Raw genomic sequence first — 144179 nt, 5'->3', positions numbered from 1 at the left:
CTTTGCCTCCACCCACCCTTTTAAGACAAAGTCATTGGTATGCATGGATCGACCACCATTGTTTATAGTCATTTTAGTGCTGTTTTAGGCTGTTGAATAACTACAAGTTTCTAGACTCCATATTATCCCAACTAAGGACGAGGACATTGGAACAAGTGGATGGACTATATTTATGTGGGTCGACGAGACGTTCCGCTGACCAAAAATAATGTGTACGTTTGTGCATATACATTTTTGCCAGCTCGGGACAGGGGACACGGTAGTAAAGATTAGAGATATAAAATGTAGGCAATACACTTACACTATACAGGGACCTTGGTTGATTTGGCCATCTTTATAGCCGATGTAAGGTGGCTGGTGAAGATAATAAAATAAGGAAATTCACCGTGTCCTTCCCGAGCTTTCACAGATCCACCAAAGGGATCCTGCAACATACAAGCCCTTTGTAGAGACATGTGAGCTAATTTTAATGCTCACAAATAGCAGCAGGAATTATGTTAAATAAAGTCAACCGAGTCGGCCGGGTCCATTTTGGTTACAAACGCGAAGTTAAATTACTGCGGAGTGGAAAGCGGTAACCGCGGGTTTCCGGGAATCTGTCAGTCGCGTCAGTCAGCCGCGGAGGTGGAGCTTCTTTTCCATCCACCAGCTGAGCTGTCTAAAAAGCCGGAATGACGTTGGGCGTCAGCTTCTTCTGTCTGCAGCTGTGCGCTAAGGTGTAGCTGCGCTGAGAGAGAGACTGGAGAAAGAAAATTAGTGGACAAACGGGGACATGAAGTGTTTAAATAAGTTTCTGCAGATTAGTCCTATCAGAGGGTCAGGGTAGCAACAGGCTGTGTGTTCAGTTTGGTTTTTATGTTGATTAGAACTGTGAAGAAAAACAGAGTTTGTATGTTCAGTAAGATGTCCATCACCAGCAGTGTAACCAAATGAATGCTCGGCTAAGCTAAAAACAAGCAGAGCTGTCCACAAACACTGAGAAGTGTGTTGGAGTATATATATGTTCTTGCACCAAGTTTCGAGTGAGTATGATCACCACAGAACAAAAAATTTACATTTGTTGTAAAAGTTCATTAGTGTGTGGGTTTTTCCTGTTAATATAGTGTGCTTCAGGACATTGCTGCACCATTGCTGACAATAAAGGTGCTCGAAGCTTGCCACTGCATACAGAGGGTCTAGCCTGGTTAATAAACCAGACCGAATCAGCCGTTGGCAAAGAAAAATTGCCTGTCGGCGGATTACGGTCTGGAGAGGCTCAATTGTACGCCCATTTCCTACACCAGAGAAATGGGGCGGCCAATCGGGACACGGTATGCAATATGGGCGGGCTTTGGTACAGTGACTTTCAATGCTTGAGACCTTTGACTGACAGTAGCTCTGACCAATTGCGTCAAAGAGAAAATGTTTCAACCCGCCCCCCCTGGAAATGAAATCCAAGCTGAGCCTCCCCAGACTAATATCCCACGGTCCGTGCGATATTAGTCTGGTTTATTAACCAGGCTACAGAGGGTCCACATGCACACAAAGTGGTGAATTTGAGTCTGTCTACAGCACACTTTCACCTGGAACTAGAAGTTTGGGACACTGCAGCATCTGTTTATGTGTTCTAAGGAACTGTGAATACAGACCATCCATCTAACTGAGGATTCTTTCCCTATGATCTCCAACAGCGCGCCAACGTCTGGTACCATAAACTGAGTATAAAATACCCCGGGTTTGATTTACTCAGTTTATGGTACCAGACGTTGGCGCGCTGTTGGAGCTCATTTAGATGGATGGTCTGTACTCAACAGTTCCTTTAGAACACATAAACAGATGCTTCAGTGTCCCAAGCTTGAAACTTCTAGTTCCAGGTGAAAGTGTGCTGTAGACAGACTCAAATGCACCACTTTGTGTGCATGCGGTGGCAAGCTTTGAGCACCTTTATTGTCAGCAATGGTGCAGCAATGTCCTGAAGCACACTATATTAAAGGAGAATTCCATACTAAAAGGCTTTCTTACCTTTCTTTGTAGTTGTTACGTCCCCACCAAAGAGGTCCAGGTGTTTTTTTGTGCAAAAGCTCCTTATTGGCTATTTCCCCTACCATAAGCCCTAAATGAATTGCATTGAATTGAATGGGGCTATGGGGTGTTGTGCTAATTCGCTTATTTCCATCACTCAAAATTATAATTTCTTTGTATATATCCTCTCTTCATAATGTAAATAATATCCCAAGCGGCACACTTTACTACTTCTTTCGATGGAAATAAGCGAAGTAGCATAACACCCCATAGCCCCATTCAATTCCCATTCAATGCAATGCAATTCATTGAGGGCTTATGGTAGGGGAAATAGCCAATAAGGAGTTTTTGCACAAAAAAACACCTGGACCTCTTTGGTGGGGACGTAACAACTACAAAGAAAGGTAAGAAAGATAAGAAAGCATTCTAGCATGGAATTCTCCTTTAACAGGAAAAACCCACACACTAATGAACATTCTATCTACATGTTTAGTTCTCGCATACAATACTGTGGTGATCATACTCACTCGAAACTTGGTGCAAGAACATATATAGTTCCAACACACTTCTCCTCCTGCATTCTCCAGTGTTTGTGGACAGCTCTGCTTGTTTTTAGCTTAGCGTAGCATTCATTTGGTTACACTGCTGGTGATGGACATCTTACTGAACATACAAACTCCGTTTTTCTTCACAGTTCTAATCAACAAAAAAACCAAACTGAACACAAAGCTTGTGGCTATACCCTCTGATAGGCAACAGGACTTTAATCTGCAGAAACTTATTTAAGTCCCACCCCCTCTTGTTCTCCATAGGTTGGCTCAGGTTGATTGACACACAATAACAATTCTACCATGAACAAACAGCAATATAAATTGAAAAGTAATAGAAATAAATGTAACACATCTGTAGCAGGGTTCTAAAATTGTAAACAACATTTAGCAAAATTATGCAGGGCACTACATCTGTATTTGCATCGTGAAGAATTTCCACCTTATCTCAAGTTTCGACTTCAACACGTTTCGCTTCTTTTTTTTTACTCTCGCCACTGTCCACCTCCTCCCACGACAGTTCAATGCCCCCTCCCTCCACCCACCGAGACCCAGGTGGGCGGGGATAAGTGGTGAGGAGGACATTTTTGGTATGGTAGATGAAATGGCTTGGAATAGTTTCCTGAGAGAGATGAAAATGAATGTGAGTTGTTGTTTAGGCTTCCGTTATTAAAGGGAAACATTTATATAATACATTTGATTTTACATTCATGGTGGAGCCCCTTTAAATCATCATACAGTAGATGATCCAATTAATCTATCTAAACTATCTGTTTCCCTCTCCTTCCCTTTCTAATGCCCCCCCCCCTTCCCCCACACACACACAAACACCCTCCAGACACCACTTCCCCTTCTCCCCCAGCACCTACCTCCTCCTCTCCAGTAGTGGTGGAAGCCGAGCAGAACACCTCCTCTGATGAGCCTGCAGAAGTGAACCCAACCATGACCTCCACCACCACCGCTGAGTCCTCTGCCTCTGTGGGGCCTGATCCGGCAGCAGAAACATCAGAGAGCTCGGAGCAGACATCCTCAGGTGCGGTCCACATCAGCGACTTTGCAACGGTGACTTATACCGTAAAAAGTACCTGACTCCTTCCACCCTTCTACACCTGACCTAACTGACCTTTCACACCCGTTTTCGCTTTATTTTTAATTTTTTCTACCATTTTGTTTGTTTCGGCTGTTTCTTTTTTTTGCTGCTTCTGTGTGTTCCTCTGAATACTGTGAATATACAACATGTGGCATGTTTGAAAACTGCACGCATACTTATATATTTGTATACAGCTTTCACTTCCTCCCTGCTGCCTCCTCTCCCTAAAAATGAACTGAAAGCACTACTAAGGGCCCATTCATACTCCTATTTTAGCGCTGTTTCGGCGCTGTAGTGCCGAAATGATTTCGGCTCGTCAGAATTTTTCAGTAGCACCGAAGAGCCAACTTTAGGACGGTACCCCCCCCCCCCCCCCCCGAACCTCAAATGACGTCAAATTGTAGGCTCTACAGCGCCGAACCGACTTTTATTCGGCTTTAAAATAGGAGTATGAATCGGCCCTAACTCTGCCCCTTAGCTGTAGCTTCACTGGTAATGCCATGCCCCTTCTTCCTTCAGAACTGCCTGTTTGACTGTGAGCACTTTGCTTCCGTTTCTGTCCTTGTCTTGTCGTTGATGGGTTAAAAGCATGTGACCGTACTGGTAGTACATGGCCTGCTCCCTGCTTCACCAAGGTCTAGGGCTGCATGGATATGGCTTCTGTTCTGTTAACCCATTCTGACCTGAGATCAGATTCATACGAGGTTTCCACTGGACACACACTGGTCTGATTAACCCATTCTGACCTGAGATCAGATTCTAAAAATGTCAGTCGTTCTTCGATTATTCAAAAATGGCAGACCTACAAGCTCGTATCGCGCCACTCGGTGGCGCGATATGAGCTTGTAGATCTGCTATTTTTCAATAGCTAAAGCATAACATGATGCTAACACCAAAATGGGTGCCCGTTCAGAATGGGTTAAAAGCCTAATTGCTTTTAGCAAGATATTGTGGTCATGATCATTGATCAGGATTTAAACGCAAATTTGCAAGATGCCTTCTGCCGGTATGTAAATGGTGAGACATTTAAATCTTGCATTAGCATGGCTATTCATTGTGAAAACTCACAATATCTGAATTTATACATTGTGCAGTCCTACTCGGCCCCATCTTTGTGTTTCACTGATGTCTTGGACATTGATGCACATTTAAGGACCAATATGTGAATGATTACCAGAAAGAAGGGAGAAAATCAGACTTGATTCTTTTTTTTTCGTTTTGTTTTTTATTCTGTGTACTGCAGAGAGTTGGATGATACCTCAGTGCCTCTACTTAAATATCACGATTCTGAACCTTAACACGATACTAAACCTTTAACCCATTCTGACCGGGCACCCATTTTGGTGTCGGCATCATGTCGTGCTTTAACTATTTAAAAATAGCAGATCTACAAGCTCATATCGCGCCACCGAGTGGCGCGATACGAGCTTGTAGGTCTGCTATCTTTTGAAAAATCGAAGAACGACTGACATTTTTAGAATCTGATCTCAGGTCAGAATGGGTTAATCAGACCAGTGTGTGTCCAGTGGAAACCTCGTATGAATCTGATCTCAGATCAGAATGGGTTAACATGTCGGCAGTGCCAAAAGTACTGCAGTGCATCCATATAGGAAAAAACTTAAAGATGCATCCATTACCAACGGCATCAGATAATTGTCCAGTATTATTTCCTTGGTGTCGTCTACGGAGCTGCCCGAGGCAGGGTAGTATTGTAGGGTAAGACTGGGGTACCATGACTACCTCTGTTGACGTCCTCCTCACTCATCTTCTGACTGGCTGACTCTTCCTCACTCATCTTCTGACTGGCTGACTCTTCCTCACTCATCTTCTGACTGGCTGACTCACCACTTCCTCACTCATCTTCTGACTGGCTGACTCACCACTTCCTCACTCATCTTCTGACTGGCTGACTCTTCCTCACTCATCTTCTGACTGGCTGACTCACCACTTCCTCACTCATCTTCTGACTGGCTGACTCACCACTTCCTCACTCATCTTCTGACTGGCTGACTCACCACTTCCTCACTCATCTTCTGACTGGCTGACTCACCACTTCCTCACTCATCTTCTGACTGGCTGACTCATCTTCCTCACTCATCTTCTGACTGGCTGACTCACCACTTCCTCACTCATCTTCTGACTGGCTGACTCACCACTTCCTCACTCATCTTCTGACTGGCTGACTCACCACTTCCTCACTCATCTTCTGACTGGCTGACTCACCACTTCCTCACTCATCTTCTGACTGGCTGACTCACTCCTCACTCATCTTCTGACTGGCTGACTCACTCCTCACTCATCTTCTGACTGGCTGACTCACCACTTCCTCACTCATCTTCTGACTGGCTGACTCACTCATCTTCCTCACTCATCTTCTGACTGGCTGACTCACCACTTCCTCACTCATCTTCTGACTGGCTGACTCGCCACTTCCTCACTCATCTTCTGACTGGCTGACTCACTCCTCACTCATCTTCTGACTGGCTGACTCACCACTTCCTCACTCATCTTCTGACTGGCTGACTCACCACTTCCTCACTCATCTTCTGACTGGCTGACTCACCACTTCCTCACTCATCTTCTGACTGGCTGACTCACCACTTCCTCACTCATCTTCTGACTGGCTGACTCACCACTTCCTCACTCATCTTCTGACTGGCTGACTCACCACTTCCTCACTCATCTTCTGACTGGCTGACTCACCACTTCCTCACTCATCTTCTGACTGGCTGACTCACCACTTCCTCACTCATCTTCTGACTGGCTGACTCATCTTCCTCACTCATCTTCTGACTGGCTGACTCACCACTTCCTCACTCATCTTCTGACTGGCTGACTCACCACTTCCTCACTCATCTTCTGACTGGCTGACTCACTCCTCACTCATCTTCTGACTGGCTGACTCACCACTTCCTCACTCATCTTCTGACTGGCTGACTCACCACTTCCTCACTCATCTTCTGACTGGCTGACTCACCACTTGCCAACCACAAAACTGCCCTCTTCTCCTTGGATGTTTCCCACTCACTCAATCACTCATAACTGAAACTAGTCGTATTACAGGAAAATGTCATTGCTGTTGGGCAGAAACCTTGTATGTTTATTGCATCCATTACTTTAAAGGAAATTGATATATATTATTTTTTTAACATGCGTTACCAATGCATCCAGTGTCGTTGTTATTTAGTCACAAGTTATTGATACCTTAAATTGGTTAAAAAGTAACCACTTTCCAATTTAAAAAAGATATATACCGAATGGCTATTTTCACTATTTTTGTGTAACACCGTCAAACAGTGAAGTATAAAATAAGGCATTAATTTATAAAACATTTTTTTTTAAGATATAATATGGAGATACAAGGTTTCTGCCCAACACTGGTGATATGCTTATTTTGATTGCCTTGCCTGCAGTACGTGCCGTGGTCTTTCTTTTCTTTCTTTCAACTTCAATGTCTCATTTTGACCAGATGATTGTCTCCACACACACACACACACACACACAACACACACACACACACACACACACACACACACACACACACAGCTTCATAGACCTTTGATTGCACAAATTGCTTGTTGATGATCTTGTGATACTGCCCATCAATGTATTCATTGCTACTGCAATCACCATAACCAGTATAGACTTACTGTAGCGACCACTGCACTGGAGTATGCACTGCACTCCATGTCTTATAGCTTCTGGAGCACATTACTTCACTGTGTCTCTGTACAGTAGCTCACTCACACAAGCTTGGCTTTATGTGTTCCCTCAGCACCTGAACACGTAATGTAGATTGTATTTCTGCTACTGATTGTCCTAATTAAGCCTAATGGTAAGCTTATTATTGGACTTAATCCTCACTTTCATGGCATTTGTCCTCCGATTGTTTGGGCCTTACAACAGGCAGTAGAAGTAAGATGAGATCAAATGACAGAGAGAGAGAGAGAGAGAGAGAGAGAGAGAGAGTGCACATTATGATGAGTGTGTGGTCGTGTGTACAGCTCATCAAGGGTGTAGACAGGAAATGAGGAGAATTACAGGCACAATTAGGTCTTTAAAAGCTTTTTCAGAGGAAATTAGCTGCGGCCTGGTTGGCCAGATGATGGTACAGATAGAATAGAGGCTGAAGTCTTGATCAAATTAACTTTTCTGAAGCTCTGATGGAGAATGGTGTCTGACCTTGAGTGGATAGCAGGAAGTGAATCATGTCTTAATTACAACAGCTCAAAACCCCCCAAACGCCAAAAACGGGATTCAGTAAGACACGTCAGTCAATATTTGAAGAGTTTCGTTCCCAAATACTGTGTATTATTGGTCAACGAGGTCCCTGCCTTTTGTGTAACATCAGAGTGAGGAAGTCAGTCGAACTTAAAAAGGATCCAAGGCACTCCGTTCAGTTGAGTTAAAAAGAGGAAAAAGTGGTGACCACTGGTTTGGCCCTATGGCCTTCATCAGGTCCCCTGAGCACTGGTTTGGCCCTATGGCCTATACTCGTCTTTGGCAGGCTACGGTTTTATTCGAAAACGCAGGGAATGTGTTAATTGATTACTGTGTAATAGTGTGTATTATTATCTCATTAGAGAAGGCTCAATCAGGCCGTCCCATCTGCCACACATGCTGACAACATTAGCAGTCAAAGATACTGTAAGGGGGTTTTGTTCTCTTACACAAAACAAAAGGAGACATAATGGCACACAGAGCACACAGTGTGTGACCCCACCACCACCTCCCTATTATTTTTTTGTCAACAGGCTGAAGGCTGCAGGGAAGCACATTGAATCACACTGCTAATGTGTCCATAGTGGATGGAGGGATGGAAGGGTGAATAGAGACGGAGAAGGAGAAAATGATGAGGCAGTTGAAGACATCCACAACTATATGTTACTGGAGTGACCATCAGAGATAAAGAAGACAAATACACAATCATGATCGGGACACTACATCTTGAGCCGACCACTGTTCTAGCTTTCTCCTACACTCAGAGCCCTGTGGCCGTGGCTTTGCTCACTGCCAGCCTGGCCACAACTGTGTTCTGGCCCGTTCCGTCTAGCGCTGGGCATCAGAAAAGATATACATTGCAATTTGTGGGGTTATAAGGGGCATCAAAAACCTTTATCGTGTTGGATTCTTTACAATGAGATGTCTGGATTTCCTACTCAGCCATAGATCTTTCTAGAAAATCAAGTGATTTAGAAAATCGACTGACTTGAGAAAATGATTTACTTTCTTGCACTGTGAAATATAGCCTTCAGAAAAAAGTACCCAAGAAAGTAGAAACCCAAAAACTATTGAATATCAAAATTAAATTATCTTAAGATTTAGTTTTTAAATATTTTCAGGAATGCCTGGCTCAAACTGTCATCAGTGGAGCAGGTGGACATCTTCCGATTACCAGTGTTATGTCATCGCAGTCAGACTAAATTTGATCAATTTTAAGAGACTCATTTCACCATTACTGTGACAATGTCAATTAACTCAATTTTGTTCTTTGGTTTCATTTTTATGGCTTTTGATTGGTTTTTGTAGGATATTTAGACACGAAACAATTTTCTTAGTTCATCAAACGCAACTGTTTGATTCATTTTTCTTGAAACTGTCAAATGACAGTGAGGGAAACGGATTGGTGGAGATACATTATCCCCCAATCCGTTTCCCCCTACTATGATCCCATTAAAATGGCTGAAGACATTGTCACACATCTTTAGTCAAATGTCAAAATGATCATTCTCTAGCCTGAATGTGCAGGTATACATTTAACTGCTGTAGTGTAAACAGTGTGATGGTATACTTTATTTTAAAACTATAATTTTATGGCAAGCTGTACAGGCTTGCTGTCTGTGTCGCAGAATAATTAAACGGATTCTCTTCCGACATTGGCATTCATAACTTGTACGAAAAAGATGAAAGCAATTTCAGCAGGAGTTACATTTCATCTGTATCTGATCAGAATACCAAACATGCACTGCAGCAATTCAAATTGTAGGAATGCTATTCTCTCAATCAGCATTTCGATAATCGCTAAATAATATATAGGAGCTAAGCCTAATTTATGCTCTGTCGCATGGTGAAGCCATCATGTGCCAAGTATGAATCAGGCTCATTGATTTTGTGGTTCTGATGCTTTGTGACTGTTAAGAAGCCACTTGTACAGAAGAATCAATCATGTCCATCTATCAAGATTTCTCTTTTTTTTTAATATTGGATGTGCAACGAGTAGTCTCTCAAAGGATCAAGTTATTAACCAAACTTGGAAGAGCTTCATTCCATAGTGAGATGGGAACCATTTGAAAATGAAAATAAAAAGCCCAAATGTTATTGGCTATTTCTCTTTTAGACCTAAAGACCTTTTCAAAATAGTATGAGTATGAAGTCATGATAATCTCTACTTTTGAAATGTAGATCAATGCATTTGTGCACCGCTTTCTTACAAAGTGCAAAGGAGTAAAGTAACAAATCATCTCAAATGCATTAGTCTTGAGTAACCACCTGATCAGAGACTTCCACCCACTTATACGACTGGTGACATCTAAACTCAGTATGTGCTAAAACTTGATGGGAGTCATTCGTAAATTTTAAAAATGATATAATCACAGGAGCAATGTAAAGACTTGAGAGCGTTCCTTCATATGGGGTGGTATCAGGATTTGTTAATTTCAACACAGTGGGCATAGGTTTGTTACCGTTTGTTTTTTCTAGTATCCATGCCCAGTCATTGGATTTAGATTTCCATATAGGCCTAGACGAATCGGTAGGCCGAGATCTCTGATTTTCTGGCTATATGCAAGACTACAAATGAATTTTTGGCATTTTGTAATGAAACGCGTGTTCCTCATACCTCAACAGGCCAAAACCTTAAATTTGAGTCTAAAGCGTTTGCAAAATGCTTGGTCTTAGATTTGTTTGGTCTGCTGCCTTACAAAGCCATGGTGCAGTTCATGTTCTACATGCTGCAGAAAATTATCTTTTGTGTTTACAGATGGGAATAGTATAGTATGGTGTTTTTATAGTTGTATTAATCATGGCCTGGCTCTGACCTTTAACCCATTCTGACCTGAGATCAGATTCATACCAGGTTTCCGCCGGACACACACTGGTCTGATGAACCCATTCTGACCTGAGATCAGATTCTAAAAATGTCAGTCGTTCTTCAATTTCTTTCAAAAATAGCAGACCTACAAGCTCGTATCGCGCCACTCGGTGGCGCGATATGAGCTTGTAGATCTGCTATTTTTCAATAGCTAAAGCATGACATGATGCCAACACCAAAATGGGTGCCCGGTCAGAATGGGTTAATAGTAAAACGGACCTGAGTTGCACTGTACATGGTGCACTGTTTTTCCTCGATCTACACCAAATCTCTTCATCAAAAATAGCAGATTGTAATGCATTGTGAGCTTGCAGATCTGCTATTTTTGGCTAATGTTCACCCCATAATATGGATGCTGGGGTTTGAGTGGTTAAAACACTCAAAGGTAGTTCCTGTCTGTTTGTGTGGGGCACTATGGATATACTAAATTGGATGCTTTAATATTTTGTGTTCTATCAAATGAATTTTGAGGAAATGCAATATGTATAGTTTTTAAATGTAACTGAACATTCCACAGTTTTTAAGTTTATGGTCTATGACAATGAAAAGTAATTTCTTTTTTGTAGGCCATTGTTTGCATATTTTGCTTTCTTCGTTGGCTTGATGACTTTGTGATTGTATTTAAGACTGTATACAACCGTATGTCTTCCCATTTGATGAGCGAAATTTTACTGAGAAATGTAAAGTTTTGCCTTTTGTAATGAGGACTTGTATGATCCAAAAAAAATTGCTTTTTATCTGATCAAATTCATTCATTACTTCAATGCTTTTTATTTACACACGTCAAAGAGATGGACCCCATATTTGTACAGCTCATGAATTGCGAAATGTATAGCATGTTTTTGTTTTGTTCTCAGTTTTTCTTTTCTTTATCTTACTCAATAAATGTTTTACTCATGGTCTCTTATAGCTGGTTTGTGTGTGTGTTTAAGAGTCTGTCTTAATATCTTTCTGCATCATGCACAAATTGAATGTCCAACACATAATGCCTAGAGAGAGTGGTCCTGGCTTTTAATGTCTTGTGCATGGATTCAACCTTGGGCGATGCAGGACAGAAATAGGATTGCTTTTTCCTCTAGTCTCTTCACTGCATTATTGTAGTTTACTGTGCATTGGGGGTTAGAGAGCCTCTTCACTGCATTATTGTAGCTTATATGCTACTGTGCATTGGGGGTAGAGAGCCCATTAACTATAAGCCACAGCCTTGTGGGTCCCTTTTTATTTTTGAGTGGTCCAACGGATCTGGATTAATGAGTCATCACTCATCAGTAGTAGCTCCAGGGTCTTTTGGTGTGGGGGTGACTGGCCCACCTCAAGGACAAAACTGAGGGAATGCAATTTATAGTGAGACAGATTTAAATAGGCCTGTCTGACTACCTCCTGTCTTGTGTGGGACGTTCCTCCAACCAAAACTATACAACCCAATCGTTGCGTGATGCCGTACGCGTAACCCCTCCCTATCTGATAGCAGAAACAGCCTTGCCTACAATTAAATTGCCACTTGCCAGCCAGATGCGCACCGAGGACTTGCAGGCATAGAAGGTGTTCCAGTTTCCCCCCCGTCCCGCGTTGAGGTGAGCATGCAGTGACAGCCAGGCTTGTCAACAGTGCAGGCTGTGCGGCACATCTTATCTGGGCTTTGGGCAGCGGGACACATCTGGCGAGCTCCGCTTGGCGTCTCTCAAATGAGCTGACAACACTTAAAAGACTATATTGGGATCATTCGCGGATAACATTTTTGCCACCATAGTTCGTATAAGGAATTAAGGATGAAAGCGGCGAGCAAAGTCACCGTGACCACTACGGCTACAGCCACGGGGAAGCAGAACGGGGACATGAAACGGAGGCCGAGCTACCCCGGCGAGCAGCGGGTGAAACATGCCAACATGTCAAGTAAGATCTGGGTGAAAGTGGCGATGGCGATTGCCTATTTCTTCTGCGTGTCAGTGGCGGCTTTCATCCTGGTGATTTATTATGTATTCTTCTGGCAGCCGGACACGCATACCGGCAATAACGTTGTCAACAGCAGCGCGGTGGTTCCCAACCGCACCGACTGCGCTAGTGCGCTCCAAGGTTAGGATGACCATACGTCAGGATCGATCGGTAGCATCGAGCGGATTCCTCTTCGGTAATGAGAAAAAGACATGATCCCACACATGGAGTTTGGAGACTCTGGGTGGACTGGACTGGACGCGAGGGACAGGACATGCTGCCGGGCTGCAGTGTTCCGCATGCAGAGGGAGAAGTGATGATTTAACCAGCTTTTACACAATCACGAACTCTCTCTTAACTAACCCGGGACACACTGTCTAAATGGACACGAATTAGTTTTTTTTTTGGACGTGTCACGTCGTGGATGCTATGCTATATCCACACACTGGATAGAGTAATGAATGTTTCTGTTCTCCATTTTCCCCACAGCAATGTGTGCTGTTTTCATTCAGGTATTTAGAGGAATTTAAAGCTATACTGTAGCCTATTGTAGCATAAACGGTAGCCTAAATTGTGATTGCAAGTAGCTTTTAGCTGTATGAATACAAGGCGATCACTCAATATAGCCTAGGCTACTCTTTGTTGCAATGGTTTGACCTTTCTAGAGCAACTTTTACCCTACATCTCACTTCACAGATCAAAAAAAAAATATTCAATGCATTGCAATGTCACACTTTTTACCTAAGAAAGATCCATACAAACTGATTTCACTCCCTGTTCATCATTTAATTTTTATATCACCTAGACTGTTTTATTTACAATGTAGCCTTCACAATTTACTGTTATATGATAAAGATAAACTATGCATTGATTAGCCTACTCATCTGTGGGTGTCATTATTTTGTTGTGAATGAGCCAATTAACTCAACCAACCCAAATCTTTCATTCTGCATGAAACAGCCAGAAGAAGACTCACCCGAGTCTCACTCAATTTTCTTAAAGGTATGAAGCAATATAATATTTGTTTTGTCTAAAGCTAAAAGTGTAGACCCTATTGTTAGAAAGTTATTGCTCTATATTCAGATATAGTAGCCTAGACCTAATCTTTGGAGTATTTGTTCAGTATTTGTTCTTTACTAAAGAGAAAATGTCAGGTGTGTTGACAATTTCATCCAATCATACGAGACTAAAATATTCAGCTTCAGTTTTATAGTGTTCTAGTTCCTAACTGATAAACTTTTGGTTTTAATCATTTCCAAATTCACTCAATCCTGTGAGTTAACTCTCCTGATTGGATAAAATGGTTATCCGACCTGAAAATGTTCTGTTATAAAGAGCTGGAGAGTGGAGAGACAGAGAAACCCCTGCAAGCGAACAACAACACCATAGCAATCAATATATCAATCAATAATCAAAACAAAACGTTTTCTGGCACAGTATTGTATAACTAATAATAGTTAAGTGATTTAATATGCTGTTTTGATTATCTGATGGTCTCATATTCAGGTTTAGTAAACCTATTTAACCCCTTTAACCCAGGCCTCCCAATATTGGGCATGTCATTATAGGAGAAAAAATATATATACTGATTATATATATATATATATATATATATATATATATATACAGTTTACAGATTTTAGAAGAAAAGCAATTTTTTGCCTCAGTGGTTAAAGGAGAATTCCATGCTAGAATGCTTTCTTACCTTTCTTTGTAGTCGTTACGTCCCCACCAAAGAGGTCCAGGTGTTTTTTGTGCAAAAACTCCTTATTGGCTATTTTCCCTACCATAAGCCCTCAATGAATTGCATTGCATTGAATGTGAATTGAATGGGGCTATGGGGTGTTATGCTAGTTCGCTTATTTCCATCGAAAGAAGTAGTAAAGTGTGCCGCTTGGGTTATTATTTACATTATGAAGAGAGGATATATACAAAGAAATTATAATTTTGAGCAATGGAAATAAGCGAATTAGCACAACACCCCATAGCCCCATTTAATTCAATGCAATTCATTTAGGGCTTATGGTAGGGGAAATAGCCAATAAGGAGCTTTTGTACAAAATAACACCTGGACCTCTTTGGTGGGGACGTAACGACTACAAAGAAAGGTAAGAAAGCCTTTTAGTATGGAATTCTCCTTTAAAGTGGATAACTTCCATCCTTACCTAGGAAACTAGTTCATGACATCATACTACTACAGAAACGTCACACCTTTGCTCTCTTGACCTTTCACATCACTCAATCTGTCACTACAATCCCACTCCCCCCCCCCCCCCCCCCACGCACATTCACACACATTCACTCTGTCGACTACACCCGCCCCCCCTCCTTTCTCTGGGTCACTTCATTGCTTTCCCCAGGGAGTATGTGGCATGCATTATTCGTAATATATAACAGACAAATGGGAAAGCAAACGTGTGTGTGAGTGTGTGAGAGAGAGAGAGAGAAGATGTCAATAATGAGATTAGCAGCTGAAGTTGTCGGGAGCCATTTGTTATCCCCTACTACCCTCATATCCCTCCATTCTGAAACCAAACCTATAACTCGGCAGCCACCAACATCCCATTGAGCTACAGCAAACAGAGAGATGCTCAACCAAAGATTAGTACCTATACCTACTAGCTATTTAATAGCAGTACAATGCTCATTCTGAAGCGAAGATGGAGGGCTCGTCTGAGGACGACCTAGAGAGAGAATTCAAAGAGTGGAGATGTCTATTTATATGTGTGTGTATATATAAACATACACACACATTTCAGTGGGCATTCATGAGGCTCCACAGAGCGGTTTTTACGATCCGATTCCTGTTGAGAAAGTGTTTAGATTGTACTGTGAAGTTGACATTCAAAATATGTTCCTTCTAATACACAGTCTTATTTGCAGTGGAGGCCTGGGCATGGGGGAGTAATTATACTATCTGTGTCACCACACTGGTCACTTCCAGGTTATTCACCCCTGACTTTAATTTAAAATGCACCTTCAGAAGGAAGAATATATATATATATATACACACACACACACACACACACACACACACACAGTATATATATTCTGAAATACTTATGGCTATTGTAAAAGGTTTTCCTCTTCATGAGAAAGCGTATAACTGTTATCCCATAAAAGATGGGATATCAATTATGTATAACCCATGATGCAGCACATGGCCTGTGCTGCTCTCCCAGATGACTCCCATATTTTGAACAGATTCTGAATAGAGTTGTAGTAGCTAGCTACAGTATTCTAGCTACCGTATTCTATTAAACATGTGGTATGTAGGCCTAGATATTAGGGAAAAGGACTTCTTGGGCAAACTTGAAATACACACACTTTGTGCTTTTTATTCCTTAACCTTTACAAGGTTAATAAACACACAGGAATTTGTCTGTGTGAGGGACACAGTATTTCACCAAGCATAGGTTACTGACAGACAAAGATGCCTCCCTTCCACACTCACGCCGCCAATGCATTTGTTTACTACAAACATTATCGCCCGAAGCACCCACACCCCCGGAACACTGCTGCCCTTTCACCACGCTAAATTCGCCAGGTCTATGCAAGTGAGCACAAATTACATGTGAGAAAATTCATTCACAAGCCCACAAATGCCATTCAAATGCCATTCAACACACACTACGACTCGTTCGCAAACCTGGCACAACACTGCCCTGTCTTCTAATAGGCCCACACTAGCTCTCAGAATCTGATTCTGATCTCCCGCAGGAGAAGAGAAACAAGGAAGGGGAGAGGAATTGTAGCCTCACGATTTTGCTTATTCCTTCTAAATCTCTGTATTTAAAATATCGCTCTCTCAGCGAATCTCTTAGTTACATCAACATTGTACTTTGTCAGTTGTTTGTTTGTGCCTACATATTACGATTACACGGAACGCTTTGGCTATTTTCGCCTGCCAGCCAACTGCCGAGTACACACGCCTGCACACACACGCACACGCACGCCTGGCTTAAATGCTCCCCGACCCGATCGGAGCAAATACCGGGCAGTGTGTATGAGCCATAACATGTTGACTACACTACACTACACTAATAAGGACACATAATAATAACTAATAACCCATCCGTTACTACATGTGGAGTCAACTCCCGCAATTTCCTTCTTCCCATAGTGCGCGGCAAAGTAACTCTGGGATGAGCGGCCGCAAAGCGGCCGCAAAATTCTAGTAGGCTATATTCTGCACATACTTGCCATTTATTGCCATAATATGTTAATTATTTATAATAAAACCATAGCACCACCATTAGCCTTTTCATGTCGCGCACCCCCTAGAAGGCGCTCGCGCACCACAAGTGATGCACGCACCACAGTTTGGGAACCACTGCCTTACACAATCACTGCAGCATGTAGCCTATAGCCCTATACATGCCACTCTCACTCTACAAACAGCCCTGCCTACACTTTCACTTTGTGCATTCAGCCAGCTTATCGCAGCTGCAGAGTGGGATGGGGAAAGGTCCTGCAGGCTGCAGTGTGTCCTGGGCCGGTGTACCATGAGGGAGAGAATGCAGTAAATGAAAAATATAACTCATTTAGTCCTGCAGCGTAACACGTATATACAGTAGAAAGGTACAGAGCTGGCTGGGATAAACAAGCACATTTGAAGAAGTGCTGAGGTAGACAAACTGAAATGCAGCATTCACCGATTGGCCAGGCCGCCAGGGTCTGTGACGGTGTCAAGATATGACGCCTTAAGTAAAGGCTAGTCACAAAAAGATAATTACATAAATGTTGCATTGGTTGCTACCTTGTTCTGCCATTGTTCCACTAAAAGCATTTTGTCATGGCATTCACTTGTTATTAGTTCAAAACAAGCACTCCTGAAATTCTAGCATCTAGTAAATAGAATATTATGTAGCTGCTTCCTTTCATTAATAGTTGCATTTCTTTTCTGTGGATTAAATCATTAATTCAGACTATATCAGAATATTTTATTTCTTCAAAAATAAAATTATACTGAAACGTAGCACATTCCTGAACAGTGTATGGTCATTGCAATGTGTGAAATTGTGTGTTATAGTGATAGTCAGTGGAGGCAGGTAGTAGTGGTAGTTTTATGTATTGGTCCTAGTAATATTTGTTCTTAAAATGTCTGAAGTCAATGACATGCATAGTACCAAAATCACTGAATGAGGCTACACAATCATAAACCAGTAATAATTGCTTCTGCATTGAGCTTTACGATACAATGAAGTTACAGTGAAACCATGATAAATTAATACATCCGTAGACCTATGCAACAATTTACTCTGAGTAAGTCATTTGCAAACATTTAATAGAAATGTAAATATTCTGACATTAGATTCATAACATTAATAGAAATGTATATATTCTGACATTAGATTCATAACATTAACTGACTCTGGATGTTTACGTGTGGGATTATTCATGAGATGAGAGAGAAAAGAGATATTGGCATCAACCCACATATACAAAGACAGACTGCAGATGGGTAAAATATACAAATTGGAAATTGATATACAGCCCTTACCGATCAAAAATAAAACATGACTTGACCTCATTTTGTGCCGATCCACATCTGTATTTTATACAAAACCATTTTGTCCGGTGAGCTAATTATCTTATATGTTTAAAGTGTATTCAGGTTATTTTAGGCTATATTCTACAATGCATTCTGGCTTGGCCTTCCATTTCTATTCTGTCAATGACACAATTTGTAAAAAATTGCGTCGCGGGCCGAGTTTGAGTATCACTGGACTACTGTATACTATCTAATAAAGTGTGGGTTGATAATATAAATCAGACCAGTCTGAAATGAGTGGTACTGTACTGTACTGTACTGTCCTGTACTGTACTGTACTGTACTGTACTGTACTGTACTGTACTGTACTGTACTGTACTGTACTGTACTGTACTGTACTGTACTGTACTGTACTGTGTGTGGCTGTGCAACAGTGACACTTGGTGGTTAAAGAAAGATACTTTCGTGCTTAGACATGCCGAGACAGACATACATACACACATTGATGCGTGTAGGAGTGGTTAGCACCACTCAAAAATATCCTTCGTCAGGTAGTACTAGTGACTAAGCAATCAATCAGTCTTTGATAATAAAATATATTTTTAACATTATATTAAAATGCAGCGCCATGCTTCACATAAATGTAACACAGAAGATAGATTGCAGTACAAAATCAGAAAATAGAAGAAGACAGATTTTTTTATACTCAAATAAAAAAAGAAATAGCCCTCAATGAATCATTTCCTGTATGAAGTCGGTCTCAACAAGCCTATAATTCTCTTGTGGCAGATCCATTTTCAAGCTTGAAATTGGTTATACTGAACCAAACCAAATGTTATTAAAGAGAGTGTACTGCACAAGTGCACATGAGTCATTGCAACGAGTGACTCTGCTGTATACATTCATGGAAACATACTGTATTGTATGGATATACTTTAATCATAAGAGTATGATGGTGTTTACATATAGAGTCTAATATGCATACAAAACTGAACAAATATTCCACTGTGGAGCAGTTTGCAGCTAAAGGTGAACCCACTATTACAAACCGTGGATTCCTGTCCCACTACCACTCTTTATAGTAATTAGCCAGCTCTCTCACTTGGAATGATTGATGACGAGGCAGTGCAGCACTAAAGCTGCTACAATCCAATCAGGAATAGTCGTTACTCTAACGAAGCGGGCAGGCAAAAAAAAGAATGGATACTGCTTAGTTTTAATGGGAATGGGAAGTCTGACACCAACGCTACTGCTGTGCTTTAAGAGAGTCTTGGGTGTGGATGTTCATCCAGGAAACAAAAGTTGCATGTCTATTACTCTTGTTGGGAAGCTTTGATTCAAAGCAAGCTGCAGTACCATGACTGGATATGTTTAAAGCAAGCTGCAGTACCATGACTGGATATGTTTAAAGCAAGCTGCAGTACCATGACTGGATATGTTTAAAGCAAGCTGCAGTACCATGACTGGATATGTTTAAAGCAAGCTGCAGTACCATGACTGGATATGTTTAAAGCAAGCTGCAGTACCATGACTGGATATGTTTAAAGCAAGAACGGAACCGATTGGGCTTACTGTAGTAGTGCCACGCTCAACCCACTACTCTCAGACCCCTTTTCCACCGGTTGGTTCCCAATGGGAACCGGTTCAGTTCTTTTTGGTTTTTAGTCCATGAGCCAGAGCTCCAAAATTGGTGGGCAAACTATACCCTGTATTAAATTGTTTATAGGATCAATACAAGTAAATTAATACATGATAACCCTTCCACAGTAGTAGCTTTTTCATGTTTTGGATTATTTTGCATATTTTCCTACATAATGCCTCATTTGCATATTAAAAAATGTAAAATTTGTAATACAATAAATCATTGTCTTCGTGTAAGTACTCAATTGGGGAAGTTTAATGGTGATAACAATCTAATATAGGTATGGTTTTGCTCCACTCAATTCATAATTAACGTTCCAATTTTGGAGCTGTGGCTCATGGACTAAGAACCAAAAAGAACTGAACCGGTTCCCACTGGGAACCAACCGGTGGAAAAGGGGCCTCAGTGTTGGGTGCATTACTTTATATTTGGAATATATTACTTATTAAAGTAATATATTGTATTACATATTACTGTCTGGGCAAGAGTAATACATTAATATTACTATTACATATTACACATTACTTTTTTTTAAATGCTCAAACAATTCAATATTTAGTATAATTATTATAAATTATATGTTGCGTAGATTTAACCTACCTCATCCTACTCAGCTAATGGACAGTTAACAAGGGAGTTAAATGTATTCCTTGAATTCATGAAAGCCAATAAATAATTTGATGACAAATTATAGAAAATAAGTAATTATTTAACTTCTGCAGTTGTCACATAATGTCACAAGACAGATTACCCAACACTGCTACTCATTGTCACTTTAATTTAGAGTAAGCTTATGTCACATTTTTGATTGCATATGTTTTAGCATGGATTGACAAATATTAAAAAGGGTATCTTTGAAAAACAAAGAAGTGAAAAACCTCACCCAAAAATGTTGCTCTTTTAGCATGGATTGTCCATGTGACTGTACAGTCACCTGGCAGTGATAACACCTATCTAAGCTATGAGGAACATCGTGATACTTTTTTGGAAAATGTGGTGGCATTAGAGTCTTGTTCAGTGAAATGAACCACACATAACTTTCTCAAATCTCAAGCCCATTTATATCCGGAATATATATTTGTTTGAGTTATTGATGTATTGGTCATGTAAATGGTCTGCATTTCTATAGTGGCTTATCATAAGTGCTTTACAGTCACCCATTCACACACAGCATGCAACGGGACACACATGCTGGGATAACAACGCAGGCATGATCGTATGACTCACTGCCACCACGGAAATCCTCATTGAATGCTGGCATTCAAAATCGGCACACGTTCAGTCACACATGCCTAAATTGCCAGAATTTCAACATGTGTGAATGGGGTTGATGCATCAAACTGCAGTCACACTGCCCCTTGAGCCATTGCTGCCTTGAATACTTGAACATCTTTACATAATGTAAATATGGGTACTGTATACAGGTGTGAATACAGGGATGTGGTTAGTATACTTCATTTCAATTGTAACGATAAAATGCAGTTCACATAATAATAATAATAATAATAATAATAAATGTACATGTTCTCCTGTATTAGATTGAATTCATTGGTCTTTTTGCTTTGGCATGGAACAACCTTCGTCAGGCAGCCTCTGTAGACATTTTTAAAGCTCAGCTCAAGACCCACTTCTACAACATTGCTTTTAATTGATCTTTTATTTTTTATTTTTCATGTCCTCACTGTACTGCATTACTGCTTGTTTTGTAATGTCGTTGCCTTGCTTTTCTTTTATTCTCCATTGTTCTGTAAAGCACTTTGAGCTGCATTTCATGTCATGAAAGGTGCTATACAAATAAAGTTTTATTATTATTATTATTATTATAACATTTAGAGACGTACAAATATACACTTCTATATAGCCAAAGAACAGGAAATCATCATAAGGGAGGTAAAAAGGGAAAACAAAACACAGTGAGGGGAAAAAGGGGTGGGTGGGAACTGGGGATTCAGATTTTACGGGGGGCAGTTTTGGATTGCAGCCGATGTCAGCTCCTCAGACTGCTGGAATTATGCAGTCTGACCTCATACGATGGGGTAGTAATTCCTGTGCATTCGATGGGTGGATTCATAGAATCATACTACCTCGGGTGCACCAGGTGCCCTTTGAGAGCGGTTTTGAAGGAGTCAAGGGATTTGCATGTCTTAATGATTTTAGACAGGTACATGGGAATCTTGGTGGTGTATCGAATCTTGTGGACCTGACCCATTGCAAGAGGCTGTACTGTACTCTGTCGTCAACCCTAAGCCATTCCAGCCTGTCAAAGTGGGCAGGGGTGAGGTGGGTTCGGGGAGTGAGGCCAAGTAGCCTGACCAGTTTGTTTTGGGAAGTCTGGAGCCTTGTTTTAAGGGCCTTTGAGGTGCTGTGGTACCAAGAGGTGCATGCATAGTCGAAGAAGCCTTGTACGAGGGCCTTGTACGAGAAACATCATAATTCATATTATGCAATGATGTTTTTCAAATAAACTTGAATAGGACTTGAATAGGCTCCTGTTAGGGTCTTCAAGTTGTTTTTGTTGACCAGTGAGGAGATCCTGTACAGGAATCTTGTTTCTTTGGTTGACATTTTTTATTACGTTGGTGGCCATTTTATCAGATTTTATCAGAAAGATTTGCCTCCAGGATGGAACCTAGGTAGGTAATTTCATCTTTCCGTGTGATAATACTGTCACTCACTCTAACCAAGAAGCCATCTGCCTTGCTGAGATTACTATTTGATCCAAAGAGAATGGATTCTGTTTTTCCCCAGAAGATTTATTTATTAATTATTATCAGTGAGCCAGGTGCAGAATCTACCAGGTTCAGAGCTGAGGGCCTTTTCAACCTGCAGTTTATTCCTGTCCGAGACCAGCAGTGCTGAGTCATCTGCGAACAGGAACAAGTTGCAGTCACAGGTAAGCCCAGTAAGGCTATGGACCAGAGCTAGGAATGCACCATGAACCTTTATTCAGCCAAACCGGTGAACCAAGAGAAAATGCCTGTTTTTTTCTTCTTTCTTGACAATAACAAACGGTACCAGAATAAAACGCAAAAAGTAACAGACAGAAATAAACAAATATATAAATGTCAATCATATTTTGTCAGATTGCCTTAGTGCACGGAGTCTGTGTGTCAAAGTTTCCCACTCCCTGAGCAAGACACTTAAAACTACTGGCGACTACGACATTGCTTTCTAATAGTCAGGGTGTCCAAGTGCAGACAGATTAGGCCTACACATTTTTGTATGCACAAATGGGTAACACAAAAACATTACCTCACATGTAAATGAGCTTGCTTGTTCAGCAAAGCCAGTCACTGGATAAATAAAGTAGCGATGCACCGAATACTCGGCCGCAGAAAATATTCGGCAGAAAATGGCTAAAAATGCATTTTCGGCCTATTCGGTTTCGGCCCAAATAGGCAGATAATATATCACTGAATAGTGTATGCAATTAATGCATTCAAAAGGGCTGAATAAATGTTTTCTGGACCCATAATAGTGATTATTATTTAAGTTAAGTTTTGCCATAACCATTTATTTTGCCATAAATCAGGTAGCTTTAAGGTACTGCCATGACAGCAATGATAGGAAAAAATATATATATTAATCATATTCGGATGTGCGGTATTCGGTTTTCGGCCAACTGTTTCCTATATTCGGTATTCGGTTTCGGCCAAGAATTTCCCTTTCGGTGCATCCCTAAAATAAAGGCTTTAAGAAATATGGCTAACTGTGCAGGAGAAATCAAAGTCTAATTATATTCAGTACTGCAGTGTCAGCCTGCACGTTCCCAAGTACATTGATCGGAATTGGAATGAAGGCAGGGAAAAGGTGTTACAGAGACTCTGTGCCCACTTTATTCTGCTTACACCCTGGTAGATGGGGCCATAGTTTGGTAAAGTTAGCTTAAGTTGTGGCAAATCTGCAAAAATGCTTACCAGCACTAGCTTTCTTCACAGATGTGTTCATAAAGGTGTCTACTATCACAGAAAAATGTGTTCCAACCCAACTCCCTTGGGAAACTTTGTGACAGCTGCTGAAAGTTGGGGTACCATTATCAACCAATATAAGGCAAAGCATTCCAAATTGCATTATACTTATATCATGTGACATGTTAAACTAGGGGGTTTTCATGATGCTGAATCCGTTCCAAGCATGAGTTTTGCACGAAAATACTCCTTGGGCTAAATTCGGCCATAGCCACTTGCCCAAATGTGCCCAAATGTGTTGACCTCATCACATTTGTGATGACGGCTATGGCCGAATTTAGCCCAAGGAGTATTTTCGTGCAAAACTCATGCTTGCAATGGATCAGATTCTTGAAAACCCCCTAGTTTGACATGTCACATGCTACTTAAAGTATAATGAAATTTGGATTTTTTTTGCCTTATATTGGTTGATAATAATAATAATAATAATAATATTAATATATATTAATATATATTAATATTATATTATATTATTATACTTTCAGCAGCTGTCACAAAGTTTCCCAAGGGAGTTGGGTTGGAACATTCTTTTCTGTGATAGTAGACACCTTTATGAACACATCTGAAGAAAGCTAGTGGTAAGCATTTTGTTTTGCAGATTTGCCACAATTTAAGCTAACTTTACCTAACTACCACCTCAGATAGCTAATTCCTAATTTCTATCTTTCTTTCTCAATTACTGGAAAGAAAAGGTTTAATATTGGCATGCAACCCAAACGAAAATGACTGTCATAAAGTAGCATAATGTATCTGCCATTAGGGGGCAGTGTTGTATAGGTTAACCAGTGCCACAATGCCAATCCCATAACATAGCATTAGATAACATACTGCATTTTACACTAGCCCCGGCCTTGAGCAGGAGTTGGTTTGGACATTACAGCTGTGCTGATAACCTAGAATAGCAATTAGCAATAATACAAAATTAGATCAGCATGTCTTTTAAAAAGAAAAATAGTAATGGAATAAATAAAACAAATAACATTTTCAACCAGTTTCATTGCTTTGACATCTCACCATCATTAACCTGCTGGGTTCCTGCAGCTACTGAACATTTGCTCTGATTATGGGGTCACGTATGATGTCATAGGCTAGGTAGTCATTTGCAGGACCAAGGAGGATCAGAAACAACATTTTCCAGTGTTCTACTTGTCGGATCAAACCGTCTCTGTATGCAGCAGTTGTAAATAATTGGGGCACATCATTACTGATAAGATGGAAGATGATTCTGACATGTATCGACAGCGAAGAATGCTCTATGCCCAAGCTAATATGTTAGCCAGGACATTTCACTACTGTTCAGTTGAGGTCAAGGTGAACCTATTTAGAGCGTACTGAACCCTGCTGTATACAGCCCCCTTATGGGTGAATTATAAAAAAGAGTCTGCGAAAGCTAAAGGTGGCTTATAATGATGCTCTCAGGATTCTCCTGAAGAAGCCTAGGGGTTGCAGTGCTAGTCAGCTCTTCTGCGACTCTGGTCTAACCACCTTCCAGGCTCTCTTAAGAAACCTCATGTTCAGCTTTAAAAGCAGACTTGATGGGTCACATAATAACGTGATTAGGGTGACTAATCCTAGGTTTAGCACTGTTAGATACCGCTCTTTGATGTGGAGACATTGGTATGAGTGCCGCTTATAGATTTCTTTTCACAAGAGATTTTTAGAGTTTTATGAACCAATGTATTTATTTGTAACTGTTTTGTATGTTTTTAATTGTTGTTCTTTGTATTCTACTGGCTACGGCTGTCAATAAAGTTCATTCATTATCTTCATCCATGTTTGCTTACCAATAGTCTTCCAGTCTTCTATGCAGGCTGGGTTGGAATGCAGCACAGTGACAGGACAAACAGAACTGGAATTAGTCAGCAACTCTTCTTCATTGACTGTCTGTCGGGGTCTGTGAACGCCTGTCTGTCTCAGTGTCTCTCACTGTAGGGGCTGCAGATCAAATGGTTGGACAAAAGAAAAACCTAAAGAATGGTTTCCTCCCAACAGCAACGGTATTTAAAGACCTCTATGTAATCAAATAAAATAAAATCAACCTTTATTTAAATAGGACATTTAACCCATTCTGACCTGAGATCAGATTCTAGAAATGTCAGTCGCTCTTCGATTTTTCAAAAATAGCAGACCTACAAGCTTGTATCGCGCCACTCGGTGGCGCGATATGAGCTTGTAGATCTGCTATTTTTCAATAGCTAAAGCATAACATGATGCTGACACCAAAATGGATGCCCGTTCAGAATGGGTTAAGGTGCTTCACAGAAAAAATAAAAAAGCTAAATTATTTAAAATTAAGGTCGCAGTTTAGTTTACTATGAAAACAGCCATGACTCCGTATATAGTCATGTCTGTGACATCACACCTCCATATGAAGATCGCGACACTGACCTCATCAAACCCTGGATAGCAATACATGGAGAAGACGGGATCATTACCTAGATCTGCATATATGGAGCTGGCCAGCAACTCTACATCTGACCTAAAACCTCAAACCCTTAGATCTCCATATATGGAGCTGACCTTTTCATATGTTGATCCCACCCCACCTGTCCTTCCTCTTTGAGGTCTCCCTTTTGACTGATACCTGTCCATTCAAACTCTAGACGGGCCTGCCCCAAAGTTATTAGTGCAGCCGCTCCCGGCAGCCGGCGAACACTAGAGTTCTCAACATGTCTGAAACATCATATGGGACGTCATCAAACGCTGTACACTCAAGACACTGCCCCCGCCGCTACCCTTAGATCTCCATATATGGAGCTGACCTGTTCTGACATTCTACATTTTGATCTGACCTCATCAAACCCTGTACACTCAAGACACGCTCCATATATGGCCAGACCTGGTGAGACGTAGAAGGGGCCCGGACAGGAGTCAATCCACAGAGCCTAGTCCTTCCACGCGCCAGATTGATGCGATCCTCCCGCATACCCAGTCCCGGCAGAGTAGTTCCAGAGGAACGGATTGTGTGGCCCTGGTTTTTCCCTAATGGGACTGATCGAGGGTAGCTGCTGGGACGTAACGTAAGTCGGGACTTGATCACCCCGGCTGGGTCACCTGAGTGAGGGGTATGATGTTGGAAGACCCGAAACCCAGATGACCTTGGGATACATCACTGAGGATACGTCCCAGGTGCATCCATGCGATGCATTTTTGTTTTAATGTTGATCCCCCATGCCAAACTGCCAGCGCTCGCCCAGCAGTCTGCCGTCACCCAGGTGGATGCGTGCACACGACCTTGAGGTCGCTTCTCGCCCCCAGGGTGTTTTACTGCAAGTTACTGGTAGATAGCCTCGTGTGTGTGTGTGTGTGTGTGTGTGTGTGTGTGTGTGTGTGTGTGTGTGTGTGTGTGTGTGTGTGTGTATACTCTCTCATGATAATGAACCTGGGTATTGGGTCCTAGTACACTTCCCCTGCCTGTGCTGTGACTCGTTGCTCTTTGCCAGGCATGCCTTCGACCCATTGAAGGACTAGTATAAACACAGTGTGACCGTGGGGTGGTGGGGGGTTTAGAGTGGTATGGTTGCCATGGAGTTTGAGTGCAACTCCCCGGATGTAGCATTTCCCAGTTCAACATGGCGACTGAAAAGTGAGACTTTTTGCTAATGTTACATCGTTTGCGGGACAGCGCAAGCGTTATAAAGTCAGTCAAATTTTCCACGATCAAGGGGACAAAGTTTAGACCCACACACCGGTGGCAGAAAGAAGTTTATCCAGGAGTTTTCGGGTAAGTACCCGCGCATCGGTTTCGTAAAATTAGTGTTGAAGCTTGTTGTGCTTTTAGCTTGTGGCGCGCCGTCCCCCCTCTGCCTTGTCTCTAGCAGCGTAGCCCCAGCCAGGCAAAACTCATTCAAGAGTTTAGCCCTTCTAGCTGCTTTCACAAGCTGTTAGCTAATAATGCTATCGGTTAGATCTGTTAAAAGCTCTGTCCAGCCTCGTGTTTGACACGATCATTATCACTTTGTGCTAGTTCTGTACTATACGACGTGACGCGGAGACTCATTCACAAAACTAAAGGGAAGTTCCGTGAACGTAGGGCAAAAGTGTAGGATAGGGAATCACTTGCAAAAGTTGTTAAAATAATAGCCACAGCAACAACAAGGAGCTAACTGGGTTGCCCTATCCTGGCTCGTTGCTATTAAGACCCTCTAAGCTTTAACCTGTCACTTATTTCAGATTTGTCTTTTCATGGTAATAAATAATGCAAGCCAAGCTACCAAAAACTAACGGTAAGAACATCAATTAAATTGTCGCCGTCTTCTGTTTTCACATTAACTTAAAAATAGTGGAAGTGGACTATAGCGATATGTCAGTTTCAATCATTGAATGGACGAGGTTATTATTGCTGATCTCCAACATGGAACTTACTTTAATTTTACTTGCTGGCCTCAGTATCTAGTGCACAACAAACTCTTCCTCCTCCTCAGACCCTGTGTTTAATTTCTACCTAGTGTGACTGACGGAGGAGGACTTGAGTAGCATGCAGACATGGTGATGGTGTGAAAGAGATACAATGGTACCAAGTGAATGCAAAACATTGAAATACTGCTGTCAACTTTCAAAAGTTTACACCAATCTAACAACTATGTCTGACAGAATAGAGCAAAAATGGTGATAGTTTAAGATCAAATTTTGAGTCTTAACATGCTGTGTTTACACTTTATTTTATTCCTTTTCTATTCAATATTTATTTGAACATTTGTTAATTGTCAGACTTTATTTATTTATTTTTCGTATAAACTTTTTAGGGTCCCTGTGACATCATCATGTGGGTTCAGTACATCATCATAATTTATTTCAACCACACTTGCAATACCCCAGAATTTCTTTTGGGGGCTTTTCTGCCTTTATTGATAGGACATAGTGGAGAGGGACAGGAATCAGGGAGAGAGAGACTGGGAATGAAGCGCAAGCAAAGGTCATCGGCAGGCCCGGCGCCAGGATGAAATGACAGAGGGGGCAATCGGGGGCAGGTATTGGACATGAAGACAATGCGCCACATTTGCGTATCTATAGAGGGCAGAGGCGCACGATTTCGTAATTGAATGCCTGGAAATGTACCATTGTTTTGTCTGTAACTATTTGATCTAAGGGGGCAAAGAGGTTGATTTAGGGGGGGCAAACACCCCCTTTGCCCCCTCGTGGCCCGGGCCTGGTCATCGGGATCGGGACTCGAACCCGCGACACGCTGTCAGACCTATATGTGGTATGCGCCTGGACCGCTAGGCCAGCAGGCACCCCCAGAATTGCGCTTTTCTAGTTGTGATTGTTTTTTGTTCCACTTTTGTTCTGGTAATGTATCATGTTTTCTTTTGTTCTGGTAATGTACCATGTTTTCTCATGCCAATAAAGCTCCGTTGAATTGAGCGTAGAGGATGGATGGAGGGATGAGGGAAAGTGAGACTACGTGCGGTCAGTCAGTTAGTCAGGTTGTGCGATTAGTGCTGGGCACTCCACACATTCCTAACATGCCAGAGCTCTGCCGAGGGGGTCACTCACACACATAACCCCATATCCCGATTCCCAGCGGTATGCACTCTACTGACTGAAACTAAACCCCACCTTTTTGGTTTTGAGTCATTGGCAGGAGTCAGACTTCATCTACCAGACATATTGGGTTAGGTCGGTTGATTGATGCCGGGTAAATTCTGTTACATTGTTTGGGACTTAGAATACATCTGAGCCTGCCCTGTCAATGTGGGTGATGTTGTTAGTAGACCCAATACATTTCCCCTTGCATGGTTGGTTGGTTGGTTGATTTTATTTGCTGACATAAAAAAAAGAGCACAGAGCACTTTCCGACATACAGTCAATGCATCACCGAGGATGAAAACACAAGAAAGCCAGAGGGATTATTTCCTCACAGAAAAACACTAAAATGAAACGACACATCAATAATATACATAACGGATATAAATCAATAGAGGGTTTGGGAGTGACATCATCAAACCCGGAACTTATGCAGGAATGCCTACTGAGTGGCAAAAAACTACTTTCTAAACAACGTTAAACAATGTTAAACTCACTTTGCCTGTTGCTTTGCCACTCTATTTGCCACTCGATGTGCCATTCACTTTAAGCATGCACATACTACCCTCTATAGCTGAGTTTTAGTCTATAGAGAAATGGATACAAATTGAACACAAACATTTTGGTTACACACTTGAGAATGCCTTGAAACAAACATGATGTGCAATTGTGCATTCATGATCGTTCTTTTGATTGATTGAAATATTTATTAACAGTTTGCAGAATTACAGTACATTTCAAGCACAAACTCAATACAAAGACTGTTAACTGTGAGTGGACGACCCAATTAAGCGTTACACTTGTTTACAACAGGGTCCACATTGTTCAATTCATCAAAACATTTAGAGACATACAAATAGACACTTCTATGTAGTTAAAGAACAGAACAGGAATTCATCATAAAGGAAGCAAAAAGAAAAGATACATATACAGTGAGGGGAGATGAGGAGGGGGGGGGGGGATTCAGATTTTACAGAGGCCAGTTTCGAATTGCAGCCATCCGTAGGTGCCCTTTGAGAGCGGTTTTGATGGAGTCAAGGGATTCACATGTCTTAATGACTGTTGGTAGGGCGTTCCACATTTTGGTGGCATAGGAGCGAAAATAATTTAGTCCCTTGTTTGTGCCGAATCTGGGTTGTACATGGTTTGTTGCACTCCCTCTGGTGTTGTGGGTGTGGACTTCGTTTACATTAAGGAAGTATCTAGACAGGTACATGGGTATCTTGGTGGTGTATCGAATCTTGTGGACCAGACCCATTGCAAGATGCTGTACTCTGTCGTCGACCATAAGCCATCCCAGCCTGTCAAAGTGGGCAGGGGTGAGGTGGGTTCGGGGGGTGAGGCCAAGTAGGAGCTTGACCAGTTTGTTTTGGGAGGTCTGGAGTCTTGTTTTAAGGGCCTTTGAGGTGCTGTGGTACCAAGAGGTGCATGCATAGTCAAAGAAACCTTGTACGAGGGCTCCTGTTAAGGTCTTCAAGGTGTTTTTGTTGACCAGTGTGGAGAACCTGTAAAGGAATCTTGTTCGTTGATTGACTTTTTTGATTACGTTGGTGGCCATTTTATCACCGGAAAGATTGGCCTCCAGGATGGAACCTAGGTAGGTAATTTCATCTTTTCGTGTGATAATATTGTCACCCACTCTAAACCAAGAAGCCATCTGCCTTGCTGAGATTACTATTTGATCGAAGAGAATGGATTCAGTTTTTCAGTTTGTTTTTCCTTCGAGTTTCTGAGACATTGCTTGAGGCACTGAATGGAGTTTATAGTTTCAAACGGAGACGTTCTCTCTCCACTCAGTTTGTTAAGGAGGCTTCAATTTGTTCTACCCCTCCTTTCTCACTGTACTGACTGTACTGACCTGTTATGTAAAGGCCGACAAACCTTTTCATGTCAAGTAGCCTCGTATAGAGCCGCGTGGCATGTGGACATCCTTTACGTCAGACTGTTTCCTACAGACCACTTATCCAATACGTGGTGTGTTTTATGTTCGTCAGTAGGGATGCGCCCAAAGGGACATTCTTGGCCGATACCAAATATTGGAAACAGTTGGCCGAAAACGGAATACCGAATATGATTAATATTATATATCTTTTTTTCCTACCATTGCTGTCATGATAGCCGTACCTTAACCCATTCTGAACGGGCACCCATTTTGGTGTCAGCATCATGTTATGCTTTAGCTATTGAAAAATAGCAGATCTACAAGCTCATATCGCGCCACCGAGTGGCGCGATACGAGCTTGTAGGTCTGCTATTTTTGAAAAATCGAAGAGCGACTGACATTTCTAGAATCTGATCTCAGGTCAGAATGGGTTAATCAGACCCAGTGTGTGTCCAGTGGAAACCTCGTATGAATCTGATCTCAGGTCATAATGGGTTAAAGCTACCTGATTTATGGCAAAATAAATGGTTATGGCAAAACTTAACTTAAATAATAATAATCACTATTATGGGTCCATAGTTAAAAAAAATATTCAGCTCTTTTTAATGCATTAATTGCATATTCTTTGATATATTTCCTGCCTATTCAGGCCAAAACCGAATAGGCCGAAAATGCATTTTTAGCCATTTTCTGCCGAATATTTTCTGCAGACGAATATTGGGTGCAGATCTATATAGGTTTATATAGGTTATTGAACTATCCAGCTATATACTGCAGCACTGGAGTTTACCATAGAGTGAAAACTTTGATTAAAAGAAAAATCACACTCGTGTGAAGTGAGGGGTGCTCTTTAACATCATACATCAGCCAATCAAACATCCGTGCTACAAACACACCTACACACAAAGCAGAATTATTTAGGGTTAAGTATCTATTTTAATGGTATGAATAAGTAGGGTCAGGCGAACAAGAAGTGAAGTTGAGAGGCTAGAGCCGCTAGATAGAGGGTCGCGGAGCAATATCATCGGTGTGGTGACTGGTCCTGACTCCTGACAGAAACCATGTTTGTATTATGATTAATGATATACAATACCATATACTGTATGCTTCTTGGAGACAGATTGTAACAGAAATATGATTTATGTTGTTGAGATTGTAGTATAAAGTAAAGCCAAGTGACTGTTTCCAATACCAGCAACACAGAGCACACAGAGGCTGACCCCAGCTTTGTACTGTATCTAATGGTTTCCTGTACATTTCCGAAACTGGAGAAAGCACTTTGTGGAAAGGCGGTAGCAAGTCAATGAGTGAATAGAATATGGGTTTGGGCAGGTGGACTGACTTAAGATTGCTGTTGGAATGTGAACTTGTGAGGACTGAAGAGAAATCGAGAAGAAGAGGGATAGCTGACTGGCAAAGACTGAGACATTGTTCAGATCTTCTCATCTTCTTCCAGAGATCCGGTTGTATATGGGGGGGAGAGAGAGGGAGAGAGAGGGAGAGAGGGAGGGAGAGAGAGAGAGAGAGAGAGAGAGAGAGGCACGCCAAGGAATGAGATTCACATTGTATTTAAATTGCATTTATGTATTGTCCATTTATATGCATTGTCCCGTCTAAAATAAACAAATAGTAAAGTTAAGTAAGAACTCTAGCAGAGCAAGGGATAAGAAAGTGTAGATGAAAGGAGATCCGTCTCCCCAGGCAGGTAGACTGTGTGTTTACGGAGAGTCCAGAGAGAGCGTGAGAGATGGAAGGCAAGGCGCCTTTCTTCTTTCTACAGATTTAGCCTGGTCTGATAGCCAAACAGCCAGACCAGCAGAGAAAACACAGTAGCAGGGAAAGGCTAATACTCTGTAAATGAAAACCTGCAGGCTAGGTGTATCAATTCGCTCTTTCCCATCTATCCGGCCGTTGATCTCAGATCCCGGATCTGTCTGCCGTTTTATCAACAGGTCACACATTTTCCCATGTTCAATGTAGTATTTTATCAAAAGGAGAACCAGACTACAATGATGAGACAGTCATGCTATTGCTTATCCAACTGAACTATTATAAATTTGACATTGTCTGAAGTCTTAAAATAAAAATAAAGAGTGTTGGGGCGTGGGGGGGGGGGGGGGGGGGGGTAGATGGAGGAAGCTGACTGGAAATGGATGAAATGAGCACAGGGTGTGGAATAACAAGTAGAGGGGAAAAAACAAAATTGGAAAGCCAATGAGAGGCATACTATGATTATTTGCCTTAATGGGGAGAAAGGGGCCAAGCTTATTGCCTTAGCACATAAAAATAAAGATCCCTTTTGGAATGAGCACAAGCAGCCAATGTCAACACAACCGTGTAGGTACGCAGGACCACAGACCACGGCAGTGCTCCTGGAGAAGGAGAGGGGAGAAAAGGTCCAATAATGCTCCGATCAGGTTTTTCATGATCAGCCGATACCAGTGTGCGTAAGGGGAACATTTGAAGATTTTAAATTTAACCCATTCTGACCTGAGATCAGATTCATACGAGGTTTCCGCCGGACACACACTGGTCTGATGAACCCATTCTGACCTGAGATCAGATTCTAAAAATGTCAGTCGCTCTTCGATTTTTCAAAAATAGCAGACCTACAAGCTCGTATCGCGCCACTCGGTGGCGCGATATGAGCTTGTAGATCTGCTATTTTTCAATAGCTAAAGCATAACATGATGCTGACAGTGACACCAAAATGGGTGCCCGTTCAGAATGGGTTAAATTTCCAAAATTAAATGTCAAAATAGCTCCGTTTGGAAGTTCGAACCTATTATCTCTGAGAAGAGGTTCTGTGTCAGGATATCCCTGCATCGGTAGAACAGGGGTTGAGCCGTCCAAAAACGGTGTCGAAACCCTTTTCGCAGTTTAGTTTCCAAAAAAGTAATGGTATTTCTTGCTAGCTACAGATGATAAACGGGCACGTACAATATTTAGACAGGGGTGAAACAAGAACAACCGCTTGCAAAGCTTATGAAGTCAGCCAGTACCATGTTTTGTTTTCCCAATGCAATCTTATGGAAGCAGTACTGCGCATGTGGACGAGGGTGGACTGGCCACAGGCTGACTAAATATGCAATTTGAGCCTGATTTAAACAGTTGTTTCACCCCTGTCTAAACATTATACCTGTCCTAAGTTTATCATCTGTAGCTAGACAGAAATATCTTAACTTTTTAGAAACGGTACTGCGAAAATATATATAAAATATATATATATCTAATTGACTTTTATATCACTTAAATGGTATAAATTATTTTTGGTGAGCGACACTAGTATATCATGCATCAAAGTACAAATTAGGCTTAATATGTTTACATTCCTCACACTTTAACCCATTCTGACCTGAGATCAGATTCTAAAAATGTCTATTACATCCTGACAGTTTCATTATTAACCCATTCTGACCTGAGATCAGATTCTAAAAGTGTCTTTGATTTTTCAAAAATAGCAGACCTACAAGCTCGTATCGCGCCACTCGGTGGCGCGATATGAGCTTGTAGATCTGCTATTTTTCAATAGCTAAAGCATAACATGATGCTAACACCAAAATGGGTGCCCGGTCAGAATGGGTTAATAGGTTTTTAGGTAGTGTTCACAATTCACACCCAAAAAATAATGCAGGCAACACCTTTTTAAACCTTTTATGAGAAATTACCAAAAGGCGACCACATACGGTCTGCTTTTAGAAGGCACTGATCAGAGCCCCTTTGAGCACTTTTAACCCATTCTGAACGGGCGCCCATTTTGGTGTCAGCATCATGTCGTGCTTTAGCTATTTAAAAATAGCAGATCTACAAGCTCGTATCGCGCCACCGAGTGGCGCGATACGAGCTTGTAGGTCTGCTATTTTTGAAAAATCGAAGAGCGACTGACATTTTTAGAATCTGATCTCAGGTCAGAATGGGTTAATCAGACCAGTGTGTGTCCAGTGGAAACCTCGTATGAATCTGATCTCAGGTCAGAATGGGTTCGTCAGACCAGTGTGTGTCCGGCGGAAACCTCGTATGAATCTGATCTCAGGTCAGAATGGGTTAAATGTTGAATAGTTTAATATTTTCAGTAATGCGCCTTGGACCGCTTTTTGTCATCTGTCCAACACGACTGCACTCAAATGCAGAGCTGCTCGTCGTCGTAGCTGATGGACCGTCGCTGTCAGCCTCGGCCACAGAGGCGCCCACTGTGACCCACACCACACTCAACAACCACCAGCGTCCCTCCCTCCTCCTCTTCTGCCTAACAGAAAACTGTATAATAAACCTATTATTTCTTATATCGTATTCACTGTATTCACAGTATAGTTGTATTTTCTTAAAGGCATGCATCTCGAAAATTCTGAAATGATAAGAGAGCTTTGATCCAGCTGAGTAGTGCGTGAGTTGATTAGACTCGTCGTGCTCCCAAATGAATTAAACTTTCTATGGATTCAGTTATGACGTCTGATATGGGAAGGAGAAATATCTACTCGAGTGAGTGAAACACACAGAGTGGGGCTCGGCAGCTCAGCCACCTACTGAACAAATTCAGTTCAAGAATAAAGGTTGTTTTCTATTTAGCTGTTGGCAATTGTTCCTCAAGTCAGGTAATCACACACCAAATGTGTTTGTTCAAATCTGTCATTGAAGTTGATGAATAAACTATGAGTGATGGTTGGTGGACACTGGATGATAATATGTGACCAGATTTGACTGAGAGACTGCCATCGCGCACATTCCAGCTTTTAACCAGAGGAGAAAACCTTTTTTTTTTTTTTTTTTTTAATGAGTTAATAGCACAGGCAGACTCTTCACATACTAGAGCATGTCTGAAATAAGTGTCAAAGCTGAAATTGACATGTAAATATGAAATAAATGCTTAAAAAAAAGCTAGGTGTAATGTTAGAGACCACAGAAGTGAACCTTTCAAGACTGTTTTCTCAACTCGCTGTTTTCTGCAAGACATTACTCTATAAGCCATATCTCCAAAACTGGTGGGTCAAACTGAACAACCAATATGTCAATTTGAAGCTATGATTCCCTGCTTTGATGTGAAATGAAAAAACAAAAATTCAAAAAATTCCTATGGCAGTCTCCTAGTCAAATTTGGTCACATATGATAGTTCAGTTCAGCATGATACTCGTATACCCCCAAAAAGGAATGAAGTTTAACATTTATCAAAAATGCAAAACACAGCTGTAAAATGACTGAAGAGGTTATTTGCCCAAAAAGTTATGTTCCTCAAGTAAATGTTTTAATTCTGCAGCACTGAACTGAAGTGTCCTTAATTAAAGGAGAATTCCATACTAAAAGGCTTTCTTACCTTTCTTTGTAGTTGTTACGTCCCCATCAAAGAGGTCCAGGTGTTATTTTGTGCAAAAGCTCCTTATTGGCTATTTCCCCTACCATAAGCCCTCAATGAATTGCATTGAATTGAATGGGATGTATGGGGTGTTGTGCTAATTCGCTTATTTCCATCGAAATAAGTAGTAAAGTGTGCCGCTTGGGTTATTATTTATATTATGAAAAGAGGATATATACAAAAAATATATAATTTTGAGCCATGGAAATAAGCGAATTAGCACACCCCATACATCCCATTCAATTCAATGCAATTCATTTAGGGCTTATGGTAGGGGAAATAGCCAATAAGGAGCTTTTGCACAAAATAACACCTGGACCTCTTTGATGGGGACGTAACAACTACAAAGAAGTCTTTATCTCATAATAGTGACAGGCCATACATGTTGTATTTTAGATCATGAGATCACCATCTTGGTGGTTGAAAAAAGACAATAGCCATTGTTTGCAGCACTGGTTATTGTGTTCAATGAAGGCTGTTTGTTTCATGAGGGAAGCTACTGTAGCCTATATGATGGATAATGTTGAATGAATGAATCTCTGCTCATCTTTGTCTCTGTAACAATGCTCTGTCTGTTTAGGTCAACCAGGCAGTTCCTGTGTGTGTGTCTGTGTGTGTGTGTGTGTGTGTGTGTGTGTGTGTGTGTGTGTGTGCCTAGAGACGGAAGGAAGATTGTAATCATGCTGTACATTGTGACAGAGCAATTATTTTATTTGTACTTTGTGCTTGTACGAGCAATGATTTAAATCACAGCTTCACAATCAACCAGGAGGCAGACTTTGTAAAACACAATAACACATTTCTTGATATTACTCCTTCATATTCTGTCCAAATATCCCACAAATCGGTACACAGTATCTCTACAGTCATGTGATCAAGACTTATCCGATATTTCATGTTCCATCCTAATTGGCTAAAATTGGCTTCCAAAGGTTACAGGATTGGCCTGTTTTGAACAAAATGCCTCAAATCATGAATGCAGCCTGCAATTTACGTTAAATAAAATCACATACTTTTTCCTACTAGGTAGACAGTAGAGGAATAAATGCCACCCTATTCACATTGGCCTGTTATAGCGCCACCAGGAGGCCACAATAACCTAACTGACCAGGTGAGACCTGTGCTCCGAAGAGCACTTGTTCTAGTTTCAGTGCTGTGCTGTTTCAGTGCTGGTGAATAGCATGTTGAATTGTAATAGGAGGCAGAATAAGAGGGAAAACAGTTTTTTTGTGTGTACGTACACAGTGGCATAATACTGGAATATTCTGAGTGACGGAAGAAGGTCTTTTGTTCCAGTCTAGAGAATAGGTTTAGGATGTGGCTCAGCATGCAGCCTCTAGGGCCATGGAGAAAACCGTACATGAGATTAAATATGTATGCAACATTTACTAAATACACGTGACATGATCTGATGGAACCATCCATGCAATTTAGTGACTAATCTGTCTTGAATGTTTGAGAAAAAAGGGGTGATAGTGACTGGAGATTTGGTACGACACAGGGTTTATCAATAGGGCTTGCAAAACTCGCACCTTTGGTATGCAAATTTGGGGGGTGCGCCATTTTGATTGTGATGAGTCACTACTATACCTGGCCAATGGATAGGCATACAGTGGTGGAAAAAGTACTCAATTGTTTTACTTTCTGAACGGGCACCCATTTTGGTGTTGGCATCATGTCGTGCTTTACCTATTGAAAAATAGCAGATCTACAAGCTCATATCGCGCCACCGAGTGGCGCGATACAAGCTTGTAGGTCTGCTATTTTTGAAAAATCGAAGAACGACTGACATTTTTTAGAATCTGATCTCAGGTCAGAATGGGTTCATCAGACCAGTGTGTGTGTCCAGTGGAAACCTCGCATGAATCTGATCTCAGGTCAGAATGGGTTAAGTAAAAGTACCAATACTGCAATTTAGAACTACTAAAAAAAGTAAAGAGTCTCAGTCACTCGATCTATCCCAGACTAGACGGAATGTAGAAGCAGAAACCACAAGAGTGACAAGTGATCATCAACATGTGTTCTCTCTGTGACGTCAGCCTTGCATTTCATATTGACTGTGTAATGTTAACTTATAGCACTGTAAAAGTCAATCAGGAAACCCCCCACATCAGGCCTACTTGTTTCAACAGTAAAGTAGATAGGAATACCATAAATAATATGCTAGTCGAGTTAATTTTGGCTAACCAACTAACATTCACTGGCCAATGGTAGCAGCATTTGTCTGGTAAGTTTCAATTCACAACACTCTATATTTGGTTATATGTATGGTCAAACCTGCCTTTTCCTGTAGACCTCCTCTGTAGTTTGAAATGAAAAACATTAGAGTACAAGACCGTGAAATGTGACCAGATGTTTGATAGCATGTTGACTTATTGTGATAATTGGCGTTACACTCAACTAATGACTGGTTCTTCAACAAGAACATCACCTTGGCTTAGACTGAGTTTACTCACGATTTAATGATATAGTTATGACTGCACACCTACAGTAACTCCATGATTCATACATTTTCCCAAAACCGCTACACGGCAGGCTTTGTTGCTGCTGAACATGAGGCTGAAATGGTCAGATCATGGTACTGTAGGCTAGATGTGTTTCTGTTAAATTGTTTGCGCTGCTCACTTGGCTTGTGTGACTCTTTGCAAACCCGTTGACATAACATCTGCCTAAATTAAATCTTAATCGTTCCATTCCGACATGAACGAGGCATTGGAAAAGGATAGGCCTAGTCATCAGTGTATCCAACCAGGATATTTTCTGTTCTAAAATAAACATGTTCTCATGTTTTGGGTGTGCGACCCGATAGCCAAGTGGTTAGGGCACATACCACGCAGGGGCACAAAATGCCCCCTACCGTTTGATTCCGGCCGGCCAGACCATTTGCTATCAAAAAGTTTAAAAAATGCTCCCAAAAATAACTTCACACAGCTCATGCCTTGAAGTCCTGTCCCGTAAATCATTAGTGTTTAGTTTAGTAGTTGAACTCTGTTTAAAGGTTATAGACTGAACTGGGCTGGGCATCCTTGAACTTGTGCTCTTTAATGTCAATGAACATGTCTGCATGTTTGTCTGAGCTTCTGAGAGTGACCTCAGGGCAAGTTGAAGTCTGAATGTCCCGTTATTAACAGTCAGACTAGCGTGCATGCGTTGTGGGGGCCTGGGGGGGTGCACGTGTGTGTGTGTGTGTGTGAGAGAGAGAGAGAGAGACAAAGAAATGTGCTAAGAGCCTGTCTGTTTGCTTGTGTTTGTAACTATATTTGTATGTGCAACTGTGCATGTATAAGCGAGCTATGCTCAGCTCCATGATCTCAGTGCCTGCTTTATCATTGACCTTTCCACATTCCATAACCTGCTCTGGAAGTTGGCACTGATTGGCTGTGCTGCTGCTGCATGCTTTGTTTGAACTCAACCTCAGGATTGGTCGGTTACGGTTTGTGTTGTTCCTTGCTCTGATATGTCAAGTGGACCTGTTCCCGTTCCTGCTGTATTTTTACAGACCGAGCAGCATCAACAGGCCTTTTCCTTAGGCCTATTGCGATTGACACATTGTTGTCAGTTTACAAGATGAACATCAAAGAGGAGAAAAAAACACTGCGCACACTAGTTTCTAGAGCTCCGAGACTTACTTTATTAAGAGGCAACAATTGCAACGTTTCGACCTACAAGGTCTTCATCAGGCAAATATATGTTTTACAAGATAAACACCAAAATAGAGACACTGCATGTAGCTGCAGCTTAGTCTTTTTTTGGTTAAAATGAGGTTTTGTTATAATAAACAAACATATGAACACAAGGGATCTGATCAAAGTGGGAAGGATGTGCGTGTTTGTTATGAAGATCTTGTATGGCTGGGGTAAACATGTTGTTATGGATGGAATGAACTTCACATGCAAGGGGACAGATAATTGGAAGTGACTTATCTGATACATCAATATCCAAAATATTTCAAAATGTTTGGCCAAATAGCTGCTAAAATCATCTTGTACGTATTTGGTACCGGTATGTATTTTAGTAGTGGTGATCGGATTTTTCCAGCCGATGCAGGACCAGGTCACAGATAAATTATATTTCCTTTTAAAAAGGATTTAAAAAAAGAAAATGTTTGCTCTTTGCTGCTACAGTGTCTGTATTGGCTGTCTCTTCTAGAATGGAGATACTCTATTAATTTAAATGTTTTCATCATTTCCAATTTCACTTGTTTATCCTGTTCTCTCTGCAGTGTCCCAAATTAATTTCACAGAAGGCAAATGCACACAGAACATCTTTTTTTTTTCATCTCTAATTCATAGATGACCAACAGATTGATATAGGCAAGGTTTTGTATTTTTGTAGTAATTATTGTTGATTGGCGTCTTGCCCAATTATTTTCCATCAGAGCAGCCCTATCTAGATACTAATGCTGTAAGAGAAAAGAGAATACACAACATGTAATTAGTTTGGAAAATACTTAATTATAAACCATTACTCTACGATAAATTAATCTAGTATTACAAGTTAAATATTTCATTTTTTAAATATGCAATCGTATTGGTCTGCGTAGTGTAGATGGTGCCACATCTCTGAGGTGTTACAATTTCTTGGGTCTTTTTTGTAGGCTTTGGTTGTGTGGCCTTTGGATCATTGGATCATTGTGGATCATTCGTTAGCTTAGCGCTTAGCTTGGCGTGTAGCCAATACTGGTGCAACCCACTGATTGAACTTCATCTCCGCCTGTAATCCAAGTTATTTTTATTGACAACGTGAACTAACCCCGACACCAGCGCTGCAAAAATAGACAGATCTACAAGCTCTCAACGCGTAGCGAACGGCACTGCAAAAACAGGCAGGACGCGATGCCTTGAGAGCCTGTGTGGATCAGCCCGGCCGCAGCAGCAGCTTGTGGGCTCCGCTGCTCCGCTCCGACTCCGAGCCTCCGACGACCGGTGCGGGGAGGGAAGGGAGCAAGTTACCCTGGCTGTGCAGCTGCGCTGCAGTCTGCAGAAACAGACTGATCTACAAGCTCTCAACGCCTAGCGAACGGAGCTGCGAAAACAGGCAGGACACGGCGCCTTGAGAGCTTGTAGATCTGGCTTTTTTGCGACCTGCAGTGAGCTGTTCTCACTTTACTTTTATGACACGAATACATCGTCAATCGGCGAATATTGGTCAGACGATCGGCGGTTGAAAAAAATTGGCATATCGCCCAACCTTAGCACCCACATAATGTAGATTGAACTAAGTAAGGCTCAATTTATTCCCTTTCGCATGAGGTGCTGTAAGTGATCACTGAAAACAAGCTGATGGAATTGACGTCCATGACAGGCAATGTGTTAAATGTGCCCATTATTAAACTCCCAAACTCTTAAACTTTCAAACTTCTTTTAATTAAAACAAAATCATTAAGACTATTTTTTTTGCCGATCACCTATCGATCACCCCTTGTGTTAATATGAGAAACCATCAATACTTAACAATTGATCCTTGTTGGTTACCTGGCTGAACTGTTCCTGTTTAGTTAGTTCGTTCCCATTTCCATTCGGTCGTGATGCAATGGGAAATATTTGGCCACACTTGGTTCCTAATCCTACCATGCAAAAACAAATCTGCTGTATCTTTTAATGCAAACGTTTCCTCCTAAACAGTCCAAACCAAAGTAACGAGGGATTCCTGTTTTATTACGATCTATTAAATTATCAATGCTTGAGGCTTAAATCTATAAAAAATATTCCTCTATATAAACAAGTTTTCCAGAAATTGCCCTCAGTAACAGTGACTTTTCGCTCCCCCCTACAATCTCCTTGGCATCATCGGTAAATGGGTAATACATCTTTATCAAAGATAGACGTGGTATTTCACAAAAGTCTGTCACTCTGTCTTTGACATACGGGCTATTGATAGCATTAAATTAAAAAAAATGCTGTCAGAATCAGCTGTATGTCAAATAATATCCTCCTGTGACACTGACTCAACTAGTCATTGATTGATTGATTGAAATATTTATTAACAGTTTGTAGAATTTACAGTACATTTTAAGCACAAACTCAATACAAAGACTGTTAACTGTGAGTGGACGACCCAATTAAGCATTACACTTGTTTACAACAGGGTCCACATTGTTCAATTCATCAAAACATTTAGAGACATACAAACATTTAGAGACATATAGACATTTCTATGTAGCTAAAGAACAGTGAGCGCGTGCTCTCTCTCTCTCTCACACACACACACACACACACACACACACACACACACACACACACACACACATTCACACATTCACACGCACGCACGCGCCCAGGCTCTACTACAGTAGCAAGTTCAGTCGAGGGGGGGGGCGTGTTCTCAATCCCCTATTTCCCGGTGACGTCATGATACTGGGCCAGAGGAATGCAGCGCAACACTTTTGTATCCAGAGAGAGAGAGAGATTAGTTCAGTTCAGTTACTATCGCTGCTTCCTCCTCGATAGAACTGTTCCCTCCGGTAACAACACGTTACTGTTGACACACGAGGACCGTGGGGAATACGGCAACGACTTGACTCGTCGTGGAAACAACTTTTTTCTTTATTTTTACGGTGTAATACTGTACTTTTGTTTTGTGTGGTTGTGTATACACTGCTGCTGTTCGTTTCGCGTCGCGGCGGTGTTGGTGTTTGTGCTCAGCCTTGTGGCGACATGAGATCAGGTGGATTAATGTTGTTGGACCGTTGTTGGAGCAACTGAAGAATAGCTGACTGATAAAGCGAACGTAAGTAGCCCCGGACTTTTTGGCTACGTTGTTGTTGTTGTTGTTAGAATGATTATAGCCCAGCCTACTTGTTTGTTGTAATGTTGTGTTGTTGGACAGCAGTGGCATGTGAAAGGAAAAGCCGAGTCAGGCGCTCATTTTTAAAGGTCTATTATACTCTATACGTTTAGTGTTCGTTCAGACAGTGTGGGAATTACTCAGTGGTGGAAGAAAGTACTCGCTTTTCTAGCATCACTTTTCTTAAATGGTATCAAGACAATACTGCAATTAATGTAGAAATACTCTTGTTACAAGTAAAAGTCTGGAATTCAAAATGTACTTGAGTAAAAGTACAAAAGTATTGGTATCAAAATTGTGCAGGTCCCCAAGTTTTCAAATGCATTACATGTGTAATAATCCTTTGAAAATGGCAGATCTACCATCTTGTAAGGGGCTATTTTAGTAAGTAGCTAATAACTAAAGTTTTCAAATAATTGTAGTGGAGTAAAACATACTATAATAATTTGCCTCTGAGATGTAGTGCAGTAGAAGTACTGAAAATGGGAAATACTCCCAGTAAAGTAAATTGCTCTGGATTAAAGAGCGTCTGCTAAATGCCAAAATTGTAAAGTAAAAATATCTCAAAGTTGTACTTTTAAGTACAGTACTTGAGTAAATGCATTGAGTAAAACCATCTCTCCCTACTGTACCCCCCCAGTCTTCCAGGATTCAGCTGTCAGTCAAAAACACAGGAACACAACCGCTCTGCGTGGGAGTGAAATGATTTTTCAATGGGGCGGCCTCTTGTTTGTTGTCAGAGCACTTGTTTGTCCAACTTCTGCTATACAGTAAAGCGTCGTTTCTCACGCCTTTTTTTTACGCCGAGGACCCCCAAATGATTAACGTGTTTGTCCGCAGGTTCGTTGACCGGGAACCCCCCCCCCCCCCCCCAAGGACCCCCGGACCTCACTTTAGTAAAAGTCTGACTCCTTAATGTAAATGAGAGTGTACAAATCAACAAATGTAACAATTTTTTTTATTTACACTGCAAATTTGTTACAAAAGGACAAATGCACTGTACGTGTACTGTACCCGAACCTGTGGCCGAAGACCGGAGGCAGCTGTGAGGCCTGGAGTAGAAACTCCATCGTTCACTCTCGTCTCATGGCCTTATCAGGCTACAGTTCACATGTGTTGGCGATGTGTGTGTGTGTGTGTGTGTGCTGGGACAACAGAAATGATTGTGCTTTGCATACTGCCTTTGTTTTCATGTCCGTGTTAAAAGAAATTGCCCAAAGTTGAATGACCGCTGAAATCAGAAAGAGAGGGCTTTGTGATTTTTTTTTTTCAGTGATTTGTCAAAACGACAAACATGTGTTACACTACAGCTGCTGTGGGTCACACATGGTGAGATCACTGCTGTTCATGTTGCTAACATTCTGTGGACAGTTGGGTTGGTTACTTTGGTGTCATTTTTAAGAAACGATAACAGTTTGTACCTTGAGTTTACAGTGGGTATTTGAGTGGCAAAGTGGCTTAAAATTTAGCTTGTTTAACCACTTAAACTCTACTTTTTCACTCAAAAATAATGATCTACAAGCGCTCATAACGATTTGCCGTGAGCTTGTGTATCTGTTATTTTTCGTGAATGTTACCCCCAGATTAGGCATGTGGTTCAGGTAAAAACTATGCGTGAAAAACATTTGCAAAACTACTATAACTACGTTTGGATATTTTGCTTGATACGTTTTTTTTATTTGTAGGACTGTGCCGTTGTGTGTGTCATGGGAACGCTTAAGAAGTGAAGCAAGTGGGTGTCTAATCTTAACTCCCTCATTTACTGTAATGGCTGACAGATGTAGACCCACTTAGTACAATGTAGACACACACACACACAGTACCAGTGAACAGGCTGATGTAGTTAGTAGTTACATCACAGTAGGTAGATCCAAGGTCACAATAAGTGTGTTTGTACAGCACAGGGAGAAAACTAAAGTGTCTCTCTCTCTCTCTCTACAACTGGCTTCTACCAGTGTGAGAACAGGCTATTAATTATCACCCCTGATTCAGCACTAGCCAGCTAGCTTCCAAGCAACAATGGAAACCAAACCAGAATACTTCTATGCCCTCATTTCATCCTAGATTTTAAACCATCAGTTTGTGGTGTTTAACATCCCAGGGGCCAGCTTGTATTGTTTGTGAATGATGAGCAATGTTGCTGCCAACTTCAGACACAGCTTACATTGAGAGTAATGACTCCACATTTATAAAGACAAAGTAGTAGGTTACTACCAGCCAATGGCTGGTAGATTTTCTGGGTAACTGGTAGCTTGGTTTACTCTCCCAGCCATGTAAAGGTCAGGCCTTTTGTCAAAAGAATTGCTAATAGACCTGCACAGGAGAGCAGAATGAGAAGCACCTGGTATCTAATCTATATGCTGCTTTTTAAAGATTTCATAATTTCCCCATTTCTGCTTTATTTGATAGAGCAGGGGAATGACACGGCCGGCCGTGGGACACACTGAAGAGCGAGTCAAAAGGTCATTACACACTGGCGAATTAGCGACGCGATATATTCGTGCGAATAATTTGCATTTAAAAAAAAACAATTGAAGTCCATGCAAGCTTCCACATCAGTGGCGAATGTGCGACCGTTTTCGCTTTTATTTGTTCGCTCTGGTGTCGTATTTTGCAGAGATTCGCAGGCGAACTGCAACATGCAATATTTCGCATTTTCAGATCGCTTATTCGCATCGCGTCGCTAATTCGCCAGTGTGTAATGACCTTTACGCTAATTCTGTACGAGTCGCCATGGGGATGTGGGGGGGGAAAAATATATGTAAATTGTTTTGAAAAATACTTCTTTGTACTTTAAAGAAAATCAATAAACATATGTTAAAAAAAAAGTCCTGATTCGGCTATCGGGTCGTAGGGCTGGGAAATTATCTGAAAATATCTCAAACCAATAATCGAGAAGCAAGGTTTTTATCAAGGAATCAACCTAAAAACATTTCTAATAGATATTTTTAAATCAATTGAATTGATTACTTTTGTTAACCACTACCCTGTATTACTTGCTTGCATGTATAAGCTCAGAGCTTGTATATCTGCTATTTTTCCACTAGTTTTTGTTTTGAAATAATCGTTCATTAATCGCAATCCTGGCAAAAGTTTGAAATAATTGTGATATGAATTTTTTGCCTTTTTTGATAGAATACTGGGAGAGAGACAGGGGAAGGCACACAGTAAAGTTTTTTCCTGTAGTTCGGTAAATTGATTATCAGAGTTTTGTTTAAAAATCTAGTACTGCAGAATCCCTCTGCCTTACCAACAGAACCCCATAGGGAAGAGCCTTGATGTACAGTCAAGTACATCCCCCAGCCAATGCCATGATGTATGCATGTACTGTACAAGTACCACCCCCCTGGACATGACAACAGTGTATGTCACAGGGACTTAACCCCAATTGAACCTGTACCAAGCAGGGAGGTATTGGGTCCCATCTTTATACTCTTTGATTTGAACCCCGACCTACAAATCTCGGGGCGGACACTAGTCTAACCTCAAAGCCACTGAGCTTTTTAGACATTGACCCAGTTGTCCCCATTTCGGGAATGTCATAAGGAAAAGAATATTATCATTCTTTTTTGTATTTTAAATTGTGAAAATGGCACATCTGCAAGCTCACAACATGCAGCAATTCGTTGCAAGCTTGTAGATAAACTATCTTTTGCCGTTTGTCATACGACAAAGTATATAGGAGGAGCTTAAGTGGTTAAACACCCCTGCATGACACCATGACCTGTGAACTGCCAGTGTTGGTCAGCTGATTGGGGATCGAGGAAGGATTTAGTCTACATAAGGATCTCTTGGAGTTGAGTCTAATTAGTGTCTAATTAGTCTTCTCTTGCGTGTGTCTGTGATTTTACTTGTGTTGCCTTTCATATTTTGATAAGAGGGTTTACAGAATAGCCAGATAAGTTTAACGTTTAGCAGAATCGCATAACGGTCTGTCTAACACCATAATGAGTGCCTGTCCTCCTTGAAATTAATCTCAAGTCAGATGGGTAGATGAAAGGATTTGCAGTGTTTCGATGTAAAGATGGTTTTCCCCGTTGTTGCCTGTTGGGGGGGGGGGGGGGGGGGGGGGATTCTGCATAACATCAGCATGTCGTCGCTGTTGTCGGTTCAAAACCGTTACTTTTCAGGACATGGAAAAAAGAGCCTTTGTTCCAATTGGATCCAATGTAGTTATTATTTAGTCACAAGCTCTGCTTAACATTTTCATTGGCTATATATTTATAAAATCCACAGACGGATGTAACCACTTTCAATCTGGTGGCTATTTTCACGACTTTTGCGTGATACTGTGACAAAAATGTTTTTTGTACTAGGTTAGTATGTTTTAGAAGTTTGGCATGTTCTTCGAGGTGTTAGGATTAGGCTACTTGTCAAGTGTAACATGGTTGGCCATGGTTGAGCGAATTAAATTGTTGAGCATAGTCTGCCTACATATTCTTGTCATTGATATAGCGCAAGATGCTGTTCAACAAGGCTCTGTTAATTAGCCTAGTATCATTTTGATACTGTCATCTATCGCACCAATAATCCATCTGGTCTGTTTTGTTTTGGCTGTATTCAAGTGTGTTTATGTTGCCCTTTCAACCCTCAAGTGTTACTGATGTCTAGAGGGGAAGAGCGCTATGCAGGCCATGTGTCATTGGTATGTTTCACTGGCACTGTAGAGAGAAAAATCATTAGGGAACGGACGTGGGAAGCATGGGCTTTGTGTTGTGACTGATACTGATGAGGTGTTGTCTTTGTCTGAGTAATGGTTTCCTCTGGCGTTCTTCCAGTCAACACCACACCAGGACTACCACAACGTTTTGACAGAGATTACTGTGGTTTTAAAAGTAGCATTGTTGTGAGCCCAAATATGTGGCTGTATTTGTTAATAAACTTTGTGGTAATAAACACAATGGTGAGTCCAATATGCCTTTAGTTTAGATTACACATTATGCTTAGAATAACATAATGTCAGGGTTTCCTGCACAATGTTGTTGGCATGGCGCTGCGCCATGCTTGAAATAAATCGCGCCATGCCAAGCTTCAAAATAAATAAATATATATATATATATATTTTTTTGAGGGGGATAGTGAATCATAGTGTGTGTGATATGAAATGTCCAGTGCCACCCCAGTGTCTGCCCAGTTTCCGCCAAGTGCCTCCCCAGTGTCTTTTTGATTGATTGATTGAAATATTTATTAACAGTTTGTAGAATTACATTTCAATCACAAACTCAATACAAAGACTGTTAACTGTGAGTGGACGACCCAATTAAGCATTACACTTGTTTACAACAGGGTCCACATTGTTCAATTCATCAAAACATTTAGAGACATACAAATAGACACTTCTATGTAGTTAAAGAACAGAACAGGAATTCATCATATGTGGGTAGCCCAGTGGCTACCCAGTGTCCCCCTGAGTGCCTCCCCAGTGGCTGCAGTTTCTCCCCAGTGTCTTCCCAATGCCTCCCCATGTCTCCCCAGTGTCTTCCCAGTGCCTGCCCAGTGTCCCCCCAGTGCCTCCCCATGCCCCCCCAGTGCCTCCCCAGTGTCTCCAATAGCAATACAAGAGCAATAATACAAATTGATCTTAATTTATTAATCTAAATTAATTAATCAAAGAACCAGAACGCCCAGCACCATGCCAAGGCCTTTTCCTGCAGGAAACACTGAATGTAGGCCTATAGCTTGAAGGGCTAAAAGGAATATTTATTTAGACTGGATTAATTTGGCTGGCGGGATTTACGGTAAACTGGGATAGATCAGGAGGCTATTGTCACAAGGTTACTGTGAGTTACACACCAGGCGAGAGGCTACTTGTCCTAGATGCTTTGCAGCCCATCAGATAAACGTAACAGCAGCAAACAGAGTAGACTCCTTCTGCCCATGCATCCATCCACAACATCACTACTAGTAATTCCCACCAGCTTGTGTCAAAAAAGTCAAACTATCCCTTTAAGTCATCTTGCTCAATTAGTCTTGCTTGACACGCTGAAATATTAATATCGGAATGATAATTGTCACTGCTGCTCGTTCTCTAAGCAGTTTTGTGATTTGTTACACGAAGATGTAGGGATTGTAGGCTATTTGATATCTCAGTGTCAGTGGTTTTAGTTGGAGTATTTCTTTGTTTTGTGCATAGATGTGCAGGTTTTGTTTTGGTTAGTATAAAATGTCATAGTACAACTGTACAATACAAAGAAACATCAAAAGATAATTCTTTCAAACCAAGAAACGCTTCCTGCAACACACTTCAACAATCAGTTGAGTGTTGAGTCCTCCTCATCGCAGACTAAACTATGGTGGTTTTCTGGAAACTCACTGGAAATTGAACACAAGCATTTGAAGCTCCCCAGAGACCTTAGTGTTTTGTGTTGCTTTATGCTAATTAAACGGTGTATCGTATATCCTCCTTGTGGTGACCCACCTTTCCCACTCCGGACCACCCAGTTTAGCTTTTGTTCATTTCCAAATTTTGCACCAAGAAACTTTACCTTGTCATATCAAATGCAGCAGTTATGTATTTTGTGACTACCACACAAAGAAAAGAGAGGGGGAAAAACTGGCAAATATGGAGATAATCCATGTTGGCCTACTTAGTAGGTAGCCCTTGTGTATCATTCTCTAGAATGCATTGACATTAGGAGTGTTGTTTAGCCTGGTCTTTTTTGTTGTTGCTAGAAACAGTCCCTTGTGCTCTAGCTAGTTAGTACCAGTCCTTGCAATAGGCTTATATGAACCCTAATAACATGAAAGACATGCTTTGCAGCACAAGGAAAATAGGAAATGCAAGGGCAAATCACCACTGTGATTACTGTAACACCACTGTGTTACCTGCGACTCACTCATTCTCCTACCAGTTGCCATGCGCGCCCACCCGCCTCCCCGTTCTCGACAGGATGACAGGAGAAAGAAGAAAAGGCCTAACAAAAAATACTTTGGTTTCCGATTGGCTGTCATTTTTGGGCTGGGAATTATATATATAGAGATATATATATATATATATATATAATATAATTGTATTTATTTTTTGTGGGAAGGATGGGTAGCAAGACATTTCTTTTATTTTATTCAGAGGCATGAGTCGAAGGACGCTTCGAGGCTGCCTCCTCGCATCTCAGGGCTAGATACTTAAAAGTCAAACATGGCCAACATGCACCCAGCCTGGGAGCCTAGAGGCTCCAGTGTGGGGGCCAACATGCACCCAGCCTGGGAGCCTAGAGGCTCCAGTGTGGGGGCCAACATGCACCCAGCCTGGGAGCCTAGAGGCTCCAGTGTGGGGGCCAACATGCACCCAGCCTGGGAGCCTAGAGGCTCCAGTGTGGGGGCCAACATGCACCCAGCCTGGGAGCCTAGAGGCTCCAGTGTGGGGGCCAACATGCACCCAGCCTGGGAGCCTAGAGGCTCCAGTGTGGGGGCCAACATGCACCCAGCCTGGGAGCCTAGAGGCTCCAGTGTGGGGGGGGAAGAGTATGTCGGCTGAGATCACCATCCATTTATCCACTCGTCGTGTCTCCCTTCTGCGGACGAAAACAGACCTCCTTAATTATGTCTGCAAATTATTTAGTATTCATTCAATCGAATTATTTGTGGCGGTGCTTTGCACGGGCAGATGACAGACACGGTACACAGGTCCATGCTGTGTTGTGTTGTGCGTCTCCTTGCGATGACGCAATACAAAACATTTGCGCATGTGAGATTTTAGATGATAGAAAACCTTTTTTTTTTTTTTTTCACCAAATGCCAATAAAATCATCTGGGTCGCACATATTTGATAGTCGGTCGGAAACCAAAGTATTATTTTGTTATGCCAAATGAATCCGCACCATGACAGGCAACGCTGAAGCGGCACAACAAGCTAAATAATATATAATATAGATAATAATAATAATAAAATAGATATAGGTCCAGTGCTAGTTGATGTGTTTGTAAAGCGTTATACTATTAGTATTTATTATAGAGTGCCGAAGTCCTGACTCAATCGCTCATCCGCTGGTTTTTTCTCTAGGGAAAATAACATGGGGTCATCTTAAATCGTCTCAAGAATTGTGGTCCAATAATTAGTGTGGTTGCCCCAAAAGGGGCAACCAGACTCTAGTAATTGTAACACTTTATTGTGGGCTCGCCACAGCGAGCACACAATAGATATTGCCAGCCTATATTTATTTATTCTTTATTCCACCCTTTTTTTTGGCACCTAACTACTTCCGCATACTTTATACTAGAAATTTAGTTCAAAGTTCAAACTGTTCAGCTCTTTGCAGTGATGGTTGCTTGTATTTTTATTTTTACAAAGTTTTATACTTTTTATACTTTTTAACTTTTTAACTTTTTTTTACATTCTTTATAGTGAGAGTCGATGGAAGAAAGGTCCCATTTTTCACAGTTAACTTTTTTGAGCTCTTATTACTCCGTCATACTTTCACTTTGAAACTTCATTCAAACTTTATAATGTTCATCTATCTTTGAACTTTCATTGGTGAAAAAGTTGTTTTGAAAAAGTTTATACTTTTTAAAATATTTAACTTTATTTATAGTTTTTTCCTCCCATTGACAATGTATGGGATTGATCTCTAAATCAACCTCACTTTTGCAGCTTCATTACTCTGGCATACTTTGTCGTAGAAACGTGATTTAAACTTTAGAAAGCTCACACGACTCTGGACTTTTCCGTGGTTCAAACCGTATTCGAATACGTTAAACGGTTTTTCCGAAATCGCAGTTCAATCGCAGGCCGTTTCGCCTAATTAGTGCCAACTTAGAGTGCGGGCTTTTTTCACTAGAGTGCGTAGAACAGAAAATCTTTCCTTGAAAATTTACCAAACAAATTGCCGTCCCGGCCAAAATATTCACTTTACACGCATGTCCTTTGGTCATTTTGTAGCCACACATGTCCTCTTTCACACAATGTGACCACCAAAACACAGAGACATACAGAATGTGAACTACGGCCTTTTAAGTGACACAAATACAGTCAATCTGCTCATTGACCTCCATAGTAAAATCCTTACGAGGAAATTATCGCGATGACAATTCTTAACTCGCTCTTATAACCACATTTTCGATCGTACCAACACCACAATCGCACATGGTGTACCTCAATATCTCAGGCCACTCACAGCGAAAAAATTATTTGCATTCGACTTTTACTTTTTGCGATAGAGCAATTTGTTCGGGCATAGTTTCCCCCCATTCAGAACCATTGTAAAATAAGAGATCAAGTTGCGCGCCACTTGTTTGTCTTTTACACTTCCACAGCTGAGACACATAAGGGCTTAATTACAGGGCTGAAATTAAAGTTACAAGATCTCAATGAGTTGCTCTGCGATACCTTGTGGGCTTGTAGGTCTGCTATTTGTGCAATTGGATGGCCTTTACACAGATAGATCAGATAGAGATGAAAAAGTATTTTCAAAAAAGTATTTTCAAAAGAGTATTTTCAAAAAAGTATTTTCAAAAAAGTATTTTCAAAAAAGTATTTTCAAAAAAATTAAAAAAATTAAAAAAATTTAAAAAAATTAAAAAATTAAAAAAAATGAAAAAAATAGAAAAAATTGAAAAAATGGAAAAAAATGAAAAAAATGAAAAAAAATGAAAACTTAAAAATAAAAAACTTTTTTTTCTTTTTTACTTAAAAAGAAAACACTTCAATTTTTTTTTTTACATTTAAAGAAAAACTTTAAAAACACTTCTACAACTTCCACATATTTTATTCTGCTTAAACTATAGTTTTTACACATTTTCATACTTTTTTTTACTTTTACTTCAGCTTTAATGCATTTTCTACTTTTCTTTACAATATGCTACAGTCCCGAAATTTTGATTATGGATTTAGAACACAAATGGTAACACCATTACTCCGGTCCCCGAGTTTCAAACTTGACACGGCAATAACTTTATACAAAGCATTTTACGCGAGCCCACGCAGTTTCTACAGGAACTGCTTTCTAGTTAATTTTATTATTCCACAGTAGTCTTTATTTTGTCGCTTTATACCTCCCACACTGTACGCTGTACCAAACCGTTTGAGCTGGACGGCAGCTAGACGGCCGCCACGTAGCGCCGCGGCGCCGCTCTCCATTGGCCAGCAGCCATCTAGCCTTTCTTCTATATAGCTATGGGTGAAACCTAGCATATGGGCTGGCTGTGTCATGTATGGGCAATGCATGAAAGTGTAGGCAATTTGTTAACCCATTCTGACCTGAGATCAGATTCATACGAGGTTTCCGCCGGACACACACTGGTCTGATGAACCCATTCTGACCTGAGATCAGATTGTAGAAATGTCAGTCGTTCTTCGATTCTTTCAAAAATAGCAGACCTACAAGCTCGTATCGCGCCACTCGGTGGCGCGATATGAGCTTGTAGATCTGCTATTTTTAAATAGCTAAAGCACGACATGATGCCGACACCAATATGGGTGCCTGGTCAGAATGGGTTATGTATGTCTCTATGGCCAAATTCCAATACCCAGAATCTCGGCTACTCGCTCACTCGCACTCCGTCACTCCAGCAAGGTGGTGTTATGGTGGAATTGGTGACCTGCTGAAATATGTGACAACTGTGTAGACAATCGGATAATGTAAATGTGTCCTAATGTCAATTGTTGCAGTTTGTTCATTAGCAGAGTTCAACCTAACTGTATTTAGGCCATGTATTTAAAGACTTCCATGTGTTAGTTACTGTGTTAACAAGATGGTCACACATTTGGCAGGTCACCAATTTCACCGTCATTTGCCATGCTGGAGTGAGCGAGTGTGAGTGAGCGAGTGGCCGAGATATTGGGTATTGGAATTTGGCTTATGGTTTCACCTAGCCTTGTGTTCTTCACTTTTCTGTTCTGCCAGCCAGGGAAAGTTCTGATTGGCTACGCTGGCGCTTTCTGGCCTAAGGGGGAAGGTACTACCGTAGTACGCACCTGTTGTTGCAGCTGTCAATCACTTTGACAATCTGACTGAAGCTCACCTGTTCCACTAACACCCGTCTAATCCAAGCCTTTCATTGACTTACTTCCTTCCTTCCTTCCTTCCTTGCTTGACTTCCTTCCTTCCTTGCTTCTTTTATGATGAATTCCTATTCTGTTCTTTGACTATATAGAAGTGTCTATTTGTACGTCTCTAATTGTTTTGATGAATTGAACATGGTGGACCCTCTTGTAAACAAGTGTAATGCTTAATTGGGTCGTCCACTCACAGTTAACAGTCTTTGTATTGAGTTTGTTCTTGAAATGTACTGTAATTCTGCAAACTGTTAATAAATATTTCAATCAATCAATCAATCAGACTCGGGTGTACAGTGTACACTGCCAGCCAGCTGCTGTTTAACATTGCTTGCTAGTTGCTGTATATATCTTTATTAATCTGCATCTTTTTTGTTTGCTCACTTTTGCCTTCATGTTCATCAAATTGCCTGCAGCAGTCTGTTTCTGCTCCCACATGTCTGCATTGGTGACTGTGTAGATATTCGGCATTCATCGAGACCCGAGTATCAATAAGCTTTTGGCTTATCGAGCCTCTTATCGGGTATAGCAGCAGCAGCTGGAGGGGGGGGGGGGTGGGGGTTGGGGGTAGCGCATCTCCAGTCGTAGGTGTGAACGGGGGACAATTTAAAACAAAGGTGGCTTGCTGTAGTTTGCGACTAACAGAAATTTGCATGCACAAGTGCTGCCAAGTAGGCTATCTTTTGTTGTTTTTCTTTCTCCCCCTCTCTTCGAAGTTAGACTGGACAAATAAGCTCTAAACTGGGTGGGTGTGGCTGGAACGGGTGGAAAAGTTTGGTTACATTTGGTTACAAGTCAAGAGGGGAGCTAAATGCAATAATGTAGCACAGTTGTTAACTTAATTAGTAGGCTACAGGCACGAAAGGGAACATTTCGACAATGCATAGGCATCTGTCAATAATGCATTTTTTTTAAATTTCGAACAATCAGTCATGCACATGTCGCCTAGTGAACTTCATATGAGCTTTGAGTTTGGTGGCTCTGTAATCTGTTTGCCTTGGAGCACCTGTGGCTCCTCTGAGATTCAAACCTGTATCGCTCCACATATCTTGCAGATTGCAAGAAATTTATATTCTCTTGCAGCTGATAGCCGATCTACAAGCTCACACGGTCAGCTATTCTCAGTATAAGTTAGACTTTCTGGATACTCTGAGGAGGAGACGGCACAGTCTGCCTCCATTTTGAAAGCCACAATCCTTGCACACATCCAGACTTCCATATGTGAATTTGAGATTGACATATTTCACAATCCCCACTTGGTGGTGTCTTATTACAAAGCCTATTTATTTACAGCCTGTTTTTAATAAGGGCCAGCAAACAATAACTCAAACTGGCAGCCCATCCATCTCGCTAATATTAAGACTAAGCTAATCATCAGAGAGTGTACAACATTCATTGCATCACTTTGTGTAATGATGATCAGTGAAATTCCCTGCAGCCACATCTGTGAGATTTCCATATTTTTCCACATACCTCAAAGCTGCGCTAGTTATTCGAAGCCTCGAGCTTACTGTGCACTACTGTACCTATTGCTGTCAAAATTAAAACATTGATGATTGAGACCTAGGGATTTGTATGCCCAGTCATTGTTTCCAGTAATTGACCAGGACATCACTAAATCTTTGTGGACCGAAAGGTGGATACAGCAAATTGAATAGGAATAATACATTCAGTGTGTAGCGGGTTAGGTTTGCTACTTCACTGTTGACCACTACAATCAAATCTAGTCCTACGCTTTACCCCCCTCCATTTGAAATAAACATTAGGAGACTGGGACGGTGGGTGTCTGTAGACTAGACAGGATTCAATCCTAGGCTTATGATTGGTTTTGTTTGTGTCAATGCCATGCAAGGGTTTTTACCTGATGGTGTAGTAGCCATTATATTGTTGAGTTGACTGTAGTGTAGACTAGTGTTGCGCGGGTCCGGCAAGTATTAATAATTTGACTCGTCTCAGCCCGCCCTGCACAACCACACCAATTTTCACAACCCGCCCCGTACCGCAACCTGTGCTGACATTAAATACACTGAATCATTAAATTCTGCTTTTATTCAGTCAAAAAGTTGCTTGTTAACAGCTAATAATGTCACTGGCAAGCACGCAAGGTCCAGGGTGTTACACGAAAACCAGTGACCTATCACCGAAGCCTTGCAGTCTGTGGTAGTTGCGTATAATAATTCTACCGTATTCAATGGATCAACACATTTGATGCAACATGCCTACATTCATTTGTCACACTTGTGCGTGTTACCTTTTAGTAAGGCCGACCGTGGACGTATTCACAGTCACACTGTTTTTGGATTTATTGGTGAAAGGAGGAGATCAACGTCATTGCAAAATAGCCGTGGTGAAGCCCAGCTGAGCACCGCACAGCTACACACAACAGTCCGGTATAGGCTGCGGTGCGCACTCTTGGATTTGTTTACCAAACTTCCACGCAGGACAAGTAAAATCTCATTATACATGATTTAACCCGCCTCGCCAATAAAGTTAAAATGTCTTCACTACGCTCTGGCCCCCCCGACGGGATCCCGCGGGTTACAGGTCATCCCGTGCAACACTAGCATAGACCACTGTTGTCTCAGTGTGTTTCTGGGTGGGCTCCTGTTACACTTCAAACAGTCTGACTGTCTGACGTGGGTTTGTAGTGCAGCTCTTGGACTATGGCAACCACATGACTCATGTCCTCTCACTCACACTCTCACGTGGGGCAGCTCGCCGGAACCGGGCCGGCACCCGGCCTGGACGCGCTCCTTTGGCTCTGGAAGTTTCCGGCGGGGACCCCCACACGGAGTTGCACCACTCACTTCACACGGGTGTGATTTATTTAAATTATATATCTTTTTTTGGGACATGTCATGTGGTCTACCAGCACAGCCTTTGTGACCCCTGGTTTTGAATGTAGGTATATGTCTTTATAGGCTACTTGTGTTGTGTATGTATGCAGCAATCAATACTCTTGGGTATTGATAGTGTGTGCGTGATTCATTGTGCCACATAACAATTAGTGTGTGCACTACAGGTGATCGATTATTGTGCTGCCATAAACCAACATGAACATGAGCTCTGATTGGTTGTCATCGGTAGGAAGGAGGACCAGATTACAGTATATTACATCATAAACGTTAGTGGCCAGTTCGGTCTGTTTTCTTGGTCTGTTCAGCTAGTTCTAATAACACACTGGCAGGCCGCTGTTTGACCAAAGGGAGTGTCTCCTTTGATATCCACTGACAAAGCAATGGTGTGTGTGTCCAACCAACAGTAGGTCTTTCTGCTCTGTCTGAACAATAGTAAACATACCACATGGTTCTTGTACTTGACTTGACCAATCTTGTCAGTCAAATATTTTAACTCTGGCTCAATTAAAAGCAAAGCAAGAGACAGTATGAGTATATGAATACCGACTGTAATGTGTAATATGTAACCTTTCCTGCTGAAAACGTTGTGTGGCTTCACATGTTTAAGGATGCCTGGCTGGGACCCTCTAAATCCTGTCTACAAGACGGATGGAGATTGGATTGGAGAACGGCAAAAGGCTTGAATAATATATAAGGAGCTTGTAACTGTGACAAAACAAACCTGCCTCTGTTTACTCAATTTGATCGGCCCCAACACCACGTGGACCTTTCTGAATGGTCTAGAAGAGCCATTTTAAATTGAGTGCAAACTTTGCCCATGCTGGTACAGGACATGAATGCCCGCCCGGTAACCCTTAACCCATTCTGACCGGGCACCCATTTTGGTGTTGGCATCATGTTATGCTTTAGCTATTGAAAAATAGCAGATCTACAAGCTCGTAGCGCGCCACCGAGTGGCGCGCTACGAGCTTGTAGGTCTGCTATTTTTGAAAAATCGAAGAACGACTGACTTTTTTAGAATCTGATCTCAGGTCAGAATGGGTTAAAATGAGTGTGCCCATTGAAACGTGCTCTGGGCTGAGCTTTGTCCCTATGTTCTTGACTACTGTAGCTAGGGGGCTTTACTGAGTTTGTCTGTGGGTCTCCGACCCCACACAGTCATTGTCATTCGCTCACAAAATAGTGATTGGCTGGTATAGCATGCATTCCCACATGCGGCCCCTTTAGACCAAAACATGACATTTTCCCAGGTGGGGAATTGAAACGTATTATTTTATATCTATAATAATCTGTCTGTCTGTCTAAATTGTTAACATAATTATTTGTGATGACACAGGAATACTTTTCCATATTGGTACAGTACAAAGCGTTCATATGAGCAATGGGCCTATTCAGGGAAAGTAAAGTCATGTGTTTTTAGTACATGGACATGGCGATCAGCCTTGTTTTTTTTCTGACCAGCAGCACTTTAGTGTGTGTGTGTGTGTGTGTGTGTGTGTGTGTGTGTGTGTGTCTGTTTCATTCAATAGACATGAAGGCGACAGTGTTTTCTTGACTCCTCAACAGCAGTATTCAATTTCCGAGTCTCACACCATTACTTTATAGCAGCCTTTAAAGGAAAATGTCACCAGACGCATCCAAGCATACACTGATTACACCATTTTGTTGTCGGTCCATTGCTTTTCAGGAGTTGATCCATGGATTGTCCTCCCTCCGGCACTACTTAGAACTGTCTGTGACTGATGTTGAGACCACTGGCTGCCATTAGCAGGCTAAATGTTAGAGAGTGCTTGTCGTATTAGTAATGTGGAGTCTATTGTAGTTGCTGTAAGTCATTGACCTTCAACTAGGCCTAAAGGTCACGGCAGTTTAAATGCCACTAGGATGTTGAATGCTCAGTCAGCGTTGAAAGCTCAGTGGAATAAACGGAGCCAACTGCCTGAGCAGAAAATCTAATTAGACTTTGTTGTCTGCCAAGTTCCAACCAAGTCTGTGGCCACCGGCCAGTTAAGTCAAAATGTCAATATTTCACTATTTCGACCATCCACGATGTCTGCTAGAGCGGTCAAAAACAACAGCTAGAGCCGGGTCTTTCCAATTTGCCTGTTGGTTAACGTTTTTGTGCCTATTTCCCTCCCTGATCATCATTCTGTTAATGTTTGTGCATCTGCTGCTCTGTTGTGCAGAGGCGTGGCTATGCGGGAAAAACAAGTGAGCAATCCCACTTGTCCCTGCTTGTACTGTAGGTCCAAATCCACAGCACATTCTTCATCGGTTTGTTTGAGCCAAATCGAAACTGACTGTTTTGTCATGATGCATATTGTATTGTATTGTGTGGCAGTGTGGTACTACACGTTTGTATCTTTTGCACACTTTTGCCTTATCTTCTCTCAACTCTTTTACCTTGTCCTGTCTTTAATTACCAAACACAGAGCTGTACAAAGTAAGAACGGACACAAATGCAAACATGTGGCAGATATAGGCCTAACATTATGTTAGAAGCTTATGTGCGTTAGTGTTTCTGTCCATAGTATGTTATTTGTGTCCTGTTTGTTTGCTGGGGGATTCCACTTGGTGTCACCTTCCTTCTAAGCTCAGCATTACATACAGACTATGAAGGACATAGTCCAATGCAAACAAAACAATAGAGAACAAAGTGGTTTTTAGATATGAGGCCAGAGTTTATGTGTATTTGTTGCTTGTGCTTCTGCCGTACATGCTAATTGATTTGAGGAAACATGCACTTTGGAAGATTCTACTTCCTTCACTGAACTGTGCTGGGAACTCTCCCTGTATTTCACATCAGTCAAGGAAAGCGTGCAAGGGTAGATGGATTATTTGTTGTCCTAGAGCCAATACTGTTTAGCATTTTTAATCCATACACAGGGGTTGACAGACACTGACACTAAGGGTTGCCCCAGGTAAATTAAACCTTCGGGCAGGTGGAGTTTGCTTTCAGTACCAGGAAACTCGTTTGAGAAACACAACAAGAGTTATCTGTCTAAAAACCTGAACGTGGCCAGAGCGCTCTGTCTTCTGGTCTGTGGAATGTCAAATAAGAGCACTGTTTACCTATAATGTGCTGTTGCTACACAAAATATAAAAATATAGCTGCAAGCAGCGATAAGGCGGGACCAAGAAAGAAGACAATACGCAATAAGAACAATATGCACAAATAAGAATCACAGGCTGAGTTGTCGCTACCCGGAATGTGACCCTGTGCTCCAAAGGCGAGAGCTCTACCAACTGAGCTATGCAGTCACAGTCAGATGACTCATTCTAAACAGTAACATCATCCAGTATTTTCGGTAACAACTGTGTCCTGGTTTTGGGGATGTCTTTATCCATTACTACAGTGTGTTTTCACGTACAACTACAAATATAAAAATGCAATTCATTATTATTATTATTAATTATAATACCTGAACCGCTCCTTCCTCCCTCCCTGCAGGTCTGATGCAGGTCCTCTGCTGCCGTCACCACCACCATGTTCACCAAAAAGAAGAAGTCTCGCATCCAGATCTCGGCGCCATCCAACTTCGAGCACCGCGTTCACACCGACTTTGACGAGCAGGAGCAGAAGTTTGTGGGCTTGCCACGGCAATGGCAATCCCTGATCGAGGACACGGCCAAGCGGCCCAAGCCCTTCATCGATGCCACCGTCATCACCGCCGTCGAGCCACGCAAGGTGTGTGTGTGTGTGTGTGTGTGTGTGTGTGTGTGTGTGTGTGTGTGTGTGTGTGTGTGTGTGTGTGTGTGTGTGTGTGTGTGTGTGTGTGTGTGTGTGTGGGGTTCATGGGGTCATCAGTACGGGTGTAATTCTAAAACATTAGGGATAGGAATTATCAATTAATTAATTGATAAACCTTATCGATCGATTAACTGGTTAGTTAATAAGCAGCATTTTTTTTTTATCTGAAATCTGTTTCCCTCAACATAAAAATCTATATTTTGCTGATATACAGAAAGAATACAAAAGGCATATTATATAACTTAATCAAAAATGTACAGTATTTTACCATTTGAGATACAGGGCCAGGCAATGGCATATTCTATGAGGAATAAAATTAAACAAAAACGGCACTGTCTTGTTTGTCACATCACCTGCAAAAGCACAGATGATTGTGTGCCTACCAAGGTGAGGGGACCTTTTTTTTTTTTTTAATCGGCCCACATCTGCGTTCCTCGGCCACGTGCACATGTGGCAGCATTACATTCACAGAAAACCGCCCAATGATAGAAACGCAGAATTTTGGATTAATTGTTAACCGTTTAATTGAAGAATTTCTAGTAAGGATTGAATAGGACCATCTTTGCTTAACCCATTCTGACCGGGCACCCATTTTGGTGTCGGCATCATGTTATGCTTTAGCTATTTAAAAATAGCAGATCTACAAGCTCATATCGCGCCACCGAGTGGCGCGATACGAGCTTGTAGGTCTGCTATTTTTGATGGCGTAATTTATTTCTGAATCATCTATAGAGCAAAGATAGAAATTGTGGAATCAACATTGACTGGACCGTTTGTGAGCCAGTCCCAAAGCTTTGGCAGCTTTTGGCTTGTGGTTGCTTTTAACTGACCCATGTGCTTGTATCTGTGTGTGTGTGTGTGTGTGTGTGTGTGTGTGTGTGTCTCCAGACCATTGTGCGTGGCAGTAAGCTGGGAGTGGACGGCTCTCTGACATGGCTGCTGGACGAGTTCGACACCATGTCTGTGACTCGCTCCAACTCACTCAGACGAGGCAGCCCCCCCGTCCTGCCCCGACGAGACTCTGGCTCCTCTGGAGGACAAGAGAATGGAGATCCTCACCACAGACCCCACCCGCACACCGACAGGTAGGCCACCATCCTCACCACAGACCCCACCCACACACCGACAGGTAGGCCACCATCCTCACCACAGACCCCACCCACACACCGACAGGTAGGCCACCATCCTCACCACAGACCCCACCCACACACCGACAGGTAGGCCACCATCCTCACCACAGACCCCACCCACACACCGACAGGTAGGCCACCATCCTCACCACAGACCCCACCCACACACCGACAGGTAGGCCACCATCCTCACCACAGACCCCACCCACACACCGACAGGTAGGCCACCATCCTCACCACAGACCCCACCCACACACCGACAGGTAGGCCACCATCCTCACCACAGACCCCACCCACACACCGACAGGTAGGCCACCAGGACACGACCTATAGAAACACAGAGGCACAAGAGAATGGAGATCCTCACCACAGACCCCACCCACACACCGACAGGTAGGCCACCAGGACACAACCTATAGAAACACAGAGGCACAAGAGAATGGAGATCCTCACCACAGACCCCACCCACACACCGACAGGTAGGCCACCAGGACACAACCTATAGAAACACAGAGGCACAAGAGAATGGAGATCCTCACCACAGACCCCACCCACACACCGACAGGTAGGCCACCAGGACACAACCTATAGAAACACAGAGGCACAAGAGAATGGAGATCCTAACCACAGACCCCACCCACACACCGACAGGTAGGCCACCAGGTCACAACCTATAGAAACACAGAGGCATGGGACCCCACCCACACACCGACAGGTAGGCCACCAGGACACAACCTATAGAAACACAGAGGCATGGGACCCCACCCACACACCGACAGGTAGGCCACCAGGACACAACCTATAGAAACACAGAGGCATGGGACCCCACCCACACACCGACAGGTAGGCCACCATCCTCACCACAGACCCCACCCACACACCGACAGGTAGGCCACCAGGACACAACCTATAGAAACACAGAGGCATGGGACTCTCACCACAGACCCCACCCACACACCGACAGGTAGGCCACCAGGACACGACCTATAGAAACACAGAGGCATGGGACTATAGTAAGTTATAGGACTATAGTTGTTTGTTCTCTCAATATGAAAACTATATCCTGTACTGTATGCTGTCAATCGCATAGAGATTCACTGAAGGAACTAACACTATCCTGTTAACTATAATGTGTTGGATCACAAATTGCCAGCGTGTATCTATATTTTACTATTGCAAAATATAACAAACAAAACTTCATTAGCTGTATAGCTGCTGTCATTGATAAAACACAACTCTACACTAGTATGCCAGATGGATAAATGGTAAATGGTGCATTTATATAGCGCCTTTATCCAAGGCGCTTTACAGCGATTGTGCATTACATTCACCCATTCACACACACATTCATACACCGATGGCAGCGGAAACCATGCAAGGCACCAACCAGCACATCAGGAGCAATTAGGGGTTCAGTGTCTTGCTCAAGGACACTTCGACAGTAACTCTGGGGGAGCCCGGGTTCGAACTGGCAACCTTACGGTTACCATCCAGGCACTCTAACCCTGAGCCACCGCCGCCCCTACAATATAATACAAATCTAAATAGATACAAATCTAAAGACAAGCCAGAGTCGATACAAGACCCTCACCCTTTTCTTGTCTCTGTTGTCCCTCAGAGATCGACCCAGACCGGATCACGGAGGGGACCGCGGGGACCCCCGCCAAGGACCGCGCGCAGTTCGGCCACCTCAGAGAGATGACCCCGTCCCGGGTCGGCCCCAGCAGCAGCCCCGCGGCCAGGAGCCCAGATCCCACAGGGAGAGGCCCGGGTCTGGACCCCCACCTCCTCCCCATAGAGACAGAGAGCCACGGGAACAACACCAGGTAACCATGGAGTGAGCCTTATGTAATGTTCATCATTGGTCCCTTGGTGAAATGGATGTCACCATTGAGTATCTCTCCCTGAATCTTCAGTCTCCGTTATTTTAACCACATGAACACTTAACGATGCGTCAAATTTGGTTTTCATTTGAAAATGGCAGATCTGCGGCAAAGATATTTGGTGTAGGTGGAAATAAGGAATGGCCCAGTGCAGACCCCTGGGAAACCCCAGTCAATGACATATAGATGAATCCACAGAGGAGTGCCCTGGGCTCTGATGTGTAATTGATCAGTTACACCTGACCAAAGATTAGACCACTTCAGTAATGGCTGTGTTATTGAATTTGCGAATTTGCTATTCCATTTGTTTCCCCCCCACAAATCGTCTTTCCTTTACATCCACCTTGTCTTAACCTTGTCCCCCTCCCTACATCTTTCCCTCATGTCTTCCTCTCCAGGACCCAGTGGTCCGTAGGGAGCAGCAAGGTGACCGGAGGCCCAAGTCCAGCTACACCGGACGGGACGGCAACGGCAGCCCTCAGTCTCCCCGGGACAAGAGGCCGCTGTCTGGGCCCAACATTCGAACCCCCAACCTGCCGGTCACAGAGGGGGTGATGAAAACGGCTCAGCAAACCACCCGGCCGTTTAACACCTACCCCAGGACAGACAGCGAGGGTGGACGCAGCCCCACGGGACAGGTACAGATGAGAGGACAGACTAGACTGCGTTGATTTAAATAATAATAGATTCATGGCAGTCTGACTGTTGACGGTTTGAGGCATTAACCCATTCTGACCTGAGATCAGATTCATACGAGGTTTCCGCCGGACACACACTGGTCTGATGAACCCATTCTGACCTGAGATCAGATTCTAGAAATGTCAGTCGCTCTTCGATTTTTCAAAAATAGCAGACCTACAAGCTCGTATCGCGCCACTCGGTGGCGCGATATGAGCTTGTAGATCTGCTATTTTTAAATAGCTAAAGCATAACATGATGCTGACACCAAAATGGGTGCCCGGTCAGAATGGGTTTAACAAAATGTTCATCTCACCCCCACTTCGTTTAGCTCACATAAATCAATCCAAATTAGTCTAAGCATATATACACAGCTTGCTGCTGAAATGAAGAAAATATATTTAGTTTATAAACTTTCATGACTAGAAATGACAAATAATGACAACTTCCTTTGAACCGCTTTCAGGGGGCATATTTTCAGACTGTATAGCTTCTTAAGATTGTGGAATAGTTGGCTGGCTTGAGAAACGGGATCCATAGTAACCATTTGATATAAAACTGCTACTTCATAGTGATACAGTGGCCTGACAAGCAGCACTTTCTAGGTATAAAGACAAAAATCCATCCAGGTCATTTCAAGACTCAACAAGACACGAAAGACAAACACTAAAGGTGGTATTATAGGGAGCCAGACAGGCATATAGACAGCTGTGTTGTACATGTTGGTGTTTCTTTTGGTGGGTGTTTTTCTTTATCATGTGATGGCGTTGAATACTTATACCAAGGTATAACACATTTATGGCTGTGTGCCAAAATGTGCTGCCTGTGACGACTAATTAACCCATTCTGACCTGAGATCAGATTCATACGAGGTTTCCGCCGGACACACACTGGTCTGATGAACCCATTCTGACCTGAGATCAGATTCTAAAAATGTCAGTCACTCTTCGATTTTTCAAAAATAGCAGACCTACAAGCTCGTATCGCGCCACTCGGTGGCGCGATATGAGCTTGTAGATCTGCTATTTTTCAATAGCTAAAGCATAACATGATGCCGACACCAAAATGGGTGCCCGGTCAGAATGGGTTTAACAAAATGTTCATCTCACCCCCACTTCGTTTAGCTCACATAAATCAATCCAAATTAGTCTAAGCATATACACAGCTTGCTGCTGAAATGAAGAAAATATATTTTGTTTATAAACTTCCATGACTAGAAATGACAAATAATGACAACTTCCTTTGAACCGCTTTCAGGGGGCATATTTTCACACTGTATAGCTTTTTAAGATTGTGGAATAGTTGGCTGGCTTGAGAAACGAGATCCATAGTGACGCCATTTGATATAAAACTGCTACTTCATAGTGATACAGTGGCCTGACAAGCAGCACTTTCTAGGTATAAAGACAATAATCCATCCAGGTCATTTCAAGACTCAACAAGACACGAAAGACAAACACTAAAGGTGGTATTATAGGGAGCCAGACAGGCAGATAGATTAGATAGAGTAGATAGATAGAGTGTTCTTTATCATGTGATGGCGTTGAATACTTATACCAAGGTATAACACATTTATGGCTGTGTGCCAAAATGTGCTGCCTGTGACGACTAATTAACCCATTCTGACCGGGCACCCATTTTGGTGTTGGCATCATGTTATGCTTTAGCTATTTAAAAATAGCAGATCTACAAGCTCATATCGCGCCACCGAGTGGCGCGATACGAGCTTGTAGGTCTGCTATTTTTGAAAAATCGAAGAACGACTGACATTTTTTAGAATCTGATCTCAGGTCAGAATGGGTTAAATCAGACCAGTGTGTGTCCAGCGGAAACCTCGTATGAATCTGATCTCAGGTCAGAATGGGTTAAGTGCCTGAAGGGCATTTCCATGAGTGCTGGTAATCCGTCCAGGTATTGCCATACAGGTAATACTGCGTGCCTGTGACAAAGATGTCTCACTCCCACATGCACTCACTCAACACCTTCTATGCATGGTTTGAGGCACTGAACACTGAGCTAGCGGACTGACAACCAGGTGTTCCGTCTGTCCCGCCGAGCAGGTGTTCAACATTGCTTTGAAAACCACCTCCATTCCGACTGCTGCCAAAAAGGTCTGTAATGTCTGACCTCAATGACTACCACCCTGTAACACTGAACCCATCACTATGAAGTGCTTTAAGTGGCTAGTCCTTGACATCATCAAATCCAGTCTTCCCGCCTCACTTGACCTCATGCCGTTTTGCGTATCGCTCAAATAGTTCCATTGAGGATGCATTCTCACATGCCCTCCATCTGGCCTTAACTTATTTGGGCCAGAAAAACACACGAATGCTCTTCATGCACTTCAGGTTTTAATTCCGTCATCAGCAGCTAATAGGAAAGCTCAATCGTCTGGTACTCAACACCACCCTCTGTAACTGGATCCTGGATCTCCTGACCAGCAGGCCCCAGGCGGTACGGATTGGCACCAGCAGTTCTAGCACACTGGTTCTGAACAACAGCCATCCCTAGGGCTGTGCACTCACTCAGCCCCCTTCTGTTCACACTACGGACCCCACAACAAACCACATCACTACGACACTAAGGCTGTACCCTAGCCCTGTTTTTAGGATTCCAACTTCGGCAGGAACTTTCGAGCGAACATCCAACATGATTAGCGCAGCGCTGAAGAGAGCGCAGCTCCCTTTCTTTATCAATCTCTCTCGTCTCTCCCACACACACACAGAGCGTTAAGTGCCAAGCCGACCCTCAAAATAACAATTTTCTCTGCGGCTCCGCCACGTAATGACGAGCGGCCGTGTGTGTGTCCTCTCTGTAAGCTTGCTGGCAGGCAGCTAAAACGAGAGTGTAGCTTGCTCGTTAGCTGTCTCCCTTTCATTAATTTGTTCCACCTGTGTAGGCTACTCTCAGAAGCGCATTGAGTGTGTGTGTGTCTCTTCTGCTGTCATGCAGGACTTTCAAATTATTTTAAACACGACATGAACATAGTACTCTTATTATGCATATCGCATTCTCACCGAGATATATTTCTGAGTAAAAAAAGATTATAATAATAATAAAAATAAAAAAAACGAATTGTTCAAGGCCATAAATTAAGATTCGAGTGCCAACCCTAACGAGCGAACATTCGAACCCTGAATGTTCGGGGACAGCCTTAGTTGACACCACTGTTGAATGGACCTCATCGGTGGCAGCAATGAAACATCCTACAGAGAGAAGGTGGAACAGCTGTCAGAGAACAACAATAATGTCTCTGAATGTCGACAAAACAACGTTGATTGTTGACTTTAGAAGGTCCAGCCCTGACTACTTCCTCACTGTGTACATCAAAGGGCTCTACAGTGGAAAGAATAAACTGCACCAAGTTGTGTACACATCATGGAGGACGTCTTCTAGACCCCCAACACCAGCTTTCTGGTCGGGAGATCCCAGCAACAACTGCACTTCCTGCGGTGGGTGACGCAGCAGGCCCCCCCAGCCCCTTTCCACATCTGTGTCTCTCTCCCTTCCATCCAAAAGATTGTCCACACATGCTCTGCTTGGAAGGCATCCAACATTGCGGGAGGACCTCTCGCACCTCTCACACATGCTTGTTGTCCCTCTGTCATCTGGCAGGAGGTTCAGGAGCATCCTCACAAACACTACCAGGCTGTGCAACAGCTTCTTCCCCAGGCTGTCAGAATGTTGAACTCAATGCTGCCTCCATCTTCTTGTCTCAACCTGGTCCCCACCCCACCAGTAAAACTAAGGGGACAACTTTTAGCTTTTTTGTCTCCACCAGCCGAAGACATGGGGAGAGCACTCCGTCCGTCCGTGTGTGTGTGTGTCCATCTGTCCGTCCGTCCGTTACCAGTTCATCTCTGGCACCATTAACCCGGTCGATGCTAAACTTTGCACACACACTCCCTGGATGCCAACGATGAACCTCTGCCCCAAATCTTCCAGAACGGCCTGTTATAGCGCCACCATAAGGCAGCTTTTCACCATTCTTACCTATAACTGCACTAATCTGCGTGAAACGTTGCATGCACACTCCCTAGAGGCCAAGGACAAACCTTTGACCTGCATTTTTTACATCTGCCTTTTATAGCGCCACCAGGAGGTCGACTTTTGTAAAACACATTTTTTGATTTTACTTCTCCAGATTTTGTCCAAAATCCCGCAAATCCTCACACAGATTCTCTATAGTCATGAGCTCAAGACCGATCTGTCCGATATTTCATATTCCATCCTAATTGGCTAACATTGGCTTTCAAAGTTTGCAGGATTGGCCTGCAAACTTCAAGAGCTTCAAATCATGAACACAGCGTGCAATTTACGTCACGCATTTTCTTACTAGGCTGAGGAATATATCCAACCCTTTTCACATTGGCCTGTTATAGCGCCACCAACAGGTAATGACAATTACCATCAAAGGCATAAGAACAAATGGCACCCTTTTCACATTGGCCTATTATAGCGCCACCAGGATGTCACAACCTGACCTGGCCTGTGCCCTGAGGCACTTTTTCTAGTTCTGCTATTATGTTATTTATTTATCTAAAAACATGGAAACTTTGCACATTGTACTTTGTTATTGTGCTTTTTTTTATTGATATGGTTTTTTTTTGTCTTGAGCGTCCACTCTTGACTCGAGTGTAGTTTTTAACCCATTCTGACCTGAGATCAGATTCATACGAGGTTTCCACTGGACACACGCTGGTCTGATGAACCCATTCTGACCTGAGATCAGATTCTAAAAATGTCAGTCGTTCTTCGATTCTTTTCAAAAATAGCAGACCTACAAGCTCGTATCGCGCCACTCGGTGGCGCGCTATGAGCTTGTAGATCTGCTATTTTTCAATAGCTAAAGCACGACATGATGCCAACACCAAAATGGATGCCCGCTCAGAATGGGTTAATGACCATAATGTCTAATTAAAGGTCATATGCTGTAGAGTTGGGACGTGCCTGGGATAGACATCAGCATAATGTAGCCCTAGCAGGAGTTCTAGCTAGACAGAAAGGCAGGTGAATTGATAGACTGACACGTAGATTATCTCTTACCACTTTGTTTACTACCTTGTTTGTGTTTAGCTGTGCTTGTAGTTACTTTCCCTAAAGGTTTACTGTCAGTGATACAGTAAGTGTTTCTGAGTGATAGCATGGTAATAAACAAATCCATAAGGATGTTGTTCAAATCCATAAAGATGTTGTTCCCTGTGCTGTGTGTGTGTGTGCTATCGGGATGCTTCTTTTGACCGCTCTCTCTCTTCTCCCGTTCCAGCCGGGCCGGCACCACGAAGGCCCGCCTCAAAACGGACCCTCGGCCGGCTCAACCCATGGCTCCTCTGCCTCCTCGAAACCCCCAGTGAGCCACCCGCACCCCCACCACACGTCGCACCCCACCCTGGGCCCCGCGCCCTCCCAGCAGCAGCAGCAGCATCCCCACACGCCGCACCCTGGCGTCCCTGCCCCTCGGCCTCCTCAAGGACCCCCTGCCTCGGCCCCGGGCCCCGCCGCTCCACCTCAGGGCCGCTCGCCACAGAGGGAGCCCCAGAGGGTGTCCCACGAGCAGTTCAGAGCGGCCCTGCAGATGGTGGTGGACCCGGGCGACCCGCGGACATACCTGGACCACTACATCAAGATAGGGGAGGGCTCCACGGGCATAGTGTGCATCGCCACAGTGAAGAGCACGGGCAAGCTGGTGGCGGTCAAAAAGATGGACCTGAGGAAGCAGCAGCGCAGAGAACTCCTCTTCAACGAGGTATGAGATTATGCAACTGTAATATCACAACTAGGACTGCGACTGTCAATTATCTTATCGGTAATTATTCCATTGATAGGGCTCCTCGAAAACTGATTGAATGATGTTTTCGGCACTGCACATCCCCGGGTCATATGGCACACACACACGCTCCGTCACACCACAAGTTATGCCAGGGACAGTTACAGTTTTTCGTGAATTAACCCATTCTGACCTGAGATCAGATTCATACGAGGTTTCCGCCGGACACACACTGGTCTGATGAACCCATTCTGACCTGAGATCAGATTCTAAAAATGTCAGTCGCTCTTCGATTTTTCAAAAATAGCAGACCTACAAGCTCGTATCGCGCCACTCGGTGGCGCGATATGAGCTTGTAGATCTGCTATTTTTAAATAGCTAAAGCATAACATGATGCCAACACCAAAATGGGTGCCCGGTCAGAATGGGTTAATAGATAAGATGCCTTGACGTAGAGTAGACGTAAACATTTTTTGAGGGGCGCTAGCCCCTCCTATGCCCAGCTTTGTTGTGTACCCCATTAGCGATGATTTGATTGGCTGAGCAATGTGTGTACCCCATAACGATGATTTGATTGGCTGAACAGTACACAGAATGTATGATGATGAGAGCGTCCCTCACTTCACACCAGTGTGGATTAGTTTTACTCAATGCAGTGGCATAAATGTATTTTTGTTCTGTAATAATGACTCTGCTCATCGCCACGGTAACCAAACAGGTGGTGATCATGCGGGACTATCACCATGACAACGTGGTAGAGATGTACAACAGCTACCTGGTGGGAGACGAGCTCTGGGTGGTCATGGAGTTCCTGGAGGGAGGGGCCCTGACTGACATCGTCACTCACACCAGGTGAGTAGGCTTTGGGATCCTTGGGGATTTTAACCCATTCTGACCTGAGATCAGATTCATACGAGGTTTCCGCCGGACAAACACTGGGTCTGATGAACCCATTCTGACCTGAGATCAGATTCTAAAAAATGTCAGTCGTTCTTCGATTTTTCAAAAAATAGCAGACCTACAAGCTCGTATCGTGCCACTCGGTGGCGCGATATGAGCTTGTAGATCTGCTATTTTTAAATAGATAAAGCATAACATGATGCTGACACCAAAATGGGTGCCCGTTCAGAATGGGTTAACAAGATGAATTATTTGAATTATTTTAGTTTGTTTCGCTAACTGGTATAAGAATTACTGAGTAGCACTGCGTCTTGAGAGGAGATCTGTTTCTAAACTGCTTTACATCTCATTATTGTGGTGGCAACTGTGTAGCATGTTACCACCACAAGAGGGCAGTGTCTTTTCATGTTTTCACCATTGTTAAAACTACTACTGGTCCGTTGTGATCAGGGGGGCAGTCAGCCAGATATTTCGTGAAGCCTCATTTGAAATCGGTAGTTCATATAATGGCCTGTTGTGGTGCTGGACTGGACCCAAAAAGCCCCATAGCCCCATAGAGGCCCATGTATTTTGGCCCAACTTCACCTAGACTGTATTACCTTAATAAACATGGTCATGAATACTTTCTGCTTCCAGTCACTAGTTTAAAGTCTCATTTCTAATGTCATAATATTCTTTTTGGAAAATTATGGTCCCATTAATTAAAAAAATGACCATAAAGAAAAAAAAACATCGCGTATGTTCTGAGGGGCGTGGCTACCGTTACAGTCTATGATCGGGATTCCCCTCCCACTCGAGTCAAAATAAAAACCAACGGAGAAGAAGGGGGGAAGCCCCGCCTCGTTGTCTGGGCAGCCAATGGCCAGCTGGTCCAAAACGGAGCCAGCCAATGGCCAGCTGGTACCAAACGGATCTAGAAAGATGGCGACTTACATCAGGAATTACCATATTATTACAGGCTTCATTTTACGTTCATGTTAGACCCGGCGAACGCTTTGTCCATATTTTTTACAGTCTATGGTTGTGATTCAGCCAGTGCAGTGGTTCTCAAACCTTTTCATCTAAAGAACCCCCAAATGGATGGGTATTTGGCTACCTATAACATTACTGCTGTTATTTCTATCACACTGCTTATGACATCCCCCTGAGTATACAATGATCTCTTTTTCTCTCCACTCCATATCCCTCCCTCCAGGATGAATGAGGAGCAGATTGCTACGGTGTGTCTGTCTGTGCTGAAGGCTCTGTCCGTTCTCCACACCCAGGGAGTGATCCACAGAGACATCAAGAGTGACTCCATCCTTCTCACCCACGATGGGAGGGTATGTACCCCAACTGCAAGCCTGTACCCCTAATGCAGTCTACACTACATCCCTGTACCCCACGTCCTCTGTCGTACCCTAAATGCACTCCAAACTGCAACCCGGTACCCCAAATGCACTCCAAACTACAATCCTTGACTGTACCCAACATTCTCTGTCATACCCCAAATGCACTACAAACTACATCCCTGTACCCAACATTCTCTGTCATACCCCAAATGCACTACAAACTACAACTCTGTACCCCACGTTTGTGGTCGTACCCCAAATGCACTCCAAACTACAACCCTGTACCCCCCCGAGCACTAACTGCAGACATCCTACAAACTAATAACTAAGCAGGTGCTGTAGAGATATTGGGGTAGACCCCCAATATCTCTACACCTGCACCTGCTTATGCTGCAGTGAGCATCTACTGTGTTCTACAGAGACGTGGGTTTTTAAAACGAATATCCAAATGTAATTTTTGGACAATTCCGGCAGCACTAGAGCGTTCATGTGGTTAATACATGGCTTCACTGTGAGAGCTATAGGGGGAGAGCAACTGAGCCTGCACATACACACACGCCCCTATTTATCTGAATTTGAAGTTCTCTGAAGTGGGGTGGTAACCGCAAGCGTGACTCAGCTGGGTGCAGAGTCACGTTTACAGCTCATAGCAGACCTAACCTCAACAGCTGTGAGTGACCCAGCTGATGCTGAGCAAGTCGATATCTCAGAACAAGTCTTAACCCATTCTGACCTGAGATCAGATTCTAAAAATGTCTATTACATCTTGACAGTTTCATTATTAACCCATTCTGACCTGAGATCAGATTCTAAAAGTGTCTTCGATTTTTCAAAAATAGCAGACCTACAAGCTCGTATCGCGCCACTCGGTGGCGCGATATGAGCTTGTAGATCTGCTATTTTTAAATAGCTAAAGCACGACACGATGCTAACACCAAAATGGGTTCCCGTTCAGAATGGCAGAATGGGTTAATTCTAATTTGACTCAGAGTTATCAGAAACGCTGTCTTCAAAATCGGCTTATGGTGACCAACATTTAACAGTTTATCTTTACCTATATTCAAATTTGAAATGTATGTTGTCTGTGCGCATAGCGTGTGTATATATATCCTCCATTTCTCGTTTTTACGCTTTCATTTCCTCTTCTCCATTTGTGTCTGCAAGTGACATCAAAGAGTTCAGACACTGGTAATCTCTGTCTAGCTATACTTCCCATGCGAGGACAGGTTTTCTCAGAAATGTAAGATGGTGCCCAAACCCAGTGTTCCACGATTCACACCAGTCAGATTCAGTCAGTCTCGGCTGTTTAGATTTGCAGTATTGAATAATTTCAGCAGATATATGCAGCTTTTAACAGTTTGACTGCGGAAAACGATTTACCAGACTTTTAATCAACCCCCCTTCACTGCCGAGATTGTTGTATTACCTTTAGAGCATACGCTGAATTATTTGGGCTTTTAATCCGCGAAAATCGAGCGAAAAAAGCTTCCCCCGTTTGTTATGAACGGCCGGACCACCCGCCATCTTGGTACACCCGGAAGACGCAGCACAGGAGCCTCCTCCATGAGGCGTTGAACCCCATTCGTTTGCATTGGCCTCAATTTCCCAGAAGCCCTAGCAGCCCACAGCATGTGACGATTTCCGGTTTCATCATCCAAACAGATGCATCTACTCTCTTTCTCCGCGGCGAAGAAGGATTTTCTATTTATTTTTTACATTGCGGCGGATTAAACACATAAAACAAAAGTTGCGTATGTCCGATATGGCAGCGACATTAACCTGGAGTAATCCATTCAAAGCACGGAAACTGTTAACCTACCGTAATTGCTCCAATTGGAGAAAAAAAACCCCACTCAGAAGGTCTTTGCTTTTCCTCACTGATTTAGTTTACATGCAATAATATTAGTCTGTTCTGTTTGCCTTTTTCCTTTTAGGAGAAGCTTCTTTCATGAGCCCTATTGGGCGTCTAACCTCTCCTGCACACTTGCTTGTTTGTTTATGTACAGTATATGTATTTCTGTAATTAACATTTGCTTGTGCTAAGAAATAAAATAAACTCGGCTCAAACTCGGCAGTTGGTCTAACAGCGATTCAGTATTAATTGCGACCGAAGGTCGCAGGTAACCACCGAGTGGCGCGATACGAGCTTGTAGGTCTGCTATTTTTTGAAAAATCGAAGAACGACTGACATTTTTTAAATCTGATCTCAGGTCAGAATGGGTTTAATCAGACCAGTGTGTGTCCAGTGGAAACCTCGTATGAATCTGATCTCAGGTCAGAATGGGTTAATGTGAGATAAAAAATAAAATTCCACATAATGTCCTCCTAGTGATACTAAGGAGAATATTCTGTTTCTGAAATCTCTCTCTCTGTCCATTTTGAACTCCTTACAACCCTATTCTTCTTCTTTCATCCTCCTTTCCCACCACACCCTCCTTTCAACCACTTCTTACCTCCTTCTGCCTCCATCTCTCTCTCACTCCATCTCTCCATCTATTCCACCTTCCCCCCCATCTGTCCATCTACAGGTGAAGCTGTCAGACTTTGGCTTCTGTGCCCAGGTTTCTAAAGAGGTACAGAGGAGAAAGTCTCTGGTGGGAACGCCCTATTGGATGGCACCAGAACTCATCTCCAGACTGCCCTATGGTCCAGAGGTAACACACGCATGCACAGTACACCCCCCACAAGATCTTTAGACCACACAAGGACACATTCTGACGTTCCTGTGTGTTTTGTAAAGCCATGATGGTTGAACTCTGACACAACACCCCCTCCCCCCCCTCATGTCCAGGTGGACATCTGGTCTCTGGGCGTCATGGTCATTGAGATGGTGGACGGCGAGCCGCCGTACTTCAACGAGCCGCCACTCAAAGCCATGAAGATGATCAGAGACAACCTGCCACCAAAACTCAAGAACCTACACAAGGTGCGACAAGCGGAAACACAGACACTTTTCATTCATTGATTGATTGATTGAAAACGGGAAGGATAAAAGGATAACACAAAAGCCCCCGGGGGGGGGGGGGGGGGGGATTGTTTCCATTGTGCTGCGACTTGTGAGTTTATAGATCAGCTATTTTTGGTGCACGACTTTTTGGTGCAAGTATAAATCCCTCTTTAGAGTCGTAAGTTGTAAAGTGAGTTGCGTTAATTACAAAATAGAATATCTTAATATACTCATTTGGAGGGAACACTGGAACGGCTTGGACTACTTTTTTATTAACCCATTCTGACCTGAGATCAGATTCATACGAGGTTTCCACTGGACACACACTGGTCTGATTAACCCATTCTGACCTGAGATCAGATTCTAAAAATGTCAGTCGTTCTTCGATTTTTCAAAAAATAGCAGACCTACAAGCTCGTATCGCGCCACTCGGTGGCGCGATATGAGCTTGTAGATCTGCTATTTTTCAATAGCTAAAGCATAACATGATGCTGACACCAAAATGGGTGCCCGGTCAGAATGGGACCCCTTTTGGTGTTAGCGTTATGTTATGCTTTATCTATTGAAAAATAGCAGATCTACAAGCTCATAGCGCGCCACCGAGCTTGTAGGTCTGCTATTTTTTTTAAATCGAAGAACCACTGACATGGAAACATAGCTTTTTCAGAAAACTGTCAGGATGTAGAAGACATTGGTAGAATCTGATTTCAGGTCAAAATGGGTTAATAAAGGTACTTTTGTATTAATAAAAGTGCTAATAAAACAAGTTAGACTGACACTTGGATGTTACTACATCTTCCTCAGAATCATGACACTGAGAAAGATGTGCTGTCTTATTAGCATTTGTCTTAAAAAGGCTGCTCCGAGCTCCGCTGTGTTCTTACATGTTTTCTGTCGCCGTGTCCTACTCCTGTGGCGCACTGGACCTGCCTTAACCCATTCTGACCTGAGATCAGATTCATACGAGGTTTCCACTGGACACACACTGGTCTGATTAACCCATTCTGACCTGAGATCAGATTCTAAAAATGTCAGTCGTTCTTCGATTTAAAAAGAAATAGCAGACCTACAAGCTCGTATCGCGCCACTCGGTGGCGCGATATGAGCTTGTAGATCTGCTATTTTTCAATAGATAAAGCATAACATGATGCTAACACCAAAATGGGTGCCCGTTCAGAATGGGTTAAAGAACTCCCTTTCTTCTCAACTAATTAGGAGGGCTTTCTTCCTCTCTTCCTCAGGTGTCTCCTCTCCTCAAGGGCTTCCTGGACAGGTTGTTGGTTCGAGACCCCGCCCAGCGGGCCCCGGCCAACGAGCTTCTCAAACACCCCTTCCTGAGCAAGGCGGGCCCGCCCTCCTGCATCGTCCCGCTGATGAGACAGAACAGAATGAGATGAGACGCCATTAAGGCCTCCGGACACTAGAGGGCAGTGTCTCCGAGTTCACACGGAAGAGAAGAATAATCCCTGCATACACACGAGAGTGGAGGTGTTCGCCGCCTCTTTGCTGAAGCAGTGGCAAAACGCGGAGTGGAGTGTCAGCGGGGATTTCCTTCTGTGGAGTCAGGAGAACACTTACAAAAAGTAGTACAGTGCGAGCTCTTGAAGTGCAGATTTCAAACTCGGGTGTTCTAGGATTATTTTTTATCTTGTGTCAATTGCTGACAGTGGGGTCTGTATTCTCTGTACGAGAGTTGTGTGTGCGTGTGTGCGCGTGTGTGTGTGTGTGTGTGTGTGTGTGTGTGTGTGTGTGTGCACTCAACAAAATGTTAGTGTGACTTACCAACACTGTTGATGACAGTGTGTTCTGGACCCTCTGCCCCAATGTGCACACAATTGTGCAGACTCAACTCCCAACTGTGGGAAGGGAAGCAGGGTCGGAATCCACAGAGAAGCCACTGGCTGCCTATTTGATTGATTTTAACTAATTTTGGTCAACTTTCTTTTTTTGCCGAAGACCTTTCTGGAAAGAAAAAGAAGAAAAAGATCCCTATGGCTATCTTATGTACCATTTGCATTACCTGGATTTGAACTTTGGACTGTTTCTTTGCATCCCTTTTGGATGCGTTTATTTGAGCCGGGAGCTGGCAAGCCGATTGGCTGATTCAGCGATATGCAGCGGCCTACAAACCTAGCTGTGTTGGACGGTGCAAAAAGCCACGCTTCCCTCGTTACAAAGACCTCTGGAAGAACAGACCCCAGATCTGCAGACAACCGGAACTTACTACTGAAGGACAACCTCACTGGTTTCAGAAAGGAGTCATATGGACCTTTTTGTATCCATAGCAACACTAGTTTCCCGTTAACAGACATCCACTAATTCACAAGGTAAACACTGGAGTTGATTTATCTTTTAATAGATTATTCTTTTCATTCTTTTAACCTTTTTATTTTCCTGTGTAAGTATACTGAACATAGAGAGTTATATCAGTTATGTTGTTCTATTATCTCTATTTTGTGAATTTATTATTTTCTAATTATTTCCCTGCTCTATACAGTGAGATCTAATGATTTTTTTTAAAGCACTGTCGAAGAGAGATAGAAGCTGCACTCCTGGTTGATTCAACACGTGAAAAATGGAATTAGACGTTTTACTTTGTTTTTTGATTGTTATTTTGTGTGGGTATTTGTAAAATTTTAGAAGAGTCCAGATGAAATATTTGAGCTTTTAACTCAAATGTCGATGTTTTAAGGTGTCATGGTCAAGAGAGCCGTGAGACGGACATTTACATCGACTGATCCAGAATACAAAAACACAAGATGAAAGTGAGAAAAGGGTCATCTCCAGTTAGACACCAACTCCTGAAAAAGAAATGGAACGAATCACATCCCTGTTTATTTTAACTGTAACCTTTGGCGCATTAGGTTGAATCCCATGTCACCTTAATTTATTTCCCATTCACCATGTACTCTTCTCACTGACATGAAGTGGGTTCAGCCAGGCACACTACAGAACTAAGGCATTTTGTCTGAGAGTTAAAGGACATTGGCCTCTCTAATACTGTAATTCAGTCTTCATTCTATGTTAACTAACTTTATGCTCTCACATACTGTTAGCCACCAGTACAAGCACCAGTCTGCAAACACCTTTAGTGATTGATCAGTTGCTAATGTGAGGAAGGGCTCTTTCTGTGTTTCTGATGTTCACCAGATAACATATTCATCCAAATTCACTTTACTGCACACTGTCACAATTTTAAGTGATCATTTAGACACAAGACAAGACCCATTTCCACGATTTTGGTAAATCCAAACCATGCAGATAAATGGCCTTTTCCAAATCTTGTTTATCTGCAACATGTGAGCCTGTGTGCTGCGGATTGTGTGAATGTACAGACACACTTCAGAATACAGACATTGTTACAGCCAGATCAACTCTTGACCACAACAGGTGTTCATACAATGAAAATGCACACGTGGCCTTTTAGCCATGACCCTCTGCTGTATTGTATTTGGAAATAATGCCTAGTGTTTGATTTAATGTGTTTGGAGTACCAAACGGGTGGGGATTAGCACACCAGGACAGGCCAGATGGTGGCAGATAAAAAATTGTCGATAGTCGCAGAAAAGTATTTTTCTGTGATTGTCTTAAAGTCCTGGCACTTGCTGTACAGTGTACACTGTATGCGCCCAACCTATCTGTGGAAAAAAAATCAACATTGTGACCCTATTCTGGATTTTCGAAAAAAGCTTTTGCTATGCAGCTTGTCAAGTTGTAAAAGAACTGTTACATTACCATGGAACAGTATACTTATTTCTTAAGCTGCACAGTGTAGCAATGATAGGAGTCGGTTGTCAATTACACACAAGGTGAAATAATGTTAAAGGCAACTACTTTACTCCCAAGTTCTAGACCTCAGTTTCCATTCCTCTGAAATCTTTCTGTTAATTTGTCTATACCAGAACAAGCCAGATTAAGTGGGCAACAGCTCCATTTGAAAGTCAATAAAGCATCCGTTGCTATTCTGTGATCAACAATTTACTTTTAACTAATCTGTGCCAATGCATTTAACCCCAATAGAAATGTACAGTACCATGCAGGTTTAAATCTATAGAATAATTGGTTTTACCCATGTCAGCAAACATTGCAGCAGCTTTTGTAAGTACCACAATTACTATAAATCAATTAATATAAAAATACAAAGAGTAGGCAAACTTATGTCCCTATATACAATACAGTACTTTACATACATACTGTAGCACATGATGCCCACTAAGAATACAACTACCACTAATGTGTGCACAGGGATGTCATTTGACTATGAAAATTTACTTTTTTTAATCAGTTTTGATTGAAATGAGAGTGAATTGATTATCCTTAACGAGGACAAATGACAACCAAAGACAATGAAGCCTTAAGTTGGTTTATACCAAGCATGTTCTCAGTAGAGCTGTGCTTGATCAAAAGTAGACTTGCTAATAGGTTGCTATGTTAACTAGTGATCCAGCCATTTTATATCATGATGTTTTACTTGCATTTGCATAAGCTCCTCATACAAAACGTAATTAGACATTACACATGGTTTTAAACTGCTGTGTGAAAGTAAATTCTACTGCTATTTTTTTTTAATTGCCAACTCAAAAATCTAAAATGACACTTTCCCGGTTTTAATAGGGTAATCTGTAAACGCAGTACAGGCTATTGTCTTCAGGCTAGAATGAAATTCTACAACCGTGTGTAATGAATACTGTTATGGGTGATTCCGCACACCATTAAATAGCCAATCTTCAAGCTGACAATGCATTGCAGCATGACATAAGCTTGGAGATCTGCTATTTTCAGTGTGCGACACAGCTCACAACCAAGGGACAAGTTCCTCTGTGTGGTCTGATAGTGCACTACTGTCTTATAGTCCAAGTTGAGTCAGTGCCTGCATAACTATAGGTTGGATTCAGTTAGTTTACTTTTAAATTTAAATTGTAATGAGTCATTTGTACTTTTATGTTAGAGGACATTTGACATTGCTACATAAGGTACACTACTTTTCAAACATAATGCCCCACATGGATCTTTGTAGCCGTGGAAGAGGAGAGATTCTAACTCTAAATCCAGTTGATTTGCATCATGTCCACTACAGAATGTTTATCCAGACAGCATGGAGAGAGGAGAAACACTAGGGATTCCACCAGGCGCCCTGTTTTTTCCCCCTGGATTGTCCCAGTTTCAAGCTGTCTCGAGTACATGACAAATATCTCTGAAACACTAAAGATTTTCCTGTTTTCTGCCACAATTAAAATGATAATTGTTGCATTGACGTTGCCGTTTATCATTCTCTGTTCATGTATACCTAACTAGTCAGAAAACATGAACAATGCATTATGTATCTGAATTCAACGCTTGTGTATGTCAAGTACTGTATAAACACTGATACTGTATGACGGTTTGGAGAAAAACAGACACATGTAGCCCATGTCACTCTTTCAAACTTAAAATCAAAGCATCTGAATGAGTATCTGTTTGACAATCACTAATAGTTTAAGTCCATTTGTTTTGTGAGATTATTATTGCATACAAGTCACTCTAATTTCCAATTTACTTACATTGGAGAGGATTTATCACAAGCAAGCTGCCAAATGTGAAGATAAATTCCTTTTTTAAATTATTTAGATGGACGTTCTTTTCTAGTTCTAGTTTCATGCTTAATGATGGCACATAAGGTGACCAATATGCTTAGCATTCCTTCCTTACTGTAGCAATAAGCACAGACACCATGTCATCTGTTTTTATTGACGCAAACACTCAACAGAATTTGATTTTTCATTCCAAAAGGACTCATTTTTGTACCAATTTTGGGGACAAATAAAATAAGAAAAAGGCCTTAAAGTTAACAACTGCAATAATATTCCACAGTGAGCCTAACTGATATCAACAATACATTTGTTATCGTAGATATCCGTTTTAGTTTTTTTGTTTTTCGATTGTGAATATCTGCATTTTGGAATGAAACTTTCTAGCACTAATGTGAAAATTCAAACTTCATTCTGCTGGTGAGTGACTTTACATTCCTGTTGATGGCACTGTACTGGATGTCCTAACCAGGTACTGTACTGTACTGTACTGTACTGTACTGTACTGTACTGGATGTCCTAACCAGGTAGAAGTTGGTCTGAGCATACATGTTCTTAGCTGTACTTCTGTGTATCGGTGTGTGTGTTTCTGCCTTAACATTCACATCAGTTCCTTAGTTGATACTGATTCCAATGGGATTTTACACTGACTGTTAACAACAAAAGAACAATTTGGTGATGCGTTACACATCTGCATAAGACCTGAGCAACATTCCTACTTGAACACATCTCGGATATTTGAAAAATATTGGTTTGATGTTTGTTTATCAAGGTGGCAGTTGTTCATGCCTGACAAGGTACCTCAGGTTTTTTTATATAGTTGAGATCACTTCAAAAACTGAATTTCCATTGGTTATTGAGTGCCTCAAAGATTTACTTCCTCTGATCAATTGTTTTTCAGTCACACGATGCCTTGCATTGAGAGGGTATTTCATGAAGCATGATTTACCATTTAGTCAGATGACTGCTAACATGGACTGTGCCAGTGATTGAATTATCCTAATCATTTGCCAAATTAAACCCGGCTATACACAATGTCTGTCAGTACAGCAAGTAATTTAACACCTAAATGAAACGGACCCATTTAACATCTACATATGACAGGTCAAAAATGTAAAGGGTAGTTGTTTTCTCCCCACTTTTTCCTAGGCTACTTAACCTAGAGTCAGACAAACTCATGGTAGATGCCTTTTTTGGTTTTGGCATGTAGCTAGATTAAAAATCCTAGTGTAATGCTAACTATAATTTAGAACCATTTAAAAACGTACATTCATATTAATCTAATGTCACTGTTCGCTACAAAACAAATGAGTAAATTACGATGGGTAATTTATTTACATCTTTGGAGAACTTTTAAGAGGTGCATTTCCCTACTTTTGAGAGAAGCTGCTACTTGATGTCTAGTAATTCTGCGGACAATTAAGGGATTCATGATTATCTAGTGTCTGTTTCTGGGTAGGTAGGACAAAAATAGTGAAATTCACCCCCAAAAAAGTCTACTAACCAGTAACCACTGTAACCAGCCACCCTACACAGAAAATCTAATTATGTACGGAAAAAAAAGAATTATTCCTATAGTATAGTGACTTTTCTTCTTCTCCTCTTGTGTTATTGCTGATTTTATCGATCTGTTTCAGTATTGACCGATTGTTTTATCCGTTTTATAGCACCCACAGCATTTTCTTTTTGTAAATTTCACTGATATTGTAAAAACAAAAAAGATTCACTTTGCAAATGTTCCTCTTTTTGCAAATACAGTTTGTTTCTAAAATGTGTGAATTGTTTCTGAGCTTACTTAACCACCTTATGAATGATTAACATTATTTGTTCTGTATGCGTTTTCATTCTTTTTTGTATAGGTTTTATACAAGGACAGGACACACATCCATAAAGCCATAGTCACTTCCAGATGTGCTAAATTGAGTTTCAGTATTGTTTGCTAGCAAGCTTTTAGTAGCTACCCTGGAGCTGACTATAAATGCAGGGTTACATGCATTTTTTCTGTAGGACAGGAAACTTTACATTCTCAACATTGAACTACTAACTACTATAAGTTGTGTGGAAATCAGTGGCGTGCACAGATATACACTAGGGGGTGCTAGAGCACCCCCTACCCTTTTGGCAATTTTGCTCATAAAAATAAATAAAAGGTTGTTTTTTTTTTCTTAATTTGTAGTGTGTGGACCATGCGGTGACATTGATCAAATCTTGATTAAAAAAAAATAAAAAACGCTTCTACTATATTATTTAGGCCCCCACAATCTAAATCTATATGTTTCTATGTCAGTGGTTCTTCGATTAAAAAGAAAATAGCAGACCTACAAGCTTGTAGATCTGCTATTTTTCAATAGGTAAAGCACCAAAATGGGTTCCCGCACCAAAATGCGCTGCACAAGGTGCCCTTTTTTTCACTTGAGCACCTGCCCCTCTAAATGTCTGTGCACGCCACTGGTGGAAATAATAACCCCCCCCCCCCCCCTTCTGTTTAGCCTAGAACTGCAGGTGTAGAACTTGTCATGTGATCTGTGACAAAGAAGTTAACTGTAGCAAAGAAGAATAAAGTTTAATGTTGACAGAGGGTTAATAACTATAAGTATAGTGCAGTGAACTACATGTGTTGAGTTATTTATTTGTCTCAAAGGTCAAATCAACCTCCATGATTTCCGGGAATGAACAGATACACTTGGTGCAATGTAATTACATAATGTGGCCTATACTGATTACCCATTTTATCAGCTTGATTACATGATTGCATAGCTGCACTTTTTTTATTTCTCAGAAGAGATTATTAACTTGTGTGACAGTGTGGGTCATGGAAAGATCATGGTCAGGTTAAAAATCAACACACACTTTATACCCTAGGGGTGCATATTGTGAATGATTATGACTTTTTTTAACATAATTATAATATATAATGTTCTCTTTGCTTCTTTATTTTACAGGCTGTATTTCTTATTCTTAGCTTAATTTGGGTCAGGGTACCTTAGTGGCTATCAGCCACTGGTTTATTAACCAGGCTAATCAGCCACTACCAGATTTACCACACTGGTCAGTCATCACAACTGACCCACCCTGCCTGACCTCTACAACACTAATGGTCACTTGGTCAGCCATCACCTTGTCATTAGCAGAACAGACTATTCTGAGTTTACATCAGCATGTTCACATCATAGGAATACATTACCATTTTTTCTAATATTACATTCATAACATTTTGGACAAAATAGTCAATTTTACATGGATGTGCCCACTATCATGTAGGCCCCGCCTATGCATGTATTCAGTGGCGTGACATTTAGAGGGGCAGGTGCTCAAGTGAAAAAAAGGGCACCTTGTGCAGCGCATTTTGGTGCTTAAGCTATTGAAAAATAGCAGATCTAGGTGGCGCGCTACGAGCTTGTAGGTCTGCTATTTTATTTATTTATCGAAGAACCAGTGCACTGACATAGAAACATATAGCTTTAGATTGTGGGGGCCTAAATAATATAGTAGAAGCGTTTTTTATCAAGATTTGATCAATGTCACCGCATGGTCCACACACTACAAATTAAGCTCTAGCACCCCCTAGTGTCTATCTGTGCACGCCACTGCGCCTATGCAATGTATTCGTATCGTAATTAATAGCAGAAGATGATTGCAGTAGCCTATATGCAGCTGAGCTGGCTGCATGCGACTCTTCTGGTGAGCAGTGAGCATTATTGCACAGGATTATTTGGAAACCTTTTTATAGCCTACCTACACTTAAAAAAAAAACGAGCAGGGCAATGGGTGAGCACACTGGGCCCCCGGCTATTATGATGGTGCTATCCCATGGGCCATGACGCACATTTTGTCTCTCGGTCAGCGGCAGCCAGAGGCGACAGCGTGCCATGCTAAACTGACAGGAGAGAGAGAGAGAGAGAGAGAGAGAGAGAGAGAGAGAGAGAGAGAGAGAGAGAGAGAGAGAGAGAGAGAGGGGAGGGGAGGGGAGGGGAGGGGGGGGGGGGGGCGAACGAGATTGGAATTTCCAGAATATGACGGAATGGAGCGGTGGGTGGGGTTTATGAACACTGGTCACCAATGACAAGTGTGTGTGCGGCCGTCAAACAGCTGATCGATGAGTGAAGCAGGCTGAGAGGAAAAAAGGCTCTACTTGTTGCTTTTGTTTTGTGTGAACCATTCATTTTAATAGCGCCATTGTAGGTTTTTTAACAAGACTAAAAACGAGTCAACGAGGAGGACTGCCTGATATCGGACTGGCACCCATATAGCGTTTAAGGTGAGTGATGATTTCTCTGTATTTGGTTTGGCCCCCTCGGGGACTATTTTAAATATTTCTAACAACTTTATACATTTCTACAGTAGCAGCTTCTAATATTTGACTATGCGCGCAGCGCGCTCTTGTGGTTATAAAGGTGTTTTGGATGAAAATGATTTAATTAATATTTAGGCTATTGATCTTGATGATCGAATACATCTGGTTGTAGAACGTTTCAGCATCGCACGGTCGTTCAATCGACGTTTTTAATAGGCTTCGGGATCATACTCCCACTGTCGTTAATAATAGCCCACAACAGCATTGAACCATGTTGTGTGTGTGTGTGTGTGTGTGTGTGTGTGTGTGTGTGTGTGTGTGTGTGTGTGTGTGTGTGTGTGTGTGTGTGTGTGTGCGTGTGTGTGTGTGTGTCATGAACCTTCTCTGATAACACATCTGTTACGTTAATGTTATGTCACTGAAGAAGAACCGAGGCTTTCAATTCGCTGAATGAAAGACAATTGTTATCGACTGTCTGATGATTCGATCTAAAAGCGCATGAGAATGAGAACAACGCGCTCTGGAGACGCGCTCTCAGTCTCAACTCAAGATCTTTGAAGAATGAAGATGCAAAGATAAATCTGTTTGCGGAGTCATGCCGACTATGTGGTTTTCCGAGTCCAGCACAGCTGTCACTGGGAGGAGGTTGTATTCAAATCAAGGATAGGCTACTTAACTTTACCTCAGGTAAATTACCTGGCAAAGCAGGCAGCAAACTGACTGGGCCTAGTCCTACTGCAAGGCTCCCTACATCCAACCAGGGAACACTATGTTATTACTCTAGTGTATTTGTTAAAGGTATATTCAGTGATTTCACTCAAAAAACCTTAGGTTTCGTTTTTGGCTGTGAGACCCAGCCTTTCGTCCAATCAGGATAGAGAGTCAAAAACGAAACCTAAGGTTTTTTGACCCCCAGGGGTTAACTGGGGACAGGGAGGAACTCCTTATATGGCCAGCACACTCTATAGTAGGGAGGATTATCACAACAAAACAAAAAAATAAGTGATATTTGAATTAAGTGAAATCACTGAATATACCTTTAACCATTTCATTCTGGTGTGTGAGTATGATGGACCTGGGTCTCATGGGCCCTCGGGGGCATTGTGTTTTGTTTGTTTGGTTACTTATCAGTTGGCATAACATGGTCAAGTGATCTTGGGTCTGTTTAATAGGCCTAAATGTGATTGGATTGTCAATCTTCAGATTTCAGATTGTATTGTCCCATCAAACTAATATATTTAGCATTTAGATGGTAGTATAGAAACCATCAGGGCTACCTCAGACTGACCATGTGAATCTCAGGCTTATTAATACTCAGGCTCTCCTCCTTGGTCCTGCACATGTCCACTTCTGTTCTGAATCAGGAACCAGGGATGCTTCCAGTCAGGTGAATGTGGTCCCAAGACTCCCAACACTTCTCTAGCTTAAATCTATGATCCCTCCATTTAATACACTGATTCAATTAAGCATTGTGACTGTTAGTGGTGGGTTCAATTAATCGATATGGCAATATATCGATATATATATACTCCAGACGATATGTGAATCGATACAGAGGCTGCTATATCGGTTGTGTGGGCGATGCAGTTTTGACATATAAACACATGTGGTGTAGGTGCAATGAAAAGCTCCTGTAGTAAATACATGGTCATTATCAATATGTGCTACAGAATAATAAAGAAAAGCTCCTGTAGTAAATACATGGTCATTATCAATACGTGCTACAGAATAATAAAGAAAAGCTCCTGTAGTAAATACATGGTCATTATTTAATACGTGCTACAGAATAATAAAGAAAAGCTCCTGTAGTAAATACATGGTCATTATTTGGAATCAACGTAAAATTTCGTATATCGATAGATTCGTACCACCGTGGCCTCTGTATCGTGATACAATGCCCACCACTACTAACTGTACAGTCAATACTAACTGTACAGTCACCACTACTAACTGTACAGTCACCACTACTAACTGTACAGTCAATACTAACTGTACAGTCAATACTAACTGTACAGTCAATACTAACTGTACAGTCACCACTACTAACTGTACAGTCAATACTAACTGTACAGTCAATACTAACTGTACAGTCACCACTACTAACTGTACAGTCAATACTAACTGTACAGTCAATACTAACTGTACAGTCAATACTAACTGTACAGTCACCACTACTAACTGTACAGTCAATACTAACTGTACAGTCAATACTAACTGTACAGTCACCACTACTAACTGTACATTCAATACTAACTGTACAGTCAATACTAACTGTACAGTCAATACTAACTGTACAGTCACCACTACTAACTGTACAGTCAATACTAACTGTACAGTCAATACTAACTGTACAGTCACCACTACTAACTGTACAGTCAATACTAACTGTACAGTCACCACTACTAACTGTACAGTCAATACTAACTGTACAGTCAATACTAACTGTACAGTCACCACTACTAACTGTACAGTCAATACTAACTGTACAGTCAATACTAACTGTACAGTCAATACTAACTGTACAGTCACCACTACTAACTGTACAGTCAATACTAACTGTACAGTCAATACTAACTGTACAGTCACCACTACTAACTGTACAGTCAATACTAACTGTACAGTCAATACTAACTGTACAGTCACCACTACTAACTGTACAGTCAATACTAACTGTACAGTCAATACTAACTGTACAGTCAATACTAACTGTACAGTCAATACTACTAACTGTACAGTCAATACTAACTGTACAGTCAATACTAACTGTACAGTCAATACTAACTGTACAGTCAATACTAACTGTACAGTCACCACTACTAACTGTACAGTCAATACTAACTGTACAGTCAATACTAACTGTACAGTCAATACTAACTGTACAGTCAATACTAACTGTACAGTCAATACTAACTGTACAGTCAATACTAACTGTACAGTCACCACTACTAACTGTACAGTCAATACTAACTGTACAGTCAATACTAACTGTACAGTCAATACTAACTGTACAGTCAATACTAACTGTACAGTCAATACTAACTGTACAGTCACCACTACTAACTGTACAGTCAATACTACTAACTGTACAGTCAATACTAACTGTACATTCAATACTAACTGTACAGTCAATACTAACTGTACAGTCAATACTAACTGTACAGTCAATACTAACTGTACAGTCACCACTACTAACTGTACAGTCAATACTAACTGTACAGTCAATACTAACTGTACAGTCACTACTAACTGTACAGTCAATACTAACTGTACAGTCAATACTAACTGTACAGTCAATACTAACTGTACAGTCAATACTAACTGTACAGTCAATACTAACTGTACAGTCACCACTACTAACTGTACAGTCAATACTAACTGTACAGTCAATACTAACTGTACAGTCACCACTACTAACTGTACAGTCAATACTAACTGTACAGTCAATACTAACTGTACAGTCAATACTAACTGTACAGTCAATACTAACTGTACAGTCAATACTAACTGTACAGTCACCACTACTAACTGTACATTCAACTACTAACTGTACATTCAATACTAACTGTACAGTCAATACTAACTGTACAGTCAATACTAACTGTACAGTCAATACTAACTGTACAGTCACCACTACTAACTGTACAGTCAATACTAACTGTACAGTCAATACTAACTGTACAGTCAATACTAACTGTACAGTCACCACTACTAACTGTACAGTCAATACTAACTGTACAGTCACCACTACTAACTGTACAGTCACCACTACTAACTGTACAGTCAATACTAACTGTACAGTCAATACTAACTGTACAGTCAATACTAACTGTACAGTCAATACTAACTGTACAGTCACCACTACTAACTGTACAGTCAATACTAACTGTACAGTCAATACTAACTGTACAGTCAATACTAACTGTACAGTCACCACTACTAACTGTACAGTCAATACTAACTGTACAGTCACCACTACTAACTGTACAGTCACCACTACTAACTGTACAGTCAATACTAACTGTACAGTCAATACTAACTGTACAGTCAATACTAACTGTACAGTCACCACTACTAACTGTACAGTCAATACTAACTGTACAGTCACCACTATTAACTGTACAGTCAATACTAACTGTACAGTCAATACTAACTGTACAGTCAATACTAACTGTACAGTCAATACTAACTGTACAGTCAATACTAACTGTACAGTCAGTACTAACTGTACAGTCAATACTAACTGTACAGTCAATACTAACTGTACAGTCACCACTACTAACTGTACAGTCAATACTAACTGTACAGTCAATACTAACTGTACAGTCACCACTACTAACTGTACAGTCAATACTAACTGTACAGTCACCACTACTAACTGTACATTCAATACTAACTGTACAGTCAATACTAACTGTACAGTCACCACTACTAACTGTACAGTCAATACTAACTGTACAGTCAATACTAACTGTACAGTCAATACTAACTGTACAGTCACCACTACTAACTGTACAGTCAAAGTATATTTTGTGGTATGATATAGATCTCCTGAGTCCTGCTAGAAGAAAGAGAGGCAAATTCTAAATGTTTCTACCTGTATAAACAGAGGATCTGTAGCTCAGGTTTCATGTGGTCCATCATGAGTGGTGCATTGCATCTCTGCTATCATTATTTTTATTGCATTTCAATGATTTCATAATGAACACAGTAGCAGGTCAAAGGGCCTGGAACCAGAAAATCACTGCCTTTGGGAATTAAAATCACATACCCATCCCCCAAGTATTAACAACGGATATTGATGCTCCAGTAGTAGTAGATGTCAGTCTATGCACAAAAAACGAATTTCACGCACTATTTGACTTGTGAAACTGTGATGTGACAAATGACAATAAAGCTAATTGTGATTCTAGAGCTGCTCCTGACGGTATATATACTCCTCTGTGGCTGTGGTCTCTTGCGGTACAGGACAGGGCACCAGACTGTACATTTGACTGTATATATACTCCTCTGTGGCTGTGGCCTCTTGCTGTCCAGGACAGGGCACCAGCCTGTACATTTGACTGTATATAGACTCCTCTGTGGCTGTGGCCTCTTGCGGTACAGGACAGGGCACCAGCCTGTACATTTGACTGTATATATACTCCTCTGTGGCTGTGGCCTCTTGCTGTCCAGGACAGGGCACCAGCCTGTACATTTGACTGTATATATACTCCTCTGTGGCTGTGGCCTCTTGCGGTACAGGACAGGGCACCAGCCTGTACATTTGACTGTATATATACTCCTCTGTGGCTGTGGCCTCTTGCTGTCCAGGACAGGGCACCAGCCTGTACATTTGACTGTATATATACTCCTCTGTGGCTGTGGCCTCTTGCGGTACAGGACAGGGCACCAGCCTGTACATTTGACTGTATATAGACTCCTCTGTGGCTGTGGCCTCTTGCGGTACAGGACAGGGCACCAGCCTGTACATTTGACTGTATAGATACTCCTCTGTGGCTGTGGCCTCTTGCGGTACAGGACAGGACACCAGCCTGTACATTTGACTGTATATATACTCCTCTGTGGCTGTGGCCTCTTGCTGTCCAGGACAGGGCACCAGCCTGTACATTTGACTGTATATATACTCCTCTGTGGCTGTGGCCTCTTGCTGAACAGGACAGGGCACCAGCCTGTACATTTGACTGTATATAGACTCCTCTGTGGCTGTGGCCTCTTGCTGAACAGGACAGGGCACCAGCCTGTACATTTGACTGTATATATACTCCTCTGTGGCTGTGGCCTCTTGCGGTACAGGACAGGGCACCAGCCTGTACATTTGACTGTATATATACTGCTCTGTGGCTGTGGCCTCTTGCGGTACAGGACAGGGCACCAGCCTGTACATTTGTGTAACTGTGTCAATAGGAAGTGACAGCTATAGGGCTTTGCTGAAAAGGAGCCTTTTCTGCTCAGTCAGCTCTGCCTGGATAATCACAGAATTATGTATTCACAATTTCACATCATAGACATTACTTCAGGTAGGCCTACATACACAGGGTGAAAAAAATATATTTATTCAAAACTGGAAGAATTAAGAATAACACACTTGTGTAAACCTGCATGTCCAAACATGTGACTAATAGACCAAGACCATGACATAATTTGACACTGGTATGGTCCTGAGATCAGATTCATACGAGGTTTCCACTGGACACACACTGGTCTGATTAACCCATTCTGACCTGAGATCAGATTCTAAAGATGTCAGTCGTTCTTCGTTTTTTCAAAAAATAGCAGACCTACAAGCTCGTATCGCGCCACTCGGTGGCGCGATACGAGCTTGTAGGTCTGCTATTTTTCAATAGCTAAAGCATAACATGATGCCGACACCAAAATGGGTGCCCGGTCAGAATTAATCAACAAATCAACAGAATGTAGGGGGGAATTTTAGATGGCAGGGGAAGAATACATTATCCCTTTTCCCAACTTGGCAAGCTGTAGCACAGCTACAGCAAGACAGAAAGTGTCTTTTAATATCACAGAGAGATTTGATGACTAACGTACGTACAGTAGCACCATGTTGTCACATCATCAAACAGACGTGTGAAAGAATGCGTGAAATCTGCAGTGTTAATTTATAACTCAACAAGTGCAAAAGGTGTGTGTGTGTGTGTGTGTGTGTGTGTGTGTGTGTGTGTGTGTGTGTGTGTGTGTGTGTGTGTGTGTGTGTGTGTGTGTGTGTGTGTGTGTGTGTGTGTGTAAAGCATGGCATGCATACATGCATTGCTGGAGCATCAAAACACACCCACACATTGTGAAAACACTGTAGCATTTATGCTTCCATTGTAACCAGTTAACTTGGTCCACTGGTATACAGTACAGTAAATATCACTGTGGGTTTGGCGGTGTACAGTAGTCATACTGGGAGAGCTTTGCTTGGCAGTCGGCAGGTTTAGTCATTGTTGAAGATGAGCTGTGTTTGTTTGGGTCAAAGGTTGAGGTCAGTCCCAGTTTACTGACACAACTCCACTGAATAGAATACGATATAAAACTGAAATGGTATCTGAAGAATTGAAATTGACATGCTGGTAAAGTGAGTCCTCACTGCTAAAAATAAAGAAATAAGTAAAATAAACAGAATGTATGGGTTTTGTGCCGTACATGTTTATTTGACTGGTGGAAAAGCATCAAGTATACGGCTGGATGTATTATGGTACAGGAGGCCCCACTAGCCTGGCACAACATGTCTGGATTAGTGTTGCTTTCATATGGAGTGTTCCCATTTGACCCTGTGTTAAAGTGGGGTCAAGGGCCCCACCGTTTCACGCAGCCTTTTAGTTTGTTGTTGGTATTGTTGTTGCAGCTGTGTGTCCTACTGCTCTGTATGTGTGAAAGCACAGCGCTGAGTGTACCTGAGTGTACAGCATGTCAAAACTATATGAAATAGACTGAATATACTGCAAAATCTACCTTACTTACTTACTTACTGCCCTTTATGCCATGTAGGGCAGCAACAAGGCATCTCCACTTTCTGTCTGTCAGTCATGTCCACCTATGTGTCTTTAGTTCTGTGTACTTGTTGTAGTTGTATCTAAAACGAGATGCTGCGTCTCAAGGGGCCGTCCTCCTCTCAATACATTTCTGACAGGGGAAAATGGCCTGATTCTTCTAACTAAATCCCATTGTTTTCTTGTGAGGAGATCAGTAATAAATTGTAGCAAAAAATAACTGTTTCCAGAATGTATGCCTGGTGACGTAAAACATCTGATGTTGTTGTTTTGCCATGTTGACATTTAGCAGAGAATTACACAGAAGACGTTGTAGAAGATTGCTTGTAGATCTGCTTAATCAATTCTGACCGGGCACCCATTTTGGTGTTAGCATCATGTCGTGCTTTAGCTATTGAAAAATAGCAGATCTACAAGCTCATATCGCGCCACCGAGTGGCGCGATACGAGCTTGTAGGTCTGCTATTTTTTTTAAATCGAAGAACGACTGACATTTTTAGAATCTGATCTCAGGTCAGAATGGGTTAATCAGACCCAGTGTGTGTCCAGCGGAAACCTCGTATGAATCTGATCTCAGGTCAGAATGGGTTAAGTGGTTGTGTGGAGGTATTGGTTTGTATCCTGTATCCTCTAGCAACAACAGCGTCCTCTTTCATTTGCTGTAAATAAAGATGTACTCATCTCTCTCTTGTCTGTGTGGTGGGAGTAGCCTACTGACGGAGCGTCTGTTTCTGTCTCTGTTGTACCATCAGGAAGTGTGTTTTGATGTCTCCGCCGGTGCTGTATCCATGGCTGTGTGCGCCCATCAGCCTGAGATATGGACTCCTTCTCCTGGCAATCCTGCCACGCCTCACTGAAGGTACCACCTCTCTGACCCCGCATGACGTCCACAACTACACTCACATATTTACACGATAAAACAGGGCTGTGCATTATTAACCCATTCTGACCTGAGATCAGATTCTAAAAATGTCAGTCGTTCTTCGATTTAAAAAAAAATAGCAGACCTACAAGCTCGTATCGCGCCACTCGGTGGCGCGATATGAGCTTGTAGATCTGCTATCTTTCAATAGCTAAAGCATAACATGATGCCAACACCAAAATGGGTGCCCGGTCAGAATGGGTTAAAGACCTCTTCAATGAATCTCAAGGGCAGCCAGCATTGAACATTTCAAGCATTTCAGTGCTTCTTTGCAGAGCGACATAATAGCAGTGGTAGAAGACATTTCAGTTCCTTCTTCATTCTGGTAATAAATGTGTTTCATAGTGTTTTTCCACCGATGACCTGCTCTGTACGTGTCCGGGTCACTAGCTAAGGGATTATTAGAGGAGCTGGGAGCCTAAAGACAAGAGCCTCAGACATGCCACATTTGCATTGCAAAGGGAAAGTTCAACCTACAAAGTATACAGGAAGTCTGACGATTGGAAGGAGTGAATAGTGAGTGAGTAGTTTCATTTTGAAAAGCCTCTTTAACTTTCATTCTTGTGTCTGGAATGGATCAGTTCATTTTGTTTTGAGACACTTTCATTTCCTAACTCTCCTTAATAGGGCAGTATAGGGCTCAGTAGGTATTGTATGTTGTAATTCATGTTTGGCTTTAGGGCTGATAGCCCCGCTATAGGTCTTATCCTCACCTTAGCTGTGAGTATGTAACTGAATTAGTGTAAAGCAGGGAAGTGCTTACATTACAGGGGAAGTGCTTAAACACACAAGTAAATATGGCTTCTAAAAGATGCACTTTTGCCCAGGCCGTAGCGTAACGGTCTGGGCACCGGACTGGTAATCCAGTCGCAGTGTGCCGCGGGTTCGACTCCCGGACCCGACACGGCCTTTACTGCATGTCTTCCCCCCCATCTCTCTCCCGTTTCCTGTCAGCCTACTGTCTGTCCCTTCAAAAATCAATAAAAGGCGTAAGCCGCAAAAAAATATCTTAAAAAAAAAAAAAAAAGATGCACTTTTCCCTGGACTTGGGACCCTAACACTGACTGACTCACAGACTGGTAGACACTCAACACTTATACAGTGACCTTATCGCTTTGCTGTCCATTTACAATGAAGCCATCTACACACACACACACACACACACACACACACACACACACACACACACACACACACACACACACACACACACACACACACACACACACACACACACACACACACACACACAGCATACCTCCATTTCACTCCAGTATCATCTCTGCTTTTTTAATTTTGTCAACCGATTCGTCGTGACTCAAACTCTCTGCTTTATGGATCAATAAATGGCCATCTGTCTTGATCATCAGAAAAGCTGTTACTATAAAATCTAAAATGACACAGAAGATGCTTTCCTGGATTAAACAAATACAGTTGTCTAAAACTGTCATATAGTCTAGAAATTCTTTGCAGCATTCAACATCTAATTACCATAATAATAATTATTATTATCTACTATACTAATGTTAATTTGACAGTTTTCATCAAATACCATAAATTGCTTCTTCTTTTCCATAGTTTATTTAAAGTGTTCAAATTGTCGTGGCAGGAAACAACCCATTTAGGACTGAGGCCAATTATTGCTATATAGTGACAAGAACTGATCTGGGGTCTGATCAGACTTGCAAGGTATGGGGGTGCCATACCTTTGGTTGCTTTGAATGCCAGCATCAGAGTTTTGCACTCTGTGCGGGGGGGCGGCAACCGGGAGCCAATGGAGGGAGCGGAGAAGGGGGGAGACATGTGAGAATTCTGGTTGGTTGAAGACCAAGCGAGCTGCGGCATTTTGGATCAATTGAAGAGGCTTAACCCATTCTGACCTGAGATCAGATTCATACAAGGTTTCCACTGGACACACGCTGGTCTGACGAACCCATTCTGACCTGAGATCAGATTCTAAAAAATGTCAGTCGTTCTTCGATTTTTCAAAAATAGCAGATCTACAAGCTCGTATCGCGCCACTCGGTGGCGCGATATGAGCTTGTAGATCTGCTATTTTTCAATAGCTAAAGCATAACATGATGCCAACACCAAAATGGGTGCCCGTTAAGAATGGGTTAAGTGCGCATGTCAGTGGATAAAACAGTGTGGTATTGTCATATTTGCTATTACAGTAATTGTACAGTAAAAGTACCATATGAAGAAAGATTATTATTATTATGCAGAACTTGAAAGTCCAGTTTCAAATTAATGTTTTACTGAGGGCCGCTCAGTACAAGGATCATATTCTACTGCTGGTCACTTGCTTCACTGGAGCAGTTGGGCATTAACCGGGCACCCATTTGGCGCCGAGTGGCGCGATACGAGCTTGTAGGTCTGCTATATTTTGAAAAATCGAAGAACGACTGACATTTTTAGAATCTGATCTCAGGTCAGAATGGGTTCATCAGACCAGTGTGTGTCCAGTGGAAAACTCGTATGAATCTGATCTCAGGTCAGAATGGGTTAACCTAATTCTAATTGCGCTGCCAACAATTGCCAACAATAAGTGCCTTACATATCGTCTCTGTGTCGGGTGGAAACCTCATATTTACAAAACTGTTAATCTTCAGGATTCAAATTCAAAAGTATCAAAAGTTGCAGATCTCCATTAAGCTCCAGATCTGCTCCATGTGATGCTTTTGTGTGACGCTGTAGTTAGTATGATCAAGTAGGGCGTCGGTGATATATTTGTCTCCAAACAAATGCCTCTCTGCTGTCTCCTCAGGCAGACAAGGGAACTGCAGCCATCCGGTGATGCCAGAACACGGGTGGTTCCGCTGTGAGCCGTCGCCATGCCGAGGCTTCCCTCAGAAGAGCTCGCTCCACTACTTCTGTGAGCCGGGCTTCTACATCCCCAGCAAGGCCCGCAGCTCACGGTGCCGACACGGGAAATGGATGCCATCCGTACCAGCATGTGTGCCGCTGAAAGGTGAGTGGGTAGACAGGGGTGTGTGTGTGTGTGTGTGTGTGTGTGTGTGTGTGCGTGCGTGCGTGCGTGCGTGCGTGCGTGCGTGCGTGCGTGCGTGCGTGCGTGCGTGCGTGTGTGTGCGCGTGCGTGCGTGCGTGTTGGGGGTGGATTCAATCACACCAGGATCTAAACTGTTTCCCAAACAGTGGGTTGGGACCCATCTTTGGGTCACAGAGCAAATTTTATGGATCGCCTGTAAATATTATGTTCATACGTTAAAAATAGATTAAAGCAAAGCCGGCAAAGCTGGTAATTTGGGGAGCTTGGATAACTTTCTCTAGCCAGTATACTGTATTGTCCAAGTTCCTAGAAATAATTTTATTAGATTGATTATGTTCCTTTTTTGGTACCACAGACAATCAATTTGGGTTCAAGGCCAAGCGTGGTACTGATAGATGTATTTATGCTTTGAAACAAGTGTTAGAAATATAGAAGCCAGAATTGTTGTTTTAGTTTCATTGATGCCTCCTGGTCTTTTGACCGGGTTAATCATCGGAAGCTGTTTTTAAAACTTAGAGAAAGGGGTGTGCCTGACAGCATTATGCAAATCTTGGCTTACTTTTATATGCAAACCAGAGTATTCAGGCTAGATGGGGAAGTGGGGTTTCGGCTCAATGGGGTCAGATTGATTGATTTATACATGAATGATCTTTTTGTTCAGCTAAGTAACCACCTTATGTATGCAAACGATTTGGCTATACTTTCTCCTAGCAGTGCTTGGTTTCAACAGCTGCTGTATCAGCTGAGCTGAGTATGGAGTAGCATGTGAAAATATATTGACATTAAATAACATCACAGATGGGGCAAAGTCAGCCTCAGGCTGTTTACAGTACAGGTACAGTATATGGTCTGTGTGTCACACAGTGTTTGAAATGATAATGCTCCTTAAGCCTGTCACAATTATTACATAATCGTCTAATACATGTTGAAAGATGTTCATACAAGCATAAATAGCAGATCTACAAGCTTATAACACGTCACAAACAGATCTACAAGCATACAATGCGTCACAACAAGCAGATCTACAAGCTTACAACGTGACGCATTGAAAGCTTATAAATCGGCTGTTTCTGCTATTTCAATTTGTTTTAAGTATAAGATGAATAAAAATGCCAGTAATCTCTTGGTATATTTCAGTTATTTGTCATATCTGCCCCATGCACCTTTTTATTACGAAGCCTAAAAGGCTGAGAGAAATGTAAATTCATATAACGTTCCAATTTCCAATGCCAAAAAACACAATGAAATCGTTAATCACAATTATTTGTGTGGCAATTTAATCGTCAATTTAAATGTTTAATCGTGACAGCCCTAACGCTCCTTGTCTTGTATCAGCTGATCTGACCTACTTAACCCATTCTGGGCGGGCACCCATTTTGGTGTTAGCATCATGTTATGCTTTAGCTATTGAAAAATAGCAGATCTACAAGCTCATAGCGCGCCACCGAGTGGCGCGCTACGAGCTTGTAGGTCTGCTATTTTTGAAAAATCTAAGAACGACTGACATTTTTTAGAATCTGATCTCAGGTCAGAATGGGTCAATCAGACCAGTGTGTGTCCAGTGGAAACCTCGTATGAATCTGATCTCAGGTCAGAATGGGTTAATACAACACCACGCCACATGGGCACCCTTTACAGTGTGCTATGTCACTGTCGCCTGGAAACCTTGTATGTACAACACCTTTTCAGGAAATGAAAAGTGTTCCAGACAGTGGATCCAATGTAGTTATTATTAAGTAGTTATGATTTAGTCCCAAGCTCTTGTTAATACTTTTCAATGTTTAAATATATACCCACTGATATTTTAATCTATGGCAGATCTATTATTACAAGCTCAGCATTTCCAGGACACTGTAGTATGATGTTTAGTAATTTACAAAAAACCCGCAAAAAGTTGAACTATGGAGACTATGAGGTTTTCTGCTATGACAGCAACGTTATCATCATCGCCCAATTTCTGACTTCCTCTCTCGAGACTCAAACTGGCATGTTTTCGACAGGAAGTCAAGAGCACCGACAGAGGAAGTGGGCTACCACCATAATAACCTTGAAAAGCTCTTCGCCGTCACCGGCGGAGCCTCGTGGAAGTCCACTGCTGTGCCCTGACAGCACAGACTAACCACAGCATTGGATAGAAACCTTTTTGTTATTAGATTGTCTACAGACTGTGTCTATGATACATTCCGCTGCGTGCTTCTTGCTATCCTTGCAGTGCACTTAATGTCAGTCGCTCTTCAATTTTTCTAAAATAGCAGACCTACAAGCTCGTATCGTGCCACTCGGTGGCGCGATATGAGCTTGTAGATCTGCTATTTTTCAATAGCTAAAGCATAACAAGATGCTGACACCAAAATGGGTGCCCGGTCAGAATGGGTTAATGGCATGTTCCATTAGGTTTTATGTACATTTGGGGTGTACATTTGGGCTGACCAAAACAGTTCTGGTAAGGCACATCTTTTCCTGACATAGTATAAAGCTCTGCTATAGAATCTTAGTTGTGACACAGATTCACAACCTTAAACACTGCAAGTTCATGGTCATGCTTATGGCTTATATCTACCAAGGCACCTTAGTTTAGTTTTAACGTTAAGGGTGAAAAGGCTAATTAGCTTTCAAACCAAAAGTAGTTGAGAGTGCGTTACAGCCCTTTTCCATGGGTGGCACATCGGTGGCTCAGAGGTTAGCTCTGTTGTATGAAAACAAGAAGGCCATGGGGCCTTTTGAGGTGTCTGCATGTTATCCTTGTATTCATGTGGCTTTCCTTCAGGCGGTCGACTTTCCTCTAGTCTCGCGTAGCCAGACAACTATTCCTCAATCCCCGAATGCTATATAGAGTCTGGAACTATAGCCCCCAGGAGCTGAGTAACGGAAGCGGCCATTTCCGTCCACGAAAATATATATTTTTATTTCCTTTTCTGCTATAAAGCAACAAGCTATATAGCCTTAGATGTTTTCTATTTATATTAGGATAAATATGCGCGACTGTAAAGACGAAACAGAAGTGGTGGCGAGGAGGCTCCACTTTTCCGCTGTATCCGGATACTCATGAGACCTTCTCCGTTGGCCCAGACTGTATGATGAAGCGTTTGGAAACAGCGGAGGCAACAATCACTGACACTAACTTTCCTCCCACACCAAAAGACAGGCTTATTAGGGACCAGTGCACTGGGCTTAGTGCTGGAGTCGGTCCACTGGTATGGCAGAATGGCTGCCCACTGTTCCAGAACCAACCTCTGCTCTGGATATAAGCTCAAAAAGAGTGCTGTGATGCGGCAGTTTTTCTGGTTTGGTACTCCCAGTGCTGTACAGCATGATTATAAACTGAATAAACACATTGCACACAAAACATGTCATTTTACACTAAACAAACCTTCTTCTCTCCCTCAGATAAACACAACATGAAGGTGAACCATGAGGACAGAACAGCCCCACTAAACAAAGCTTCTTCTCTCCCTCAGATAAACACAACATGAACGTGAACCACGAGGACAGAACAGCCCCACTAAACAAAGCTTCTTCTCTCCCTCAGATAAACACAACATGAAGGTGAACCATCAGGACAGAACAGCCCACTAAACAAAGCTTCTTCTCTCCCTCAGATAAACACAACATGAACGTGAACCATGAGGACAGAACAGCCCCACTAAACAAAGCTTCTTCTCTCCCTCAGATAAACACAACATGAACGTGAACCATGAGGACAGAACAGCCCACTAAACAAAGCTTCTTCTCTCCCTCAGATAAACACAACATGAACGTGAACCATGAGGACAGAACAGCCCACTAAACAAAGCTTCTTCTCTCCCTCAGATAAACACAACATGAACGTGAACCATGAGGACAGAACAGCCCACTAAACAAAGCTTCTTCTCTCCCTCAGATAAACACAACATGAACGTGAACCATGAGGACAGAACAGCCCACTAAACAAAGCTTCTTCTCTCCCTCAGATAAACACAACATGAACGTGAACCATGAGGACAGAACAGCCCACTAAACAAAGCTTCTTCTCTCCCTCAGATAAACACAACATGAACGTGAACCATGAGGACAGAACAGCCCACTAAACAAACCTTCTTCTCTCCCTCAGATAAACACAACATGAACGTGAACCATGAGGACAGAACAGCCCCACTAAACAAACCTTCTTCTCTCCCTCAGATAAACACAACATGAACGTGAACCATGAGGACAGAACAGCCCACTAAACAAAGCTTCTTCTCTCCCTCAGATAAACACAACATGAACGTGAACCATGAGGACAGAACAGCCCACTAAACAAAGCTTCTTCTCTCCCTCAGATAAACACAACATGAACGTGAACCATGAGGACAGAACAGCCCACTAAACAAAGCTTCTTCTCTCCCTCAGATAAACACAACATGAACGTGAACCATGAGGACAGAACAGCCCACTAAACAAAGCTTCTTCTCTCCCTCAGATAAACACAACATGAACGTGAACCATGAGGACAGAACAGCCCACTAAACAAAGCTTCTTCTCTCCCTCAGATAAACACAACATGAACGTGAACCATGAGGACAGAACAGCCCACTAAACAAAGCTTCTTCTCTCCCTCAGATAAACACAACATGAACGTGAACCATGAGGACAGAACAGCCCACTAAACAAAGCTTCTTCTCTCCCTCAGATAAACACAACATGAAGGTGAACCATGAGGACAGAACAGCCCACTAAACAAAGCTTCTTCTCTCCCTCAGATAAACACAACATGAACGTGAACCATGAGGACAGAACAGCCCACTAAACAAAGCTTCTTCTCTCCCTCAGATAAACACAACATGAACGTGAACCATGAGGACAGAACAGCCCACTAAACAAAGCTTCTTCTCTCCCTCAGATAAACACAACATGAACGTGAACCATGAGGACAGAACAGCCCACTAAACAAAGCTTCTTCTCTCCCTCAGATAAACACAACATGAAGGTGAACCATGAGGACAGAACAGCCCACTAAACAAAGCTTCTTCTCTCCCTCAGATAAACACAACATGAACGTGAACCATGAGGACAGAACAGCCCACTAAACAAAGCTTCTTCTCTCCCTCAGATAAACACAACATGAACGTGAACCATGAGGACAGAACAGCCCACTAAACAAAGCTTCTTCTCTCCCTCAGATAAACACAACATGAACGTGAACCATGAGGACAGAACAGCCCACTAAACAAAGCTTCTTCTCTCCCTCAGATAAACACAACATGAAGGTGAACCATGAGGACAGAACAGCCCACTAAACAAAGCTTCTTCTCTCCCTCAGATAAACACAACATGAAGGTGAACCATGAGGACAGAACAGCCCACTAAACAAAGCTTCTTCTCTCCCTCAGATAAACACAACATGAAGGTGAACCATGAGGACAGAACAGCCCCACTAAACAAAGCTTCTTCTCTCCCTCAGATAAACACAACATGAAGGTGAACCATGAGGACAGAACAGCCCACTAAACAAAGCTTCTTCTCTCCCTCAGATAAACACAACATGAAGGTGAACCATGAGGACAGAACAGCCCACTAAACAAAGCTTCTTCTCTCCCTCAGATAAACACAACATGAACGTGAACCATGAGGACAGAACAGCCCCACTAAACAAAGCTTCTTCTCTCCCTCAGATAAACACAACATGAACGTGAACCATGAGGACAGAACAGCCCACTAAACAAAGCTTCTTCTCTCCCTCAGATAAACACAACATGAACGTGAACCATGAGGACAGAACAGCCCACTAAACAAAGCTTCTTCTCTCCCTCAGATAAACACAACATGAACGTGAACCATGAGGACAGAACAGCCCACTAAACAAAGCTTCTTCTCTCCCTCAGATAAACACAACATGAACGTGAACCATGAGGACAGAACAGCCCCACTAAACAAAGCTTCTTCTCTCCCTCAGATAAACACAACATGAACGTGAACCATGAGGACAGAACAGCCCCACTAAACAAAGCTTCTTCTCTCCCTCAGATAAACACAACATGAACGTGAACCATGAGGACAGAACAGCCCACTAAACAAAGCTTCTTCTCTCCCTCAGATAAACACAACATGAACGTGAACCATGAGGACAGAACAGCCCACTAAACAAAGCTTCTTCTCTCCCTCAGATAAACACAACATGAACGTGAACCATGAGGACAGAACAGCCCACTAAACAAAGCTTCTTCTCTCCCTCAGATAAACACAACATGAAGGTGAACCGTGAGGACAGAACAGCCCCACTAAACAAAGCTTCTTCTCTCCCTCAGATAAACACAACATGAACGTGAACCATGAGGACAGAACAGCCCCACTAAACAAAGCTTCTTCTCTCCCTCAGATAAACACAACATGAACGTGAACCATGAGGACAGAACAGCCCACTAAACAAAGCTTCTTCTCTCCCTCAGATAAACACAACATGAACGTGAACCATGAGGACAGAACAGCCCACTAAACAAAGCTTCTTCTCTCCCTCAGATAAACACAACATGAACGTGAACCATGAGGACAGAACAGCCCACTAAACAAAGCTTCTTCTGTCCCTCAGATAAACACAACATGAACGTGAACCATGAGGACAGAACAGCCCCACTAAACAAAGCTTCTTCTCTCCCTCAGATAAACACAACATGAACGTGAACCATGAGGACAGAACAGCCCACTAAACAAAGCTTCTTCTCTCCCTCAGATAAACACAACATGAACGTGAACCATGAGGACAGAACAGCCCCACTAAACAAAGCTTCTTCTCTCCCTCAGATAAACACAACATGAACGTGAACCATGAGGACAGAACAGCCCACTAAACAAAGCTTCTTCTCTCCCTCAGATAAACACAACATGAACGTGAACCATGAGGACAGAACAGCCCCACTAAACAAAGCTTCTTCTCTCCCTCAGATAAACACAACATGAACGTGAACCATGAGGACAGAACAGCCCACTAAACAAAGCTTCTTCTCTCCCTCAGATAAACACAACATGAAGGTGAACCATGAGGACAGAACAGCCCACTAAACAACCCTTCTTCTCTTCCTCAGATAAACACAACATGAAGGTGAACCATGAGGACAGAACAGCCCACTAAACAACCCTTCTTCTCTTCCTCAGATAAACACAACATGAAGGTGAACCATGAGGACAGAACAGCCCACTAAACAAAGCTTCTTCTCTCCCTCAGATAAACACAACATGAACGTGAACCATGAGGACAGAACAGCCCCACTAAACAAAGCTTCTTCTCTCCCTCAGATAAACACAACATGAAGGTGAACCATGAGGACAGAACAGCCCACTAAACAAAGCTTCTTCTCTCCCTCAGATAAACACAACATGAACGTGAACCATGAGGACAGAACAGCCCCACTAAACAAAGCTTCTTCTCTCCCTCAGATAAACACAACATGAAGGTGAACCATGAGGACAGAACAGCCCACTAAACAAAGCTTCTTCTCTCCCTCAGATAAACACAACATGAACGTGAACCATGAGGACAGAACAGCCCACTAAACAAAGCTTCTTCTCTCCCTCAGATAAACACAACATGAACGTGAACCATGAGGACAGAACAGCCCCACTAAACAAAGCTTCTTCTCTCCCTCAGATAAACACAACATGAACGTGAACCATGAGGACAGAACAGCCCACTCCCTGCCAAGTGTTGCCACCACGGCAGTGGGCGTGTCCATCTTCCTACTCACCACCACTGCCTGCATGGTCATTAAGTCCCGCCTCTACCCATGTCACTCACACAGGTAAGACCATGAGGTCGGCGCTCATACACCGCCAACCACACACATCACGAGACAGTACAGCTGTACCATTATACAGCAGATACAATGGCCCTCATTTATCAATAGAGTGTAAATTCTGCCTTAACCCATTCTGACCTGAGATCAGATTCTATAAACGTCTTCTACATCCTGACAGTTTTCTGATAAAGCTATGTTTATATGTCAATCGTTCTTCAATTTTTTTTAAATAGCAGACCTACAAGCTCGTATCGCGCCACTCGGTGGCGCGATATGAGCTTGTAGATCTGCTATTTTTCAATAGCTAAAGCATAACATGATGCTAACACCAAAATGGGTTCCCGTTCAGAATGGGTTAAATTCGAGCGTGGGGTTTTGGCGTGCACTCACGTCGGCACGGCATTTATGAAGTGATCATACCGTCCAAACCGACCGGCATCATCTCGTAGCGCAAACATATGCGCTTGCATTATGTTTTAACAGAGCCAATAAAGCACTGTTTGATTAAGCATCTAAACTGCCCTACATATGTTTAGATGCCTTTCAGCTGGTCAAACTTGTCTGTAGGACAGAAAGTTGGTGCAGACAAAGCCAATGACAGCTCCCGACCTAACGTGAGTTCTGCCGTAGGGTACGTCCAAGTTCAAAGTCACGCTGGAATGATGAATGCGGTGATAAAATGGGTGTACACGTGTTGATAAATGAGGGCCGATGTGTTGCAGCTGTCCATGTTATACTTCTGTTCTTGCTTCTCTCTTTCCCTCATTCTTCTCGCTCTCTTTTACAACCTCCCGACTCCTCCGTCACCTCCTCCCTGGTTTCCTCGGTCCCGGTCCAGTCGTCGGTCGTCGGACCAGATGGACCTGATGGTGGACGGTCTCCCCATCTCCCTCCCCTCCTACGAGGAGGCTGTGTATGGCAGCTGGGGCCAGCGCCTTCCCCCCTGCTCCGCACCCGCTCCTACTCCGCTGCTGTTGGCTCAGGAGTCCTCCAGCAGCAATCAGTCACCTGTCAGCAACCAATCAGACGCCTGCAGTCACCCCCCCCGCAGACCCAGTCAAAGCCCAGATCACCCCCCACCCCCTTATGAGGAGGTCCCGTCGCGTCTCAGAGAAGCCAGGAGTGATGCAGGAGATGTCCCCCAGTTGCAAGTTGCACTTTTGGGTCATAAGGACACCTGATGATTGACAGACTTGGGCTGTCATTTTTCTGAATCAGTTGAAAAAGGATTGATTTCATTGGCTGTTGGCTGGTCCTAGCCGGTGTGCTTGTCATGTACTGTTGTCATCCATTCATTAACCAACCAACCAACCAGTGATGGTCTGAAACCATAGCCTGACTGTATAAACCTGCAGGTCATCAGCAGCAGCATCAGCACAAAGTTAAAATCAGGTTATTTTATATATGCAGCTGAAGGGCTCTGCTTGGCTTAAGATCACAAGTGTCTTAAGGAGTATTGATTGTATTGTATTGTGTTTTCAGCGCTGTGCTGGAGATGTTGTGCATCTATCCCATCAGTGATGGGGCGTCGGCCTTGTATTGTAGGCCAGCGTAATGTTAAAGAAGTTAAGTGATGTGATGTGTTTCAAAGACTAACTCTGTTCCCTGTCCCCATTTGTACATCACTGATGATTGTGATGACTTGAAGGCTTTCGAAATGGACAAACTGAAGTGAGCAATGGAATTAGTGTGCATCATGCTTGGATTAGTATCATAGTATTTGGTTCAGTATAAAAGCCTAATTTATGTGTCATGCGCCAAAAGTAACAGACGTACAAGCTAACGACGCAGTGCAAGCTTGTATTGGCTATTTTTGACACTTTGAGACTTCATAGTGGGAATCAAAGTCATTTTGTGTGCTCTGAAGGCTCATACATAGTCTGGATTTTAGGTGATGGGGTGACCACCGCTCCGGTGGTGAACTGACCACCGGAGCGGTGGTTTGCTCTTCACCGCGGCTCAGTGACGTCATGTTGTAGTTTTGGGTGAAGCGGTGGTCACCCCATCACCTAAAATCCAGACTATGAATAGGCCTTGAGCAGTATGATTGTTATCAGTGCTATGTGTTCCCAGAGGGAAAAAAAAATAGAAACCCTAAAAAATATATTTTAACTACCGGTACTTTCAAAGAGAATGTTTGGTCTATATTCAGCAGTGGTGGATCACCACAGCAATAAATGTAACCACTGCTAGAGAATTTAACCTTTATTCGCTTATTATTTTGGATCAACATTTGGCCAAAAACCAGTCTATGCCCTATAAATTACACAAAGAAGAGAGACTTGAAGAGAAGAGATTTGTTGCGGAGACATAAGCAATATACAGTAACAGTACCATGATTATGAAAAACAAACAATAGAATCTAGATTTAATCCAATAACATGCATGACATGACGGCTACAATTTTGACCAGAATATGGAATGGAAGTTAAATCAAAATGACCATAAAGTTCTAGATGCCTTTCATTGACCAAATTCACAGCCATTCTGAGAATTGATATAATGACGAGTACAGTTGAAGAATAAAAAAACAAATGTTTACCAATGGTACAAGTGGCAGTGCAGTGGTTTTCAATCAGTGGTCCGGGGCCCACCAGTGGTCCTTGAGGGGGTTCCAGGTGGTCCCCAGCTAAATGGAGAGTTGGTAACCAAATGGACCCTTATAGATCTGTAACTCTTGATGGTTTCATCATTTTACACTCTGAAGAGTTACATTAACCCATTCTGACCGGGCACCCATTTTGGTGTTGGCATCATGTTATGCTTTAGCTATTGAAAAATAGCAGATCTACAAGCTCATATCGCGCCACCGAGTGGCGCGATACGAGCTTGTAGGTCTGCTATTTTTGAAAAATCAAAAAAAACGACTGACATTTTTAGAATCTGATCTCAGGTCAGAATGGGTTAATGTTAAACATCTGTATTACTTAATTTACAACAAGTCTACAGTTCTACACAATTAGAGAATGTAGAAGAATTGTTATTTTGATCCACGTTTGCCAACAGTATGGAATTGGTGTGTCAACGATAACAGAATTATTCTTTAGTTTTGGGTCTGAGCGGCTAAATCTCATCATGTGGCTCAAATGCGGAATAAATAATGGGCCTTGATATGAACATTTTTGAAAACCACTGGATTATTGTTATAATTGTTATAATTACTGGCCACAAATGTTTATGGTTATGGAACACCCTAGCCCCTCTTTTTCTTTTGCCATTTGTTTTGTTAGAGGAAAACGCGCCAACATCACAATCACTGCTTTTGTGTGTCTTTGGTAACCAAGGTAACATCATGACCCATGGGAAAACACAGGTTTGCACCATGAAGACTATTATAAATGTGCAGGACCTTTGTTGTATTCTACCTTTAAAACAACCTTTGCTATCTTCCCCACAATCGTTCTCATTTATGTTACATATCCAGCTCTACAAAGTGACCTTGAATGTATTTACTGTATCATATTTTGTAGTAAGGGGGGAAATAATTCTTAAAGCAAATGATGAAGTTGGTGGTGGTGGAGTCACGTGGGACAGTTTGCCACATATAGCCTATACTTTGTATATTGTTTTATTGCACAGAGTTCTATAATAAAAGTTGATATATTTAAATGTTCAGTGCCTTGAGCTTGTGTTCAATTCATAATGAGATCTGTTGTCTATTAATCATTTTGTCATCTTTTAATTTGAAATATTCATAGTCATATTTCATTTTAGTGGGGGGAATACATGAGATACAGGTCTGACGCTTAATTCTTTAAGAACTAGTGCAGAGTAAGAAGAGAAACTGATTCTCACGGACAATACCACAAGAAGGAAGCAAATCAATATAGTGGTTAACACATATTGATTGTGTAAAAAAAAAAGTCATTATACATTTTTGTTAATATATTAACTGAAAGGGGTGATTTTTAAATAGCAATGTGATCAACCTTAATTTACATTTACAGGAATAATACTTTTGGTCAGTATGTCAGTACCATGGTCAGTTTCATGTCAGTAAGTGTCATGTACATGTTGTGGCAAACCAGGGGAAACAGCCAGGCCTATTCCCCACAGAAGGAGGCTGCATGGGGGAGGTGATAGAGGGACTATATCACCCTGTACAGGTATTGCAGCCAATGGGAGCCTGGACATGGACGCACCTGTAAGGCAATCACCAGAAGCTTTTAAATAGCCGACACCCAAGCTGCCTGTGGTGAGTCAGTTTGGCCTGTTCAAAGGCCCAAACGCACACCAAAAGAAATTGTGATTTGAAAAAGATACATAAATGGTAAATGGTGCATTTATATAGCACCTTTATCCAAGGCGCTTTACATAGATTGTGCAATTACATTCACACGGGTTCGAACTAGCAACCTTGCGGTTACCATCCGGCCACTCTGAGCCACAACCGCCCATTTCCTCAGCCAGGAATTTGAAGCCAAACTGTTATTGCATTGTAGCACATGGCTGATCTTATGTCTGTCTAAAAAAAAACAAGTTATGGTTAGACTTCCACATTTTTTTTCAGCCAGTATAACAAGTTAAGGTGTTTGACACAAAATAGAATTCCTTCTGTTCCTGTATTACAAAAGCTTGAGGCTATTTCTATCGAATGGGGAACTTATTGCAACATCCTCTTGGTAGGAAAGGAAAAGGAGAAGTAGCCTAATAGGTTTGTTTGCGGTAAGCATTTCTCAGCTGATGCTCCAGTCGCTTCAAGTATGAATGGATGGAAGATACAAACTAGTTTCCCCATTTCAACCAGACACTGACCTTCATCTGAATCTATTGTGTAAGAGACTAGTGTTAACAGAGACTAAAACACATTGTTGATCCAGGCATGGTACCAGCTTGGCATTCTGGCCCCCCTGGCAACATACCACACTGTACGTCCCAACTTTTATTTTTTTAAACAACCCCTCCCCCCATCACACACACACACACACAAACGCACACCTTTCACGAACGCTTTGAGTCCATTATCCACTTAAGCCCCATACGAGGGTGTTGCAGGGCAAAAATGGCAAAAAAAAAACCTGCATAGCTTGTAGATCTGCTATTTTTATCTTGCAAAATGTTGAATCTTCACATGTTCAAGCACACAAGCATCACATTTTGAGCTTGTAGATCAGTCATTTTCTCTATTTGATGTGCAACAAAGTATATGCTGTAGGTTTAAATGGTTAAGCCCCAAAGGATAGTTGAGTGTGTGTACCAGTAGAACATTGAGAGATTGGGTACATGTATAATATTACAAACGGCACAATATTAAAACTTAAATCCACCAGCTGTTTAAGTCCTCTACGATTACAATGTAAGCATTTAGCAGACACAAAGTTCTAGATCAGCGAGGTGTTCATTTCCAGCACGGTGCATCCGGCTTGGCTGAGCGTCTTTCTGTACCAACACAAAAGGCCGTGTTCAGAGGAGTAGGGACAGTCCTTGTCACTGCACCAGTCACACTCCTGTGGGTGTCTCTTTCCTACCGGATCGCTGTAACTCGACAACACCCCCTTCTGTGACAAACGCGGAACTGCCATGAGTGGGTCGAATCCCTCTCCCGGTGTTGTTTATTGATCTAATACCTCATTTTAAGTTGGTCACAACGACGGAGACACCGCTGAGCGAATCACCGTATCGCCGAACGTTGCCAAGTTGGCTTGAGCCGACTCCTCGCCGTTGGAGTTATGTATCGATAGGGACCCAATTGTACGTTTTGCATCTATACATCTGTATACCAGTTTCATCATCATAAAAGGATAGTTTACATATTCATTCTTCTACACTTTTACTGTGCCTTTCCATATCTAACATACTCTGAGAAATTAAATGAATAATAAAAAGTGGTATTTCTGTGCATTACTCTTATCATTTGTTGTTACATATTATAATTGGACCCTATGACCTGTACCTTAAAAATCACACCTGTGTGAAGTTAGAGTCGCTCTTATCATCGTCTCATTCTGGCCAATCACAATTTGCGTCCTCACTATTCTGTCCTCTCTTTGGGCGCTAGCACATTGTCGCGTCAAAAAAGCAGATTTACAAGCTCATATCGCGCCACTCGGTGGCGCGATATGAGCTTGTAGATCTGCTATTTTTCAATAGCTAAAGCATAACATGATGCTGACACCAAAATGGGTGCCCGGTCAGAATGGGTTAAGGGCTGATCTCACAAAATGCTCAATGTAAAATTTGCACTGCCAGCAGGTAGGGATGTTAACAATTGATTTATTTTGTATTTAAGTGAGTGTGTGTGTGTGATTTATTGTACATTTCTTTAACATGTATGAGTTATCTTAATTTTAACAAAAACGAAATACCTACAGCACATTTAACCAATCCACTAAGGCTGTACCCTAGCACATAACTTTGGGGAAAGTGTCCTAGTAGCTTGTTTACAGCTGAAACAGACTTCCTGTGCACTAACTTCCTCTTCAAAATTAGTCAACACTAGTTTTATTTTAAGTCTACTTACAGGACATTAACGTCACATTTGAGTTCCTTTTGAATGCCTGTCAGATTTCTCTACATAACTGTCTCAGCTTTGGTGCGCAAATGCGCCTTGCATGCCTTTGATCTACGTGCAGAAAACATTTTGACGACGTATGCGCACTGGAACACCGGTTGTGTGCCCCCCTGATTAGGCCATTAATTAAGATTCGAGTGCCAACCCTAACAAGCGAAGGTAATCCACACAGATCTAAGTTGATTTGTATTGTAGTGGCAATGTATACCTACACCCTACAGTATTTTGTGTGTGTGTGTGTGTGTGTGTGTGTGTGTGTGTGTGTGTGTGTGTGTACCTCGTCTCCTGTTGGAGATACAGATGGAGATGATTCCACTGCGTTGTCACTGCCAGACTCAGACTCTGAAACTACATACAGTAGAGCAAAATGTAAACATTATTATTCACTTATACCAGTTTGATCAGTAGCCATTTTCAATGTGTGCGTAATGTTTTTCTTTTCCACTTACTTTGTGATTTTGTCTTTGGGTTTGATAACACAGAATCTGTGACAGTTAGGTCGCATTCATACCAGAGAGCTTTGCTGCGATTAAAACGAATCCTGCTGCGCATTGTCAGAAAGTGCGCTTCGTTTGGCAGGTGTGAAGGCTCATTCGAATCCTAATGCGCAGCAAATAACCGCATTTTACTCTGCCCAAAAACGTGGGTTTCGCTTCGCTTCGAATCGCACTTGACTACGATTCGGTGCAGGTGTGAATGCAATCCGCAGTAAATAAAGGAAATGAAGCAAACATAATGTGGCGGGTGAGGAGCTGAACACAGTTGAAGACGGAGAAGGCATATTTTACGCAGCGCAAAGATGTCCCGTTACTGTGGATAGACGTGGTCGAATAAGGAGACTGAAGCCCTGATCGAAATGAGGACGTGTACATTAATCAATTGCTTAAGAAAACACATAAAAACACTGCAGTGTATTATAGCCTACATAATATTCTGTCTGTCTGTCTGTCTGTGCGTGCCGTAAACATGGAGTGCTGTCACTGTGTGTGACTGGGGAGTTATATCAGTGCGTGCGTAGAGAGAGAGAGAGGGGGGGGGGTCCCAGACGGCACGACACATGCACGTTATGAGTGTAATTTTATCACCATAGATTTCACTGTGTAGGCTATAGTTTATGAATGGAACACATTGATAAAGGTCCCCCCTGCTGCGTTTCCAATTGCTGCGAATGACAGTGTGAAGGCAAACCGCAGCCAATTAAATATGCAAGAATCCCAATTCCCCGCCCTTACGGATCTGAGTCTACCGAAGTATTAGGTGAGAATCTGACCTTAGAAAAAGAACAACAAAACAACAAAAGATGATGGTAAACATTACACATACATGTGAAAAAGCTTGTCTTAAACTGTCTTTAGAAGGCAAGGTTATTTTCCACGTACTTTGTAATTTTGTCTTTGGGTTTGGTAACTCCGACTCTGTGACAGTTAGAAAGAGAACAACACAATGGCAAAAGATGATGGTTAACATTACACATCATAAATATATTATGGGACAAAGCTTGTGTCTTAAACTGGCTTTAGAAGGCAAAGTTATTGTCCACTTACTTTGTAATTTTGTCTTTGGGTTTGGTAACTCCGAATCTGTGAAAGATAGAAAGATAACAACAAAATAGCAAAAGATTATGTTAAACATTATGCATCAATGCAACTTGCAATCAATGGCAGAGAGGAGGCGCTAGGGTTCACTCTGGTCCAGAGGAAGTCAAGGCGAGTACACCCCATCATGGTCACTGACCTCGACTACGCAGACGACATCGCCCTAATCTCAGACACAGTCGAGAAAGGAACGGAGCTACTACTGGCAGTAGAAAAGGAGTGCAGGAAGATCGGCCTCAAGCTCAATGCCAAGAAAACAAAGGTAATGACAGTTAACACCAAGGACAAAACCATTGCCACTGCAGACGGGACGGTGCTCGAGCAAGTCGAGGACTTCAAGTACCTCCTCGGGGCCTGGACTGCCTCAACTGAACAGGATCTGAAGGTTCGGAGAGCACTTGCCTGGAAAGCCTTGCACGGGATGAGGAGTGTGGAAATCAGGCATGGGAGAAGACCTTAAGAGGCGGCTGTTCATAGCTACTGTGGAGTCAGTAGGCTACTGCTGTATGGGGCCGAGACATGGACCCTCACAGTACAACAGGAAAAAGCCCTGCATGGAGTCTACACAAGAATGCTACGAATGGCACTAGGTGTCACATGGACGGACCGCATCAGAAATGTGGACCTCTATGGGGATCTACCACGCGTCACGGACAAAGTCAGAGAGAGAAGGATGAGGCTGGCAGGGCACTGCGTCAGGCACCCAGAACTTGAGGCAAGTAAATTGACCCTATGGGAGCCAACCCAGGGCAAAGCCAGGAGGGGAAAGAAGCATACCACCTATGTAGACGTGCTGCGGCGCGACAGCTTGGCTGACAACACTGCAGAGCTCAAGAACCTGATGTTGGATAGGAATTTGTGGAGGGCAGCGATCAAGGAATCCCGAGTTGGTGTTGGCTAGACCTCACTCTCGCAGCAAGAAGATGCATCATAAATATATTATGGGATAAGTTTGTGTCTTAAACTGGCTTTAGAATGTCTATGGACTTATTTAGACAGATAATATGCAACAAAAATGTTATGTCATTTTGGCTCAATAGTCCTTTTCAGAAGCTAAAGCTCTTTATATATAATGTAAAATATAAGCACACATCTAGATGAAATATATTTAAAATTCCCTTACTTTTTTTTGAGGAACAACTCCTCCATCATCACCATCATCCTCCTCCTCTTCTGATAGGATGTCATCGGACAGGGTAACCTCTCTGTTTCTTTTGCTTGGAGTTGGGCAGAGTGGAGACTGTTTCATCCTATTTTAACAGGTTTTGCCTTTTGGCCTCCTCTGCAGCTTCTTTCTGGTTTTTCTGGAAACATATAAAACATAATTAGGAAAAGGCAACACATTGTATTCACAATATAGGCCTACGGTCATTGAATAGATTAATACTATGGTACCATGGCCTGATATTATCACCTGATGGGGGAAGATGAACCACCTTTTACTTAAGTTGTCCTGGAAGCAAGGCAAAATTAGATGGCAGTCAAATCTAATGATCTACACATATTTCAGGATGTCCTCTATCAATTGAAATGATGAGTAAGCAGCTATGACAAAGGGCCATGAAAATATGACCTTTTCAAAAAAGCTGGTCATGTGGCTCAATTTGCCCCAGGTAAGGGGTAAGTTGATCCAAAATTGAACCACATGATATTTTAATGTAAAGAGCTTAAACTTGAACAGATAATGTATTCACTTATTGAAAATAATTTAATAATAGTTTTCCCTTTTGCAAATAGTCTTATTTATCTGTTTATTTATTATTTAAACAATATAAAGACAATTAAATAAAGTTTGTTATTCAGAACCTTATAATATTTGCAATATTGTTAATACAATATAGCAAATTTGCAAACATTTGCAAACATCCAAATTAAAGGTCATTCAGTATAATTTGAGTAGCAAATACTACAAAAATATGAATTTTACAATGAACATTAAGAAAATTGGCTCAATTTACCCCAAGGAATTGGTTCAACTTGCCCCATGGCCACTTTTTGACAAAACATGGCTAGCTTAATGCTCCAGGCTAATGTTTAGCTAAATGATTCACATGGGTTTTATACATTGGTATATCACCAACATGCATGATATATAAGTTTAGACCTGGGTGCTTTTGCTTTAACATAAAAATGATTATTCCAGAAAAGTTTTTTTTTTTACTTTGACCAGCAAAAAACACTTTTTTGTGTATAAATGTACTTTCCACTTTGTCCATGTGTCTCTCATCTTCACAGTCAGGTTGAAATGGTGGGTGTGTCCTGATTTTGAGGTCACATGACAACTCATGTGTGTAGTTTTAAAGATACAGGGGGTGGTTCAACTTACCCGACGGTTAATCTTCCCCCATCCTCCCCTACTGTGTATATATATATATATATATATATATATATATATATATATATATATATATATATATATATATATATAGTCAAGGTTGTCTCTGACATCCAACCCCTAAGTGCTACCACTGCAATGTGGCACGCCCTAATAAAGTCGTTTTTATTCTATTTGTCCTGTGAAGTGCACTTTGAGTACCCTGAAAAGTGATATATAAATCATATACTTGAATAAGCGTGTTAAATGAACACTTTTCACATATCAGAACACAACAACATAATTATAACAACAAAACAACAAACCTTTCACTGGAACCTTTTCATTCAGTCCATGATGTTGTTGACTGTTTAAGAGCTCCATGGAGGGTGACGTAGATTTAGAGAGAATAGACAGTTTTGTAAAAATAAATATATATATATATATATATATATATATATATATATATATATATATATTTTTTTTTTTTCCAGTTTAATAGTGGTTGTGGTGTCAACAATAACAACCTGAAGTATTGCTTCAGTCCAATGATGTTAATGTCAGGAACAGCGTTTTGCATTGAAAAGCCATGTTGGTGAATGGTGGTGTTTAATTCATTGAAAAGCCATGTTTTTTTCGGGGGCATGGTGGCACAGTTGGTAGTGCTGTCGCCTCACAGCTAGAAGGTCCTGGGTTCGATTCCCGCTCGGGGCGCTGTGGGTGCTGGCGGCGTGTCTCGTCCTCCGCGTCATCAGTGCCCATACCCGAAGGCGGGGGTTGGCGAAAGGGCCTTTCTGTGTGGATATTATTTACATTATGAAGAGAGGATATATACAAAGAAATTATAATTTTGAGCGATGGAAATAAGCGAATTAGCACAACGCCCCATAGCCCCATTCAATTCCCATTCAATTCAATGCAATTCATTTAGGGCTTATGGTAGGGGAAACAGCCAATAAGGAGCTTTTGCACAAAATAACACCTGGACCTCTTTGGTGGGGACGTAACAACTACAAATAACACCTGGACCTCTTTGGTGGGGACGTAACAACTACAAAGAAAGGTAAGAAAGCCTTTTAGTATGGAATTCTCCTTTAAATTAAAATGTTCTTTATTACCGCCTGGACCTTTAAAAGGAGAGGCATCCCTCATCACAGCATGAGAGAGAGAGAGAGAGAGAGAGAGAGAGAGAGAGAGAAAATAATTGCTTGCTGAGAACATAGGGCCACCTGCCCAGACTGCATGTCTATGCGTGCGTGCGTGCGTCCATACATGCGTGCGTGCGTGCATGCGTGCGTGCGTGCGTGCGTCCATACATGCGTGCGTGCGTGCGTGCGTCTGACTAGTCCATGCTGCTAATCTCCATCACTGCTAGACCGACGGACGTGAAACTTTGCCTACACGTTCCCAGCAGGCCGAGGTAGAACCTCCATCCCAGATTGTTGTAATCATTATAACCGCCCACTTCATGTTTTAGCCTGTAACTGTACAAGCCATATCTTGTATATATAGGCCTAATAGAGCGTCGCAGTCCCGTACCCCTCCCCCCCCCCCCCCCCTCAAGAGACCCGGAAAATAAATCCCCGTTCATTTTCCTCATAGACTTTTCAGAAAGTATTTATTTAAATACGTTTACGCCGCGGACAAAGCCAACTCTTGTCGTGACAAATCATGACAATAAACACAATGTTTAGTAGAAAATATTGTGTTTGTTGTGATGGTGTGTCACAACTCCAGTCGGCTTTGTACGACGCTTAAAAGGTATTTTACTTTTTGAAATGTCTATGGGGAAAAATGCATAGGGATTTATTTCCTGGGCCTGGCGTCGTCATGAAAGGCGTAGGGTGACCGGATGTCCCCCTTTGCGTGGGACAGTCCCTCATTGTCCCCCAGATGTCCCCCTTTGCGTGGGACAGTCCCTCATTGTCCCCCAGATGTCCCCCTTTGCGTGGGACAGTCCCTCATTGTCCCCCAGATGTCCCCCTTTGCGTGGGAGAGTCCCTCATTGTCCCCCAGATATGTCCCCCTTTGCATGGGACAGTCCCTCATTGCCAGGACTTTTCAGGCGTCCCACAAATTGAGACCCTGTCTGTCCCACATTGTGACTGGCAGTGTTCAAATGCCCTAATAGTTTAGTCCCCTAATAGTTGGCTTTCTGTTGTAAAGCTCTCATTGCCTCTTTCCTGCAAAATGTAGCCTATACTATTAAGTCTGTTAAAATAACATGAGAAATATCCCCTAGGCTGTACGGTACCAAGTCAGCCATACTACCCATGACCAAAATTTTAATTTAATACCAAATGTGAGATCAGAGGGTTTTAATAATAAAATGATAGGTTTTATTAGGCCTATGGTCGAATATGACATCAACACATTTGAGTAATAAGTTGCTAACGCCGCCCCGGCCGTCCCCACACAAATAATTCTGTCCCTCAAATGAACAGTTTGGATTTGATTCTGCTCATCCTAAAAGGGCATCAGCAGCTACAGAACAACAGGTATAAGTGCTTGTCTTTGAAGTCTATGTAACTGTGTCTCTGCAGTGCAGGGTGACAGGTCTGAACTGCATGGCCACATTGTGTCTGTTTATAGACGGAGCTTTTGAAACTAGAACCTGTATTCTCAGTTGAGATTCTGGTTGGTTTACATTATACTGGTCAGTATAGTCAGGCTGCATGCAGGTGTTAATGGCAATACCAACATAAGTCGGACGTCCATGAGCCCGAGCTCAAAATGTGGGCTCCTAATCTGACCATCATATGAAAATATGCCAGAACTTGGCATAACTTTCCAGAATCACAATTGGATATAAGAGGCAACCTTCTTATTTAATTTTCAAAGTAACACTTTGGATCTAGTCACCCTAGAAAGGGGGCGGGACTGCGACACTAGTCTATAGGCTGTCGTTCTAATGACAGTCGGACCAATAGTATGTTGAAACTAAAGCCTGTACCCCTCATCTGCACTTTAAACTAAAGCCTGTACCCCTCATCTGCACTTTAAACTAAAGCCTGTACCCCTCATCTGCACTTTAGTGTCTGGTTTGTAAACTAAAGCCTGTACCCCTCATCTGCACTTTAAACTAAAGCCTGTACCCCTCATCTGCACTTTAAACTAAAGCCTGTACCCCTCATCTGCACTTTAGTGTCTGGTTTGTAAACTAAAGCCTGTACCCCTCATCTGCACTTTAAACTAAAGCCTGTACCCCTCATCTGCACTTTAGTGTCTGGTTTGTGGTTGGTTAAACTAAAGCCTGTACCCCTCATCTGCACTTTAGTGTCTGGTTTGTGGTTGGTTAAACTAAAGCCTGTACCCCTCATCTGCACTTTAGTGTCTGGTTTGTGGTTGGTTAAACTAAAGCCTGCACCCCTCATCTGCACTTTAGTGTCTGGTTTGTGGTTGGTTAAACTAAAGCCTGCACCCCTCATCTGCACTTTAGTGTCTGGTTTGTGGTTGGTTAAACTAAAGCCTGTACCCCTCATCTGCACTTTGGTGTCTGGTTTGTGGTTGGTTCGCTACTTGAAATGCATCGCAACAATTCAGAACAGGGCTGCTTAATGAGAGGACATGAGAAGAGGACTTAGATTACATTAAAATGTTCTTTATTACCGCCTGGACCTTTAAAAGGAGAGGCATCCCTCATCACAGCATGAGAGAGAGAGAGAGAGAGAGAGAGAGAGAGAGAGAGAGAGAGGGAGAGGGGCAACCTCCCCGGTTCCATCACAAAACAAGACAACAAGAACAACAACAAAAAACAACAATAAAATAAAATAAACGGGTAGTAAAGGATATAAATAATAAATGAAATAAATAAATACAATAAAATAAAATTAGCCTTTTACTAGATTAAGGGGCTACACAGTGAACCAAATTACATGTAGGAAAAACACTTAGGACTCATCATCAAAAGACGTGAGTCGGAAGACAGTGAAAGGGTGAATTCAAGGAAAGGGGACCAAGCCTTTACAACTTTCTGGCGAGATTTTAACCTGTTGTATCTGAGCTTCTCCAATGGTATAAAGGATAGAACATCCTTGACCCAACTTGTAAATGTTGGAGGTTTATCAGATTTCCACAGAGTTGCATTTAAGGAGACAGACAGACAGACAGACAGACAGACAGACGTCATCCGTGTGCGTGCGTGTGTGCGTGCGTGCGTGTGTGTGTGTGTGTGTGCGTGCGTGCATACATGCGTTCGTGCGTCTGACTAGTCCATGCTGCTAATCTCCATCACCTCTAGACCGATGGACGTGAAACTTTGCCTACACGTTCCCAGCAGGCCGAGGTAGAACCTCCATCCCAGATTGTTGTAATCATAACAGCCCGTAACTGTACAAACCATAGCTTGTATATTATATAGGCCTAATAGCTATAGGCCTGACCAGAGCCTTAGATATAGACAGAGTTACGCAAACTGCGTTCACTTCGGTCCAATGGCGGCTCTTCTACATAGACTTCTATTGAGAATGGGGACAACCAACTGGGCCAAGTCCTGGACCGGACTGCTATTTTAAAATAGCCCTTTGGCTATTTGAAAATAGCAGATCTACAAGCTCACAACAGCTTGTGAGCTTGTAGGATCTGCTATTTATTTTTAAACATCTGGGAAATTAGTGACAAATGTGGAATATATTTTAAACAACTTGCGTGTGTGTGTGTGTGTGTGTGTGTGTGTGTGTGTGTGTGTGTGTGTGTGTGTGTGTGTGTGTGTGTGTGTGTGTGTGTGTGTGTGTGTGTGTGTGATGGACACATCACACACTAGTGTTGCCAGATTGTGTGAGAGAAACAAGCAACTAGTTGTAACAAGCCAACAAGAAAGATACTATAGGCCCTATAGTATCTTTCTTTTTGGCTTGTTACAACTAGTTGCTTGTTTCTCTCACACAATCTGGCAACACTAGCCTACTAAGGGTGAGTCTGTCGGAAACCAGAAGCGGTTTGTTTTGAGGAAGGAAGGAGGGACCTGCACTTCTGACACAAACCTTATAACTCTAGACAAACTGCTTTGAATCTGTTTTTATAAACAATTAAACTAAATCAAACTGAGGAAGGAAAGAGGAACTTGCCCTGCAGAGAGAGACACTTTAAAACCTGTTTTTATAAACACCAGACAGCTTTCCCAACCAGAGGTAATGTTGTTTATTCACTTCCTCTTTGCTTTACTTTTTTATTGTTTTTAAAAGTAGAGTAAGAGACTATCTTTGGTTCAAATAATTGCTAAAAAGCTCTATATTGTCACAGTAATGGAGGCGCAACACTTGGTCATTAGTCAGCCCATTAACTATGTCACTAATGTCGTTAGTATAGAAAGTAGTATAAATATTATTATTACTAGACTAATGTTAATCTTAGTAGTAGTAGTAGTAGTAACAGCAGCAGTAGGCCTACAGTATTAATTTAAAGTCATGGATGATGTTGTGTATATCAACTGTTATTTTCACGTGGTAAAGCTTATTAAAGTTATTAATTACGTTTTAGATTTTTAGATTTGTGTTGCGTCTACCCTAAACGTTTTTTTTTTCTTTCTTTTGTAGCAAGTGGATTGAAATATAGGCTATTTGTTTAATAGTTCCAAATAATGGATCCATAATTGAGAGGTTATGGAGTTAATTTAGGATGAAGTTTGTTGACGAAAAGAAAGTCAAAAAGTTGAAACGTAAATTAGACATACCATATTCTGAATTACCAAAACGGGGACACATGCGCGCGTGCATGTGCGCGTGCACGTCGTGCATGTGTCGTGCATGCGCGGTTCAGTTTGAATTAAATTCAGATGTCAAAATAATCTATAACAAAAAAGTTATGCTCCTAAATTTGATCAAAATTGATCTATATTAGTTATGTATTTATTTAAAGCAGTGGCTCTCAAAGGTGTGATCCAGGGACCCTCATGGTTCCTTGAGGGGGTTCCAAATGGACCCATTTTGGTCTGTAACTCTGAGAGTGTACAAATGGAACCAAATGGACCCTTACAGGTCTGTAACTCTGAGAGTGTACAAATGGAACCAAATGGACCCTTACAGGTCTGTAACTCTGAGAGTGTACAAATGGAACCAAATGGACCCTTACAGGTCTGTAACTCTGAGAGTGTACAAATGGAACCAAATGGACCCTTACAGGTCTGTAACTCTGAGAGTGTACAAATGGAACCAAATGGACCCTTACAGGTCTGTAACTCTGAGAGTGTACAAATGGAACCAAATGGACCCTTACAGGTCTGTAACTCTGAGAGTGTACAAATGGAACCAAATGGACCCTTACAGGTCTGTAACTCTGAGAGTGTACAAATGGAACCAAATGGACCCTTACAGGTCTGTAACTCTGAGAGTGTACAAATGGAACCAAATGGACCCTTACAGGTCTGTAACTCTGAGAGTGTACAAATGGAACCAAATGGACCCTTACAGGTCTGTAACTCTGAGAGTGTACAAATGGAACCAAATGGACCCTTACAGGTCTGTAACTCTGAGAGTGTACAAATGGAACCAAATGGACCCTTACAGGTCTGTAACTCTGAGAGTGTACAAATGGAACCAAATGGACCCTTACAGGTCTGTAACTCTGAGAGTGTACAAATGGAACCAAATGGACCCTTACAGGTCTGTAACTCTGAGAGTGTACAAATGGAACCAAATGGACCCTTACAGGTCTGTAACTCTGAGAGTGTACAAATGGAACCAAATGGACCCTTACAGGTCTGTAACTCTGAGAGTGTACAAATGGAACCAAATGGACCCTTACAGGTCTGTAACTCTGAGAGTGTACAAATGGAACCAAATGGACCCTTACAGGTCTGTAACTCTGAGAGTGTACAAATGGAACCAAATGGACCCTTACAGGTCTGTAACTCTGAGAGTGTACAAATGGAACCAAATGGACCCTTACAGGTCTGTAACTCTGAGAGTGTACAAATGGAACCAAATGGACCCTTTTATAACTTTTAACTCTGATACTGTACAAATGGAATCAAATGGGACTCTTATGGGTCCATTTGGTTTTACTCTCAGAGTTATGGGGGTCCTTGAAATTAAAAAGTTTAAGAACCTGTATGCAATGGCTTATCTCTTGTAAAAAGAGAGACCAGCCTATTCTCCAAACCATTATCTTATGCTTTTCTAGGTTGTACAAAATAATATTGGGTCAATTTAATTTGCAGGACTCGCCTCGCGCACAGCTGCCTTGTCTGTGTTGATGGCATGGGCTTGCAGGACAGAACTTTTATTTGTGACAGACGCATAGTTCCTTTGCAGACAATACAATCTGCTTCTCATTGGTCAGTCACAAAGCTAAGAAAACAGTAGCCTATATACTTTTTCTGCATGTCAATGATCACTCTCTCTCTCTCTCTCTCTCTCTCTCTGTGCACTGAGTGACACACACACACACACACACACGCACACACACACACACACACACACACACACACACACACACACACACACACACACACACACACACACACACACACACACACACACACACACACACACACACACACACACACACACACTGTGACTGCATGCATGCGCTCGCCTCCAGATAGTTTGTTTAGATCTGCGCATGCACGGCCGCCTCTCAGAGTGCTTTGTTCGGGCGCGTTCGGAAATATCGCACCAGAGCACACTCGCCTATTAGTTTGCATTGCACAGTGCGCTATTTCCGAACGTGCCCCAACACGAACGTGCATTGTAAATACACGCTACCCTCAAAAGTTAAAACCCCGGACGTTTGCAGGATTTTACAAACCCCCCCCCGGACAGCCCGGACACTCGACAGCCTCCCAAAAGAGGACTTGTCCGGGCAAAAGAGGACGTATGGTAATTTGGTAAACCTACGTAAATGAGATGTATACGTTTCAACTCGGAAATTACGTAAAAGACAGTTTCTTCTGTCCGCGGCTGTCCGCTTAAAGGGCCACTTAACCCCTGACACAACCTGTATTTGTAATAGACACAATTTGAAATTTGCACCCTTTGACCAGAAAAATAATGAAGTGTGTGGATTGCTGAATTCCTACAATGCCCATAATGCTTTGCTGCGCTGTTCCTCAGGGGGAGGCTGCGTGTAGGTGTGACTTTATCCTCCCATTGTCTACAAACAACAATGCCAGCTGCTCTCCCTGCACTGACAGCCTCCTCATGCTTAAAGGAGAATTCCATACTAAAAGGCTTTCATACCTTTCTTTGTAGTTGTTACGTCCCCACCGAAGAGGTCCAGGTGTTATTTTGTGCAAAAGCTCCTTATTGGCTATTTCCCCTATACCATAAGCCCTCAATGAATTGCATTGAATTGAATGGGAATTTAATGGGGCTATGGGGTGTTGTGCTAATTCGCTTATTTCCATTGCTCAAAATTATAATTATTTTGTATATATCCTCTCTTCATAATGTAAATAATATCGCAAGCGGCACACTTTACTACTTCTTTCGATGGAAATAAGCGAAGTAGCACAACACCCCATAGCCCCATTCAATTCCCATTCAATGCAATACAATTCATTGAGGGCTTATGGTAGGGGAAATAGCCTATAAGGAGTTTTTGCACAAAAAAACACCTAGACCTCTTTGGTGGGGGACGTAACAACTACAAAGAAAGGTAAGAAAGCCTTCTAGCATGGAATTCTCCTTTAAAGTAGAAATGAAAAAGATTGTACCTTTTTTGTTTTTACAAATAAATACATTTATTTATAAAACGTAAATGGGTCCTTGACATGAAATAGTGTGAGAACCACTGATATAGACATAGGTTCTTTCAGAAAACTGAGGATTGAGGATTTAGTCACATTTTAGTCACCTGGAATGTCTTAGTGTTAGTCTAGTTTCAGTCGACTAAATGTCATCAGATTTTAGTCGACTAAATCTACATTTGATTTAGTCGACTAAAATGTATTTTGGCCGGTCTTGATGCCGTCGTAATGAGTGTTTTTACACTAGCTGAAAATAGCTGATCTACAAGCTCTACAAGATCTACAAGCTTGTAGATTTTTTCAGCATGCAACCAAGTGTAAAATGACTTATACTGGATCTCTTGTCCACTAGGTCCCTTCCTAACATTTTAGTCTAGTTTTTATTTGTCGACGAAATTGTCAGTATATTTAGTCTTAGTTGTAGTCATCGTGGCTTAGTTTTCATTTAGTTTCCATTTGTTTTTGTCAGTGGAAAAGGGTAGTCGACAAACATTTTTCGTCTTAGTTTTAGTCGACGAAAACAACACTACTGCAGACGCCATGATAATACAAACAATGTGAGGAATGCAGGGGGTGGGGGGTGGGGGGGGTTGCAGGTGGAACGGAGTAGAGACCAGGGTCACCCCTCGGGGCTGTCTTCAGGTGTAGGTGTAGCCGTGTGTGTGTGTGTGTGTGTGTGTGTGTGTGTGTGTGTGTGTGTGTGTGTGTGTGTGTGTGTGTGTGTGTGTGTGTGTGTGTGTGTGTGTGTGTGTGTGTGTGTGTGTGTGTGTGTGTGTGTGTGTGTGTGTGTGTGTGTGTGTGTGTGTGATGGACACATCACACACTAGTGTTGCCAGATTGTGTGAGAGAAACAAGCAACTAGTTGTAACAAGCCAACAAGAAAGATACTATAGGCCCTATAGTATCTTTCTTTTTGGCTTGTTACAACTAGTTGCTTGTTTCTCTCACACAATCTGGCAACACTAGCCTACTAAGCGTGAGTCTGTCGGAAACCAGAAGCGGTTTGTTTTGAGGAAGGAAGGAGGGACCTGCACTCCTGACACAAACCTTATAACTCTAGACAAACTGCTTTGAATCTGTTTTTATAAACAATTAAACTAAATCAAACTGAGGAAGGAAAGAGGAACTTGCCCTGCAGAGAGAGACACTTTAAAACCTGTTTTTATAAACACCAGACAGCTTTCCCAACCAGAGGTAATGTTGTTTATTCACTTCCTCTTTGCTTTACTTTTTTATTGTTTTTAAAAGTAGAGTAAGAGACTATCTTTGGTTCAAATAATTGCTAAAAAGCTCTATATTGTCACAGTAATGGAGGCGCAACACTTGGTCATTAGTCAGCCCATTAACTATGTCACTAATGTCGTTAGTATAGAAAGTAGTATAAATATTATTATTACTAGACTAATGTTAATCTTAGTAGTAGTAGTAGTAGTAGCCCTGTAAACAAGACGTAACTTCACCCTGGTCTTTGCAGACGCTACATTTACAAATAATTAAAATATATAAACATTCGCATTTCAAATATAAAGTACTCACAAAGTTTCCCACGGGTGTTAGTTAGTAGCAGCGCGAGCGATTAGAATTTCTGCATCCCGCGTTGTTTAATAAAAAGCATTTTTATCCGAGGTGTTATTTTGCCATTGGCTTTCAACTACGCGCCCCTATCGGTCGGGAGGATGGTGGCACTCGGTGTGTTCGATATAGGTACGCTGACCGCCCTGCCAATACAGACTAATAGGCGAGTGCGCTCTCGGTGTGCAACTGTGGATTTCCCAAACGAACCCCGTTTGAAAAAAGTAGCCGGAGAGCTCGGACAAAAATGCATTTTATTAAAGAACGCGGGACGCAGCAATTCTAATCGCTCGCGCTGCTACTAACTAACACCCGTGGGAAACTTTGTGAGTACTTTATATTTGAAATCTGAATGTTTAAATATACGGAAATCTTGTAAATGCAGCGGCTGCAAAAAACAGGGCAAAGTTACTGCATGACTGTCATGATAATTATCATGGCAGTCATGTTCCAGGGCTATAGTAGTAGTAACAGCAGCAGTAGGCCTACAGTATTAATTTAAAGTCATGGATGATGTTGTGTATATCAACTGTTATTTTCACGTGGTAAAGCTTATTAAAGTTATTAATTACGTTTTAGATTTTTAGATTTGTGTTGCGTCTACCCTAAACGTTTTTTTTTTCTTTCTTTTGTAGCAAGTGGATTGAAATATAGGCTATTTGTTTAATAGTTCCAAATAATGGATCCATAATTGAGAGGTTATGGAGTTAATTTAGGATGAAGTTTGTTGACGAAAAGAAAGTCAAAAAGTTGAAACGTAAATTAGACATACCATATTCTGAATTACCAAAACGGGGACACATGCGTGCGTGCATGTGCGCGTGCACGTCGTGCATGTGTCGTGCATGCGCGGTTCAGTTTGAATTAAATTCAGATGTCAAAATAATCTATAACAAAAAAGTTATGCTCCTAAATTTGATCAAAATTGATCTATATTAGTTATGTATTTATTTAAAGCAGTGGCTCTCAAAGGTGTGATCCAGGGACCCTCATGGTTCCTTGAGGGGGTTCCAAATGGACCCATTTTGGTCTGTAACTCTGAGAGTGTACAAATGGAACCAAATGGACCCTTACAGGTCTGTAACTCTGAGAGTGTACAAATGGAACCAAATGGACCCTTACAGGTCTGTAACTCTGAGAGTGTACAAATGGAACCAAATGGACCCTTACAGGTCTGTAACTCTGAGAGTGTACAAATGGAACCAAATGGACCCTTACAGGTCTGTAACTCTGAGAGTGTACAAATGGAACCAAATGGACCCTTACAGGTCTGTAACTCTGAGAGTGTACAAATGGAACCAAATGGACCCTTACAGGTCTGTAACTCTGAGAGTGTACAAATGGAACCAAATGGACCCTTACAGGTCTGTAACTCTGAGAGTGTACAAATGGAACCAAATGGACCCTTACAGGTCTGTAACTCTGAGAGTGTACAAATGGAACCAAATGGACCCTTACAGGTCTGTAACTCTGAGAGTGTACAAATGGAACCAAATGGACCCTTACAGGTCTGTAACTCTGAGAGTGTACAAATGGAACCAAATGGACCCTTACAGGTCTGTAACTCTGAGAGTGTACAAATGGAACCAAATGGACCCTTACAGGTCTGTAACTCTGAGAGTGTACAAATGGAACCAAATGGACCCTTACAGGTCTGTAACTCTGAGAGTGTACAAATGGAACCAAATGGACCCTTACAGGTCTGTAACTCTGAGAGTGTACAAATGGAACCAAATGGACCCTTACAGGTCTGTAACTCTGAGAGTGTACAAATGGAACCAAATGGACCCTTTTATAACTTTGAACTCTGATACTGTACAAATGGAATCAAATGGGACTCTTATGGGTCCATTTGGTTTTACTCTCAGAGTTATGGGGGTCCTTGAAATTAAAAAGTTTAAGAACCTGTATGCAATGGCTTATCTCTTGTAAAAAGAGAGACCAGCCTATTCTCCAAACCATTATCTTATGCTTTTCTAGGTTGTACAAAATAATATTGGGTCAATTTAATTTGCAGGACTCGCCTCGCGCACAGCTGCCTTGTCTGTGTTGATGGCATGGGCTTGCAGGACAGAACTTTTATTTGTGACAGACGCATAGTTCCTTTGCAGACAATACAATCTGCTTCTCATTGGTCAGTCACAAAGCTAAGAAAACAGTAGCCTATATACTTTTTCTGCATGTCAATGATCACTCTCTCTCTCTCTCTCTCTCTGTGCACTGAGTGACACACACACACGCACGCACGCACGCACGCACGCACGCACGCACGCACGCACGCACGCACGCACGCACGCACACACACACACACACACACACACACACACACACACACACACACACACACACACACACACACACACACACACACACACACACACACACACACACACTGTGACTGCATGCATGCGCTCGCCTCCAGATAGTTTGTTTAGATCTGCGCATGCACGGCCGCCTCTCAGAGTGCTTTGTTCGGGCGCGTTCGGAAATATCGCACCAGAGCACACTCGCCTATTAGTTTGCATTGCACAGTGCGCTATTTCCGAACGTGCCCCAACACGAACGTGCATTGTAAATACACGCTACCCTCAAAAGTTAAAACCCCGGACGTTTGCAGGATTTTACAAACCCCCCCCGGACAGCCCGGACACTCGACAGCCTCCCAAAAGAGGACTTGTCCGGGCAAAAGAGGACGTATGGTAATTTGGTAAACCTACGTAAATGAGATGTATACGTTTCAACTCGGAAATTACGTAAAAGACAGTTTCTTCTGTCCGCGGCTGTCCGCTTAAAGGGCCACTTAACCCCTGACACAACCTGTATTTGTAATAGACACAATTTGAAATTTGCACCCTTTGACCAGAAAAATAATGAAGTGTGTGGATTGCTGAATTCCTACAATGCCCATAATGCTTTGCTGCGCTGTTCCTCAGGGGGAGGCTGCGTGTAGGTGTGACTTTATCCTCCCATTGTCTACAAACAACAATGCCAGCTGCTCTCCCTGCACTGACAGCCTCCTCATGCTTAAAGGAGAATTCCATACTAAAAGGCTTTCATACCTTTCTTTGTAGTTGTTACGTCCCCACCGAAGAGGTCCAGGTGTTATTTTGTGCAAAAGCTCCTTATTGGCTATTTCCCCTACCATAAGCCCTCAATGAATTGCATTGAATTGAATGGGAATTTAATGGGGCTATGGGGTGTTGTGCTAATTCGCTTATTTCCATTGCTCAAAATTATAATTATTTTGTATATATCCTCTCTTCATAATGTAAATAATATCGCAAGCGGCACACTTTACTACTTCTTTCGATGGAAATAAGCGAAGTAGCACAACACCCCATAGCCCCATTCAATTCCCATTCAATGCAATGCAATTCATTGAGGGCTTATGGTAGGGGAAATAGCCTATAAGGAGTTTTTGCACAAAAAAACACCTAGACCTCTTTGGTGGGGGACGTAACAACTACAAAGAAAGGTAAGAAAGCCTTCTAGCATGGAATTCTCCTTTAAAGTAGAAATGAAAAAGATTGTACCTTTTTTGTTTTTACAAATAAATACATTTATTTATAAAACGTAAATGGGTCCTTGACATGAAATAGTGTGAGAACCACTGATATAGACATAGGTTCTTTCAGAAAACTGAGGATTGAGGATTTAGTCACATTTTAGTCACCTGGAATGTCTTAGTGTTCAGATTTTAGTCGACTAAATCTACATTTGATTTAGTCGACTAAATTTTATTTTGGCCGGTCTTGATGCCGTCGTAATGAGTGTTTTTACACTAGCTGAAAATAGCTGATCTACAAGCTCTACAAGATCTACAAGCTTGTAGATCTTTTCAGCATGCAACCAAGTGTAAAATGACTTATACTGGATCTCTTGTCCACTAGGTCCCTTCCTAACATTTTAGTCTAGTTTTTATTTGTCGACGAAATTGTCAGTATATTTAGTCTTAGTTGTAGTCATCGTGGCTTATTTTTCATTTAGTTTCCATTTGTTTTTGTCAGTGGAAAAGGGTAGTCGACGAACATTTTTCGTCTTAGTTTTAGTCGACGAAAACAACACTACTGCAGACGCCATGATAATACAAACAATGTGAGGAATGCAGGGGGTGGGGGGGTGAGGTTGTAGGTGGAACGGAGTAGAGACCAGGGTCACCCCTCGGGCCTGTCTTCAGGTGTAGGTGTAGCCGTGTGACGCGCATACATTCAATAAATACTCTAAGGTGACGCGAGGTTAGACTGTTGTAGTCCGGAGGGTCATCATTACGTGGAGAACGTGAACTCCTAACCAGGATATCTGAAAACAGAAATTGCACACAGAACAACCCAGGACAAGTGTTTCTAGTGCCCTAAACATCTTTAAAGGAGCTATAACATACAATTCAACTTTTTCAATTTCTTTTGTATTTTTAGGGCTCCCAATATGTGTTTTCTATCCCCACAAATAACCAATTTTGAACAATCAGGCTTTCATATCATATTATAGGTGCTTTAATGGAAATTGCTCTCAGGAACAGCTTAACTGATTTTGGTCTCATCGTGATGTCATCAATGTCACCCTACTTTGTATAATTCCTCCTCTTCTTCAGTCTTCAGTTCCAGATTTGCATTTCCACTTTGTTTACAATGTCCACCATTGTTGATTTTCCAAGCTGGCATGGAATGGAAACAAGCCTGGTTTTATCTAGCATCAGTATTATAATGACTCAAATATTAAATAATCTGCATATCAGCACCCCCACCACCTCTGTTGTGGTATTGCAGCTAAAACTGCTTTCAAAGTCCAGAAATAAATGACAAGGCCTGGTTATATCAGAGTGGTGATTGAGGCTCAAACCATTAGAAATAACTTTGATGGACATATAGACAATATGATATTAAATATTAAAAGCTGTTTTAAAATGCATGTTATTTGCACTTTAAAGGAAAAGGAGTCCGTGTTGCAGAACTGGCGATTTAATAAACAAAGTAATAATTCAAAAAGGACAAACGTTCAATCAGCCAGGGTTCTAATTCTGTATCCAACCTCCGTAGTGAACAAACAAAGTAATATCTCTCTTCCTCTCAATAATGCGACCGCTTCCCTGCACACCAGAACACAACGTAGACACAAGATATCCCATAATACTCCTCCTCGTCCCAGACTCAGCTTCGCCAACACAGTTAAAGGAACAATCCCCCTGTATTAATATACCTTAGGGTTACAATGTCAGTTTCTGTTGTGCGACGGGCAGTCACCAGTCTCTGGGTTGTTTGACTTGTTTCTATAGCTCATATTGTGTTACCTCACTCAGGGCCACAGGACGCCTAATGACACCTCCCCCTTATTAAATGGTAAATGGTGCATTTATACAGCGCCTTCATCCAAGGCGCTTTACACAGATTGCACATTACATTCACCCATTCACACACACACACACACACACACACACACACACACGCACACACACACACACACACACACACACACACACACACACACACACACACATTCACACGGAGGAAACCATGTGCAAGGCACCAACCTGCACATCAGGAGCAATTAGGGGTTCAGAGTCTTGCTCAAGGACACTTCGACACTAACTCTGGGGTTCGAACTGGCAACCTTGCAGTTCCCATCCGGTCACTCTGACCCTGAGCCACTGCCCGCCGATATACAGATTGCGTGCGTGCGTGCGAGATTATTATGCGTCATGCAGATTATTATGCATTATAGATGGGATGTACAGTATAGCAAGCGTTACCCATGTATTTCATTCAGAAGCAGGGATGAAAGATTTCCCATGAACATTTAATTACCAGAGGAGAGCTCTCAGAGCCTGCATATCACCGCATGCTGAAAATAGCTGATCTACAAGATCACAACGTGTCGCGGACGCGACGCGTTGTGAGCTTGTAGATCAGCTATTTTCAGGACACACTTTGTACGACGAAGAATAAATCAGGCATCAGCGCTCTTCACTCACTGGGAGGGAGATGAATGTATTTTGTTGGCCGATAATCATGTATGGACACAGGCTACCTCCTCGATGCAAACATAACAAGCTTTGGAAGCTATTTTTCGTGGCACATTATATGTTTAATCAAACAATAAGTGATCATCATGCAGTTAGTCAGATATGCGCGCTGCGCTCCAGTGAAATTGTACAGCTGAGAAAGATTAGTTAATTTGTGTCGGATAAACTGCGTTCAGACCTGAATATATATTCTCCTCGGTTCGTCCAGTTTGTACCGCGGCAGGTCGCGCTGCGCCCGTTTGCGCAATTCTCGTCTTTGCATTGCCTTTGTATGTAATCGCGCCGCTCTGACCATCCAAGTCTGAAGGGCTTATTGGTGGGTTTTCGTGAACGATCGTTCTTTGAACAATTTACAATTTACAATTTAGGCATTTAGCAGACGCTCTTAATCCAGAGCGATTTACAATAATCAAGAACAAAAGCATGGGAATACATCACAAAAGCATTTATCATAAAACATGCGTAAGCTAAGAAAGTAACAGTGGAATATCTATATTATGAGACTATACATATAAACTATATATATATACTACTATGCTATACATATGTACTATGGCGTGCTATGACTATATAGGCCTACAATGCAATTATAGTGCCGTCTACATAACATGCTATAAGTCTGTATCAGATGCTATCTAAGTCTACAGAAATGCTATCTAAGGGGGTAGGGTAAGTGCTGGGCGTCAGGCGAACGTCCAATGTTTTTATCAATGGAATGGGCAAGGGGCAAGCACTGCGGGATGTTTTTTTCCTCCACTCATCCTTATATATATGATTTAAAATATAATAGTTGTCCCTGCTCCCTGTAGTCCCTCACTATAAGGAAGGATTAGCCAGCCCCACACACAACAGTTACACACAGGCTCACAGCCTCACAGCTGTCATTAATTAATGGTCTTGATTGCCTATGCGGTCAAGTTCTATGTGAAATGTACAGGCTCACCGTCTTAGCTGCTGCTGCCACGTGCCTGCTGGCAACCAATATGCACATGACTTCCAATCAATTTGGAACAAGGACACTCACATAAGGATAAGGGTTATAGTTTTTCTGGGCAATTTGAGACAAAGGTAAAACAATCGAGGAGTAAGAAGTTCGCGTGCGCTCTCTCTCGCTCTCTCCCGCTCTCTCCCCCTCTCTCTCCGTCTCTCTGTAGTACTGTAGAGGTGTGTCGTGTGTGTGTGTGTGTGTGTGTCTGTGGGGGGGGGGGGGGGGTAGTTGCGCTGCGCACCCGACAGAGTGATATTGATTGATTGATTGAAATATGTATTAACAGTTTGTAGAATTTACAGTACATTTTAAGCACAAACTCAATACAAAGACTGTCAACTGTGAGTCGACGACCCAATTAAGCATTACACTTGTTTACAACAGGGTCCACATAGACTTTTCCACTAGCGGTGCAGAACCGAAAAGGTGATATACTTCTCTAGTACAGCGGTGCAGGACCGAGAGAGTGACCCCTGCCCACTTTGACAGGCTGGGATGGCTTAGGGTCGTCGACAGAGTACAGCATCTTGCAATGGGTCTGCTCCACAAGATTCGATACACCACCAAGATACCCATGTACCTGTCTAGATAAGGGCCGGGACTAATTGCGATTAATTTAGATTAATTAACTACAGAAAAATTAATCACGATTAACTACAGATAAATTAATCGCACCTTTTTAAACGTTTCTCACTGGGCGCTTTTCTATAGTACTGAAAACTGGAAATAATAAAAAGTCACCCCATTTTGTGTTGCCTAGAACTAGAACAATATGAAGTAAGTACAGCTTTGTGATGTCACTGAGATGTACTTGTTACTGTTACTAATTTTTTTCAGACCTCCAGTTCTAGGCAACACAGAATGGGGTGACTTTTTATTATTATTTCCAGGTATATTAATGACAGTAAAATGTTGAAAATGAGTGGTATCCTGTAGTCACTATTCATTGATTCACTGGGATACCAAAAAAACATTAAAAAAAAGGTTTCTCGCTGTTCTCGGGTTGAATATTGATATGCGATTAAAATGCGATTCATCTAGATTAATTAATCGCAAAGCCTCTGATTAATTAGATTTTTTTTTTTAATCGAGTCCCAGCTCTAGTCTAAATACTTCCTTAATGTAAACGAAGTCCACACCCACAACACCAGAGGGAGTGCAACAAACCATGTACAACCCAGATTCGGCACAAACAAGGGACTAAATTCTTTTCGCTCCTATGCCACCAAAATGTAGAACGCCCTACCAACAGTCATTAAGACATGTGAATCCCTTGACTCCTTCAAAACCGCTCTCAAAGGGCACCTACGGATGGCTGCAATTCGAAACTGGCCTCTGTAAAATCTGAATCCCCCCCACCGCCCCCATTTTCCCTCACTGTATATTGTATCTTTTCCCTTTTTTGTTTCCCTTATGATGAATTCCTGTTCTGTTCTTTAGCTACATAGAAATGTCTATTTGTTTGTATGTCTTTAAATGTTTTGATGAATTGAACAATGTGGACCCTGTTGTAAACAAGTGTAATGCTTAATTGGGTCGTCCACTCACAGTTGACAGTCTTTGTATTGAGTTTGTGCTTAAAATGTACTGTAAATTCTACAAACTGTTAATAAATATTTCAATCAATCAATCAATATTTGCAGGATGGACTGTAGTAAACATTAAATAATTTTCCCCCTCCTGTATAAACATCGGGACATCGGATTAAATAAACACTGATGTCCGATGTTGCAAAATGACCCGAAAATGACCGATACATCGGTGCGACCGACGGATCGGTCGGGCTCTAGTTTGTAAACTAAAGCCTGTACCCCTCATCTGCACTTTAGTGTCTGGTTTGTAAACTAAAGCCTGTACCCCTCATCTGCACTTTAGTGTCTGGTTTGTGGTTGGTTAAACTAAAGCCTGTACCCCTCATCTGCACTTTAGTGTCTGGTTTGTAAACTAAAGCCTGTACCCCTCATCTGCACTTTTGTGTCTGGTTTGTAAACTAAAGCCTGTACCCCTCATCTGCACTTTAGTATCTGGTTTGTAAACTAAAGCCGGTACCCCTCATCTGCACTTTAGTGTCTGGTTTGTGGTTGGTTAAACTAAAGCCTGTACCCCTCATCTGCACTTTAGTGTCTGGTTTGTAAACTAAAGCCTGTACCCCTCATCTGCACTTTAGTGTCTGGTTTGTGGTTGGTTCGCTACTGAAAGGCATCGCATCAATTCAGAACAGGGCTGCTTAATGAGAGGACATGAGAAGAGGACTCAGATTAAATTAAAATGTTCTTTATTGCCGCCTGGACCTTTAAAAGGAGAGGCATCCCTCATCACAGCATACTAGAGAGAGAGAGAGAGAGAGAGAGAGAGAGAGAGAGAGAGATAAATAGGGCCACCTGCCCAGACTGCATGTCTGTGCGTGCGTGCGTGCGTGCGTGCGTGCGTGCGTGCGTGCGTGCGTCCATGCTGCTAACCTCCATCACCGCTAGACCGATGGACGTGAAACTTTGCCTACACGTTCCCAGCAGGCCGAGGTAGAACCTCCATCCCAGATTGTTGTAATCATTATAACCGCCCACTTCATGTTTTAGCCTGTAACTGTACAAGCCATAGCTTATATATATAGGCCTTAATAGAGCCCCCTGAGATTCTGGTTGGTTTACATTATACTGGTCAGTATAGTCAGGCTGCATGCAGGTGTTAATGGCAATACCAACATAAATCGGACGTCCATGAGCCCGAGCTCAAAATGTGGGCTCCTAATCTGAGCAACATATGAAAATATGCCAGAACTTGGCATAACTTTCCAGAATCACAATTGGATATAAGAGGCTTGTTTACATGTTAGAATCAAAGGTTTTAAGGTAATAAGTTGCTACTTTAGTTTACAAACCAGACACTTTAGTGTCTGGTTTGTAAACTAAAGCCTGTACCCCTCATCTGCACTCTAGTGTCTGGTTTGTGGTTGGTTAAACTAAAGCCTGTACCCCTCATCTTCACTTTAGTGTCTGGTTTGTAAACTAAAGCCTGTACCCCTCATCTGCACTCTAGTGTCTGGTTTGTGGTTGGTTAAACTAAAGCCTGTACCCCTCATCTGCACTTTAGTGTCTGGTTTGTGGTTGGTTAAACTAAAGCCTGTACCCCTCATCTGCACTTTAGTGTCTGGTTTGTGGTTGGTTAAACTAAAGCCTGTACCCCTCATCTGCACTTTAGTGTCTGGTTTGTGGTTGGTTAAACTAAAGCCTGTACCCCTCATATGCACTTTAGTGTCTGGTTTGTGGTTGGTTCGCTACTGAAAGGCATCGCATCAATTCAGAACAGGGCTGCTTAATGAGAGGACATGAGAAGAAGACTTAGAATAAAAAAATAAATGTTGTTTATTACCGCCTGGACCTTTAAAAGGAGAGGCATCCCTCATCACAGCATACTAGAGAGAGAGAGAGAGAGAGAGAGAGAGAGAGAGAGAGAGGCCCAGACTGCATGTCTATGTAGTATGAATCCACCCATCGAATGCACAGGAATTACTATAAATGTCTCCCATCGTATGGGCCCAGACTGCGTAATTCGCGCAGTCTGGGAGCTCAGAATTACCCGAATTACTGACAAAAGCCCATGGAATGGGAACGGTTCTACTATTGGCTGTTCGCCTGGCCACCCCGCCCATCTTTTTCAGACGGGGAGTGAGGGTTGTTATGACAACCTGGTGGATGGTCACGTGACTCAGTATTTTTGTGAATTAAATACATTTTGATAACATTTAAAGCGATGTTTATAGTTTATTTAATTTTCGGGTGGTATATGACAACCTACCTCCTCCCTCACCCTAACCCTAACCTCCCCCGGGGCAGACACCTAAACCTAACCGCAACCCTCTCCCGACCCGCAGCGCACCCCCGGGGCAGACACCTAAACCTAACCGCAACCCTCTCCCGACCCGCAGCGCACCTCGGGGCTGAGGGAACATAGGGCTGAGGGAACATAGGTATGACCCCAATAGTAGAACCGTTCCCATTCCATGGGCTTTTGTCAGTAATTCGGGAAATTCTGAGCTCCCAGACTGCTCAGACTGCGCGAATTACGCAGTCTGGGCCCATACGATGGGAGACATTTATAGTAATTCCTGTGCATTCGATGGGTGGATTCATACTACATCGGGTGCAGAATGTGAACTTAAATTGGCATGATATGAGTCCCCACTCCCCCATCCCATCCCCTTTTCCACAGAGTTGCATTTAAGGAGACAGACAGACAGACAGACGTCGTGTGTGTGTGTGTGTGTGTGTGTGTGTGTGTGTGTGTGTGTGTGTGTGTGTGTGTGTGTGTGTGTGTGTGTGTGTGTGTGTGTGTGTGTGTGTGTGTGTGTGCGTGCGTGCGTGCGTGCGTGCGTGCGTGCGTGCGTGCGTGCGTGCGTGCGTGCGTGCGTGCGTGCGTCCATACATGCGTGCGTGCGTCTGACTATAGTCCATGCTGCTAATCTCCATCACAGCTAGACCGATGGACGTGAAACTTTGCCTACACGTTCCCAGCAGGCCGAGGTAGAACCTCCATCCCAGATTGTTGTAATCATAACAGCCCGTAACTGTACAAACCATAGCTTGTATATTATATAGGCCTAATAGCTATAGGCCTGACCAGAGCCTTAGATATAGACAGAGTTACGCAAACTGCGTTCACTTCGGTCCAATGGCGGCTCTTCTACATAGACTTCTATTGAGAATGGGGACAACCAACTGGGCCAAGTCCTGGACCGGACTGCTATTTTAAAATAGCCCTTTGGCTATTTGAAAATAGCAGATCTACAAGCTCACAACAGCTTGTGAGCTTGTAGGATCTGCTATTTATTTTTAATCATCTGGGAAATTAGTGACAAATGTGGAATATATTTTAAACAACTTGCGTGTGTGTGTGTGTGTGTGTGTGTGTGTGTGTGTGTGTGTGTGTGTGTGTGTGTGTGTGTGCGTGTGTGTGTGCGTGTGCGTGTGCGTGTGCGTGTGCGTGCGCGCGTGCGTGACACATCACACACTAGTGTTGCCAGATTGTGTGAGAGAAACAAGCAACTAGTTGTAACAAGCCAACAAGAAAGATACTACAGGCCCTATAGTATCTTTATTTTTGGCTTGTTACAACTAGTTGCTTGTTTCTCTCACACAATCTGGCAACACTAGCCTAAAAGGGTGAGTCTGTCGGAAACCAGAAGCGGTTTGTTTTGAGGAAGGAAGGAGGGACCTGCACTGCTGACACAAACCTTATAACTCTAGACAAACTGCTTTGAATCTGTTTTTATAAACAATTAAACTAAATCAAACTGAGGAAGGAAAGAGGAACTTGCCCTGCAGAGAGAGACACTTTAAAACCTGTTTTTATAAACACCAGACAGCTTTCCCAACCAGAGGTAATGTTGTTTATTCACTTCCTCTTTGCTTTACTTTTTTATTGTTTTTAAAAGTAGAGTAGGCTAAGAGACTATCTTTGGTTCAAATAATTGTTAAAAAGCTCTATATTGTCACAGTAATGGAGGCGCAACACTTGGTCATTAGTCAGCCCATTAACTATGTCACTAATGTCGTTAGTAGAAAGCAGTATAAATAGTATTATTAATAGACTAATGTTAATATTATTATTAGTAGTAGCAGTAACAGCAGCAGTAGGCCTACAGTATTAATTTAAAGTCATGGATGATGTTGTGTATATCAACTGTTATTGTCACCTGGTAAAGCATGGTAAAGTTATTAATTAAGTTACGTTTTAGAGTTTTAGATTTAGATTTTTTTTCTTCTTTTTTAGCAAGTGGATTGAAATATAGGCTATTTGGGGAAATAGAGGGGCGACAAATGGAATATGTTGAGTTTTTTGTAGTTAATTTGTGACGCTACCAACGCTTTTGTGCACAGCAACACTCTTGAAAACAAAATATTGCATTGTGGGTTTGAGCTGACAGGCCCCTTTTTGATGCCAATCAATGTTTTTACATTTAAATTAAATATTCTTCAGGGGCATGTCATGTGATCTACCTGCACAGCCGTTGTGATCTACTGGTAGATCGCCATCTACCTTTTGGGCACCCCTGGTCTACATCCTCCTGGTGGTCTCCCCTGGTCCACCCCTGGTCTACATCCTCCTGGTGGTCTCCCCTGGTCCACCCCTGGTCTACATCTCCCCTGGTCTACATCCTCCTGGTCCTCCTGGTCTACATCCTCCCGGTGGTCTCCCCTGGTCCACCCCTGGTCTACATCCTCCTGGTCCTCCTGGTCTACATCACCCCTGGTCTACATCCTCCCGGTGCGAGCTCCTCACTGGTAGGTGAGTCAGTAGGATTTAAGAGACAAACCCAGAAATTTGTGTGGGGACGAAAATAAATTGTAAAAAATGTAAAGGGAAGCTTGTGCTTACTGTTGAAGCTGCTGGCTTCAGGGTCTTCTACGTTGATTGCAATGACGTTCCAATCAGTCTCACCCTCATCAATCATGGCCAACCTTCACCTTGACTACCTCACCACGGGAACACACCTAGAAAACACACTCAAGTCAATTATATTTATATAAACTCCTCACAAAAACATGCAATGTTTGTCACTTCAGGATACTAGGCCCGTGCAATAGGACAAGTGAAAGCTTTTCCGTTACGCAGATTGGCATTTGGCGTTTATCATTATTTGGTGTGCAAACTTGGGACCAAGTTCAGTGAGACTGGTGAAGCCAAAAACAGACATGGAAGTGGCCATTCCAGGAAGAAAACATCCCAAGAAAACCGGTTCCTGAACAATATGCATTCTTTCAGAGATTTGACAGATGTCAAAGTTGCAGGACTCCTTCGTAACTGCTCAAAACGATTACCAACAGAATCATAATTATAATTGGTTTACCCAATGGTTAAAACATTAAACATAGTGACATGTTTAAGCAATTAGAATGACTTAATGACACTAAAACGACTTTATGATGGAATAAAAACATTCTTTAACATTCCAACTGTGTTAATGTGGCTAAAAACGAAAACCACCAAAGATATATATTTATATATTTTGGTCTATTGTGAAGTTTCATTATAGCCGACTTGTGGTTGAAAATACTGGCACTGGTCACATATTTTGGTACGTTTTCTGGTGGCGCTACCCACATGCTTAGCTATGCTCATTCCACAATTGTGGTCCTTACAAGTTATACCTCGTGGGGAAAGCTGACTGATCAAAGATAAACATGATAGTTTAACACATTTCATACAATAAAAAAAACAGATAGAATATGTATACATCCTATATACAGTATACTGTTTATATGTTATATGTTGTTTAATAGTTCCAAATAATGGATCCATAATTTTTTATAATGAAATAGTTTGAGAACCACTGATATAGACATAGGTTCTTTCAGAAAACTGAGGATTGAGGATTTAGTCACATTTTAGTCACCTGGAATGTCTTAGTGTTAGTCTAGTTTTAATACTAAAATGTATTTTGGCGGGTCTTGATGCCGTCGTAATGAGTGTTTTTACACTTGCTGAAAATAGCTGATCTACAAGCTCTACAAGATCTACAAGCTTGTAGATCTTTTCAGCATGCAACCAAGTGTAAAATGACTTATACTGGATCTCTTGTCCACTAGGTCCCTTCCTAACATTTTAGTCTAGTTTTTATTTGTCGACGAAATTGTCAGTATATTTAGTCTTAGTTGTAGTCATCGTGGCTTATTTTTCATTTAGTTTCCATTTGTTTTTGTCAGTGGAAAAGGGTAGTCGACGAACATTTTTCGTCTTAGTTTTAGTCGACGAAAACAACACTACTGCAGACGCCATGATAATACAAACAATGTGAGGAATGCAGGGGGTGGGGGGGTGAGGTTGTAGGTGGAACGGAGTAGAGACCAGGGTCACCCCTCGGGCCTGTCTTCAGGTGTAGGTGTAGCCGTGTGACGCGCATACATTCAATAAATACTCTAAGGTGACGCGAGGTTAGACTGTTGTAGTCCGGAGGGTCATCATTACGTGGAGAACGTGAACTCCTAACCAGGATATCTGAAAACAGAAATTGCACACAGAACAACCCAGGACAAGTGTTTCTAGTGCCCTAAACATCTTTAAAGGAGCTATAACATACAATTCAACTTTTTCAATTTCTTTTGTATTTTTAGGGCTCCCAATATGTGTTTTCTATCCCCACAAATAACCAATTTTGAACAATCAGGCTTTCATATCATATTATAGGTGCTTTAATGGAAATTGCTCTCAGGAACAGCTTAACTGATTTTGGTCTCATCGTGATGTCATCAATGTCACCCTACTTTGTATAATTCCTCCTCTTCTTCAGTCTTCAGTTCCAGATTTGCATTTCCACTTTGTTTACAATGTCCACCATTGTTGATTTTCCAAGCTGGCATGGAATGGAAACAAGCCTGGTTTTATCTAGCATCAGTATTATAATGACTCTAATATTAAATAATCTGCATATCAGCACCCCCACCACCTCTGTTGTGGTATTGCAGCTAAAACTGCTTTCAAAGTCCAGAAAGAAATGACAAAGCCTGGTTATATCAGAGTGGTGATTGAGGCTCAAACCATTAGAAATAACTTTGATGGATATAGACAATATGATATTAAGGGGTCGATTTAGGACTTCTATTTTACTTACTTCTATATTACTAATCTAATTACAGTATTATGATCTGGGGGCGTGTAGTATGTCATATTGCAATTTTGGGCATGTTAAGAAGCGCTTTTGACACCCCGCGGAGTGCGCAAAACGGCCTTGAATTAGTCATGGGTGTGTTTAAGGCGTGTTTGAGACGTACCCAATCAACATGTCCGTACTATTCTCTTTACCAGTCAGCTGATGTCACATACGGAATGCGCACTTTGGGGATCGTGGTATGACATTTCTTCAGGCTGGCACCATAGAAGACATGACATGCCTTTGTCACATTTGGGTTAATTATTCCTATTGCACTGCATGCTGTCACCTTTATGCCTCAAAAGAACAGACCCACCTTTCAGATCTGAATGGAATTGCGAGTAGATAGCAGCATATTGGCAAATTGGAAATCCATGCGTAATTAATTAATTCGATAACGATAGAACCATGTACCATACAGCGAATGAAAGCAAGATTCCTAAGGAATATGGAGATTTTTACATTTAATAAAACGGTTGAGAAATGAGAGAACCATGAGTGTTTATAGGCTAATATCAACGTTTTTTTATGAAAGACCAAACGGGCTGTGAACTTGAAGAGCTCAATCACCATCCCGACACGGAAGAAATATAGCCTAGTGCATGCATGTATATGCACTGTTGCACTTGCACACAGTAGCCTACACACGCTCTTTATTTGTTTCTATTGAAAAACACCAGTAAAATAACGTTTATTATATTTTATTTCATTCAAGTCACGACGAAGGAATGAGTTGAATGCGTGCTGCGTAATGCTGTGGCCCCGATGGTATGGTCTTCGCTGAGTTCGCTCGTAGCATTTTATTGAAGAAGACTTGAATCGGGTGTGATACAGCATATGAAAGCACATTTCCCACGGATTATGGAGATGTTTTTATATATTTTTAAGGTTGAGAAATGAAAGAATTATGGCCGTTTCTAATCTCAACATCTTTTAAAAAAAGACGCAAAACTGCCATGTCTCATAGAAACAAGTAAATAGGTCTATAAAAATAAGCGCATATAACAGGGGTCTGTAACCTATTTTAAATGAAGTGCCATGTTTTTATTTTCTAAATAGTGAGTCTGCCATATCCAGATTAATTTGAATGACACCACATTAAAATAAAAAAACATATTTTGATTGTCCACAAATATAAAGTTCTTCCTTCTTTTTAAATATGTTCTTGCACATTGTTATAATGATCATTATATATCCCCCTGCAGTCAGAGTTCATAGTTTTAATGAATGAATGTGATGCATTGTGAGCTGGTATAGATCTGCTATTTTCAAAAGTAATCTTTTTATTTAATTTTTGGATTAGCTGTCCTTAGTTGGGCAAATGCATTCATCTGGGGATCATTGACATCGGAATGTGCTGTGTGAGGATCACTGGTTTAAACAACATTAGGAGAAAAGCCCAAATAACCACTTTAGAAACAAGAAAAACAACCACACAGAAAGCAACTTTACAGAAAAATAAGCCGCTTATAATAAACAGACATGGCAACACTCTACCAGCTTCCCAGAGCCGCTCAAGTGTCAAATCAAACAGTGCTTTTTGCGTTTATGAGGTGGTCAGACCCACGTCTAATCGTTATGCGCTGAGTGTCTTTAGGTCAAGGGGCTTAATAGCAAATTGCGCAAAGCGAAAATAATTAACATATGGACACTCCCACAATGCTAAAATATTCAGGACCGCGGTAAGCCATAATGTGTGTGCGTTCAACACGGGTCAGTGCGTTCAACACGGGCCGATATGCCTTTCATAATACGAATGTGCGCAGAGCGAGGCCAATTTATGTATTTCCATTGGTAAAACGCACCTTCAAAATCTACCCATAAATATTAAAAGCCGTTTTAAAATGCATGTTATTTGCGCTTTCACCCATTCTGAACGGGCACCCATTTTGGTGTTGTGCTTCATCGTGCTTCATCATGTCGTGCTTTAGCTATTGAAAAATAGCAGATCTACAAGCTCATATCGCGCCACCGAGTGGCGCGATATGAGCTTGCAGATCTGCGAAGACACTTTTAGAATCTGATCTCAGGTCAGAATGGGTTAATAATGAAACTGTCATGATGTAATAGACATTTTTAGAATCTGATCTCAGGTCAGAATGGGTTAAAGGAAAAGGAGTCCGCGTTGCAGAACTGGCGATTTAATAAACAAAATAATAATTAAAAAAGGACAAACGTTCAATCAGCCAGGGTTCTAATTCTGTATCCAACCTCCGTAGTGAACAAACAAAGTAATATCTCTCTTCCTCTCAATAATGCGACCGCTTCCCTGCACACCAGAACACAACGTAAACACAAGATATCCCATCTCGTCCCAGCATCAGCTTCGCCAACACAGTTAAAGGAACAATCCCCCTGTATTTATATAATAATACATTTTATTTATAAGGCGCCTTTCAGGGCACTCAATATATACCGAAATATACCTTAGGGTTACAATGTCAGTTTCTGTTGTGCGACGGGCAGTCACCAGTCTCTGGGTTGTTTGACTTGTTTCTAGGGCCGGGACTAATTGCGATTAATTTAGATTAATTAACTACAGAAAAATTAATCGCGATTAACTACAGATAAATTAATCGCACCTCTTTTTTCACCGCGGAACGTTTCGCATTGGGCGCTTTTCTATAGTACTGAAAACTGGAAATAATAAAAAGTCACCCCATTTTGTGTTGCCTAGAACTGGAGGTCTGACAAAAAACAGTAACAATATGAAGTACAGCTTTGTGATGTCACTGAGATGTACTTGTTACTGTTACTAATTTTTTTTCAGACCTCCAGTTCTAGGCAACACAGAATGGGGTGACTTTTTATTATTATTTCCACAACAGGTATATTAATGACAGTAAAATGTTGAAAATGAGTGGTATCCTGTAGTCACTATTCATTGATTCACTGGGATACCAAAAAACATAAAAAAAGGTTTCTCGCTGTTCTCGGGTTGAATATTGATATGCGATTAAAATGCGATTAATCTAGATTAATTAATCGCAAAGCCTCTGATTAATTAGATTTTTTTTTTTTATCGAGTCCCAGCTCTACTTGTTTCTATAGCTCATATTGTGTTACCTCACTCAGGGCCACAGGACGCCTAATGACACCTCCTCCTTATTAAATGGTAAATGGTGCATTTATACAGCGCCTTTATCCAAGGCGCTTTACACAGATTGCGCATTACATTCACCCATTCTCACACACACACACACACACACACACACACACACACACACACACACACACACACACACACACACACACACACACACACACACACATT

At 42.1% G+C, this 144179-nt stretch overlaps 3 protein-coding genes across 5 annotated transcripts in view; all 3 read left to right on the top strand.

The window, feature by feature from the left end:
• Positions 1-10678, top strand: part of ccdc9 (coiled-coil domain containing 9) — a 34204-nt gene extending 23526 nt beyond the window's left edge. The window contains exons 15-16 of the mRNA XM_083773721.1: positions 3388-3582; positions 8394-10678. Of these exons, the coding sequence (XP_083629847.1) occupies positions 3388-3582; positions 8394-8398 (200 nt within the window). The 3' untranslated portion in view covers positions 8399-10678. The remainder of the gene's footprint in view (positions 1-3387; positions 3583-8393) is intronic.
• A 16667-nt stretch (positions 10679-27345) lies between these two features.
• pak4 (p21 protein (Cdc42/Rac)-activated kinase 4) lies at positions 27346-78522 on the top strand. Of its 3 annotated transcripts, none has more exons than XM_083772981.1 (11): positions 27346-27489; positions 60607-60843; positions 61795-61991; positions 63655-63862; positions 64318-64557; positions 69864-70343; positions 71083-71216; positions 72460-72586; positions 75124-75249; positions 75387-75521; positions 76784-78522. In XM_083772981.1, exons 2-11 carry the CDS (start codon positions 60643-60645, stop codon positions 76937-76939), a joined length of 2004 nt encoding a protein of 667 aa, XP_083629107.1. In that variant the 5' UTR covers positions 27346-27489; positions 60607-60642; the 3' UTR covers positions 76940-78522. The 3 variants fall into 3 exon arrangements, with proteins under 3 accessions (XP_083629107.1, XP_083629106.1, XP_083629108.1); XM_083772980.1 differs by having other exon boundaries at positions 27346-27512; positions 60618-60843; XM_083772982.1 differs by lacking the exon at positions 27346-27489 and adding an exon at positions 42964-43250.
• A 6669-nt stretch (positions 78523-85191) lies between these two features.
• On the top strand, positions 85192-105778 carry LOC310864158 (sushi domain-containing protein 6). Its single transcript, XM_083772739.1, has 5 exons — positions 85192-85367; positions 93643-93749; positions 96580-96783; positions 104426-104576; positions 105412-105778. The coding sequence occupies exons 2-5, from the start codon at positions 93656-93658 to the stop codon at positions 105752-105754; spliced, it is 792 nt and encodes a 263-aa protein (XP_083628865.1). The 5' UTR covers positions 85192-85367; positions 93643-93655; the 3' UTR covers positions 105755-105778.
• The last annotated feature ends 38401 nt before the right edge of the window (positions 105779-144179 follow it).

This window comes from Protomyctophum parallelum (assembly GCF_964188405.1).
Source record: "Protomyctophum parallelum genome assembly, chromosome: 9".
Taxonomy (NCBI): Eukaryota; Metazoa; Chordata; class Actinopteri; order Myctophiformes; family Myctophidae; genus Protomyctophum; species Protomyctophum parallelum.
Note: the sequence above shows the minus strand (reverse complement) of the source record. Positions and strands in the feature narration are given on the sequence as shown.

Excerpts from the sequence above, each read along its gene's own strand:
- LOC310864158 (XM_083772739.1), top strand. The coding sequence starts at position 93,656 with ATGTCTCCGCCGGTGCTGTATCCATGGCTGTGTGCGCCCATCAGCCTG. Across the intron at positions 93,750-96,579 it reads CCTGCCACGCCTCACTGAAG|GCAGACAAGGGAACTGCAGC; the intron begins GTACCACCTCTC and ends CTGTCTCCTCAG. Across the intron at positions 104,577-105,411 it reads TACCCATGTCACTCACACAG|TCGTCGGTCGTCGGACCAGA; the intron begins GTAAGACCATGA and ends GTCCCGGTCCAG.
- pak4 (XM_083772981.1), top strand. The coding sequence starts at position 60,643 with ATGTTCACCAAAAAGAAGAAGTCTCGCATCCAGATCTCGGCGCCATCC. Across the intron at positions 64,558-69,863 it reads GACGCAGCCCCACGGGACAG|CCGGGCCGGCACCACGAAGG; the intron begins GTACAGATGAGA and ends CTCCCGTTCCAG. Across the intron at positions 75,250-75,386 it reads GACTGCCCTATGGTCCAGAG|GTGGACATCTGGTCTCTGGG; the intron begins GTAACACACGCA and ends CCTCATGTCCAG.